General features: G+C 40.6%; 1 protein-coding gene and 1 pseudogene across 1 annotated transcript in view; both read right to left on the bottom strand.

Annotated features, from left to right (window-relative positions):
- Positions 1-55,765: 55,765 nt before the first annotated feature.
- Positions 55,766-123,551, bottom strand: LOC100352430 (CXXC motif containing zinc binding protein-like; annotated as a pseudogene).
- Positions 123,552-135,882: 12,331 nt separating this feature from the next.
- Positions 135,883-144,179, bottom strand: part of C4H3orf85 (chromosome 4 C3orf85 homolog) — a 15,550-nt gene continuing 7,253 nt past the window's right edge. The window contains exons 3-4 of the mRNA XM_051819077.2: positions 138,629-138,762; positions 135,883-136,286 (exon numbers count right to left, since the gene is read on the bottom strand). Coding sequence (XP_051675037.1) covers positions 136,197-136,286; positions 138,629-138,762 — 224 coding nt within the window. The 3' untranslated portion in view covers positions 135,883-136,196. The remainder of the gene's footprint in view (positions 136,287-138,628; positions 138,763-144,179) is intronic.

Below are 144,179 nucleotides of genomic sequence, written 5' to 3'. Positions count from 1 at the left end.
CGGGCGCCGCTTTACATACGTAAAATGGCGCCTGCTCTTTGTCTTGCTTGGCTTTGTAAGGTTATTGGAGAGAGAGGCTTATGTCCGAGCTGTTTCCCCTTATTTATTCATTTTTTCCTCTCCTCCAGTCAGCCTGGTGAACTTTCCCCAGTGGGGCTTCAGGCCTCGTTCCCTGTAGGCTCTTTCTGCCTTTCTCCGCCAATGTCTCAGGTTACTGGGGGTTTTTGTCTCACCTCCCCTTCCAGCACTGGCACGCAGACTCTGCAGCTTGGCTTCTGTGGCAGCTCGGCTCCCGTGTCTCGGCTTCCATGTGGTGGATGACCTTGCTCTCCCCATAGGTCATCCATGTCACATCTACTAGATCCGGAAGAGTTTCCTCTGCAATTTTTTCCTGAGTCTTTTACTGAGGCTACAGTAACTCCACTTTTATTAAACTATCTTTTCCCGGACTATTGGTGCGCGCCCTTACTATTCTGCCATCTTGGCTCGCCCCCTCCGGCACATTTCTAACTCCACCACTTGGGGCAAGTCCAATTGAGCATGTCCCAAATTGTACATCTCTTCCTTCTCTTATTCCCAGTCATATTTAACAGGGATCACTTTTCAGTTAACTTTAAACATCTAAGAATAATTGTGTATTAATTACAGAATTCAACCAATAGTATTAAGTAGAACAAACAGAAAAAAATACTAAAAGGGATAAAGTATTAAGTTGTTCATCAATAGTAAGGACAAGGGCTGATCAAGTCACCGTTTCTCATAGTGTTCATTTCACTTCAACAGGTTTCCTTTTTGGTGCTTGGTTAGTTGTCACCAATCAGGGAGAAAATATGATATTTGTCCCTTTGGGACTGGCTTAATTCACTCAGCATGATGTTTTCCAGATTCCTCCATTTTAGTGCAAATGACCGGATTTCATTTTTTGACTGCTGTGTAGTGTTCTATAGAGTACATATCCCATAATTTCTTTATCCAATCTACTGTTGATGGGCATTTAGGTTGATTCCGTGTCTTAGCTATTGTGAATTGAGCTGCAATAAACATTAAGGTGCAGACAGCTTTTTTGTTTGCCAATTTAATTTCCTTTGGGTAAATTCCAAGGAGTGGGAATGCTGGGTTGTATGGTAGGGTTATATAATTAGGTTTCTGAGGAATCTCCAGACTGACTTCTATAGTGGCTTAACCAGTTTGCATTCCCACCAACAGTGGGTTTCCCTTCATTTTTTTATTCCATCCTCTCTCTAAACAACTTTAATGGCAGTATCACTTTATTGTCACACTCCAACTTCATATTTGCATTCTAGGAAGGGTGAAGAAATAAAAGGAAACAAGAGGAAAGAAGAGTTGATTCTTTTTTTCCCAAGTTTTTAAAATTTATTTCAGAGTTATATAGAGAGAAAGAATTAGATTGATCCTCCATCTGCTGGTTCACGCTTCAAATGGCCACAATGGCCAGGCTAAAGCCAGGAGCCTGGAGCTTCTTCCATGTTTTCCAAGTGGGTGCAGGGATCAAGCACTTGGGGCATTTTCTGCTGCTTTCTCAGGCACAGTAGAAGGAGCTGGATTTGAAGTGGAGCCGCTGGATCTTGAACAGGTGCCCATATGGAATGCTCGCACCACAGGCTTGTCTTAACCTGCTATGTCACAATGCTGGCCCCAAGAAGAGTGATTTCTACTGCATGAACCAAACTTTCCTAAATATTTCAACAAATTTCTCCCTAAGTATTTTTTATCCAAACAATACATATGTCCATCTTTAGCTGCAAGGGGATTTGGGAATGTCAATTTTTTTAGTGGGCCACATTTCTGCCATAAATATAATTGGAGCTCTGTTAATAATGATGTGAATATGAACACTGGATAGGACTAGCAGTGTCTGCTACAAAGCAGACAGAAGACAGTGAAAGAATTTCTTTACAGCCTAAAGTCTAAAATCAGAGGCAGCACTTATTTCTTTCCCATTATAGTTCTGAAGGTTGGTTACCAATGGCTCTCAAACCCATTGGCTTCACTGCCACCAAACCAAAGCTGTTTGTAATTCTGTGGCTTCACCCCTAGTCTGAAAGCTATTATGGAGAGATTAGAAGCTCTGCACTGTCGGCCGGTGCCGTGGTTCTCTTGGCTAATCCTCCGCCTGTGGTGCCGGCACCCTGGGGTTCTAGTCCCAGTTGGGGCACCAGGTACTAGTCCTGGTTGCTCCTCTTCCAGTCTAGCTCTCTGCTGTGGCCCAGGAGTGCAGTGGAGGATGGCCCAAGTGCTTGGGCCCTGCACCCGCATGGGAGACCAGGAGGAAGCACCTGGCTCCTGGCTTCGGATCGACGCAGCATGCCGGCCGTAGGGGCCATTTTGGGGATGAACCAACGGAAGGAAGACCTTTCTCTCTGTCTCTCTCTCTCTGTCTATAACTCTACCTGTCAAACAAAAAAAAAAAAAAAGAAATTCTGCACTGTATTCATGTAATGTTTTAGTGGTAGGCTCATTGTAGCCACGCCCATACCCTTTTCTTTCAATATCATCCTTAATTGGGTAGAGTCTTAGGGTTCTTTAAAGGAAGAAACCTCTAAGCTCCTACACTCCTGAACAAGAGATAGTAGGCAGCCTGTGCATGTGGCGACTGTGTCGGGCTGCAGGAGAAGATGGTGGTCTCTACAGACAAATTATGAGGACGGAATATATAGCCTGAAAGTAGAATGTGGCCCTAAATAGCTGGAAGTTCCTCCATCAGTTAGATTTGTAACAAAATTTAATATGAATGAGATAAATAATTCCAGTGGAATGTTGGATGCACAGAGCATACCTGCATTAGCAAAATGGGCAAAATTCATACAGCATTAAAGTTGTACTTCAAGAACTAAGATGTCTAATGATGTCCAAGGAAACTAGGAAGCTTCCACAGCCAACAAAAGGACAAACACACCACACTTAATTTTAGTGGAGCTCAAACTTGTCTTAAACCAACAATCTTCTACTCATATTAGTGTCTTGATTAAATATCAAAATGCAAAGTGCCCACACATTAAATAAAGAATTCCATCTGGTATAAGTGACCCACACATTTATAAGAATAAAAAATGCTGATGAGGGTGTGGGGAAAAATGTACCCTAATCCACTGTTGATGGGAAGGTAAACTGGAACAGCCACTGTGGATGACAGTAGAGAGATATCTCAGAAATCTGCATACAGACCTACCATATGACCCTGCCACCCCACCCCTGGGAATTCACCCAAAGGAAATGAAATCAGTGTATGAGGAAGTTCTCTGTACCTCTATGTTTACTGTAGCTAAATGCATGGATGCAGCTACATGTAGCTAAGATATGGACTCAACCTTCATGTCCACCAAGTGAAGACTAGATAAAAAAGTTACGATAGATGTACACTGTGGAATATTACACAGTGGTAAAAAAAAGAGAATGAAATCCTGTTGTTTGTAGCAAAATGGAGGCAACTGTAAACAACTATACTTGGTGAAATAAGCCAGCCTCCAAAAGACAAATACCATATGTTCTCCCTGATATGTGGTAACTAATAGAGTACCTAAAAGGTAATCTATCGATGTGATGATTTTATCTTTTTTTTTTTTTTTGACAGGCAGAGTGGACAGTGAGAGAGAGAGACAGAGAGAAAGGTCTTCCTTTGCCGTTGGTTCACCCTCCAATGGCCGCCGCGGCCAGCGCGCTGCGGCCGGCGCACCGTGCTGATCCGATGGCAGGAGCCAGGAGCCAGGAGCCAGGTGCTTTTCCTGGTCTCCCATGGGGTGCAGGGCCCAAGCACCTGGGCCATCCTCCACTGCACTCCCTGGCCACAGCAGAGAGCTGGCCTGGAAGAGGGGCAACTGGGACAGAATCCGGCGCCCCAACCGGGACTAGAACCCGGTGTGCCAGCGCTGCTAGGCGGAGGATTAGCCTAGTGAGCCGCGGCGCCGGCCCGTGATGATTTTGAACAGCCCCTGTCTTGACTGTTGAAGAACAGATTTTTAAATTTTTCCAAACTATTTGGTGAACTCTTTACTTAGTGTAGGGTTAACCTTATGAGTTTAAAGTTAACTAAAAATAGATATTTGTGGGGCCGGTGCTGTGGAACCATAGGTTAATCCTTCTCTTGTGGCACCGGCATCCCATATGGGCGCTGGTTCTAGTCCCAGCTACTCTTCTTCCAATCCAGCTCTCTGCTGTGGCCTGGGAAAGCAGTGGAAGATGGCCTAAGTCCTTGGGCTGCTGTACCCACATGGGAGACCAGGAAGAAGCTCTTGGCTCCTGGCTTTGGATTGGCGCAACTCCGGCCATTGAGGCCATTTGGGGAGTGAACCAATGGAAGGAAGACCTTTCTCTCTATCTCTCCCTTTCACTGTCTGTAACTTATCTTCCTCTCAAATAAATGAATAACATCTTTAAAAAAATAGATCTTTGTATAAAATAAGAATAGAAATAGGAGAGGGAGGAGGAGGAAGGGTGGGAGTGCGGGAGGGAGAAATGGAGGTGTGGGAAGAATAACTGTTCCTAAGTTTGTATATATGAAATGTATGGTTTGTATACTTTAAATAAAAGATTTTTAGGTAAAATGAATGTATTTACTATATGTACACCCATTATGTTTTGAGGTAACAGGAGGCAAAATGTAGCACAAGTTTTCTTTTGTTGAGGCACTGTCATTTAAACATAAGCCTGGAATGTTCCAAGTAGGGTTTAGGTTTACAGACACAAGCACGATGACAAGTGTTAGATGGCAATAGAAATGTGTGTCTCTGAAGAAGGAAAAACAGAAATGGCGTCCTCTAGCCTTCTTGCTCAATGAAAGAGCTGCAGTTGAAATTGTTTAAAGTAGCAGGAACAATGAATACTGTCACAAATTGTTAAATTTTGAAGTAATGTGGGTGTTGACTACTAGTAGTATAAAAATATGTTTAGGATTGTTTTAGATACCTGTATTTATAATAAGAAAGTATTGGGGGTGATCAATGAATTTCTGTAAAAAGCTGTTCCTGTGTGTTATATGTAACAGACATGGTTAGTATTTGTTTGCAGTCTTTGTTTAAGAAATCTTGCATTTAAGTTTAAAATGAAGTAAACAAAAAAGGAAACAGGTATATGCAGATGTGATTCTGAGATTAAAGTTGATCCTAAAATTACATAAGATGCAGACTGGGAGAAAACAAGTAAAAAGAAACAGCAGAGCAGAGCAGAGCTGGAAGAAAGGACAAAATTCCACAAACACTATGTTTCTCCAATTTAGGGCATGAGTCATTATGCAGCTACCAACATTTCCTGACCACGAATAGATTTCTGGCGTTATTCAAGAATCTGGGTCATCATCCTAACTTTCAGATTAGATCACAAAACAACTGATTTTTCTAAATGTGATATTGTTAGTGTGGGGTAAAGCTGTTGTCTCTGATTTCTTGGTGTATAGTTATTCAAATATGCTTGTTCAAAATTCTGAACATTTGGGACTCTTAAACACAAAGACTACTGTTCATGACACTGAAAATTATTTCACTAATAGATTCTGGACAAACCCTAAATCAATTATAAACTCTTAAAAATGTCAGATGACCAGTGAAAATATATCCCTTCACATAAATATGCATCACTTCACATATATGCCTTGGACTTCATTATTCTTTAAATGTTTTCAGGCTGCATTTATGACACTTTGAAGCCCCCAAGACAGAAATGTATTTACAGCAAAAGCAGGGTAATGTAAAAACAAATTGCATTTTTTTCTATCACAAATGGTATAATTTTTTAAAAAGATTTATTTATTTGTTTGAAAGTCAAAGTTACACAGAGAGAGGAGAGGCAGAGAGAGAGAGGTCTTCCATCTGCTAGTTCACTCCCCAGTTGGCCACAATGGCCAGAGCTGAGCTGATCTGAAGCTAGGAGTCAGGAGCCTCTTCTGATTGTAAAGTGTAATTTCAATATTTATTTGAATTTCAATAATACCATGTACAGTTATGATTCTGTTTCTGAATTTGTGCTGTAGTTTTGTTATAAGATTCTGCTCTATAGAAATTTTCAATGAAAAGAAATATTTGTTAAACTAGTTCCTCAAAACAGTTTGCAAATGGAAAGCTCTTGCCTATAACTAAGCAGTGTGTGACTGAGCATCCAGCTTCACAATACTGAAGTTTAAGCCTATCTCTAATATTTATGTACTTGACCTTGGGTAAGTTTCTTTTTTTCACAATTTTTTAAAATTATTTTAAAGGTGGAGCTTCAGGCAGGAGGGGGGGGATATCTTCCATCCACTGGTTTACTCCTCAAATGGCTGCAACAGCCAGATCTGGGCCAGGCAGACACCAGCAGTTTGGAACTCTAATCTGATCTCCTATTCTGAGGAGCAGAGACCCAAACACGTGGGCCATCTTCTGCTGACTTCCCAGACACATGAATAGGAAGCTGGATTAGAAGCAGAATAGGAGCAGCAGGTTAAAGCCTCAGCCTGCAGCACTGGCGTCCCATATGGGTAGCGGTTCAAGTTCCAGCTACTCTACTTCTAATCCAGCTCCCTGCTAATGTGCCTGGCGAAGCAACAGAGAATGGACCAAGTCTTTGGGCCCCTGCACCCTCATGGGAAACTCCGAAGAAGCTCCTGGCTCCTGGTTTTGGATCAGCTCAGCTCTGGCCATTGGAGCCATTTGGGGAGTGAACCAATGGATGGTAGAACCTCCTACCCCTCTTCTACCTCTCTCTGTTACTCTTTCCCATAAATAAAATAAATCTTAAAAAAAGAGCATAACAGCTGGCACTCCAGCTGGCACTTAAATATGGGATGCTGGCATCTTAAGTGCCGTCTTAACCCACTGTACCACGATACCAGTCCCTGGGCAATTTTTTTTTATTTCTCTGTGACTCCATTTTATCATTTTAAAATAGGAGAATTAAGTATACTGATGTCATTATTGTGAAGACAAAAAATTGGAACACTCATTTCCGCATTAGAAGTGCCATATAAATTTATTCTTATAAGTTTAGTCATTATTATTGGGAAATAGGGAAATGGACATGGTTGGTTTACAGAGGTCCATAATTATTCTTATTCTCAGCCTTTGTGGAGCAAAAACTCTCTAACATGCTTCCCCTGGTCTACATGGTACATGTGGCCAATACCTGCTTCAGGGTGTGCTCTGACTTTGGTGCAATGTTATTTCCCATGTATTCCTCTGATGGCAAACTTGAGGAGCTGTATGTAGGAAAAGAGGAGTAGGAATCATGTCAACAAGTGACAGTTACCGAAGTCCATCATGGAAGAAGGTCAAGCACTTGATCTTTTTTTTTTTTAATGATTTATTTGTTTGAAAGGACAAAGACTATGAAAGACAAAGAGAAAGCTTCCATCTGCTGGATCACTCCCCAAATGGCTTCATCAGCCAGGGTTGGGCCAGGCTGAAGCCAGGAGACAGGAGCTCAATTCAGACCACCCATCTGGGTGGCAGGAACCAGAGTATTTGGGCACATGAGTAAGGAGAAGCTGGATTGGAAGCAGAATAGCCAAGACTCAAATTAGCCTCTCCTAACATACGGGATGCAGGCTTCTCCAATAGTGCCTTAAAGCACCGCACCACACCACCGGCCCTGAAGTGCTTGATTCTTGCCTTCCAAGTTAGAGACAGCCCATGAAATTTACGTTTATTAAATAAAAGCTTTCTATAAAAAGAGACATAAAATGTAGACAATAATACCATTTAGAAGCGTTTTCATCTGTACCTATCAGCCAGTGGTTTAAGCCACAGAGTTCTTTTGTTATCTCACACAATCAACAGTCTAGAGGTTGATAGTTCCTGGGTAGGGGCAAAAGTTCAATGAGATGATCAAGGGGCCAGAATGTTCTCTCTGGCTTTGCATTCTGAGCATGTAGACTTTCACGCGTTGCCTAATGCTGGAGTATGGCTCCTGCTGCTTTCAACATCATATGCCCATAGGTGGAATTCCAACCAGGATTTAGGCAACAAGTCAGGGGGAAGGGAGCTTGTTTCTCACTGGAAAGAATTTTTCCTAGAAACTGCCCAGTAAATTTGGCTCTAAATTTCATTGCAGGAAAAGGGTCACATGGCCTCAGCTAGCTTCATGGAAGGTTGGGAAAGCATATGACAAATGTGGTGGTGCTGACCTGATTGTCCCCCATCAGTCATGATGCCTCATGTGTGACTGAAGGCATCATCACCCTTAATAAACCTGGTGTTCTGTTAGCAGAAAAAATGGGCAACAGCTGCCAGTAGGCAAATGATCTTTCTGCCACAGAATCTGGGACAATCAGAGAACTATTCACAAAATTAAATCCAATTAAGTATTCAATTGATCAAATTGGGAGTAATCTTTAAACTTCTTAGGAAACAAAAATGTAACAATTGTGGAATTACAGAGAAGACAACACGGAGCAGATAAGACTTGCATTTGGTCTTAAAGAATTAAGCTAGTTGGGGCCAGCGCCATGGCATAGCAGGTAAAGCTGCCACCCGCAGTGCCAGCATCCCATATTGGTGACGGTTCAAGTCTTGGCTGCTCCACTTCCAGTTCAGCTCTCTGATATGGCCTGGGAAAGCAGTGGAAGATGACCCAAGTCCTTGGGCCCCTGAACGTGGGAGAGAGACCTAGAAGAAACTGCTAGCTCCTGGCTTCAGATCGGCACATTGTGGTCATGTGGGGAGTGAACCAGCGAATGGAAAACCTCTCTCTCTCTGCCTCTGCCTCTCTGTAACTCTGAATTTCAAATAAATAAATAATTTTTTTAAAGAATTAGGCTAGTTTACTGCTAGAGGAATCTTGTCAAGCCTCAACTGTACAGTGAATTCCAACTGTTTCAAATAGTTATCTTGTATCTTCATTGGATGCTGTATCTTTCCTCTAAGTGGAGTAAGTCAGAAACCTCCCTGACCTCTCCTTCATCCTCCATATCCAACCAGTCACCCCCCATAAATAAAGGGCTTCTGTCTTGTCTGGATTAAAGGTTCCTCTGTATCCAATGATTTTGTCTTCAGTACAACCTTCACTATGTAGCCAGTGACACAACACAAAGCTGATCCTCCCCACTTCTCATCTATCCACATTTTCTCAGGACTTACAGAGAAAGCCCCACACTCCTTAGGAGCTTGTTCTCATCCACTTTCTGCATCTCACCTCCTTCTCCATCAACATTTATCCACCACACTAGTCTACTTGTCATTCTCTTAATGTGTCAAGTGCTGTCACACTTCACCCCAGTTCATGTGGGCCTCTCTTCCTACACTGAATGTAGTTTACAGCTTCGTTACCTGGGAGGCTCCTTATTCTTCAAGAATGACCTTATATCATCTGATCCCCTGGATTGAGAGAAGCCACTGTGTTCCTTGCTTCCTTGTTTCCAGCCATAACTCCAGGCAAAATCCTTTATTATTGGGGAGAGTTTTGTTGAGAACCTCCCATATGCAGATATCAGGTTGGGTAATTTTAGACATTGTATTCTTCAATCCATACCACACTTCACTGTAAAATTTTTCTAGACAAATCCCAGGGCCAGTGTTGTGGCATAGTGAGTTAAACTGCTCTCTACAATGCCAGTATTCCATAAGGGTATGGATTCAAGTGCCAGCTGATCCACTTCTGATCCAGCTCACTGCTAATGTGCCTGGGAAAAGCAGCAAAAGATGGCCCAAGTACTTTGGTCCCTGCCATCTGCCTATCTGGGAGACCCAGATAGACTTCTAGACTCCTGGCTTAGGTCTGTTCCAGCCCTGGCCATTGTAGCCATTTGGGGGAGTGAAGCAGCAGATGGAAGATTTGTATTTATCTGTCTCTGTCTGTCTCTCTCTCTCTCTCTCACTCTCTAACTCTGCCTTTGAAATAAAATAAAATGAATTATTTTGAAAAAAATTTATAGATAAATCCTATTAGCATACGATGATCTCATCTGACACAGAAAGCATTTAATTGGACTTTATGAGACTCATAGACCAAAAGGATCGTGGGGATGGTTTTCCCAGTATCATACACTGGCAATCACCATTTTCTTCTTTTAAAATCAAAAGTTGTGACATAACTCCAGGCATAATTTCTGCAGGATACACTACACCATTGGTGGTCACTTATACCAAAGCTGTTTTTAGTTGGTCTTCATGTCTAAGAATTTACACAGATGGCTGATAGACTATTTTACTTTACTATTAGTTACTTCCATCAGCTTTTTTATGAGGTATCATTAATTTTTTTAAAAAGATTTATTTATTTCTTTAAAAGGCAGAGTTACAGAGGGAGAGGGAGACATAGAAGTCTGCTGGTTAACTCCCCAGATGGCTGCAATGGCCAGGGCTGGGTCAGACTAAAGCCAGGAGCCAGAAGCTTCTTCCTGGTCTCTCATGTGCGTGCAGGGGCCCAAGTGCTTGGGCCATCTTTCTCTGCTTTCTCAGGCACATTAGCAGGAAGCTGGATTGGAAGTGGAGCAGCTGGGACTTGAACTGAGACCTACATGGGATGCCAGCACTGCAGACTGTGGCCAAACCCACTATGCCACAGTAAATATGCAATTAACACCTGTTGTGAAACTGTACCATAATATTTTGCATTATCTCCAACATGATCAGTTTGCTGACTATTCATCAACCATTAAAAGTTCAAACTGCTCAACAAAACATGAAATAATGATAGAAAGACTATGACATAGTAAGCCCATACATTGGCTGGTAACAGATGATATTGCTTTCTCTGTATATTGGTTGATAAATCATGAAAACGATATATATTAATTTTACTGTTCAGTGGAGTAATAAATACATTCAAAAAAAAAAAAAGAAAGCAAATATTTTTGAAGCAAATAGGCTGCAACAAATCAGTGCTACATTTGACAGAACTAAATAAGGAACCCTGTGCTCATAGGAGATATACTAAGTCCAGGAGGTTGGGAACTGACCCACGGTCACTTTCCTGGGAATCAATAGAGCCAGAATTTGAGCTCAGGTCTGCCTTTCTCTGCATTAATGTTCTTTTCACTATACAGCACTATCTCTGTATAGCACTTGATATACAATGTTGCAATCATTACTTTTTTATTTATTTTTATTTATTTATTTATTTATTTTTTTTTTTGACAGGCAGAGTGGACAGTGAGAGAGAGAGACAGAGAGAAAGGTCTTCCTTTGCTGTTGGTTCACCCTCCAATGGCCGCCGCGGCCGGCGCGCTGCGGCCGGCGCACCGCGCTGATCCGATGGCAGGAGCCAGGAGCCAGGTGCTTTTCCTGGTCTCCCATGGGGTGCAGGGCCCAAGCACCTGGGCCATCCTCCACTGCACTCCCTGGCCACAGCAGAGGGCTGGCCTGGAAGAGGGGCAACCGGGACAGAATCCGGCGCCCCGACCGGGACTAGAACCCGGTGTGCCGGCGCCGCTAGGCGGAGGATTAGCCTAGTGAGCCGCGGCGCCGGCCGACAATGTTGCAATCATTACTTTAATGTTCTTTATTTTTAATTTATTTGAGACAGACATACACAGGTGTATACACACACAAGAGAAATGTCTGCAATAACCAGGATGGGCCAAGGCTTAAGTGAGGCGCCTGGAACTCAAGCCATGTCTCCTTCGTGGGTGTCCAGAATCCAGGTACTTCAGCTGTCACCTGTTGCCTCCATGATCTGTAATAGCAGGAAGCTGGAATCAGAATTGGAGCTGGGACTTGAACCCAAGGACTCTGATATGGGATGCTGGCATCCCAAGTGATATCTATCACTGAACCAAATTCCACCCCAAGTGCATTCTTTAAGATCTGGCCACTCTGTTAAAATATATCTCAATATAAATCATTATCACACCATGTGTGTCTTTCATTGTTACAGAACTAATTAGAGATTGTCCTGAACTACTCCAAAAAGTGGGACCATGGGGAAAAGGACTCAAGGAGTTCCTGAAAAAGTCTGATAAAAATTATTGCATCTGGGGTTTTTGACACAGTTATTTCTTTTAGTTGCAAGAACATATTGAACTGGTTCAACCACCTGATATAATCTGAATTAATATTCAAATAATTTCTCTTAAATTGCCTCGTTAGCTCTAAAACAGCTACTCCTGTTCCTTCCTCTTAGTGAAATTTTGGTTGCACTAATGTGTTTCTGGCTACCTGTGGGTACTCCAATGCAGAAATTAAAATAGCTAGTTATATTTAATAGTATGAATACTAAACTTAACTTAAAATCAAGGACTGGGGCCAGCATTGTGGCAGAATTAAGCCACCTCTTATAATGCCAGCATCCCTTATTAAAGTGCCAAATCGAGTCCTGGTTACCCTGCTTCCAATTCCACTCCCTGCTAATATACACAGGTAGACAGCAGCTGATGGCCCAAGTGTTTGGGCCCTTACAGTCATGGGTAGAACTGGATGGAGTTCCTGGCTTCAGGCTTTCGGCCTGGCCCAGTCATTGCCATTATGGTCATCTGATGCGTGAACCAGAGGATTATAGGTATCTCTGTGTCTCTGCCTCCCTCTCTGTCACTCTGTCTTTCAAATAGAAAATAGACTTTTGACAGATAGACAGATATATAGATATAGATAGATGATAGATTTTAAAAAACTTTATTTTATTTTTTAATTAGATGTAACAGATTCAATGAGATTTGTAGAAACAATTCCAAGAACATAACAAAATTCCCTCCCTCTCAGTCTTTCCTTCTCCCTTTCTTTTTTTAGTTTTTGAGATAACATATTTTAAAATTACATTACAGTAAAAAAGGCTTAATACCTCACTGGACAAGAATTTTAACAAGTAAAAGCAAAAAGACCCTAGTTTAGTGGGAATATAAGCAGCAACCATAAACAATGATTTAAATGGAAAAATGACCATTTCACACATATATAGTAAAGATTTTCAAATATTTATTGGCCATTTGTATTTTTTTTCTTTTGAGAAATATCTATTTTTTTAGGATTATTTTTAACTTTTATTTAATGAATATAAATTTCCAAAGTACAGCTTATGGAGTACAATGGCTCCCCCCCCCCCAACTTCCCTCCCACCCACTCCCCTCCCCTTTCCCGCTTCCTCTCCTCTTCCATTCACATCAAGATTCATTTTCAATTTTCTTTATATACAGAAGATCAGTTTAGTATATATTAAGTAAAGATTTCAACAGTTTGTGCCCACATAGAAACACAAAGTGAAAAATACTGTTTGAGTACTAGTTATAGCATTAAATCACAATGTAGAACACATTAAGGACAGAGATCCTACATGAGGAGTAAGTGCACAGTGACTCCTGTTGTTGACTTAACCAATTGAGACTCTTGCTTATGGCATCAGTAATCACCCTAGGCTCTTGTCATGAGTTTCCAAGGCTATGGAAGCCTTTTGAGTTCGCCAACTCTGATCATATTTGGACAAGGTCATAGTCAAAGTGGAAGTTCTCTCCTCCCTTCAGAGAAAGGTACCTCCTTCTTTGATGACCTATTCTTTCCACTGGGATCTCACTCACGGAGATCTTTCATTTAGGTCATTTTTTTTTTGCCAGAGTGTCTTGGCTTTCCATGCCTGAAATACTTTCATGGGCTTTTTAGTTGGATCTGAATGCCTTAAGGGCTAATTCTGAGGCCAGAGTGCTATTTAGGACATCTGCCATTCTATGAGTCTGCTGTGTATCCCGCTTCCCATGTTGGATCGGAGAACTATCTATTTCAGTCCTTGGCTCATTTCTCAAGTGGATTGTGTTTTTTTGTAGTTGTTGAATTTTTTTTTAAAAATTATTTACTTATTTGAAAGTCAGAGTTACAGAAAGAGACAGAGAGTGAGGTCTTCTGTCTGTTGGTTCACTACCCAAATGGCTGCAATTGCTAGAGCTGAGCTGATCTGAAGGCAGGAACCAGGAGCTTCTTCTGGGTCTCCCACGCAGGTGTAAGGGCCCAAGGACTTGGACCATTTACCACTGCTTTCCCAGGACATAGTAGAGAGCTGGATCAGAAGAGGAGCAGCCAGGATACGAGCTGATGCCCATATGGGATACCAGCGCCACAGGCAGAGGCTTAATCTTCTACACCACAATGCCAGCCCCTGTTGTTAAATTTTTTAAGTTGCTGATACATTTGGGATATTACTCCTCTGTCAGATAGGTGGTTTGCAAATATTGTTTCACATTCTGCTGGATATGTCTTCACTCTATTGATAATTTCCTTTCCTTTGCAAATGCTTCTGAGTTTGATATAGTCCCATCTGTTTAGTTTTGCTTTTGTTGCCTGTGCACTGGGGAGTCTTGTCAGAGAAGTGGTACCCCACACCAATGTCTTTGAAGTGTTGCCCCCGTTTTCCTCCGGCAACTTTGTAACCTCATGTCTTAAATCCATCTCGAATTGATTTTTGTATATGGTGAGAGATATGGATATAATTTAATTCTTTTTTAAAAGATTTATTTATTTATTTGAAAGTCAGAGTTACACAGAGAAGGAGAGGCAGAGAGAGAGAGAGAGGTCTTCCATCCGCTGGTTTACTCTCCAGTTGGAGGTAATGGCCAGATCCAAAGCCAGGAGCCCAGAGCTTCTTCCAGGTCTCCCACGTGGGTGCAGGGGCCCAAAGACTTGGGCCATCTTCCACTGCTCTCCCAGGCCAAAGCAGAGAGCTGGATCAGAAGTGGAGCAGCTGGGATGGGAACCAGTGCCCATATGGAATGCTGGCACTGCAGGTGGTGGCTTTACCTGCTATGCCACAGCACTGGTCCTGGATATAATTTAATTCTACACATATACATCCAGTTTGGCCAGCACCATTTGCTGAAGAGATTATTCTTGTTCCACTGCATGGTCTGAGCACTTTTGTCAAACATCAATTGTCTGTATGTACGTGGATTAATTTCTGGGCTCTATTATGTTCCATTGATCTATGTAGCCAGTATGAAGCTGTTTTAGTTACTATAGCTTTGTAGTCAGGTATTAATATGTTCAATATTTCTTGCTCCAGATTGTCTTGGATGTTCTAGGTCTTTGTGATTCCATATGAATTTCCAGATTGTTTTATTTAACTCTGTAAAGAACGCCACTGATATTTTAATAGGGATTGCATTGAATCCATAAATTGCTTTAGGTAGTATAGACATTTTGATGATACTAATTCTTCCAATCTATGAGCAAATTTTCATTTTTTATGTGTCTTTGATTTCTTTCATCAATGTTTGATACTTTTCACTATAGAGATCTTTTACTTCTTTGGCTAAATTTTTCCTAAATATTTATTTTTTTGTGGCTGTTGTGAATGGGATTTCTTTCTTGATTTCTCTTTCTGTGAGTTCTTCTTGTATGCTTATTTTGTAATCTGCAAGTTTATTGAATTAGTTCATCTATTCTTTTTTTAAAGCTGTATTTATTTATTTAAAAGACAGCTAGAGAGGCAGAGAGAGAGAGAGAAAAGGCTTCCATCTGCTGGTTCACGTCCCAGATAGCTGCAATGGTTGGAGCTATGATAATTGAAATCCAGGAACCAGGAGCTTCTTCTGTGTCTCCCACACAGGTGCAGAGGCCCAAGGACTTGGGTCATCTTCTACTGCTTTCCCAGGCCATAACAGAGAGCTGGATCGGAAGCAGAGCAGCCGGGACTTGAACCGGAACCCATATGGGATGCTAGTACTGCAGACAGTGGCAACATATAGTGGGGTTGTGGTGTTTTATCCATTCAGCCAACCTAAGTCTTTTGGTTGGTGAATTTGTTCCATTTACATTCAAAGTTAGTATTGATAGATAAGAACTACATAGAATAATTTTGTTGATTGGATAATGATTCTACCTGTTCTGTTAGTGAATTTGACGGTGTCATATATTTTCATGTTTACTTCTACTGCAGGATGCCCTGCAGAATTTCTTGTAAGGCTGGTCTGGTGGTGGTGATTCTCTGGTTTTTTGTTTATCTGGATAATACTTTGTTTCTCTTTCACTTTTTTTTCTTACTAAGAATATTTATGCATTTTATTTTATTTTATTGCTTTTTATTTTTTAAAATTTCTTCATTTATTTGAAAGTCAGAGTTACACAGAGAGAGAAGGAGAGGCAGAGAGAGAGGTCTTCCATCCACTGGTTCACTCCCCAATTGGCCGCAGTGGCTGGAATTGTGCCGATTCGAAGCCAGGAGCCAGGAGCCTCCTCTGGGTCTCCCATATGGTTTCAGGGGCCAAAGGACCTGGGCCATCTTCCACTGCTTTCCCAGGCCATAGCAGAGTTGGATCAGGAGTGGAACAGCCAGGACTCAAACCGGCACCCATATGGGATGCTGGCACTGCAGGCAGAGGCTTTACCCACTACGCCACAGCACCGCCCCCCCCCCCCTTCACTTTTAAAGGAAAGCTTCTCTGGATATATACTCTTGTTTCTAAGTTTCTTTCTTTTAAGACTTTGAATATATTATCCCACTCTCTTTTCACCTGTAGGGTTTCCTCTGAGAAGTCTGATGTTAATCTAATTGGTTTTCCTTTATATATATCTTGGTATTTTTACTGTGTTTCGGAGTCTCTCCTTATCTTTAACTTTTGACAACTTGATGATGATAAGCCTTGGAGAAGTTCTTTTTTGGTTGATTGTGCTTGGGGTTCTTAGAGCTTCTTGTAGTCTCTTTAAAGACTTGGGAAATTTTCAACTATTATTTCTTTTAGCATGTTCTCAATTTTTCTCCTTTTGTTCTCTTTCAGGAATGTCTATATATTCATATTTGGCCATTTAATGGTTTCCCATTTTGGGCATAGGCTTCTTTCATTCTTTTTAATTCTTTTCTTTTATCTTTATTTTTGTCTGGGTTTTTTTTTTTAAAGATTATTTATTTATTTATTTGACAGGTAGAGTTACAGACAGTGAGAGGGAAAGACAGACAGAAAGGTCTTCCTTCCGTTGGTTCACCCCCAAATGGCCGCTACGGCCGGAGTTATGCCGATCCGAAGCCAGGAGCCAGGTGCTTCTTCCTGGTCTCCCACGTGGGTGCAGGCACCCAAGCACCTGGGCCATCCTCCACTGCCTTCGTGGGCCACAGCAGAGAGCTGGACTGGAAGAGGAGCAACCGGGACTAGAATCCTGTGCCCATGGGGATTCCGGCGCCGAAGGCAGAGGTTCAGCAAATAATGCCAGCCCGGGTTATTTCAAAATACTTGTTTGAGCTCAGAAATTCTTTCCTCCACTTTGGTCTGTTCTGCTGAGAGTATTGAATCATGTTTTTTATTTCACTGACTGAAGATTTCATCTCCAAAATTCATATTTGTTTCTTCTTAATGAGTTCTATCTCCTTAATAACATTTTCATTCATGTCATTCATTGACTTCCTCATTTCTTTAATCTGTGTATCTGCATTCTCTTGCATCTCTGTTTTTTTTTTAAAAAAAGATTTGTTTATTTGAGAGGTAGAGTTACAGACAGAGAAGGAGAGACAGAGAGAGAGGTCTTCCATCAGCTGGTTTATTTCCCACATAGCCACAACGGCCAGAGCCAGGCTGATCTGAAGCCAGGAGCTAGAAGCTTCTTCTGGGTTTCCCACATTGGTACAGGGCCCTAAGCCCTTGAGCCATCTTCTACTGCTTTCCCAGGCTATAGCAGGGAGCTGGATTGGAAGAGGAGAAGCCATGATACAAATCAGTGATCATATGGGATGCTGGTGCAGCAGATGGATGTTTAGCCCACTATCGCACAGAGCCAACCCCCTCCTGAATCTCATTGAGTTTCATTACAATCATTATTTTGAATTCTATATCTGTTATTTCATAGATTTCCTTTAGTGCAGGATCTAATTTTGGAGGATTATTGTGTTCTTTCAGAGGCATTATGTTATCCTTGCTTCTTCATGTCTCCTGTGTCTCTACATTGATATCTGCCTATCTGATGTATTCTCCCTTTTTCTTTTTTTTTTTAAAAAGATTTATTTATTTATTTGAAAGTCAGAGTTACACAGAGAGAAAAGGAGAGGCAGGGAGAGAGAGAGGTCTTCCATCTGCTGGTTCACTCCCCAACTGGCTGCAATGGCTGGAGCTGTGCTGATCCAAAACCAGGAGCCAGGAGCTTTTTCCAGGTGCAGGGGTGGCTGCAGGGTCTCAAGGACATGGGCCATCTTCTACTGCTTTCCCAGGCCATAGCAGAGAGCTGGATTGGAAGTGGAGCAGCCAGGACTCAAACCGGTGCCCATATGGGATGCTGGCACTGCAGGCGGCAACTTTACCGGTTACGCCACAGTGCCAGCTCCTCCCTTCTTTATGGTAAATTTTATTGTAAAGGACTTTATGGTTTAGCTGGAATGCAGAGTATCACATGACTTGATGCATTGGCTTTGGTTCTGGATGAATGCAAGAGTGTAGTCTCCAGGTGAATTCTTTTCTTTCTTTCTTTCCTTCCTTCCTTCCTTCCTTCCTTCCTTCCTTCCTTCCTTCCTTCCTTTCTTTCTTTCTTTCTTTCTTTCTTTCTTTCTTCTTTCTTTCTTTCGATAGACAAAGTTAGAAAGAGAGAGACAGAGAGAAAGGTCTTCCTTTTCCGTTGGTTCACCCCCCAAGTAGCCGCCGCCAGGGCTGGCGGGTTGTGACCCTGGCGTGTTGCGGCCAGCGTGCTGTGCCGATCCAAAGCCAGGAGCCAGGTGCTTCCTCCTGGTCTCCCATGCGGGTGCAGTGCCCAAGCACTTGGGCCATCCTGCACTGAACTCCTGGGCCACAGCAGAGAGCTGGACTGGAAGAGGAGCGACCGGGACAGAATCCAGGGCCCCAATGGGGACTAGAACCCAGGGTGCTGGCGCCGCAGGCGGAGGATTAGCCAGGTGAGCTGTGGCACCGGCCTCTAGGTGATTTCTTCATCAGTGTCATCCGTGTCTGTAACTGCCACAGTGGACCACTCTGCTGCCTTTCATAGGGGTAGAAGTGTGGTTTGAGATGAATAAGAGTTTCCTTGGGTGTGTATCTTTGGTCCACAGAGAGTTCAGTGTCAGTTCCCCTGGTGGATGTGATAGCCAGGGCCTTGCTTTTGGTGCTGAGGGGACAGGGAGGCTGGCCCCTTGTCCTATTGGCAACCTTGAGTGATGCCAGGGCTTGTGGCTCTAGGACTACGTGATACAGATGGATCATTCCTCAGGTTCTGCTAGGAGAGTCCAACTGGTGCTCTGGCTTTTAATATCAACAGTCATTGTCCTAGGTCTAGGGGATGTGAACTGGACCCTGTTCCAGTCCTACAGGGTGACTACAAAGTATACAGGAGATTTTACTGTGGATATTATGAATAGAGTTGGAATGCAAATAGGTTCTTCCCTACATCTCTGGGTGGATTCTGGTGCCACCAATAAATTTAGATTGAATTATTACAGCCCTGGTGTTGCAGGATAGAATGGGTTATATCCAGATATCCCAGAGTGGGAGTGGATTTTTTTTATGGGCTGGTTTTGATGTTGGCCCCCAGAAGCTAAAGTGGATCCCCCTTGCCCACGTAGAACATGAAGCATAGCTCTAGGGCTAAAGCTCAAAAACTCCCATAGTTTAAGGATGCAGGGAATCTGTCCTGTGTCCCCTGGACTGTCCTGTTTCTGACTATGATGCTGGTAGGAGAATAGAGGTGCCCTGTGCAACTTTCTGCTGCCAAGTACAGTGCTCTGCAGGATTGGCGGAGGGGAAAGAAGCAAGCTGGCTTCCCTGCTCAAACCCCAGTCAGCTCTCCAGGCTGGAGTAAAAGTCATTGGGTGACAGTGGAATTCCCTCTCAGCTAAAACTGTGAGCGGTGGGAGAGTGCAGCAATTTTTTCCTACCTTGGTGTATTAAGATGGCAGCTCACAGCCAGCAACTGGCTGTGCTGCTCAGCTGGCTGCAGCAGTGTCTCTGTCCTCTCTCTTGTTCCAGAGTCTTCATTTCTTTTTTTATCCACTTCTTTGCTGAAAATTTCCATCAGTCAGACCCCTGGAAATGCAGTCATTTCTTTGTCTTTTCATATCCCAGAGCAACTGAAGTCAATGTGGCTATACTCTATTCAGCCATTTTATATCTGAGATGATAGATCTTTAAAAAATGAATAATAAAAATAAAATAGAGGGCTTAGGGGAGGTGTGATGAAGCAGGTTAAGTTGCCACTTGCAACAGTGGCATTCCGTATGGGAGTGCCCATTCAAGTGCTGGCTGCACTGCTTCTGATCCAGTTCCCTGCTAATGCACCTGGAAGGCAAAGGAAGATGATCCAAGTGCTTGGATCTCTGCCACCCAGGTGGGAGACCCAGATGGAATTCCTGGCTCCAGGCTTCTACCTAGCCCAGACCTGATCATTACAGCCATTTGGAGATTGAAGCAGAGGATGTAAGATATCTCTGTCTTTCTCCCTCTCTGTGTGTCACTTTGTTTTCTTTCTTATAAATAAATAAATAAATATAAAAAACTGAGGTCTATCCTATCTGTAGCTGGAGTTTTTATTTCAGTCAAAAGGCTTAAGATAGAAAATAACATCATAATTGATTCATTCGGTCATTTCCCTCTACCATTCCACTACTCAGTTACCTAACAGGATTTTAGACCCCAAGAGGGCTTAAGCATAGGGAGGAAAGAAAAATAAAGAAGACAGAAAAGTTTTTATTTTTTTTAAACTTTTATTTAATGAATATAAATTTCCAAAGTACAGCTTATGGAGTACAATGGCTTCCCGCCCATAACTTCCCTCCCACCGCAACCCTCCCCTTTCCCACTCCCTCTCCCCTTCCATTCACATCAAGATTCATTTTCAATTCTCTTTATATACAGAAGATCAGTTTAGCATATATTAAGTAAAGATTTCAACAGTTTGCGCCCACATAGAAACACAAAGTGAAAAATACTGTTTGAGTACTAGTTATAGCATTAAATCACAATGTACAGCACATTAAGGACAGAGATCCTACGTGAGGAGTAAGTGCACAGTGACTCCTGTTGTTGACTTAACAAATTGACACTCTTGTTTAAGGCCTCAGTAATCACCCTAGGCTCTTGTGATGAGTTGCCAAGGCTATGGAAGCCTTTTGAGTTCACCGACTCTGATCATATTTAGGCAAGGTCGTAGTCAGAATGGAAGTTCTCTCCTCCCTTCAGAGAAAAGTACCTCCTTCTTTGATGGCCTGTTCTTTCCACTGGGATCCCACTCACAGAGATTTTTCATTTAGGTGTTTGTTTTTTTTTTTTTTTGTTTTTTTTTTGTTTTTTTTTTTTTGCCAGAGTGTCTTGGCTTTCCATGCCTAAAATACTTTAATGGGCTTCAGCCGGATCCACATGCCTTAAGGGCTGATTCTGAGGCCAAAGTGCTGTTTAGGACATCTGCCATTCTATGGGTCTGCTGTGTATCTCGCTTCCCATGTTGGATCGTTCTCTCCCTTTTTGATTCTATCAGTTAATATTTGCAGACACTATTCTTACTTATGTGATCCCTTTGGCTCTTAGTCCTATCATTATGATCAATTGTGAATAGAAATTGATCACTGGGACTAGTGAGATGGCATTGGTACATGCCACCTTGATGGGATTGAATTGGAATCCCCTGGTATGTTTCTAACTCTACCATTTGGGGCAAGTCAGCTTGAGCATGTCCCGAATTGCACATCTCTTCCCTCTCTTATCCTCACTCTTATATTTAACAGTGATCACTTTTCAGTTAAGTTTCAAGACTTAAGAATAACTGTGTATTGATTATAGTATTCAACCAAAAGTATTAAGTAGAACAAACATAAAAAATACTAAGAGGGATAACATATTAAGTTGCTCATCAACAGTCAGGGTGAGGGCTGATCAAGTCACCGTTTCTCATAGTGTTCATTTCACTTTAACAGGTTTCCTTTTTGGTGCTTGGTTAGTTGTCACCGATCAGGGAGAACATATGATATTTGTCCCTTTGGGATTGGCCTATTTCACTCAGCATAATGTTTTCCAAATTCCTAACAGGGATCACTAGAAAAGTTTTTATTTTATTAACACTATTAAAGGTGGATTTCTATTATCAACCAGACATTTTTTCAATGTATATTTTAATAATCATTAAAATACATTATTATTTAAATATCGTTTAAATAAAATTATTTAAATTTAAATAATTAAATAAAATTATTTAAATAAAAGACATTATTTAAATAAATTTTAGATAAATAATTTAATTTAAATAATTTAAATAAATAATTATTTGAATAAAATATATTATTATTAAAAATTATTTTTAATAAACTGCTTTATTAAAATTAATTATTTTATTGTGGGTACCAGGTTGAGAATTTGCTAGATTTTATCTTTCTATAATTATCTACCAACATTCTTCTGTAAAAAAGAGTTTCCATTGCTCCTAAAGAATCAGGATGTAGATTTAGTTCTTTGGGTTTAATACCAAAGTTCATATTTAAGCAATTTGTATAATAATCACCCCTAATAGAACTGAAGAAAATTCTGTCTTTTTCATCTCTCTTACATTTTCCTTCTGCAATTAATTTGACCTATTATTATTCTTTGGAAAAAACATAGATTTGAAATTTCCCAAATTGGTATATGAGCAATTATGAACACATACACACACACACACATGCACACACACATATGATTTATTTATTTGAAAGAGTGGGAGAGTGAGAAGGAAAGACAGAGAGATAGAGATCTTGCATCCACTGGTTCGCTCCTCAGATGGCTGCAATGGCAGGGGCTGGGCCAGGACAAAACCAGGAGTTTCTTCCAGGTCTCCCATGTGGGTAGCAGGGGCCCAAGCACTTGGACTATCCATTGCTACCTTTTCCAGGCCATTAGCAAGGTGCTGGATGGGAAGTTGGGCAGCTGGGGCACAAACAGACTCCCATAAGGGATGCTGGCACTGCAGGCAGTGGCTTTACTGCTACCGCACAGTGCCGGCCCCTCAAGCTGTACATTTTATTATCATTTGTATTTGAAACCTCTTAGATCTTTGGTCTAAGATATCCCACACTGATTTTTTTTTATGCTTCTGTGACCACATTTTAAAATCCAATCTTCTAGGAGACTACATTCCTTTTGGTGCAGAATAATAGGTAGAAATCAGTATTTAAGCATTAAATATTAATTGTTGCAAGGATGTCATGGCTTCTTGAATTGTGTGTGTGTGAGTGTGTGCGCACACGTGCATATTTTTCCCACAGTCCAAGATTGAAAAAGATTACTTAACACATGTCCAATCTAAGGAACACTAAAATCAATTGCTCCATACTTTAAAAATACAAGTATAAAATATTTAATGTTCCAAGTCAGGCTTTTCTAAATTAAGAAAGGCAAAAAATGGTGGTGGGCTTATGGCACAATGCTTGTCACTGCTTGGGATGCCCACTTCCATATCAGAGTACCTGGTTCAAGTCCTACACTCTGCCACTGACACAGCTTCTTGCTAATGTCCACCGTGGGAAGCAGCAGGTTTGGGTCCCAACTGCTGTGCTTCCACTTCAACTTACTGCTAATGTGCCTGGGGAACCGGTGGAAGATATCAAGTACTTGGCTTCCTGCCACCCACACGAGACATATGAATTGAGTTCTGGGTTCCTGCTTTATACTTGACTCAGCCACAGCTGTGGTGGGCATTTGGAGAGTGAACTAGTGGACGGGAGATCTCTCTTTGTCTCTCTGCCTTTCAAATAAAATGAAAAGTAAATAAATAAAAACTAAAAAAAGAAAGTAAAAAATAAGTATTATATATAATGAAAGGCAATGTTTCAAATATTATTGTATCCCTAACTATAAAATTAGTTGTTTAGTTGCTTTAATAACTTCTGTTAAACCAAAGTTATTTTCAGTAATGGAGGAAGCAAGGAAAATTCCCATTAAGGATTTTTTTTTTTTTTAAATTTAAAGTCAAGTGAGAGAGAGAGGGAGAGACACACAGAGAGAGAAATCTTCTATCTACTTGTTCACTTCCTGAAACAGCTATAACAGCCAAACCTGGACCAGGCTTAAGTCAGGAGCCTGGAGCTCCATCTGAGATCTCCAAAGTGGGTGGCTGGAACTCATGTACTTGGGCCATCTTCCACTGCTTCCCCAGGCACATTAACTGGTAGTTGACTAGCAGTTGGAACCCAAACCAGTGCTCCAGTATGAGATGCCAGTGTTACAGGTGGTGGCTTGATCCACTGCCCCACGAAGATTCCCTCCTCCTCCATTCGTTTTGTAACTCCATAACATGACTATAATTTGCTGTTATGATTCTTCAAGATTTTTGGCCACTTATTCAGATAGATACACGTCTCTGTAAGAGGAGCTTGGGAGGCAAATGGTGTAGAGCAGATACCTCAAACAGACAGTTTGAGTCTCCTTGAGCTCCCAGACCAGTGTGGTGGTTTTGTAAAGTTTACTTTAGATTACATCAGCATCTCAGTCAAATCTTTGACTTCGAACTGCTAAGGGCACTCACTACAAAAAGTTTGTGGAAAATGAAATTTAGTGGTGAATTTGGGGCCAGCATTGTGGCCTAGTGGGTAAGGCTACCGCCTGCAGTGCTGGCATCTCACGTGGGCTCTGATTTGGATCCCAGCTGCTCCACTTTTGATCCAGTTCTCTGCTATGGCCTGGGAAAGCATGGAAGATGGTCCAAGTCCTTGGGTCCCTGTACCCGCACGGAAGACCAGAAGAGCCTCCTTGCTCCTGGCTTCAGATAGGCATAGCTCAGCCACAGATTATCTGGAGAGTGAATCAGCAGATGGAAGAACTCTCTCTGCCTCTGCCTCTGTGTAACTCTGCCTTTAAAAAAATGAATAAGTCTTTAAAAAATAATGGTAAATTTATTTTGGTGCATAATATTTTAAAATATATTCGTAATTTTTCTACTACACACATTTTTCATGACCTTGAAGATCTTACTTCGCTGCCCTCAATGTCGTGAGCTTGTCTTGATTATGGAGTATAAAGAACCTGGAGCCATTGCTGTAATCTGTATGTCTCTTGCTATGTCAAGTGTCCTATTCTTGCCTTCACAGGTGATGATTCCTTTAACTCCTGGAAAATTCTATACTGCCTCTTACTAGAACATGCACTAAATGGTCTGTATATAGGTAATCTTGGCAGGTGGCCAAGATTCATGGATAGTAAGATACTTGGAAGACAAGTTTTCTCCATAAATTAAACAGATTATATAAAAATGATCCTTATTGATTATTTGTAAAGACAGTAACATTATCTTTCTTTTTAAAAGATATATTTAAAATTTAATCAAAAAGCAGATACATAGAGCAAAGGAGAAAGATAGAAGTCTTCCATATATTGGTTCGTTACCACAATGGCCACAACAGCCAGGGCAGGGCCAAGCTGAAGCCAGGAGCCAGGAATTCTGTCCCTATATCCCACATGAGTGACAGGACCCAAGCATTTTCGACATCATCCACTGCCTTTCTGGGCACATCAGCAGGGAAATCGATCTGAAAAAGAACAGCCAGGCCTCCAACCAGCACTTATATTGTGGGATGCCAGAATCATAATTGGTGACTTAACCCAATGTGTCACAGTGCCATCCTTTAGTCCTTCTATCTTCTTGCAAGTTATTCACTTCTTGCAAGTTCCTCACTGTAACAACCAAAAGCCCAATTTCTCCTACTACAGGATTCACAGAATGGAAAAGTCCCAGTGTCTTTGTCCTATTTGTTATTTTCCCAAAACTCTTTAAAGAAATTCCCTGGCCAGTTTTTCGGCAGATTCCTTAACAATCTGTTCAATCCGTTTCTGTTCTTTTCCTAAATTATTGCTTTTAAATTTATCTTCAAGAGTGTCCTTTTAAATTTAATTTAATCTATTTTATTCTTAACATAATTTTTGAAGATGCTGACGTCAGTAGCTTCATACCTTTTGTTCTTCATAGTCAGCTGGGTGCTTCTCTTTTTTCTGCTTTCGAGTTCTTTGCAAATTTGGAGTAAAGTCCATGCGCTGGTTCATGCTCTGTATCCTCTTTTGTATCTGCCTCCTTCATTGTTCTTAGCCTTTTCTTGTTTGTCTCTCATATCCAGTGGGTATTTAGTGACCATGGAGTGATTAGGAATAATAATCCAGTCACAGGGGCCGAGGCTGTGGTGTAGTGGGTAATGCTGCCGCCTGCAGCTCCAGCATCCCATGTGGGCACCAGTTCAAGTCCCGGCTGCTCCAACTGTGATTCAACACTTTGCTCTGGCCTGGGAAAGCAGTAGAAGATGGCCCAAGTCCTTGGGCCCCTGCACTGGTGTTGGAGATACAGAAGAAGCTCCTGGCTCCTGGCTTCAAATTGGCCTATCTCCGGCCACCGCGGCCATCTGGGGAGTGAACAAGCAGATGGAAGACCTCTCTCTCTGCCTTTGCCTCTCTGTAACTCTACCTTTCAAATAGATAAATAATTTTTTAAAAAAATATTCAGCCACAAACAATAAACACAAAGCAGGTGCTTTCTCTAAAATGCATTATTATTTTTTTTTTTAATTTAAAACTTTTAGAAGGGGTTCTGTTCTTATTGCTGTGCAAAAGAGCTAAGGGACTTCCCAGGACCATCCAAGTTCACAGGAGCCTGACACAGAAGGTTCTTGCAGCCCTGCAGAAACTTGGTCTTCCTCCTTTATGCCTCTGTGCGTGCTTCTTTTTTTCCCCAGAAATCTTTTACTTAAGGCATACAAATTTTCATAAATACTTTAGGAACATAGTGATTCTTCCCACCACACCTGCCCTCCTATCTACATTCCTACTTTTCTTCCTCCTCCCTCTCCTATTCCCATTCTTATTTTTTACTAAGATCTATTTTCAGTTAACTTTATCCACATAAGATTAACTCTATAATAAGTAAAGATTTCAACAAATAGTATTAACAAAAAACTATTCCTCAACACTTGAGACAAGGACTGTTCAAAATCATCGCATCTCAAAGTGTCAACCTCACTTCTATAGATTACCTTTTAGGTGCTCTATTATTTACCACAGATCATGGTATTTGTCCTTTTGATGCCCCTGTACTTTTCTCCACCCTTCTCCACCCCTCTTTCCCCCGAGAAGTTATTTCTGACTGTGTGTCTTGGTCATGTTTTTGGTCATCAAAGAGGCTGAATCATGTCCTGAGCTGCCAGTTATTTTTTTCCCGAGAGTTCCGCAATTCTCTCATTCTCATACTCTGAAAAGAGAGGAAAATATTTATTTTTAATTTTAAAAAATGTGTATTTACTTAAAAGAGCGGGAGGGAAGGTAGGAGAGATAGAGATAGAGAGAAAGAGAGATTCCATCATCTATAGGTTCAGGAATTCAATCCCAGTTTTCCATGTGGGTGGTAGGAATCCAATCAGTTGAGCTACATCCTGCTGCCTCCCAGTGTCCACATTAGCAGAAAGCTGAGTCAGGAGCTAGAGCCAGTACAGAATTCAGGTATTCTGCTATGGGAAATGTGCATCTTAAAGACCACTTAACCGCTAAGTTGTATGCCTGCCAGGGGCATATATTTTAATTATAACCTCGAGAAGCATTTCTAACTCAAATTTAATAATGAAAATCTTTTTCTTAAATTCTTTGATTTTATAAATATACAGTATTTCTCTTTCTGTTTCATTGCCAATCTTAGTTTCTAATTATATCAACATTGTATTATTTGCTTTACCCACAGTATATAGGAAACTGGCTCAAAACTGCAATATCAGAATGGAAGGGGAGAGGGAGTGGGAAAGGGGAGGGCTGCGGGTGGGAGGGACGTTATGGGGGGGAAGCCATTGTGATCCATAAGCTGTACTTTGGAAATTTATAGTCATTAAATAAAAGTTAAAAAAAAACTGCAATATCAATAGTCCTACCAAAATAAACCTGTGGAGTGAATTTTAAAGTTTATTTCCAGTTCTTTCTGTCCTTAGGCCATATCCTTGGGATAAAATGCTAGGGCCAATTTTTAAAATGACTTGGAATAATAATCTCTGTGTGGTTCTTTCATCAGTTTGACAAACAGGTCCATTTACTTCACTTTTTTTCAGTTATAGGGGTTGTTTTTATGTGATTAACTTGATGGATATATGAAATCTTTAGAAATGTCAAAAATCAAGGCTGGCACTGTGGCGTAGCAGGTAAAGCTGCCGCCTACAATGCCGGAATCCTGTATGGGCGCTGGTTCCAGTCCTGGCTGCTCTACTTCCAATCCAGCTCTCTGCTGTGGCCTGGGAAAGCAGTAGAAGATGGCCCAAGTGCTTGGGCCCCTGCACCCACGTGGGAGACCCGGAAGAAGCTTCTGGCCCCTGGCTTTGGATCAGCGAAGCTGCAGCCATTGCAGCCAATTGGGGAGTAAACCAGCGGATGGAAGACCTCTCTCTCTCTGCCTCTCCTTCTCTCTCTGTGTAACTCTGACTTTCAAATAAACAAATAAATTAAAAAAAAGAAATGTGAAAAATCAGAGTCCACATAATTCTAAAAGGCATTTTCAGAAGGTATACTAAAAGATATCTTCAGAAACATTTTGCATTAATCCCTGTTTCCTACATTGTCTTCTCTCCATCCTTTCATGTCAGCATTTTTATTCTTATTTATTTCTCTGTTATACGCTTGTTTCACCCTCAAAGTTTGGGCAAACAGTATGTCTTCCTTTTATCCTCTTTCTTCACCATCTTTGTGATATAACACACTGTTTTCCATCTTTAGCAAAGATGTGTAAACTTTATTTTTTTCTTCTGAATTGTATGGAAAATTCCAATCATGTACAAAAGTGGGAAAATTTCAAGAACCTCAATGTGCCTTTCACTCAGCTTCGATCACTACCAATTAATAACTGATCTTTTTTCCTTATTTCCTCACCCCAGCTCCATTCCTTTTTTTTTTTGAGTCCAAGCAACCAATATCAATTATTCTGACTACTCTAACTGCCTCAGACAAGCGAAGTCACAGTGTTTGTTTTTTTGGTACTGGCTTATTTCATTTAGCATAGTGTTTTCTTTTTTTAAGATTAATTTTTTATTTATCTGAAAGAAAGAGTTACATACAGAGAGAAGGAGACGCAGAGAGGGAGAGAGAGAGAGATCGAGAGAGAGTGAGTGAGAGAGTAGGCTGCAACTGCTGGAGCCGCACCGATCCGAAGCCAGAAGCCAGGAGCCTCCTCCAGGTCTCCCACAGCACCGGCCCCCCAAATGGCATTTTAACTGCTGCAACAAATGCTTGCCCCAATATTTACCTTTTAAACCTCCACAGTATCTCTATTACACTTAGAAATTAGCAGTTTCTTAAACACCTGGTAAGCATTCAGAGTTCTAATTACGTAACTCACACTGTCTGATGTAGGAGCTTAAGGGTCTCTGCCACTGGGCTGTCTTTCCTGCAGTCTTTGTGCAAGGCAGATGCATCCGCACTTCCCTGGTGAGTCACTCTGTCCTCCAGCTGCATGGGATCGGGTGATGCCTCCATTTCCTTTGCTGAGTCTACTAGCCCTTCATGGACCGATATATTGTAAGATGAAACTCACACGCACTTTCTTGCACACAGCCTACATCTGATCCATAGGAAACACCCTTACACCTTTTACATGGAAAATTCTAAGATTGTGTTGGGGCCAGCATTGTGGTACTGAAGGTAAAACCACTTCCTGTGTTGTCACATTCCAATTGGGTGCCAGTTCTAGTCCTGGTTGCTCCACTTCCTGTACAGCTCCCTGCTAATGACCTGGGAAAAGCAGTGGAAGATGGTCTAAGTGCTTGGACCCCTGCCACCCACATAGCTCTGGTCTGGCCCAGCCCAGGGCGGGGTGGGGGGGGGTTATTGCTATCATGTGGAGAGTGAGCCAGAGGATGGAAGCTCTCTTTCTGTCTCTCTCTCTCTCTCTCTCTCTGTCTCTGTCTCTGTCTCTGTCTCTTTCAAATAAATAAATCTTTTAAAAAAATAAAATTCTAAGACTGTAGGCTGTCCAATGTCATATTTTCTCCTTGGATGTTTCATCTGGACAGTGCCCCCCTCATCTCATAAATTTTCCAGATGACAGATTGGCACTAGTCCCTAGGGTCCCTAAAACTTCAGGGATACGTGATAGGATCTCTAAGCAGTTCCTTAAAGCCAGGCTTGAAATGAGAGTAGAAATCTGTACCTTTCACAGAAATAAAGAATTTAGGAATATATATGCAGATTTTATTTTGAGGTTTATAAGATGGCCTGTTTGCAACTATCTTTATTGTCTATTATTTTATTTTCTGTCTTAGCAGAGATTTCCATTTTAATATCCTCTTACATATTCAACCACTCATTTGGACAATTTAAAGTTTGTTTGATTGAATGAAATAATATCTTCATTTTTCACATTGTACCTTAAGCTGACCAAATCTGAAAACTGATAAACTATATTCTCTTGAATTGTGTATTCCTCAATTTATAGCATGTGAATTCTATGAATTTGTAATGAGAATACTTAGCATACATTAAAGAATCTGTTGGGTGGTTATACATTTATTCTGCTATTCAAGCAAACTCTTCTCTTTCAAGTGAGCTGAGTACCTGGCTGTAATTTGTTCAGATGCACAGTGACTCAATTCTCTCAGTGTGTGCCTCATTCTTATTTAATTTCTAATCTCAGTTTGATAGAGTTCTCTGTTTGATGTAGGGCATCCTTATGCTTCACCTTCTTGTATGTAAATATGAATGCTGTATTGTATATTATGATTACTTTGTGCAAAAACACCTCCCAAGAGAAATGGTGTCTGTTAGTTTTAGATAATGGGTGAAGACTCCCTGTTTATGGGCTGAGTAGCAGGCTGTTAGGCATTACAGTCTTGTAGAGTTTACAGTTTCCACCGTGTGTCATTACAAGTACTTCTTAGCAATTTCAGCCACTTTCTTTCCATTCGCAGAAGCACTCCAATATTTGCATGTTCTGTGATGGGAATTAGTAGTTGCTTTTGAGAGTTTTTGCCTTTGAGCAAAAGCTTTTAACAGATTACCCGTATGGAAAAAGATAAATGCTAAGAAAGAGAATTGGACCAGCACTCGAGAGACCTGGATTAAAGCTCAAGAATGCCTGTTAGAAACTAGGAAACACTGCTATCATTCTAATTTGAATGGTATCATTTTAATAGTCTTAAAATACTTACTCCTACATAAGTATATCATCTTCCAAAGTGCCTCAAAATAGCATGTATCATTATTTATCATTAACACAAAGAAATAAATCCATTATTTAAAGTTTTGGAGTTTTAATAGAATTTTCACAGATACAATAATCTATAAATAGCAAATCTTTTTTGAAAGACAAGGCATTTATAAATTGTATCAACTTAGTTGAACATATTCATAATTAAAAAAATACAACTCATTATACAGCAATATACACTGTAGCGAATGACACTAATCTAGAGCTATTGTATTAACCATTGCTGGCAGTACGGAATGCATTTCCCCGATATTTGTTTTCTTAGACGTGCTCTTATGGTGTTTTTGTTTTTGTTTCTTTTTTTTAAAGATTTATTCATTTATTTGAAATTCAGAGTAACACAGAGAGAGAAGGAGAGGCAGAGAGAGAGAGAGAGAGAGAGAGGTCTTCTATCCGCTGGTTCACTCCCCAGTTGGCAGCAACAGCTGGAGCTGCACCGATCCAAAGCCAGGAGCCAGGAGCTTCCTCCAGGTCTTGCATGTGGGTGCAGTGGCCCAAGAACTTGGGCCATCTCCTACTGCTTTCCCAGGCCATAGCAGAGAGCTGGATCAGAAGTGAAGCAGCCGGGTCTTGAACTGGCGCCCATATGGGATGCGGACACTGCAGGCTGAGGCTTTACCTGATATACCACAGCACTGGCTCCTGGTGAAGATCTTTTCTAGTCATGTATATTAGGCATTCTATGTGCTTCCTGTACTTAGATGTCCCTGTCTTTCTCCAAATTAGGGAAGTTTGCTGTTAATTTTTCAGTAAGAAGGCCTTCAATTCCTTTCCCGCCTTTCTTTGCCTTCAGGAACTCCTAGAACCCATATATTGGATAGTTTGATAGTATTCTGTTGATTATAGACAGTGTTTTTTTAGTTTTCTAATTTCCTCTTATTGTTTTTGGCCTGACTGCTTAATTTCTTGTGCTTTGTATTGTAAGATATTCTTTCTTCTGCTTCACTGATTCTATTGTTATGGCTTTCCACTGTATTTTTTATTTGTTCTATTAAATTCTTCATTTCATTTTGATTTCTCTTTATTTTGTTGGAGAAATTTTGTTTCATGTCATGTACAGATTTCAATAGTCCGTGCACTTGCCTCTGATTACTTCTATATAATCTTATGATCAATTTTTTTGAATTCTATTTCTGGCATTTCTTCAGTTTCATCCTCTTGACAATTTAGTATTGACATGTTGTGTTCTTTTGTGGGCATCATGTTGTCTTCCTTATTCTTGTTTCTTGAATTGGTATATTTGTTATTTGGCATTTGTGGAGATACTTGTTTTCATCTTTGCTTTTTCACTGTGGTGGCTTTTATCTTTGTACTATGCTTCTATAGATTAGTGGAGTGTCTGCTTTCAGTGAATATCTAGGGCTGTGTAGTGGGTGTGGCCAGGGAGCTTTGTTCAGTTCTCCAGGTTGAAGGACATGTCTAAGGTGACGCAGAGCTCTTCTGCTCAAAGGAGACCAGTGCCTGAGCGCTAGTCCCAGTGGGTATAATATTCATCTGCTCTACCACAAGGACCACACAAAGGATCTGTGCAGTCCTCAGGGTAAGCTCAGATTCTCCAGCAATGTCCCTCGCCAGATAACCAGGGAGCCCTGTGTGTGTGTGGAATCTCCCACAGTGACTGCCCAAAGTTCCAGCTGCACTGTGAGTTCTCCCACACAGCCTCAATTTTTTCACAGTCCTGACGCAGAAGTCTCCGAAGTCAGGAGCACCCAGCCCCCTGTTAGTTCCCCCCACCAGAGTCATGAATCTCTACTCAGCTTGTTGCTGGATGTGGCATGAGCTGGCACAACTATTAAGTATGTCCAAAATAATGCCGCCTCTATTGGCTTGTTACAGGATGCCTTTGCAGTGTGATCAGGGAGAAAGAAATGTGAGCTTCCTATTTTTTTCTCTTCTAGTTTGGTAGGTACACTATTCCCCATAGGGTTCCAAGCTGGGTTCACTCTATGCTATTCCTGCAGCTTTATTGCCAGTGGCTTGGGCTGCTCTAATCTGGTCACACCTCACTCTCCAATGCTGGTGCAGAAGCTGTCGGTTGCTTGGGTCCTGAGTTGTGGGTGTTCACGCCCTCCACTTAGTTCCACTGTGTCCCTTAGTTTGCGTAGAGTTTCTTCTGCTGCTTTCTCCCTAACTCTTCCCTGAGACTGCACTCTCTCCACTTTTTAAAAACTATCTTCTCTACTAGAACAGTAAGCCCCCTCCTACTCTGCCATCTTTTATCTTTCTTTTTCTTTTCTCTTCTTTTCTTTTCTTCTTTCTTTTGTATACTTGAAAGTCAGAGAGAGAGAGCAAGAAGGAGAGCAAGAGAGTGAACTTCCATCCACTGATTCACTCCCCAAATGCCTACAACAATTGAGATAGTGCCAGGCTTCAGCCAGGAGTCCAGAACTCAGACACCCATGTGGGTTGTAGGGAACCAAGTACTTTGACCCATCACTTACTGTATCCCTGCATGGACACTAGCAGGAAGCTGGAATTTGAAAAGGAGCCAGGATTCCAACACAGGCATTTGAATATGGAATGTGGACATACCAATCCATACCTTAATGACTGCCTCAAACACCTGCCCCTGGAGTCCTCCTCCTGAACTTCAACTTTTCTTTACCAGAGATATAGTGCAACTAAAGAGGTCTGACAGTGGGATCAGGTAGAGTCATGTTCACAATCTTTGTCCTGCTCACTAGGCTTGAGTCGTTTCCTCTTTTATAAAATGGCAATAATTATGTTACCTATTAATAAGGGTTATTATGAAAATCAACTGTTGTTCATCTTTGAGATCTCGACATAGTCATTACTTCCCTTCTTTTTTTTAATGATTTATTTTATTTATTTGAAAGGAAGAGTTACTTAGAGAGAGAGAGAAATAGAGAGAGATCTTTCATCTGCTGGTTTACTCCACTAATGGTTGCAACAGCCAGGGCTGGGCCAGCTGATGCTAGGAGCCAGGAGCTTCATCTGAGTCTTGCACATGGGTACAGGGGCCCAGACACTTGGACCATCTTCTGCTGCTTTCCCAGGTGCATTAGTTGGGATCTGGATAGGAAGTGGAGCAGCTGGGAATTGAACTGGTGCCCACATGGGATGCTGGTGTCACAAACAGCAGCTCACCCCATTATGCTGCAATGCCTACCCCATCACTTTCCTTCTTGATTTCCTTCTCCAACAAGAAAAAATAAAATATATTTTATTTCTGTGCCCACATCTCCTCCCCCAACTCCCCACTCCATACTTGGACCCTGCACTATCAGTACATTTCTCATTATATCAAAATTGCATCTATGTATGCTTGTCTCTTTTGTTCAGCTATGATATACTTGTAATCCTTATATTTCAACACTTGATGAGGCACCTACTTATCAAAGAATATAGTCTCAGTAAATGTTTATTGAGTGAATGAATTGATGTACTTGAAATATTTGAGGCATACAAATAATTTGTTCTTCTTCCTTTTTTTAAAGATCCATCTGCTCATTTGAAAGGCAGAGTTCCAGAGAGGCAGAGGCAGAGAGAGAGGTCCTTCATCCACCGGCCCATGCTCCAGGTGGTCACAATGGCTGGAGCTGCGCCGATCTGAAGCCAGGAGCCTCTTCCAGGTCTCCCACGTGGGTGTAGAGATCCAAGGACCCAGGCCATAGCAGAGAGCTGGATCAGAAGTGGAGCAGCTGGAACCTAAACTGGCACCCACACAGGACGCTGGCACTGCAGACAGCAGACCCACCCACCATGCTACAGTGCAGGCCCCTTGACTTCTTTTGTAAATTTGTATCCACATGGCCGGCGCCGCGGCTCACTAGGCTAATCCTCCGCCTAGCGGCGCCGGCACACTGGGTTCTAGTCCCGGTCGGGGCGCCGGATTCTGTCCCGGTTGCCCCTCTTCCAGGCCAGCTCTCTGCTGTGGCCCGGGAGTGCAGTGGAGGATGGCCCAGGTGCTTGGGCCCTGCACTCCATGGGAGACCAGGAGAAGCACCTGGCTCCTGCCATCGGATCAGTGCCGTGTGCTGGCCCCAGCGCGCCGGCCGCAGCGGCCATTGGAGGGTGAACCAACGGCAAAAGGAAGACCTTTCTCTCTGTCTCTCTCACTGTCCACTCTGCCTGTCCAAAACAAAAAAAAAAAAACAAAAAAAAACAAAAAAAAAATTTGTATCCACAGTTTCAACAAAGAGATTTATCTTTTGTCCACAATGCTTTAGCTGATAAAATGCAGGTTTAGGATTATTTTTTGATCCATTCTATGTAATTAGGTACACTATAAGGGGGATAGTTCATAAGGCTACAATTTATCAAACTTGGTGAATAACAGGATGAAAATTGCTTTGAACTTTTTAACCATCGCCTGTACACATACATCTGAAAAGAAAATTAATTGTTTGCCCCTTTGTTTATGTTTTTATAAGTATATAACTTGGCAGTGTCACTTTAGATCATCAAAGCAATGTATCGGAGACCTTAATGCATTTAACTCAGCTGCCTCATTTCATTGCATTACAAATGATGTTAATTCTGTGCTTAATTATGCTTAACATAATTTGTATGCAATCTAGTGTTTATCAGTTGGACATAATAAAAATACTGCTGTTTTCTGCCCATTTCCCTCTGGTTTCATTTGTTGATTTTTTTAAAGCAGCTGGAGTTGTTTCATGTGAATGGAAACAATTACAAGGCTATGCACTAAGTGTATTTCTCTCTAGAAACCATCTTATATCAACTGCAACCTTTGCTTTATAAAGAACTGATGTGGGGCTGGCATTGTGTCACAGAGGGTTAAGCCATATGAGCCAGTTCAAGCTCTGGCTACTCCACTTCTGATCCAGATCCCTGTTAATGTGCCTGGGAAAGCAGAAGGTGGCTCAAGTACTTAGGCTCTTGCACTCATATATGAGTCCTGGGTGAAGTTCTAGGCTCCTGGCTTTGGCTGTGGCCATTTGGGGATTGAACCAGTGGATGGAAGATTCTCTCTCTCTCTCTCTCTCTCTCTCTGTGTGTGTGTTTGTGTGTGTCTTTGTCTCTCCCTCTGTCTGTGTAACTCTGCCTTTGAAATAAATAAATAAATTTTTTTAAAAAGTTGATGTATATTCTTTTTGGTTTGCCTTTTTTTAAAAAGACATTTTGTTGATTTTATCTGAAAGGCAAAGATACAGAGAGAGTGAGAAAGAAGCAGAGAGAGATTGTCTATCCACTGGTTCACTCCCCAAATTGCCATAATGGGTGGAGGTTGTCTTTTTGGTCTAGCAAATTCTAAATACCAGAAGGTCTCTTTTCTTTCCCTGCTGTTGTGTTGGCTCTTTTAGGGCTCTAAAAGTCCATCTTAGATATAAGACATCAACTTGATCAAAAGAGAATGAGAGAATAAATAATGCATTAAAGATCTCAACAACTCAAAACCCATTTTTTAGAAAGCTTTTATTTAGCAAATACAAATTTACCCATTGTTGTATAAACCACAGCTTCAGAATGCATGCTTTCACACTTTCTACTACCCTGGCTCTGTTTTAACCTTCCCTGGGATATTTGAATACTTTTTTGTGTATCTTTTCAGTACCAAGTTCATTGTTGTGCTGTGATATTGACTATAGAACAAAAAATCTAATGATTTAATGATTATTTGATGTGATATTTGTTTGTTGAATGATAGTTTTCCATATAGTGAGTGTTCTTAGAGTTCAACTCAATATTTGATAAGCACCTGTTACATGTAAGCCATTTTGCTCAGCATTTTGGCAACAAAGCTAGCTAACAGATAATTCCAGTATCGATGTGAAAGATGAGCCCACTATAGTCAGAAGTTTTATGAGGATGTGAATGCCTAACTCCACCTTGGAAGGGAAACTGTCAGAGAATAATATTGAAATACCAAGTACGAGTACTTTTCCTGCTGACTGGACATATGAAAAACTTGAAAGATAATAAAGGAATGTGCAGTTAACTCTGCAATCTGGGCAGGTAGAAAGCACTTTGCAAGGATGAGTTGTGACATTGTGTAGTCACCCCCAAGAACTGTCAGGAACATGGCAGGCCTGACAGGCCATTCTGGGCCACAAAAATCCTAAAAAAGGTTTTAATCTAAGCCACCTGAGGCAGAGGTCTTATAATTTATTCATTTTTTTCTCTTATTAAGCATTATTTATTGAATGTCTATCAATTGCCAGCCAGCATTTTGCTAGTTTCTAGGGATACAGAGCTGGACAAAAAATAGACAAGGCCCCATTTCCAATAGATATCAGTCTAGTAACTAAAACAAATATTCATCAAATAATTAAATAATGGTGAATTCTAATTCCAGGTATTAATAGCAACTTGAAACCAGGGACAGCTTCTTAATTCATTAGCAGGCAAATGGCATGAGCTCAGGTATTGCTAATATTTGTGCACCAGGCTCTGCTCTCGCTGCTCAATGTGCAAAGTTAGGTAGCATAGCATTGCTGCACTGAAGGCAGCTTTCCTCTTTTTCAAATCATGGTGTGTTTAACAGAGGCATTTTTGGATAAATTGATGAAATTGCCCGTGAACACATTCATCATCAGCTATCCCAGGAACTGAGAATAAGTAAGAGAAATCAGTATGCTCTTCTATATGTAACCCTATGTGGTTCAGTCGTTAAGAGGGTCTGAAGTGTTATCATCTAGTGGGGGTAAGAAGAGATCAAACCTGGGCCATTATGGAACAGTTAAGTGCTACAGCAGACGTACCACAGAATGATGTGAGGATACAAATGAGGGAGATACTCTCTCTAACCTGGAGGGACTGAGGAAGACTTCACAGAAGAGAGGACATTAAAGTTAGATTTGCAAAGAGAATTTCTGTCAGTCACAAAAGGGTCAAAAGGCATTCCAGGGGAAGGGATCCGTCTGCACAAAGATACGGTTATAAAAGTTAACAAGAGGGGCTGGCATTCCACTTGCAGTCCTGCTCCCTGCTAATTGCCTGGGAAAGGCAGTGTAAGGTGGTCCAAGTGCTTGGGGCCCTGCCACCCACGTGGAGACCAGAAGAAGCTCCTGGCTCCTGGCTTCAGTCTGGCCCAGCCCTGGATGTTGTGGCCATTTGGGGAGTGAACCAGTGGATGGAAGACCTTTCTCTCTCTCTCTCTCTCTCTCTCTCTCTCTAACTCCGCCTTTCAAATAAATAAAATAAATCTTAAAAAAAAATAATTCAATCAAAATGAACAAAGAATAAAACAAGCCAGCGTTTCAGGCCAGGGTGTTAACCTGCTGCACCACAGCGCCAGCCCCTCCAATGTATACTTTTAAAAGAGTGAGTCATAAAGGTAAAGAATATTGTATATAATTGGATTTTTTAACTTTACATGCACTTTCTTTTAAAGATTTTATTTATTTGAGAGGTAGAATTGCAGAGAGAGAGTGGGAAAGACAGACAGAGAGAGAGAGAGAGAGAGTCTTCCATCCTCTGGTTCACTCCCCAAATTGTCACAAGGGCTGGATCAGGGCTGATCCAAAGCCAGGAGCTAGGAGCTGCTTCTGGGTCTCCCACATGGTGCAGGGTATAATATCTTTTTTTTAAAGATTTATTTATTTATTTGAAAGGCAGAGCTACAGAGATGCAGAGGGAGAGGGAGAGAGAGAGAGAGAGAGGGAGAGAGAGAGAGAGAGAGGTCTTCTATCCACTAGTTCACTCCCCAGATGGCCGCAATAGTAAGAGCTGTGCCGATCCAAAGCCAGGGGCCAGGAGCTTCTTCCAAGTCTCCCACTCGAGTGCAGGGGCCCAAGGATTTGGGCCATCCTCTACTGCTTTCCCAGGCCATAGTAGAGATTTGGATCAGAAGTGGAGCAGACAGGACACGAACCAGTGTAGCTATGGGATGCCGGTGCTGCAGGCGCAGGCTCAGCCCACTACACCGCAGCACCAGTCCCCTACACCCACATTTTAATATGAATTAAATATCTGTAAACTGGGACTGAAACAGCTAAATTTTCAATGTATGAAATTTATGTTTGAAATTTTTACTGAGATGTATTATATATGTAATAATCATTTATAACAAATATCTAATCTATTCTTTGTATTTAAGATTTTCTCAGTGAAGAAAGGAGTTTATTTATTTACTTTTGGCAGAATTCTTTATCATGTCTCAATTTGGTAAAAGTTTGTTGTTGGTAGCCTCGACCATTTCTGAAATACTCACTCTGGTGACTTGATCTGTGTTTGTGAGGCTAGGGGGAAAAAAACTAGAGAGTAATGGGAGTGTGTGAGTAGAAGTTGTGCTGAGTGGAGTAGGCACAGCTGTTAGACCTTGAGATAAACTTGCTGGAATGTTTCACCCCTTTAAGCTACTTATCTTGGATGGAGAAAGACATTTTGGATGTCTACTGCATATTCTGTAGAAGTAGAAACTCCTCCAAAAACTGAACCAAAGCTTGGAATTCTCTCAAGAGAGGAAGATGGCTTCGAGAGCAGAGAAATAATTTAATGTTTATAAAGATTGGGCTGGAGGTACCTTTCTCTGAAGAGAGGAGAGAACTTCCACTTTGACTATGACCTTGTCTAAATAAGAGTTGGTGAACTCAAAAGGCTTCCATAGCCTTGGAAACTCATCACAAGAGCCTAGGGAGATTACTGACGCCATAAACAAGAGTGTCAATTTGTAAAGTCAACAACAGGAGTCACTGTGCACTTACTCCCTATGTAGGGTCTCTGTCCTTAATGTGCTGTACATTGTGATTTAATGCTATAACTAGTACTCAAACAGTATTTTTCACTTTGTGTTTCTATGTGGGTGCAAACTGCTGAAAACTTTACTTAATATATACTAAACTGATCTTCTGTATATAAAGAGAATTGAAAATGAACCTTGATGTGAAGGGAAGGGGAGAGGGAGCGGGAAAGGAGAGGGTTGCAGGTGGGAGGGAAGTTATGGGGGGGGAAGAAAGCCATTGTAATCCATAAGCTGTACTTTGGAAATTTATATTCATTAAATAAAAATTAAACAAAAACAAAAACAAAACAAAAAATAAGTATAATCAGGAATGTCTCAACTTTAAAAAAAAAAAGACTGGACTGAAATAACTACAGTATATCAAAAGCAAATAACTGCTGAGGAAACTGGCATAGTTAATTTAGTTCAGACTATATTTTACATGTTCTGGGTGTACAATAATGTATGATTTTGTATGTAGAGCTTAAATACATAATTAATATGGCTTTGAAGCTAGTTCTATCAACATAATTAAAATTTATTATGGTATTAGCTTTCAAGCAGGGACTTTTAACTAGTTATAGTCAATGCTGTAAATTAGATCTTTTCTGATGAGCTCTGAATAAAGAATTATAATTTATCTCAATGATATTTTATTAGAGATATTTTAATTCCTAAGGCAAGTAAAAAGTACTGTTCCAGTACATTTCTGTGAAGCAAATCATTCCCACCTCTCCACCCCACCATGTTGGTTTAAAGAATATTATGTTTAACTGAAGGTGAACCAGAAATTTTTATTTTATGCATATGAATCAACTTTGCCTTGAATATAAAGGAAGTCTCCTTTGTACAGACTTTGTTCTACAAAGGAGACAGGGAAGCTTTTTAAAAAACTTTTAAAAAATTGATTTTCATTTTATTTGAAAGAGAGAGAGAAAAAGAGAAAAGATAAGGAGAAAGACTCAGAGCGAACTTCCATCTGCTAGTTTACCCCCAAAATGACCAAAGCAGTCAAGGCAAGCCCATGCTGAAGCCAGTAGCCCACACCTTAATCCTGGTCTTCTACGTGGGTGGCAGGGACACTAGTACATGAGCTGTTCCCTGTTGCCTGCCAGGTTGTGCATTAGCAGGAAGCTGGGTCTTGAAGTGGAGGAACTGGGACTCTGATATGGGACACTGTCATCCCAAGCAGCAACTCATTGTGCCACTCCCCCCACCCCCCCCACCCCCCCCACCCCCCGCCAAGCAAGGAATATTTAACAAAATTCTGGACTGTTAGGCTGTCCATTGTAAGTGGGGGTTAAAAGGGAGAAATTCCAAATTTCCTTTTCAGTAGTCCAAAAGTAAAGACCTGGGGACTGACTGATGTCAAATAGAGTATAGGTATGACATTTTTCTTGCCTTCCAGTTATTTTTTGATCATATAAGTAATATATGTCTTTAACAATATACAATTTAAAAATCCTCTAAGAACTCTTTCTCCAAGGTATAAGTACAATCAACTGTTTGGCATACTTTTTTTTTTCCCAGAATTTTCTACACAAAGTGTTTCTTTTTCCCTAAAATTTTGGGTCTTATGCTAACAACATCTGAATTCTTCCTCCACTGCCTGTTGCATTTTATCAAATTTACCTACCCTGCCGTTTCAATCACTTTTTTGGAATGTTACATTATGCAAATGTAGCCAAAAGTCCCAGTTCCTGGGTCTAAGGGCACATTTTGTGCCAATGCATCTGTGCCTAAGAGCGGATTTTAGATTTGTGCCTGTGCCCAAGATGGGACTAGGTGCCAGCTGGTTCAAAGCTTAACTGGGCACAGACCACCACATGCAGTGAGGCTGCTTCTGCTGGTTGCATTTCCTCCAATCCAGATAGGACTATCTTGTTGAGTACAGTGCTAGAGGGCAATTATTTTTTTTTTTTTTTTTTTTTATTTTTGACAGGCAGAGTGGACAGTGAGAGAGAGAGACAGAGAGAGAAAGGTCTTCCTTTTGCCGCTGGTTCACCCTCCAATGGCCGCCGCTGCAGCCGGCGCACCGCGCTGATCCTGGCAGGAGCCAGGAGCCAGGTGCTTTTCCTGGTCTCCCATGGGGTGCAGGGCCCAAGCACCTGGGCCATCCTCCACTGCACTCCCTGGCCATAGCAGAGAGCTGGCCTGGAAGAGGGGCAACCGGGACAGAATCCGGCGCCCCAACCGGGACTAGAACCCGGTGTGCCGGCGCCGCAAGGTGGAGGATTAGCCTATTGAGCCACGGCGCCGGCTTGAGGGCAATTATTTTTAAAAGATCACACTTCTACACGTTTGGTTCAATGGATTAAGCAAGGTCTCTTTCAATTTCGCCCTTGTCAGAATAATTACCAAGCTTATTCCATCCTGGTTTGTATATTTCCCAGCTTCTAAAGGATGATTTTTATGGTTTAGTATTTGACTACCAATTCAGTAGATACTAGTGAGACGCTTCCAAAAATGTCTTGGAAAACAATCTTCATTCAATGTGATAGGTCATTTGTAGTACATATCTACCATGTATAGAGACTGAAATTAACTGCCTAAATGCATGCTGCAGTGAGTGTGTGATTACATTTTAACATACCAAATAGATTTACTAAAACCTAATAAAAAATTTCATGGATGTTAGAATAGTGATTCTGAGAAAGTGTGGGCTAGAATTCATCAGACGCTGTAAAATGTCTTATTAAATTTTGTCAACTTGCCCACTCTCTAATAGACCATATTCAGAGTAAGAACAGAAAGTGTGCACAGATAGGGATGCCAAATTAGTTCTTCTAAATTATTTTTCAAAGTTCTCTGCAATGTTTCTTTTTCAGACAGAATTGGGATAGAAGTTTTTTTTAAACTTTTATTTAATAAATATAAATTTTCAAAGTACAGCTGTTGGATTACAGTGGCTTTTCCCCCCACATAACCTCCCTCCCACCCGCAACCTTCCCATTTCCTGCTCTCTCTCCCATTCCATTCACATCCAGATTCATTTTCAATTATCTTTATATATAGAAGATCAATTTAGTATTTATTAAGTAAAGATTTCAACAGTTTGCACCCACATAGAAACACAAAGTGAAAAATACTGTTTGAGTACTCGTTATAGCATTAATTCACATTGGACAACACATTAAGGACAGAGATCCTACATGAGGAGTAAGTGCACAGTGACTCCTGTTGTTGATTTAACAATTGACACTCTTGTTTATGGCGTCAGTAATCTCCCTAGGCTCTTGTCATGAGTTTCCAAGGCTATGGAAGCCTTTTGAGTTCGCCAGATCCTTCTTATTTAGACAAGGTCATAGTCAAAGTGGAAGTTCTCTCCTCCCTTCAGAGAAAGGTACCTCCTTCTTTGATGGCCTGTTCTTTCCACTGGGATCTCACTCACAGAGACCTTTCATTTAGTCTTTTTTTTTTTTTTTTTTCCCGAGTGTCTTGGCTTTCCATGCCTAAAATACTCCCATGGGCTCTTCAGCCAGATCTGAATGCCTTAAGGGCTGATTCTGAGGCCAGAGTGCTATTTAGGACATCTGCCATTCTATGAGTCTGCTGTGTATCCCGCTTCCCATGTTGGATCAAAGAACCAAGATTTTTATTTCGGTATGTTGTGCTTGAGATGAATGTAAAACTGCTAAGAAATGTTGAGTAGACAGTTGGACATACAACTGCAGAAGTTCAGAGGTGGAGTAAACATTTAAAGTTGAGACGTATAAGAAAATACTTTTTAATAAAAAAGATTTATTAATTTATTTGAGTGGCAGAGTAACAGACAGATAGAGGGAGAGACAAAGAGTAAGAGATGTCTTCCATCCTCTGGTTCACTCTACAACTGGCCACAATGCTCTGAGCTGGGCTGATTAGAAGCAGGAGCCAAGAGCTTCTTCCAGGTCTCCCATATGGGTGCAGGGGCTCAAGCACTTGGGCCATCTTTAACTGCCTTCCCGGGCCATAAGTAGAGAGCTGGATCAGAAGAGGTGCAGCAGGTTCTTGAACTGGCTCCTATATAGGATGCCGGCTCTGCATCCTACTATGCCACAGCACCAGCCTCAATAGATGGTCTGAAAAGCTACATAAATAGATGAGAACACTCAAGGAAAATGGGTGCAGAGCAGCTTGAATTTCTAATGTTTATTTGAGGAGCAGGCAAAGGACAGGGAAACGGAGTGGCCGGACCAGGAGAAGGTGATGTCAAGGGAAGCTAAGAGGAGCATGATTCAGGAATGAGATGGTGTACAGCTGTGTCAGTGCTTTCGAGTGGTCAAGAAAGATGATGTCGGAAAACTGGATGTCATTACTGACCTTACCACGAAGGACTTTCGGATTATTATTAAGACTGAAATGATTGAGAAGTTAATGGGAGGTGAAAAATTGAAACGCTGTGGCATAGAGCATTTTCCTAAACTGGTTGTAGAGGAGAAGTGGAGCAATAAATGGGGGGATGTAGGGTCAGGGAAGTTTTCATTTGGTTTTGTTTTTAAAGGGTGAATGATAATGATACATTTTTGGTGACAGAATGTGTAACAGAAATAATCCAACAGGAAGGAAAGGTTTATTGATGTAGAAGGAAGATGGGACAATTTAGCAGCAACGTTTTTGAGAGGGTGAAAAGGAATGGGATTCAGAGCAGGAAGAACCAATGAGGTGGGTGAGTTACTGTTTGCTGTTTTTAGATAAGGAGAGGGTATCTCAAATATTCATCTTTGGTGTCCCCCTGGCCAATATCCTTGTATGAAAACATTTTCTTGGTCAGAGTACACATGCTACCTAGAGAAAAAGAATTTTATGAATGAATAAAATACTAATAAGATAGAGTCAAAGGGGAAAATCTGAAGTATAATGCAGAACTTATGCCAGGAGGAGGCACCAGGAGAACAGAGGCTGAGCCCAAGTTACCCCCGTGTCCCTGGGGGAAGCAGGCAAGGATAAAAGCCTAACAAGAGCTCTGAAGGTAACAGGAGAGAAGACCTCAGAATCAAATGAAGACAGGTTAGAATTAAGAGACTGCTGAACACCTCCAGTAACCAGTATCAGAGTTTTGTAGACATCTAGAAACCACCTCATAATAACAATAGTTTATAATCGTTGAGCACTTGCTGTGTGGCAGGCACTGTTCTTATTTTTATTTTTGTTTATTAAGTTTCATTTTACTTTTTAAGGATTTATTTTATTTATTTAAAAGCTGAGTTACACAGAGAAAGGAGAGACAGAGGGAGATCTTTCATCTGCTGCTTCACTCCCCAGATGACTGCAATGGCTGGGGCTGGGCCAGGCTGAAACCAGGAGCCAGTTTTTTATAGATCTTCCATGTGGATAGCAGGGTCCCAAGTACTTGCAACATCTTCCACTGCTTTTCTGAGGTTGTTAGCAGGGAGATGAATCATTAAGTGGAGCAGGCAGGACTTGAACCAATGCTCATATGGCATGCTGGCATTTGCCAATTTACTCTGCAAAGGGCTACAAATGCCAGGGCTGGTATAGGCCAAAGCCAGGAGCCAGTATCTCCATCCGGATGACCCACATGGGTGGCAGGAAACCAAGCACTTGGGCCATCTTCCACTATTTACCCAGGCAGTCAGTGTATTTTAACTGGAGAGTTTTGCCAATTACATTCAATGTGACTATTTAAAAGTAATGACTTTGCCCTACCATTTTCCAAAAATATTCCTATTTTTTCTTTGAATTTCCTTTGAACTTTTACTGGGAGATTTTCTTCTTTTACCTTCTTTCATAATGATGACCATGTTTCTGTGTTTCTGTGGGCAACACATCCTTAAGCATCTTTTGTAGGGCTGGATGGGTGGTGACAAATTAATTCAATTTCTGTTTATTATGGAAGGTCTTTATTTCACCTTAATTCATAAATGAGAGCTTTGCAGGGTATACTATCCTGTGTTGACAGTTATTTTCTCTTAAAACTTGGAATTTATCTCACCATTCTCTGCTAGTCTGTAGGGTTTTTGATGAGAAGTCTACTGTAAATCTAATTGGAGATCCTCTGAAAGTAATCTGGCGTTTCTCTCGAGCACGTTTTAGAATCTTTTCTTTATATTTTAGTGTGGAGAGTTTGATTACAATGTATTGTGGTGAAGTCTTTTCTGGTCATGTCTATTAGGAGTTCTATGTGCTTCCTGTACTTTGTCCCTTCCTTTCTCCAAATTAGGGAAAATTTCTGTTATTATTTCACTAAAAAGGCCTGCTAATCCTTTCTCTCTTCACACCTTCAAGAACTCCTTGTACTTGTATGTTGGGTCACTAGATGGTGTCCTGTAGATTCCCAACAGTGTTTTTTAGTTTTGTAATTTCCTCTTCTTGTTTTTGGTTTGTCTGTATAATTTCCTGTGCTTTGTCTTCTAAGTCTGACATTTTTTTTTCTGCTTCACTGATTCTGTTGTTAAGGCTTTCCACTGCATTTTTTATTTGTTCATTGAATTCTTCATTTCATTTTGATTTCTCTTTAAGATCTCAATTTCGTGGGAGAAATTTTCTTTCATGTTAATGTACAGATTTCAGTAGTTTGTGCATTTACTTCTGATTACTTCTTTTTTTTTTTTTTTAAACTTTTATTTAATGCATATAAATTTCCAAAGTACGACTTATGGATTACAATGGCTTTCCCCCCATACCGTCCCTCCCACCCACAACCCTCCCCTTTCCCACTCCCTCTCCCCTTCCATTCACATCAAGATTCATTTTCGATTATCTTAATATACAGAAGATCAGCTTAGTATACATTAAGTATGGATTTCAACAGTTTGCTCCCACACAGAAACATAAAGTGAAAAATAATAGATGATTTTTTTAAATGATGATGAAATCAGAGCAGACCTATTGTCATGTTTAATCCCAGTGAGAGTCAAGTTGGGAATTGATAATTTCTTTCTTTTTTTTTTTTTTTTTTTTTTTTTTTACACAGAGGATCAGTTTAGTATGCATTAAGTAAGGATTTCAACAGTTTGCACCCCCATAGAAACACAAAGTGAAATATATTGTTTGAGTACTCGTTATAGCATTAAATCTCAATGTACAGCACATTAAGGACAGAGATCCTACATGAGGAGTAAGTGCACAGTGACTCCTGTTGTTGACTTTACCAATTGACACTCCTGTCTATGGCATCAGTAATCTCCCTATGCTCCAGTCATGAGTTTCCAAGGCTATGGAAGCCCTCTGAGTTCTCCGACTCTTATCTTGTTTAGACAAGGTCATAGTCAAAGTGGAGGTTCTCTCCTCCCTTCAGAGAAAGGTACCTCCTTCTTTGATGGCCTGTTCTTTCCACTGGGATCTCACTCGCAGAGATCTTTTGCCAGAGTGTCTTGGCTTTCCATGCCTGAAATACTCTCATGAGCTTTTCAGCCAGCTCCGAATGCCTTTAGGGCTGATTCTGAGGCCAGAGTGCTATTTAGGACATCTGCCATTCTATGAGTCTGCTGAGTATCTCACTTCCCATGTTGGATCACTCTCCCCTTTATTTACTCCATCAGTTAGCGTTAGCAGGTACTAGACTTGTCTATGTGCTCCCTTTGACTCCCAGTCCCTTCACCATGACCAACTGTGAACTGAAACTGATCACCTGGAACAGTGAGATGGCATTGGTACATGCCACCTCGATGGGATTGAATTGGAATCCCCTGGTATGCTTCCAACTCCACCACTTGGGGCAAGTCAGCCTGAGCATGTCCCAAATTATACATCTCTTCCCTCTCCCATTCCCACCACCATGTTCAACAGGGATCACATTTCAGTTAATTTTCAACACTTAAGAATAACTGTGCATCAATTACAGATCTAAACCAGTCATATTAAGTAGAACAGATAAAAAAACTACTAAGAGGGATAATGTATTTAGTTGTTCATTAACAGTCAGGGCTAAGCTGATCAAGCCACCATTTCCCATAGTGTCCACCTCACTCCAACAGGTTTCCCTCTTGGTGTTCAGTCAGTCGTCACCGATCAGGGAGAACATATGGTATTTGTCCCTTTGGGACTGGCTTATTTCACTCAGCATGATGTGTTCCAGATTCCTCCATTTTGTTGCAAATGACTGGATTTCGTTGTTTCTTACTGCGGTATAGTATTCTAAAGAGTACATATCCCATAATTTCTTTATCCAGTCTATCGTTGATGGGCATTTAGGTTGGTTCCAGGTCTTAGCTATTGTGAATTGAGCTGCAATAAACATTAGGGTGCAGACCTCTTTTTTGTTTGCCAATTTAAATTCCTTTGGGTAAATTCCAAGGAGTGGGATGGCTGGGTCGAACGGTAGGGTTATCTTCAGGTTTCTGAGGAATCTCCAGACTGACTTCCATAGTGGCTTGACCAGTTTGCATTCCCACCAACAGTGGGTTAGTGTCCCTTTTTCCCCACATCCTCGCCAGCATCTGTTGTTGGTAGATTTCTGTATGTGAGCCATTCTAACCGGGGTGAGGTGAAACCTCATTGTGGTTTTGATTTGCATTTCCCTGATTGCCAATGACCTTGAACATTTTTTCATGTGCCTGTTGGCCATTTGGATTTCCTCTTTTGAAAAATGTCTATTGAGGTCCTTGGCCCATCTCTTAAGTGGGTTGTTGGTTTTGTTTTTGTGGAGTTTCTTGATCTCTTTGTAGATTCTGGTTATTAACCCTTTGTCTGTTGCACAGTTTGCAAATATTTTTTCCCATTCTGTCGGTTGTCTTTTCACTCTCCTCACTGTTTCTTTTGCAGTACAGAAACTTCTCAATTTGATGCAATCCCAATAGTTGATTTTGGCTTTGACTGCCTGTGCCTCCCGGGTCTTTTCCAGAAATTCTTTGCCTGTGCCAATATCTTGAAGGGTTTCTCCAATGTTCTCTAGTAACTTGATGGTGTCAGGTCGTAGATTTAGGTCTTTAATCCATGTGGAGTGGATTTTTGTGTAAGGTGTAAGGTAGGGGTCTTGCTTCATGATTCTGCACGTGGAAATCCAATTTTCCCAGCACCATTTATTGAATAGACTGTCCTTGCTCCAGGAATTAGTTTTAGATCCTTGATCAAATATAAGTTGGCTGTAGATGTTTGGGTTGATTTCTGGTGTTTCAATTCTGTTCCATTGGTCTATCCATCTGTTTCTGTACTAGTACCATGTTGTTTTAATTACAACTGCCCTGTAGTATGTCCTGAAATCTGGTATTGTGATGCCTCCGGCTTTGTTTTTGTTGTACAAAATTGCTTTAGCTATTCGAGGTCTCTTGTGCCTCCATATAAATTTCAGCACCATTTTTTCCAGATCTGAGAAGAAGGTCTTCGGTATCTTGATTGGTATTGCATTGAATCTGTAAATTGCTTTTGGGAGAATGGACATTTTGATGATATTGATTCTTCCAATCCATGAGCATGGAAGATTTTTCCATTTCTTGGTATCCTCTTCTATTTCTTTCTTTAAGGTTTTGTAATTTTCATTGTAGAGATCTTTAACGTCTTTGGTTAAGTTTATTCCAAGGTATTTGATTGTTTTTGTAGCTATTGTGAATGGGATTGATCTTAGAAGTTCTTCCTCAGCCATGGCATTGTCTGTGTATACAAAGGCTGTTGATTTTTGTGCATTGATTTTATACCCTGCTACTTTGCCAAACTCTTCTATGAGTTCCAATAGTCTCTTAGTAGAGTTCTTTGGGTCCCCTAAATAAAGAATCATGTCATCTGCAAAGAGGGATAGTTTGAGTTCTTCCTTCCCAATTTGTATCCCTTTAATTTCTTTTTCTTGCCTAATAGCTCTGGCTAGAACCTCCAGAACTATATTGAATAGCAGTGGTGAGAGTGGGCATCCCTGTCTGGTTCCAGATCTCAGTGGAAATGCTTCCAACTTTTCCCCATTCAATAGGATGTTGGCTGTGGGTTTTTCATAGATTGCTTTGATTGTATTGAGGAATGTTCCTTCCAAACCCAGTTTGCTTAGAGTTTTCATCATGAACGGGTGTTGTATTTTATCAAATGCTTTCTCGGCATCTATTGAGATAATCATATGGTTTTTCTTCTGCAGTCTGTTAATGTGGTGTATCACATTGATTGTCTTGCGCACATTAAACCATCCCTGCATACCAGGGATAAATCCCACTTGGTCTGGGTGGATGATCTTTCTGATGTGTTGTTGCATTCTATTGGCGAGAATTTTATTGAGGATTTTTGCATCTATGTTCATCAGGGATATTGGTCTGTAATTCTCTTTCAGTGCTGCATCTTTTTCCGGCTTAGGAATTAAGGTGATGCTGGCTTCATAGAAAGAATTTGGGAGGACTCCCTCTTCTTCGATTGTTCTGAATAGTTTGAGAAGAATTGGAGTTAGTTCTTCTTTAAACGTCTGGTAGAATTCAGCAGTGAATCCATCTGGTCCTGGGCTTTTCTTTGTTGGGAGGGCCTTTATTACTGTTTCAATTTCTGTCTCAGTTATGGGTCTGTTTAGGTTTTCGATGTCTTCCTGGTTCAATTTAGGTAGGTTGCATGTGTCCAGGAATCTATCCATTTCTGATAGGTTTCCCTGTTTGCTGGCATACAAGTCCTTGTAGTAATTTCTGATGATTCTTTTTATTTCTGTGGTGTCTGTTGTTACGTTTCCTTTTTCATCTCTGATTTTATTGATTTGGGTCTTTTCTCTTCTTTTTTTAGTTAGTTGGGCCAATGGGGTGTCAATTTTGTTTATTTTTTCAAAAAACCAGCTTCTCGCTTGGCTGATTTTTTGTAATGTTTTTCTTGATTCAATCCTGTTAATTTCTTCTCTGATTTTAATTATTTCTCTTCTCCTACTAGATTTGGGTCTGATTTGCTGTAGGTTTTCTAGATCCTTGAGGTGAATTGAAAGCTCATCTATTTGGTGTCTTTCCAATTTCTTGATGTAGGCACCTATTGATATAAACTTTCCTCTTAACACTGCTTTTGCTGTATCCCATAAGTTTTGGTATGCTGTGCTGTTATCCTCATTTACTTCCAGAAAGTGTTTGATTTCTCTTTTGATTTCTTCTATGACCCATTGTTCATTCAGGAGCATGTTGTTCAATCTCCATGTGTTTGCGCATGCTCTAGGGATTCCTGAGTTGGTAATTTCCAACTTCATTCCTTTATGGTCTGAGAAGCTGCATGGTATGATTCTAATTCTTTTGAATTTGCTGAGGCTTGCTTTATGGCCTAGTATGTGGTCAATCCTAGAGAAGCTTCCATGTACTGCTGAGAAGAATGTAAAATCTTTAGCTGTAGGATTGAAAGTTCTGTATATATCTGTTAGATCCATTTGGGCTATAGTGTCGTTTAAATCTACTGTATCCTTGTTGATCTTCTGACCGGATGATCTGTCTATTTCTGAGAGTGGAGTATTGAAGTCCCCCAGTACTACTGTATTGGGGTCTAAGTCTCCCTTTAAGTCTGTTAACAAATCTTTTAGATAAACTGGTGCCCTGTAGTTAGGTGCATATACATTGATAATTGTTATATCTTCCTGTTGAATTGATCCCTTAATCATGATATAGTGTCCCTCTTTGTCTCTCTTAACAGTTTTTGTGGTAAAGTTTATGTTGTCCGATATTAAGATGGCTACGCCCGCTCTTTTTTCATTTCTGTTGGCATGGTATATCTTTTTCCAGCCTTTCACTTTCAGTCTGTATGGATCTTTGTTGGAAAGATGTGTTTCTTGTAAGCAGCAAATAGATGGGTTTTGTTCCTTAACCCAATCAGCCAATTGGTGTCTTTTAACTGGACAGTTCAGGCCATTCACGTTCAAAGTGACTAATGATAAGTGGTAACTTTGCCCTGCCATTTGCCAAAGATAAGTTCTAATATATGCTTTGAATTCCCTGTGATCTTTTGCTGTGAGGTTTCCTTCCTTGGTTTCCTTCCTTTACCTTCTTTCATATTGATGACCGTGTTTCTGTGTTTCTGTGTGTAACACATCTTTAAGCATCTTTTGCAGGGCTGGACGAGTGGCAACAAATTCTTTCAATTTCTGTTTGCAATGAAAAGTCTTTATTTCACCTTCATTCACAAATGATAGCTTTGCAGGATATAATATTCTGGGCTGGCAGTTGTTCTCTCTTAGTACCTGGGCTATATCTCGCCATTCCCTCCTAGCTTTTAGAGTTTCTGATGAGAAGTCAGCTGTGAGTCTGATTGGAGATCCTCTGAGAGTAATCTGACGTTTCTCTCTTGCACATTTTAGGATCTTTTCTTTATGTTTCACTGTGGAGAGTTTAATTACAACGTGTCGTGGTGAGGATCTCTTTTGGTCGTGTTTATTAGGGGTTCTGTGGGCTTCCTGTACTAGGATGTCTCTGTCCTTCTCCAAACCTGGGAAATTTTCTGCTAATATCTCACTAAAAAGGCCTTCTAATCCTTTCTCCCTCTCCATGCCTTCAGGAACTCCTAGAACCCGAATGTTGGGTTTTTTAATAGTATCCTGAAGATTCCCGACAATATGTTTCAGATTTCTAATTTCCTCTTCTTTTCTTTGGTCTGACTGTATCCTTTCCTGTTCTCTGTCTTCTAAGTCCGATATTCTCTCTTCTGCTTCACCCATTCTGTTTGTAAGGCTCTCTATTGTGTTTTTCATTTGATCTATTGAATTCTTCACTTCAGTCACTATCACAGTTTCCTGTTGTACTAGTTGTTTCGTTTCATTTTGATTCCTCCTTAATATTTCATTTTCACGAGAGAGATTTTCTATCTTGTCCAGTAAGGATTTGTGTAGTTCCAGAATTTGTTTTTGAGAACTTCTTAATGTTCTTATCAATTTTTTGAGATCTGCTTCTTGCATTTCTTCTATGTCATCATCTTCATAATCTTGAATTGGGGTGTCTTTTTCATTTGAGGGCGTCATGGTGACTTCCTTGTTTTTATTACCTCGGTTTTTGCGTTTGTTATTTGGCATATTGGAGATATTTGGTTTCTTCACTGTGGTGCTTTTTCTTGTTATACTATGACTCTAGATTAAGTGGACTATCTGTTTTTGATGGAGCCTTAGGGCTTGAGATGGGTGTGGCCTGAGAGCTCTGTTTGGTGTGCCAAAGGTGACACTCCCAGGTTAGGCGTGGTAAATCTCTCTCTCTCTCTTTTTTTTTGATTCAAAAGGGAAGTAATTCCGCACAGCTGAACGAAGTTGGAGGTAGTTAGCAGGCAAATGATATACCCACAGGAGCCAGAGATCGGAAGCTCTTTCCCAAGATCCCCACAGGGAATCTCTTCGGCCCTCAGAGTGGGCTCAAATTCTCCTTCAGCCTCCCACTGGGTTGCCAAAGTTACGGAATTGTAGCGTCTCTGGAGAGTGCTCACGTGAATTCCGTGAGTTCTCTCCCCCACCGTCTCTTTTTTCACAGTCTCAGTTCAGTAGCACCACAAATTTACTAGCTCCTAATCTCCTGTTAATTCGCCCCACCCAGAGTCAGGTTTTTCTGCTAGGCTCAGGGCCGGTGCAGACCTGAGGTCGCTCTGCTTATGACGTATGTCCAAGATGGCGCCTGCTCTTTGTCTTGCTCGCCCTTGAGAGGTGAGCGGAGAGAGAGAAACCCGTGTCCGTACTAGTCACCCTTTTTTCTCTCTCTCTCTCTCTCTCTCTTCCAGTTAGCCTTGTGAACTTCCCCCCCCCGGGGGTCATTCCCTCTAGTCTCCTCTCTCCACTTGCCTGCCGGTGTCTCGGGCTATTGAGGTTCGGCTCACCTCGCGTTCCAGCGCTGGTGTGTTGAGTCTGCCGCTGATGTCCTGAACTGTGGGCTCCCACGCTCTCCACGCAGGTCTGCTGTGAGTCACGCGTTCCGGAAGAGTTTCTTCTGCTGTTTCCTCCCCTACTCTTCCTTGAACCTGCAGTATCTCCACTTTTATTAAACTATCTCTCCCCAGACTATCAGTGTGCTCCCTTCCTATTCCGCCATCTTGCCGGACCTCTCTGATTACTTCTATGTAATCTTTTTTTTTTTATTTGATAGAGTTATAGACAGTGTGAGAGAGAGAGACAGAGAGAAAGGTCTTCCTTCCATTGGTTCACTCCCCAAATGGCCTCTACAGCCGGCGCTGTGCCAGGAGCCAGGTGCTTCTTCCCAGTCTCCCATGCAAGTGTAGGGCCCAAGCACTTGGGTAACCACCACTGCCCTCTCGGGCCACAGCAGAGAGCTGGGCTGGAAGAGGAGCAATTGGGACTAGAACCAGTCCCCATATGGGATGCCGTTGCTGCAGGCGGAGGATTAACCAAGTGAGCCACAGCATCGGCCCCCTTCTATATAATCTTATGATCAACTTTTTGAATTCTATATCTGGCATTTCTTCAATTTCTTCATCTTCACAATCTAGTGTTGAAGTGTTGTGTTGTTTTGGGGCCATCATGTGTCTTCCTCATTCTTGTTTCTTGAACTGATGCATTTGTTATTTGGCTTGTGTAGAGATAATGTTTGTATTCTTCTTTGTTTTCTTTTTTTCCCACTGTAGTGGCTTTTATCTTTGTGCTATACCTCTATCGATTAGTGGAGTGTCTGCTTTCAGTGAATATCTAGAGGCATGTGGTGGGTGTGGCCAGGAAGCTCTGTTCAGTTCTCCAGGGTGAAGGGTGTGTCTAAGGTGATACACCCAGGTTTGGCATGGTAAGTCTCCTCTTGTCTCTTCTTCTTTTTTTTTTTTTTTCAATTAGAAGGGTAGTTTATTCTGCTCAGCTGAGCTCCTCTCTTCAAAGGCAACCAGTGCCTGAGTGCTAGTCCCAGTGGGTGTAATATTCATCTGCTCTGCCACCAGGACCACACAAAGGCTCTGTGCAGTCCTCAGGGTAAGCTCAGCTTCTCCAGTAATGTCCCTCACCAGGTATCTAGGGAGGCCTGTGTGTGAAATCTCCCACAGTGACTGCCCAAACTCCCAGCCACACAATGAGTCTTCCCAATCAACCTCAGTTTTTTTTTTTTTTTTCACAGTCCTGGCTAGCAAGTCTCCCATAGTCATGAGTACACAGCCCCATGTTAGTTTTTCCCAGCATAGCCAGGAGTCTCCACTCAGCTGGTTGCTGGGCATGGACATGAGCTGGTGCAGCAGCTGTTATGCATCTTCAAAATGGTGCCCACTCCATTGGCTTGTTACAGGATGCCATTGTAAGGTGATTGGGGAGAGAGAAATGTGTCCCTCCTTTTTTCTTCTCCTATAGTTTGGCAGGTACACTATCCCCCATGGGGCTACAAGCCAGTTTCCCTCTAGGCTCTAGTGCCAGTGACTTGTGCTGCTGTGGTATGGTCTCACCTCACTCCCCAGTGTTGGTGCTTATGTTCTTGGCTGCTGGAGTCCTGAGTTGTGGGCATTCATGCCCTCCATGCAGGTCCATTGTGTCCCTCTAATTTACACAGAGTTTCCTCTGCCGTTTTCTCCTTAACGCTCCCCTGAGACTGCACTGTCTTCACTTTTTAAATTTTTATTTATTTATTTATTTTGACAGGCAGAGTGGACAGTGAGAGAGAGAGACAGAGAGAAAGGTCTTCCTTTGCCGTTGGTTCACCCTCCAATGGCCGCCGTGGCCGGCGCGCTGCGGCCGGCACACCGTGCTGATCCGAAGCCAGGAGCCAGGTACTTCTCCTGGTCTCCCATGGGGTGCAGGGCCCAAGCACTTGGGCCATCCTCCACTGCACTCCCTGGCCACAGCAGTAAGCTCCCTCCCTACTCCACCATCTTAGAAGCTCTTTCCTGATTAGGCCTTCTAATCCATTATCTCTTTTCATGCCTCAGAAACTCCTAAGATACATATGTGTGGTCATTTGATAATTTCCCATAAATCTCAAATACGCCTCAGTTTTCCTAATTTCTTCTTCTTTTATTTATTTATTTTTTGGATGTGGCTCAGATATTTCTGAAGATCTGTCTTCTTGCTCACATATTCTTTCTCCTGTCTCACCAACTCTGTTGTTAAGGCTTTCCACTGCATTCTTTTTGTCATATTAAATTCTTCATTTCTAGAATTTCATTTTGATTTCTCTTCAAAATCTCAATCTTGTGGGAATTTTTTTTAAACATTTATTTATTTAAAAAGCAGAACTACAGAAGGGCAGAGGCAGAGAGAGAGAGAGAGGTCCTCTATCCACTGGTTCACTCCCCAAATGGCCTCAATGGCTAGAGCCGAGCTGACCTGAAGCCAGGTTCCAGGAGCTTCTTCCGGGTCTCCCACAAGGGTGCAGAGGCCCAAGGACTTGAGCTATCTTCTACTGCCTTCTCAGGTACATTAGCAATAATGTAGATTGGAAGTGGAGAAACCGGGACACGAGTTTGTGTCCATAGGGGATGCTGGCATTGCAGGCAGTGGCCTCACCAGTGTTGACCCCATGGGAAATTGTTTCATCCATTTCATGTGTGAATTTCTTTAGCTCATGAAATTGTTTCTCATTGCTTCTAAGTAATCCTATGATCATTCTTTTGAATTCCTTTTTAGACCTTTCATCAATCTTCATCTTCACATTTTAATATTGAAGTGTTGTGTTCCTTTGGAGAAGTCATGTTGTCTTTTTTGTTCTTGTTTCTTGTTTTTCTGCATTTATTTTTAGGCTTTTGTGGAAACACTTGTTGCTTTTCTCCTCTGATGGCTTTTATATTTGAACTATGCCTCCATGGCTAATTGGAGTATCCCTTCCTTCAGTGGATATTTAGAGGCTTGTGCTGGCTGGGGCCAGGGAACTCTGTTCAGTGCTTGGAGGTGATGCAAGAGTCCAGGTGACACCCAGGTTGGGTGTGGTAGATCTCCTCTACTGTCTTGCTCTAAGAAGGAGGTGTCTCCTCCAGCCCTTAGCTGTAGGAATCACAGTTGTGTCCCCGCTCGCTGCTGTGAGTTTATACTATCCATGCTGCTCCACAGCATCTCTCTTCTTTCTGTAGGATTTCCACTGCAAATTTCTCTCCAACCCTCCTTTGGAAGTACAGTTACTGTGCTATTCTGTTATCTTCCCTAGGTCAAAATCAGCAAGCCTTTTCCCTATTCAGTCATCTTGGATCCTCCTTCTTCTCAGTTCTTAAGGTAAGCATGCAGGAAGAGGTTTCAGCACTTCTGAAACTGATGGGTGACTTCATAGATTCCCACACTCTCCTGAGCGTTTTCCTAAGAGTCTGTCCAGTTTTTCTCCTGCAGATTAATGTCACTGACGACTATCCCTGACTCCACATCTTCTGCAGCAAACCTGACCTGGGGCTGTTAATCAACTGGCTTTAGACCTCAGCATTCAGATTCTACTTTTGTCTGGAGCTTCTCATTGTCTTCAGCATTGATAGACTTGATGGTACTGCTCAAAATTCCGATGGAGTTTTCCAGTGCTCACAGCTTGCACTTTTGGGCCATGGAGGGGTCAGGGTCAGGCTGTCCATCTGCCAGATTTATTGCCACTTCTTTGAAATCTCACCACAGTTGCCACATTTCATGAGGTCCCACTGGAAGTCCTAGCCCATGGACCAGAGGTTGGTGATGTTCTCCAGTATGGCTTTGAGCTGCAGTGTGATTTTTCCCTAAGGTTGCCTTGTTCAGCCTGAAGCTGATTGCTACTACTGCTTTCTGACCCACTGTAAAAGACCCAGAGCATGATTCTAATCACCGTGACAAATGTCTACAGTCTACTGGCTTCTATTGGCAATACAGGAAATCACTGTGTGGCTGGCAAGTTGGTGGTGGCTTTTGGCTGTCAGTTCAGTAGGAGCTGTTCAACCAGGAGACCTGCCCACAAGTGTCTCTTGGGAATGACTGTTTCTTTTGAGTGTGGTGGATGAGTTCCAACAACAAGTGTTCTATGAAGCTTAAGAGAAAGGGACAAGGCATCTTACCATGTCTCATACGTTCTAGAATGCCACATGTGTCACAGTGAATTGGTTGTCAATTTGCTAAAGCCAGTCCACATTCAAGGAGTGTGGAATTAAACTTTACTGGAGTATGAAAGAAATTGTGACTATGTTTATTTTAACTCAGTTTTTTTTTAAGTCTTGACTTACATTTTATTCATTCTTGTCTTTTTTTTTTTTTGTACATACATATTTTTACACCTTCTTGGCCATCATTTCTTTTTTTCTTTTTTTTTAAACTTTTATTTAATGAATATAAATTTCCAAAGTACAGCTTATGGGTTACAATGGCTTTCCCCCCATAACGTCCCTCCTACCCGCAACCCTCCCCTTTCCCACTCCCTCTTCCCTTCCATTCACATCAAGATTCATTTTCGATTCTCTTTATATACAGAAGATCAGTTTAGCATACATTAAGTAAAGATTTCAACAGTTTTCTCCCACACAGAAACATAAAGTGAAAAATACTGTTTCAGTACTAGTTATAGCATTAAATCACAATGTACAGCACACTAAGGACAGAGATCCTACATGAGGAGTAAGTACACAGTGACTCCTGTTGTTGACTTAACAAATTGACACTCTTGTTTATGGCATCAGTAATCACCCTAGGCTCTTGTCATGAGCTTCCAAGGCTATGGAAGCCCCCTGAGTTCACTGATTCTGATAATATTTAGACAAGGCCATGGTCAAAGTGGAAGTTCTCTCCTCCCTTCAGAGAAAGGTACCTCCTTCTTTGATGACCCTTAACTCAGTTTTTAAAAATTTTATATTTTCTGTGATTTTTTTCTCTTTCTAAATTAATACTTTCCTTCACATCATATTTCGCATATGTAATTTTGTATTCTTTCCCCTAGAGAAAGCCTTCTTATTGTATAAGTCTGAAGGCCCTGGAAACCTGAATCCAGCCTGAATGGGAACTGTTTATACTAACTCACAGCGCAGAGATAGACATATTTGTGCCTGCATGAATTAAGTTCAGAGAATTACTCATATCTTGCCTTTGTTGTATTAAATTTTAGGCTAGAATTTCTCTCAATGGCCTTGGGTCATCTAGGAGGTAGATTATGTAGTACTACATGCACTAATCTGGGAGACCTGTAGAGTGTCACTTCTTATGAGAATGCATTACAGTTGTTTATAAAGGCAAGACCAATTGTGTTAGCAATGTGTATAGATGTACTTTTTAAACCTGTGTTTATTTGCTGTTACCTAAAATGAAAGAATGGGGGCATTATGGCTCAGTGGGTTAAGCCAGTGCCTGAGACACCAGCATGCCATATGAGCACCAGTTTGAGTTCTGGTTGCTCCATTCCAATCTAGCTCCCTGGTAATGTGCCTGGGAATGAAACAGAAGATAGCCCAAGTACTTGGGCCCCTGCCACCCATGTGGAAGACCCAGATGGTATTCCAGATTCCTGACTTTGGCCTGGATCAGCCCCAAATTGCAACCATTTTGGGAATGAACCAGTGGAAGGAAGATCTCTCGCCCTCTCTGTCACTCTGCCTTTCAAATAAATAAATAATTAAATAAATAATTTTTTTAAAAAAGACAGAGAGCTCCTCTGTGTTATCTACAGAGCTGGCTGCTTTCTGCTGGGCACACTCAGACCCCTGGTCAAACCCAAGATCATCAAAAGGAGGACCAAATTCATCTGGCACCCGACCAACCAATACATCAAGATTAAGCATAACTGGCAAAAATCCAGAGGTATTGACAACAAGGTGGGAAGAAGATTCAAGGGCCAGATTTTGATGCCCAGCATTGGTTATGGGAGCTATAAGAAAACATGCTGCCTTGTGGCTCCTGAAAGTTCCTAGTCCACAACATCACAGAACTGCAGGTGCTGCTGTTGTGCAACAAGTCTTACTATGCACAGATTGCTCACAACAGTTCCTCCAAGAACCACAAAACCATCCTGGAAAGAGCAGCTCAGCTGGCCATCAGAGTCACCAACCCCAACACCAGGCTCCACAGTGGAGAAAATGAATAGATAGTGCGGATACAATTTTATTTGTTTTTAAATAAAACCTTGAAAACTACGCAAAATAAGGGAAAATAAGAGAAAATGGGCATATTGTCCTAAGATTGATGACACACTATTGCTTTTCTAAATAGAGTTGCATTCAAGGAATCTACTAGATTAAAGCCAAATGTTGAATTTTGAAGATTTCTCCATACTCAACAGTGGGAGGGAGAAACTATGAAGAGAATTGTTAAGAGAAAAGCATATTTTGTCCCATGAATGCATTGTATTTAGGGTGACAACAAAGAATAGGATAAAAATGAGCCAGTCAATTTACAGAAGCATTCTTGATAGGTTGTAAGGTCTGAAATGAAATCCATATGAGGGTGTATCAAGGAGGTATTCACCAACACTATTGTATTCAAACTTCATAGTCTTAGGTACAGCCCATCATGGTTGTGTGAAAAATATCTGGCAAACTGTAGTTACATGGACTATTGCATTCTGTGTAAGATCACTGAAATAAACTAGTACCCTGTTCCTGGAGTTCAAGCCACGGATGACTATTTCATGGAGACATTGGGGCTACTCGTGGACCTGAGGAGTAAGAGCAATTAAATACCTATAACTAAAGATGAACGTGAAAAAAATTGACTTCATCTGCAATGTGAATGAGAAGTTGGTGAAGAGTCAGTTCAAAAAGCTGCCCACAAGTATTTCTTGAACCTCTGCCAGGTCTCAGTGTCTAATTTAGAAGGTAATTGGGGGCTATGAATTATCAAGAAGCATTTATCTATTTAGATGAATGATCCCTTTTGGCAGGATTCTGGAAAAACCATAGTAAAGACTTACAGTTAGGAAGGGCAGTGCTGCCGATGTCCTTTGATGAGTCCTGATGCTGACAGACCTCCGTGAATTATGATGGGCTAGTAAAGACACGTCCTGGAGTGGAGACTGTTCCTGAAAAAATTACCTGTTAGCCAAAATGGCATCACATAAAAGCCTCCTTTGAAGTGAATAAACAAAAGGGACTGCAAAGAGTATTCTGTAATTGCTAGGCCTTTAACAATTAGACAGATTACCCTATCAGGAGAGGGACAAAGTGAGGAAGGCTATGGGTCACATGACCTCGCCAACTACTCTAGAATGCCGGTTGAAAGCCTATGAATACACAGTTGGGGAAAACTGAATGTGGCCTTCACAGACCCTGCCACGCTGGGCCTTCAATACCAATATATGACGCCAGAATTGAAGTTCTGGAGCGGTTCTATCCAGGCAAAAAGGGAAAACATAAGTAGTTACCAGCATTGTCTATTGGACCTCAACCTCATACTACTCACACGTTAGTATTTTCTGGCTCTAAAAGGGACTATTATTGACAAATTTCAGGGATATTCAAGTGAGATGGCTTTGAGATAATGAACTAATAGCAATATATTTACATTTCTGCTAAACATGTATCTTGAATCTCATTCCCCCCCCCACTTCCATCTTTCCTTCCTTCTTTGTTTTCCTTTCTTTTGTCTTTCTCCTCCATCCTTCTTCCATTAATCAAAGTAAATCTGTCCATTCTCTTTCTTTCCTAGCAGGTTTTCTAGATCGCATCTTGTCTAGAAGCTGGAAAACAAACTATTCTTTGTTTTAAGGGAAATTGAAAACTCCTTGTCATGTTTATCTGCGGAGACTTCAAAACAGTCATGGAAGAAGGATATTATGAAAAATCATGCATGAACATCAAAACTTTTTTGGAGTTGGTGCTGTGGCGTAGCGGGTAAAGCTGCCACCTACAGGGCCAGCATCCCATATGGGCACTGGTTAGAGACCTGGCTGTTCGACTTCCAATCCAGCTCTCTGCTGTGGCCTGGAAAAGCAGTGGAGGATTATGCAGATCCCTGGGCCTTCTGTGTGGGAGACCCGGAAGAAGCTCCTGGCTCCTGGCTTTGGTTCAGCTCTGCTCCAGCTGTTGTGGCCATCTGGGGAGTGAACCAACAGATGGAAGACCTCTCTCTCTTTCTCTCTCTCTGCCTCTCTGTAGCTCTGCCTTTCAAATAATTAAATACATCTTTAAAAAAACCTTTTGTATCAAAATAAATTTATCTTTCTCTTTTCCAAAAATTCTTTGAAATACCCTTGTATGTGTGTGTGTGTGTGACTTATTTCTAATTTTTTCCTAAATCAGCCACAATATGGCTTTATATTCTGATTTCAAATACTGTAATTCCCAAGAAGTCAGCTTAAGAAAAGTAAGTTAATATGTCCTGAGCCAAATTTTGCATTATCTGCACTCCTACACACCTCCATTACAGCCAATATGAGAGGAAGCTCAGATTCTTCAGCTACAGAAAATAAAGCTGTAGAATGCAACGTATCAATTAAAGTCTTACAGTAAATCAGTAATAAAGCCAGGGCTTAAACTCTCATGTTCCAGCTTCCAGTGTGAGAGTCACTAATTCACTGTCCTCCTTCTAATAAGTACAGATTATTATTTTTAAGTTTATTTTTATTTATTTGAAAAAGTAACAGGGAGGGAGATCATCCATCTAATGATGTCTTTTGTCTTTTGAGTTCTGTGACTCCATTTATTTTATTTTTTAAATCCATTTGTTTTTAACAAAATGACAAAAGAGAAATATGCAGCTTTAATGGAGAGGACCCACTAAAACTCTGCTGAAGAGAGTTACTCAGATGTCGTGTGTGAGAACTTGCATTCTGGGATGTGGACATGAACTGATAGCTTCAGTTCCCTGAATTGACCACAAAATCATGGAAAAATTTGACTGTCTTGTGAAATGATGATGTAATATGTTAATTAGAATTTAAAAAATCATTTGAGAAAGGGAGTTGGAGAGAGAGATCCCATCTGCTGGTTCACTTCTCCAATGCCTGCCATAATCTGGTTTACTTTCCAAATGCCCACAGTGGCCAGGTGAAGCCTGGAACCAAGAACTCAATTCAGGTCCCCCAGATGGATGGCAAGAGCCCAAATACTTAAGTCCTCACCATTACCTCCCAGGGTCTGCAATAACAGAAAACTGGAGTTGGAAGCCAGAGCTGGGTACCAAATCTAGGCTCTCTAATGTGGAATGTGGATATTTTAACTGATATGTTAGCCATTAGGCCAAATACCTGCCCCAAATATATATATAATAAAAGTGGTAGGGACTTCTGAGTTAATCTAGTCTAATTTATCCTTTCTACAGGTGAGACTCATGGGGGTTAACAAACTTGCCTTAGGTCTCAAGATAGTGATGACAGAGTTGCACTGGGAACTTCCTCACCAGTTTCTTCTACTGTACCCTTGTTGTAGTTATTGCTATCACTATCCATCTAAGCTGGAATCATGAATTCCATGTTCCTTACTTGTGGGACAGTCAAATCTTTTCATTCTTTCTTAGAGCGTTTCTGCACTGTTCACATCTATACATACTTTTCCTAATCCTTTGCCATAATTTACCTGGACTCTAACAGCAGTTTTCTTAATGATTTCTTTGCCACCTATTTCTCCTTTCTCTAACTCACTCTCCCTCTATACAACTTTTTGAAAATAGAAACATGACCCTTTTGTATGTAAAGGCATATAAACCCCAATCAACCTGCTTCCAGAATGCCTATCCATCTTCATTTTTTAACATATGCATTGTCCAATTCCAAGCTAATTTTGTGAACTTTATCATTTTAAAAACACACCGTGCCCCTTAGTCTCTTAGGATTATGCCTGGATATTTATGAGTGGAAGAAATGCTTTCAGTATCTCAAGTAAGACACACATCTAAATTTTCTGACTTAAAAAATATCAAGAAATAGGCAAGCCAAGGATGGTGGAGCCTCCAGATTCCTATCTTTCTGTTTTACCATCCTTAGTACATTTTTTTTATTTTAAGATCGTTTTTGAAAACCAGAGTTACAGAGAGAGAAGGCGAGACAGAGAGAGAGAGAGATATCTTCCATCCACAGGCTCACTCTCCAGATGACCACAACAACCAGGGCTGGGCCAGGCCAAAGTCAGGAGCCAGGAGCCAGGAGCCAGGAGCCAGGAGCCAGGAGCTTGCCCCACACTCCACTTCATGCATCCTGGAGGGGACTGTGTCAGCCTGGAGAGTGACTTTTTCTGTTTTCCCAAAGTCACTGTAGCACCATCTCATGGTGTCATCTGAGAAGCTGCTGAGTGCCCTGATTATGATGGTATTGAAGAGGTCATCCAGACCATCGGTGGGCGGCAGAGCTGAGCAAAACACAGAAAACACAGCACATTACCTCAGAGTCAGGAGACAGTTTCTCATGTCACTTCTTTTTCCCCTCTTGCCCACTTAAATTCCTCTTTATTCTTGTTTCAACTTCCAGAACACAGATTTTCCATACTACTAAAGAACTAGAATTTAAAACCTCCATTGCAGGATCCAGAAATTTAAGGCAAAAAGGAGCATCTGAATATACATGAATTAAGTGGATTGAGGCCGTAAATGGTTCCTTGCAGAGCAAGTCTTATTTCGGTGGCATGGAGAATGGCCAGAGCACCCTTGTGAGAGAGAGGTAAATGCTGAGAGGTGGGGGAATCCCCTAGTGTGCATGTTGCACTGCCTGCAGTTCTGAGAAAAAGGGATTTCTGCATTCTCTATGCCTGCGTGGCTGGCACTCACTCTATTGTGAGTCACCCATTGATTAGCAGGCTTGTGGAATCCTGTGGGCTCCTGGCTGTGGAAAGCTGCCCTCTGCAGTAAGGTATCAAGTGTATCTTGTGAGCCATGATACTTGGGATTGTTTTCCCATCAATGCCTGAAGATCTTCCTCAGGACCTCCCTGGGTACTGCACCTTGCAAAATGTGAAGACTGGAGTTATTTATTGCCAGCACCTTTCTCTCCAGGCGGCGGACCAATTTCCTTTTCTCCAGATGGCTCTCACAGGCCAGCCAGAGGGAGAACTGGGCTGGCCATCTGCTTCCTGTTGCCTTTTCAAGCTGGCTAGCTACTCATCAAAGCAGGCGAAATCCAATGCACCAGCTGTCAGACGAGGCTGCCCCCACTTGGCCTTGTACCTTGTCACAGTGGCCATGATAGGACAGGGACCATGCTGAAACCAGTGTTTGACATAGTTCCCTTCTAAACCTATGCCAGCCTGCTTCCTGATGGCAGACATAAAACATACCTGCCCTGGGATTGCCTCTGAGCACGATGCTTCCTCTGACTTAATACGGACTCACAGGAGATGGCTTTCAGGAATGGAAAAGCAGTGTCTGATCAATACAGGATAGAAATGCTACACAACTCTGACTTCTATGAATAAGATTATTCAATTATAATTTCCAATTTGCTCTCCCATTTATGCTTTGTTTACTAATCTAATTACATGTTTGTTTACAATACAAAATAATTATGTACTGCTTGCAGTAAATCTGTAAAGTGCAGCTAGAAAGTTAAAAAATCACCTATAACCTGTGAACCATAGGGATAATTACTGTTTATTTACTTGAATAACTGTTCAATTTTTCTTTCTCCTAAGAAAGTTGAAATTACGTTATACATACAGTTTCTTCTTTTGTTTTTGTGCCTTCATATTACAAAATAAACATTTTTGTTTTAGTGAATACAAATAGCAAGCCTTTATAAAATATTATATTGACTACCATAATCATACATAGTAATATCTTAATTCACTTAATCATTCCCTAGTTGCTGGACCTTATGATTTTTCCAATAGTGTTTTTATGACAGTATTTTAGATGATTTTATAATAAATATCAGTGTGTAAACCTATTTTGGATTATGTCCTTAGGATCATTTCCTTGAAGTAGAATGACCATAGCCACTATAAGGCTAATTTATTATATCACCAACTTGGTTTCAAAAAATGTCCAGAATGACAATTCCATGGTTTCATCAACAATAGTCCTTCCTTCTTCCTTCTCTCCTGCCCTCTTTCCTTCCTCCCTTCATTCTTCCCTCCCTCCCTCTCTCCCTCTCTCGTCTTTCTCTCCTTTCTTTCTCATATACACTTTCCCCTGCATTCGTGCCTTTTTTTCATACTTTCTGAAATTTCAGCAGATTTCATGTTTTTTCATATCTCAAAAGCATTAATAGTAAAGGGTAGGTATGAGGAGCAGTACTAAGCCTAGTATACTGCATCAGACATTAGTTTCTGCCAAGTTCCAAGCAAGGGATCTCAGAGAGTAGACTGAACACCGACTCAGCAGTAGGACCGGATGATGAATCACTGTGTACTCAAAAGGTATCTGCTGTGCTCAGAGCCCCAGGGTGTGCTTCCCTTTGAGCAATGCTCATCTCCATTAGCCAACTCTGTGGGGTCCACTGATGGCCCTAGGTCTTTAAGGGTTCCTTCCAGAGGCCAGGTGGCCCCACCCATGGAGAACAGCACAAGTGTTCTACAGAATGGTGAGGCTGTCAGTGCCAAGTTGGGCATGGTGGTTGGCTCTCAGAATAGCTGTTCAGCAGGAAAGTTGGAGTCCTGCTAGGAGGCCGGACTGTTTCAGAGGCACTGTGGTGAAGGGCAAACACACTCAGCCTTCTGCGGACTGAGTCAGTGATCTGTTGTGCCCAGCGGTGGTGCTGTGTGATCATGTCACACTATTGTTTTGCCATCCATCATAGTCTCACTTATATTTCCTTAGTTCTACCTTGGCTGAGCTTTTTAAAGACTCCTACTGATTAGCACAGCTTTCCTACCACTACCCTTATTGATAATTGTGTCCTCTCTCCTCCTGACAAATGAAATCTTGCCTATTTTCCCAGGCCACCTTTAATCCCAATCCTTCAAGTCATGTGTCCTAGTAATTCTGGATTGCACTTGGGTCTCCCTTTTCTATATCTGCACAGTTTCTTCTTTTAAAATTATATTTGAGGTGTACAAATTTCATGTATTTCTCATATATATACAGATTTAGGAACATACTGATATTTCTCATCCTACCCTCCCTCCTGCCAGTGTTCCCACCCGCCCTCCTCCTTCCTCTCCTATTCCTTCTTTTAATTTTTACAATTATATACTTTCAGTTTACTTTATACTCATCAGATTAATCCTACACTAAGTAAACAGTTCAACAGACAGCAGGAAGAAAAAAAAAACCACTCTTCCTTAACAGTAGATACAAGAGCTATTAAAAAATCATTGAATCTCAAAATGTTAATTTCACTCTTATCCACAGTTTCTTTTCAATTTCTTTTTTGTGAATTCAAGCTTTGGAGGTAGGAGCCAGGAGCTTTCCCTGGGTCTCGCACCCAGGTGCAGGGGCCCAAGGACTAGGGCCATCCTCCACTGCCTTCCCAGGCCACAGCAGAGAGCTGGATTGGAAGAGGAACAGCCGGGACTAGAACCAGGCACCCATATGTGATGCCGGCACTGCAGGTGGAGGATTAACCTACTTCACCACAGTGCCAACCCCCACAGTTTCTAAAAAATTGTTATTGATGCTAGCATTTTAGCATTTGGTCACATATCATCTTGTATTTTTTTGAATCTGTCTACACAGTCTAGTCTTGTGGCCTCCATGATATCATGGTTTGCTAAAAGAAAGATTTGAGTCTTTGTTTTATTTATCTAGTCTATATCTTTTCCTAGAGCTCTGGACCCATATGACAAATTACCTACCTTAATATCACTCCATTGATATCATACAACTCAAACTTCGTCCTACTCAACTTGGATTTGTGCCAGTAGTCTATATTTGGATGGACATTCTTTATCATCTCTACCTTTTTTCCTTAGTCACCAATCCAAAATTTGTTTATCTCAAATAATTCTACTCTGTCTACCATCACTGCAATCTAACTAGTCTATTTGTGGCTATACTCATGCAGTCTTTCTTCTGCATTGTAATTAAGGTGATCTTTTCAAAACCCAAGTTTGATCATATCATGCTCTATACCACTATAGAACCTATTTTAAATCTGTTAATGGTTGCTCTTAATCTTTTTTTAAAAAATATTTTATTGTGATAAAATACATATTTAAGTTAACATTTGCCGTTTTCACCATTTTTGGTGTGTAATTCCAAGGCATTAAATACATTAATATTGTGCAGCCATCAACCTCTATATTTACAAAACTTTTTCATTGCCCCAAACAGAAACTGTAACTATCAAGCAATACCTCCTCATTGCATATGTCCATGGGAACTTTTAATCAACTTTCTGTCTCTGAATTTGTTCTAGATGGTTTGTGTTAGTAAAACCATATGTCATCTGCCTTTTCTGACTTCTTCCACTTAGGATAATGCTTCTGAAGTTCGTTCCTGTTCAAGCAAGTTTCCTTTTTTTTTAATAGAAAGCTTTTAATGAATAAATATAAATTTTATAAGTACAATTTTTTTATTTTTCACATTTTTTATTTAGTAAATATAAATTTCCAAAGTACAGTTTATGGATTACAATGGCTTCCTCCCACCCCATAATTTCCCTCCCACTCGCACCTCTCCCATCTCCCGCTCCCTCTCCCATTCCATTCACACCAAGATTCATTTTCAATTCTCTTTATATACAGAAGATCAGTTTAGCATATATTAAGTAAAGATTTCAACAGTTTGCTCCCACACAGAAACACAAAGTGTAAAATACTGTTTCAGTACTAGCTATAGCATTACTTCACATTGGACAACACATTAAGGACAGATCCCACATGAGAAGTAAGTACACAGTGACTCCTGTTGTTGACTTAACAATTTGACACTCTTGTTTATGGCGTCAGTAATCACCCTAGGCTCTTGTGATGAGTTGCCAAGGCTATGGAAGCCTTTTGAGTTCGCCACTTCGATCTTATTCCGACAGGGTCATAGTCAAAGTGGAAGTTCTCACCTCCCTTCAGAGAAAGGTACCTCCTTCTTTGATGGCCCCATTCTTTCCACTGGGATCTCACTCACAGAGACCTTTCATTTAGTTTTTTTTTTTTTTTTTTTTTTTTTGCCAGAGTGTCTTGGCTTTCCATGCCTAAAATACTCTCATGGGCTCTTCAGCCAGATCTGAATGCCTTAAGGGCTGATTCTGAGGCCAGAGTGCTATTTAGGACATCTGCCATTCTGAGTCTACTGTGTATCCCGCTTCCCATGTTGGATCGCTCTCTTCCTTTTTGATTCTATCAGCTAGTATTAGCAGACACTAGTCTTGTTTGTGTGATCCCTTTGACTCTTAGACCTATCAGTGTGATCAATTGTGAACTGAAATTGATCACTTGGACTAGTAGGATGGCATTGGTACATGCCACCTTGATGGGATTGTATTGGAATCACCTGGCACGTTTCTAACTCCACCATTTGGGGCAAGTCTGATTGAGCATGTCCCAAATTGTACATTTCCTCCCTCTCTTATTCCCACTCTTACATTTAACAGGGATCACTTTTCAGTTAAAATTTAAACACCTAAGAATAATTGTGTGTTAATTACATAGTTCAACCAATAGTACTAGAACAAAACAAAACAAAATACTAAAATGGATAAAGTATTACATTGTACATCAACAGTCAGGACAAGAGCTGATCAAGTCGCTGTTTCTCATAGTGTCCATTTCACTTTAACAGGTTTCCCCTTTGGTGCTCAGTTAGTTGTCGCCAATCAGGGAGAACATATGACATTTGTCCCTTTGGGACTGGCTTAATTCACTCAGCATAATATTTTCCAGATTCCTCCATCTTGTTGCAAATGATCGGTGTTATATCTTAATGTTAGCCATTGCAAAGCACACCGGACACCGGAGTAAGGGAAAGGGTTTATTGGGGAACACCCTACAGACCGGAGTGAAGGGGCGGCAAAGAAAAAAGAGAGGGAGACGGTAAGAGAGAGAGACAGAGAGGAGAGGAGCTAGCAAGGAGAGAAGATAGAGCAGAGAAGAGGAGAGAGGAGAGCAGAGCCAAGAGACCAGAGGAGGAGGCTAGAGAGAGGAACCGAGAGAGAGCAGGAGAGAAGAGCCAAGAGAGCACATGTTCAGGAACAGGCCCTTTTAAAACTTTGCCTGAGGGTGGGCAGGGAAGCAGGAGCAGCGAATCCCATTAGGATGGGGGTGGAGCCTGGCTCAGGTAGCTGGGCCAAGCGGCCACCTGGCTACAACTGCGCCAGTTTCCTAACAATCGTGTTTCATTGTTTTTGACTGTTGTATAGTATTCTATAGAGTACATGTCCCATAATTTCTTTATCCAGTCTACTGTTGATGGGCATTTGGGTTGGTTCCAGGTCTTAGCTATTGTGAATTGAGCTGCAATAAACATTAATGTGCAGACAGCTTTTTTGTTTGCCAATTTAATTTCCTTTGGGTAAATTCCAAGGAGTGGTATGGCTGGGTTGAATGGTAGTTATATTCAGGTTTCTGAGGAATCTCCAGACTGACTTCCATAGTGGCTTAACCAGGTTGCATTCCCACCAACAGTGGGTTAGTGTCCCTTTTTCCCCACATCGTCTCCAGCATCTATTGTTGGTAGATTTCTGAATGTGAGCCATTCTGACTGGGGTGAGGTGAAACCTCATTGTGGTTTTGATTTGCATATCCCTGATTGCTAGTGATCTTGAACATTTTTTCATGTGCCTGTTGGCCATTTGGATTTCCTCTTTTGAAAAATGTCTATCGAGATCCTTGGCCCATCTCTTAAGTGGGTTGTTGGCTTTGATGTTGTGGAGTTTCTTGATTTCTTTGTAGATTCTGGTTATCAACCTTTTATCTGTTGCATAGTTTGCAAATATTTTTTCCCATTCTGTCAGTTGCCTCTTCACTCTCCTGACTGTTTCTTTTGCAGTACAGAAACTTCTCAATTTGATGCAATCCCAATAGTTAATTTTGGCTTTGACTGCCTGCGCCTCCAGGGTCTTTTCTAGGAAGTCTTTGCCTGTGCCAATATCTTGCAGGGTTTCTCCAATGCTCTCTAATAATTTGATGGTGTCAGGTTGTAGATTTAAGTCTTTAATCCATTTTGAGTGGTTTTTTGTGTAAGGTGAAAGGTAGGTGTCTTGCTTCATGATTCTGCACGTGGAAATCCAATTTTCCCAGCACCATTTATTGAATAGACTGTCCTTGCTCCAGGAATTGGTTTTAGATCCTTGATCAAATGTAAGTAGGCTGTAGATGTTTGGGTTGATTTCTGGTGTTTCTATTTTGTTTCATTGGTCTATCCATCTGTTTCTGTACCAGTACCATGCTGTTTTGATTACAACTGCCCTGTAGTATGTCCTGAAATCTGGTATTGTGATGCTTCCGGTTTTGTTTTTGTTGTACAAGATTGTTTTAGCTATTCGAGGTCTCCTGTGTCTCCATATGAATTCCAGCATCATTTTTTCCAGATCTGAGAAGAAAGTCTTCGGTATCTTGATTGGTATTGCATTGAATTTATAAATTGCTTTTGGGAGAATGGACATTTTGATGATATTGATTCTTCCACTCCATGAGCATGGAAGATGTTTCCATTTCATGGTATCCTCTTCTATTTCTTTCTTTAAGGTTTTGCAATTTTCATCATAGAGATCTTTAACATCCTTGGTTAAGTTTATTCCAACGTATTTGATTGTTTTTGTAGCTATTGTGAATGGGATTGATCTTAGAAGTTCTTCCTCAGCTGTGGCATTGTCTGTGTATACAAAGGCTGTTGATTTTTGTGCATTGATTTTATTTATTTATTTATTTTTTACTTTGGAAATTTATAATTATTAAATAAAAGGTTTTTTTTGTGTGTGTTTCTTTTGCTAAGATTTTTTTTAACTTTTATTTAATGAATATAAATTTCCAAAGTACGACTTATGGATTACAATGGCTTCCCCCCCATACCGTCCCTCCGACCCGCAACCCTCCCCTTTCCCACTCCCTCTCCCCTTCCATTCACATCAAGATTCATTTTCGATTATCTTAATATACAGAAGATCAGCTTAGTATACATTAAGTAAGGATTTCAACAGTTTGCTCCCACACAGAAACATAAAGTGAAAAATAATAGATGATTTTTTTCAATGATGATGAAATCAGATCAGACCTATTGTCATGTTTAATCCCAGTGAGAGTCAAGTTGGGAGTTGATAGTTTCTTTTCTTTTTTTTTTTTTTTTTTTACAGAGGATCAGTTTAGTATGCATTAAGTAAAGATTTCAACAGTTTGCAGCCCCATAGAAACACAAAGTGAAATATATTGTTTGAGTACTCGTTATAGCATTAAATCTCAATGTACAGCACACTAAGGGCAGAGATCCTACATGAGGAGTAAGTGCACAGTGACTCCTGTTGTTGACTTTACCAATTGACACTCCTGTCTATGGCATCAGTAATCTCCCTATGCTCCAGTCATGAGTTTCCAAGGCTATGGAAGCCCTCTGAGTTCTCCGATTCTTATCTTGTTTAGACAAGGTCATAGTCAAAGTGGAGGTTCTCTCCTCCTTTCAGAGAAAGGTACCTCCTTCTTTGAAGACCTGTTCTTTCCACTGGGATCTCACTCACAGAGATCTTTTTTGTGCATTGATTTTATATCCTGCTACTTTGCCAAAATCTTCTATGAGTTCCAATAGTCTCTTAGTAGAGTTCTTTGGGTCCCCTAGATAAAGAATCATATCGTCTGCAAAGAGGGATAGTTTGAGTTCTTCCTTCCCAATTTGTATCCCTTTAATTTCTTTTTCTTGCCTAATAGCTCTGGCTAGAACTTCCAGAACTATGTTAAATAGCAGTGGTGAGAGTGGGCATCCCTGTCTGGTACCAGATCTCAGTGGAAATGCTTCCAACTTTTCCCCATTCAATAGGATGTTGGCCGTGGGTTTTTCATAAATTGCTTTGATTGTATTGAGGAATGTTCCTTCCATACCCAGTTTGCTTAGAGTTTTCATCATGAAAGGGTGTTGTATTTTATCAAATGCTTTCTCGGCATCTATTGAGATAATCATATGGTTTTTCTTCTGCAGTCTATTAATGTGGTGTTTCACATTGATTGTTTTGCACACATTGAACCATCCCTGCATACCAGGGATAAATCCCACTTGGTCTGGGTGGATGATCTTTCTGATGCGTTGTTGCATTCTATCGGCCAGAATTTTATTGAGGATTTTTGCATCTATGTTCATCAGGGATATTGGTCTGTAATTCTCTTTTAATGCTGCATCTTTTCCCGGCTTAGGAATTAAGGTGATGCTGGCTTCATAGAAAGAATTTGGGAGGACTCCCTCTTTTTCAATTGTTCTGAATAGTTTGAGAAGTATTGGAGTCAGTTCTTCTTTAAATGTCTGGTAGAATTCAGCAGTGAATCCATCTGGTCCTGGGCTTTTCTTTGTTGGGAGGGCCTTTATTACTGTTTCAATTTCTGTCTCAGTTATGGGTCTGTTTAGGTTTTCGATGTCTTCCTGGTTCAATTTAGGTAGGTTGCATGTGTCCAGGAATCTATCCATTTCTGATAGGTTTCCCTGTTTGCTGGCATACAAGTCCTTGTAGTAATTTCTGATGATTCTTTTTATTTCTGTGGTGTCTGTTGTTATGTTTCCTTTTTCATCTCTGATTTTATTGATTTGGGTCTTTTCTCTTCTTTTTTTAGTTAGTTGGGCCAATGGGGTGTCAATTTTGTTTATTTTTTCAAAAAACCAGCTCCTCGTTTGGCTGATTTTTTGTAATTTTTTTTTGATTCAACCCTGTTGATTTCTTCTCTGATTTTAATTATTTCTCTTCTCCTACTAGATTTGGGTCTGGTTTGCTGTAGGTTTTCTAGATCCTTGAGATGCATTGAAAGCTCATCTGTTTGGGGCTTTCCAATTTCTTGATGTAGGCACCTATTGATATGAACTTTCCTCTTAACACTGCTTTTGCTGTATCCCATAAGTTTTGGTGTGTTGTGCTGTTATCTTCATTTACTTCCAGAAAGTTTTTGATTTCTCTTTTGATTTCTTCTATGACCCAATGTTCATTCAGGAGCATGTTGTTCAATCTCCATGTGTTTACATATGCTCTAGGGATTCCTGCATTGCTAATTTCCACCTTCATTCCCCTGTGTTCTGAGAAGCTGCATGGTATGATTCTAATTCTTTTGAATTTGCTGAGACTTGCTTTATGGCCTAGTATGTGGTCAATCCTAGAGAAGGTTCCATGTACTGCTGAGAAGAATGCAATTTCTTTATGTGTGGGATAAAAAGTTCTGTAGATACCTGTTAGATCCATTTGGGCTATAGTGTTGTTTAAATCTACTGTCTCCTTGTTGATCTTCTGTCCTGTTGATCTGTCTATTTTTGAGAGTGAAGTATTGAAGTCCCCCAGTACTATTGTATTGGGGTCTAAGTCTCCCTTTAAGTCTGTTAACAAATCTTTTAGATAAACTGGTGCCCTGTAGTTAGGTGCATATACATTGATAATTGTTATATCTGCCTGTTGAATTGATCCCTTAATCATTATATAGTGCCCCTCTTTGTCTCTCTTAATAGTTTTTGTGTTAAAGTTTATGTTGTCCAACAGTTTCCTCTGCTGTTTCTCCCCCTACTCTTCCTTGAATCTGCAATATCTCCACTTTTATTAAACTGTCTCTTCCCGGACTATCTGTGCGCTCCCTACCTATTCTGCCATCTTGCCGCTCTTCTCCAGTTTTTGGATTATAGTAGTTCTTCCCCCCCTACTCCCCCTCCCAACCACAAACCATCCCACCACACTCCCACTCCCATTCCATTTTTCATTGATTCATTTTTAATTATCTTTATATACAGAAGATCAACTCTATACTGAGTAAAGATTTCAACAGTTTGCAGCCACACAGAAACACAAAGTATAAAGTACTGTTTGAATACTAGCTTTACAGTTATTTCACATAGTACAACACATTAAGGACAGAGGTCCTACATGGGGAGCAGGTGCACAGTGACTCCCATTGTTGATTTAACAATTGACACTCTTACTTATGATGTCAGGGATCACCAAGGCTCTTTTCATAATCTGCCAAGGCTATGAAAGTCTCTTGAGTTTGCAAACTCTGACCTTACTTAGACAAGGCCATATTCAAAGTGGAAGTTCTCTCCTCCCTTCAGAGAAAGGTACCTTCTTCTTTGATGGCCCCTTCTTTGCACTGGGATCTCACTCAGAGTTCTTTCATTTAGGTCATTTTTTTGCCAGAGTGTCTTGGCTTTCCATGCCTGAAATTCTCTCATGGGCTTTTTAGCCAGATCCGAATGCCCTGAGGGGTGATCCTGAGGCCAGAATGTCCAGCAAGTTTTGTAACTTCATTACTCTATACGGTAATGACATTTAATTGTATGGATAGACTACACTTTTTGATGCATTCATCTACTAACAAGCACTCAGATTGTTTCAGTCTATTGGCTGTGATGAATAGCATTCAAATGATCATTGGTGTACAAATACCAACCTGAGCCCCTCCTGATTTTTAGCTATTTTGCCTTCATCTTATTCATTATCAATAAGCGAGTTTCTTAATTTGGTATATAAAGGTCAGCCTAGCTTAGCAGCTCAGTCCCCTATTCCCAGCATACTCTGCTCTCTCAGCTTTCTCTTTAGCATCCTCATACTTGCATGGTTCTTTCCTCTGGCAAGCCGTAGACACAGGCTGTCCCACTTGCCTGTAACACTTTATTCTCCCACATTTCACCAATTAACCCCTTCATATTTTCTGTCAAGTGCTTTTTCTCTTGCTTCTGTTATAGAGTCTAGAACACTGAAACATTTTTTTAGCAGTCTATAACAATTCACATTCCATGTATTTGTCTTCTTTGAATGATAATAACTCCCATGTGGATAGTATTTATAAAAGTTTTAACTCATGCTTGAATTACTGTCGTTTAACACTGGTGAGTGACATTTTTGATAGGTGCTTAGTTAGTGCCTGTTAAAGGAAGATATATTGAAGAAATATACCTTTTTTCCTGAATCTATAATAATTCCCTATATTAAATTTTAGTTTTTCTTAAAAGTTTAGTTGTAAGAGAGAGAGAGAGAGAGAGAGAGAGACTATCCGCTGGTTCATTCCTCAAATGTCCCAAATCCCAGGCAGGGCTGGACCAGGAGTAAAGTCAGGAGCTGGGAATGTAACCCAGATCTCCCGTGTGGGTGGAAACTGGAGTCAGGGGCCAGAGCTGGGAATCAAACCGAGGCATCCAATGTGGAATGTGGGTATCTTAACCGCGGGGCAAGCTGCCTGCTGCCCTCATAGATCTTATAATAGCACTGGCACATATCATTGTTTTAGTAATATTTGTTCATTTCAAGCTTCTAATTAGCCAAGTTCCATTTTATTTTGAAAGAACAGAATGTCAAACTTCTAGGCAAGAGAAACACAGTTTCTAGAATGCCAGAGGCAATAGTAACTCCCAAATCATTTTTAGAGGCAGTTGTAACTTCCCATGTTGTGCAAAATATCCTGAGTCAGGTACCAGAGAGTGTAGTGATTGAGAAACAGCTTAAGTTCCTCAAGAGATTGAACATCAGTATTTCCACTGCTAGGGATAAAAGAATACGTACATACATTGGTGGAACAGCCAGGACTTGAACCTGTACTCTATATGCGGTGCTGCTGTCGCAGGTGGCAGATTAACCAGCTGCACCTCACCTCCAGACCCTAACTTTCCAATTATGTGACTTTAGGTGAGTTATTTAACCTCTCTGTTTCTCAAAAATTATAATGATACCTTTGTGATAAGGGTATGATGAGAATTAAATGAATTAAGATGCACAAAAGGCTATGGAAGGATATGAAACAGCAAGTGTTCAGTAAATGTGAACTTTAAAATTGTGCTTTCTAGTTGTTCTAGGGGGATTCATGTGCAGATGCCTAGATTTTTCAATGTGTGCACCAGTTTTGATTTACTGTGTGTAAAAGAGTAGTTCACAGACTGATGATTGTTTTTGTGTACTTTGTCTTGATGGTCAGTCTCCTGTTCCCCTCTCTTAGCAGAAAATTCTCCTTACTTCTGATTTTAATCTGTGAAATAGATTTTTTCCTATTGCTACTTCTCTCACTGATTAAGCTGTAGGCTTCCGGAGGAAATTTTTCTTTTCTCAGGGCTGGTTTATCTTCTTTACACACAAGTATCCAACAATTTGGAGGAGAGATATCCAGAGATAACCCTGAGGGCTGAATCACATCTGTGGGGAGGCAGGATAGTTAGCACAATCAGAGGAGTTTGGTCTAATAAAACAAGTATCCTTGATCCTGAATATGTTCTTTCTTCATCCAACTTTACTACCTTTCTCCTGGCAATTCAGGATACGCTGGATAAATACTGAATAGAATGAAATGAAAAACTGCTATTAGATCACCTGTGCTATTAGATAGGAGCCCCTCTCTGGGACTTACCACAGGATGCAATTAGTCACGTTCATTTTCTCATTCTATTTAAACCTGCCACCCCCCATAAAATAATTCTCATGAAATTATTTTGAATTTTCTAATTTTAATTTTGTTTATTTATTTACATTTTATTTGAAAGAGAGAGATCTTCCATGTTCTGGATCATGTCCCAAATGTCTGCAAAAAGCAGGGCTGGGCTAGGCATAAGCCAGGATCTGGGAACCCAGCCTGAGTCTCCTATGTGGGTGGCAGGGATCCAAGTACTTGAGTCATCATCTACTGCCTCCAGAGATGTGCATTTGTAGGAAGCTGGATCAGAACAGAGTGGTCTCAAGACAGGCACCCTAATATGGGATGTGAATGTACTAAGCAGTGACTTAACTCCAGAGCCGAATGCCCACCCCACCCCACTCCACCCCAGGAAAATTCTCAACAATCACCCTAGGTATAATTTTGTTGTAAACTTAGATATATTTATTTAGATTACTTTTAAAAAATATTTATTTATTTATTTGGAAGAGTTACAGAGAGACAAACAGATAGGGAGGTCTTCCATCAGCTGGTTCACTCCCCAAGGCCTCATTGGCCAGAGCTGAACCAGACAAAGCAGGAGCCAGGAGCTTCATCCTGGTCTCCCATGTGGGTGGCCCAAACACTTGGGCCATCTTCCAGTGTTTTTCTAGGTCAATAGCAGGGAGCTGGACTGGAAGTGGGACAGTCGGGGCATGGACTGATGCTGTGCCACAATGCCATCGCCTACTTACTTTTTAAAAGCTTTATGTATATATGTATGTATTTGAAAGACAGAACAAGAGAGAGAGAAAAGAGAGGGAGAAGATAGATAGATAGATAGATAGATAGATAGATGATAGAGATCTTCCATTCCCTGAATCACTCCCCAAATGTTCACAACACATAACCTCATTAGGACCTAGCTGAAGCCAGGAGCCAGAAACTCCATCCTGGTCTCTCACATGTGTTTAAATGGCACAGGTACTTTGGCCATCATCTGCTGCCTTCTCAGGTACGTTAGCAAAAAAGCTGGATTGAAAATGGAGCAGCCAGGACTCAAATCTGTGCTGAGATATGGGACACCATCTTCATAAATGGTGGCTTAACCCGCTGTGCCACACCACCAGTTCCTAGTCTACCTTACTTTTTGTCCTGGTTTATATTTACTTCTTTCATTAAACAAGTAAACTTTAACTGAACACTTGTTATATGCCAGAAACTGTTTTAGGACAAGATCTCTACCATCAGGGCATTTACATATTCATTAGGAGAAGTCAGAAAATGCATAGTAAGCAAATGTCTTGGTATTATGTCAAGTGGAAATACAAGCATAGCAACAAAAACTAAGTCAGGAAAGGCATATTGGGAGTGTTGGTGAATATTATTTAATGTAAAGAGCTCAGAAAACAACTTGGGTAAGGTAACATTTGAGACCTGCAAAAAACAAGGGAAGGAGCCTTGTGGGTATTGAGAGGAAGATTCAGACAGGCTGAATTGGGAGCATGATCAGTGGGTTTGAAGAGCAGCAAGGAGGTTGGTGGGGCTGGAACCCATGAAGCAACTGAGAGGGTGGTGGGACCAGAGGTCAGAGAGCTACCAGGAGAACCAGCACACACGAGTCCTAATTGTAGAGATTTGATTTAACTCTGAGGGGGAAGGAAAGACATAGGAGGGTTTTGAAGAGTGTATTGAGACAATTATATTTTTAAAAGGCTCCCGATGGCTACTTTATTGCAAGGGAGACAAGGATGGGAATCAAGGAGCCCAGATAGAACACTTTCTGCAGTTCTCTGGCACATTATGTTTTTCTAACAGTGTAGGTGATAAGAAATGTTCAGATTCTGGATATATTTGGAGTACACAGTTAAGGGAATTTGTGAGCAGATTAGGTGTGCAGTAAATAAGGAAGAAGAGTTAAGAATGATTGAAGTGGGGCTGGCACTGTGGCATAGTGTGTTAAGCCACCACCTGGAGCACTGGCATCCCATATGGGTGCTGGTTCGAGTCCCGGCTGCTCCATTTCCTATACAGCTCTCTGCTATGGCCTGAGAAGGCAGTAGAGGATGGCCCAAGTCCTTGGGCCCTTGCACCTGCATGGGAGACCAGGAAGAAACTCCTGGCTCCTGGCGTTGGATTGGCACAGCTCCAGTCATTGTTGTGGCTAATTAGTGGACCAGTGCATGGAAGACCTCTCTCTCTCTCTGACTCTCCTTCTCTTTCTGTGTAATTCTGACTTTCAAATAAATAAAGAAATCTTAAAAAAAAAAACAAGTGGTAGGGGCCGGCGTTGTGGCTCAGCGGGTTAACACCCTGGCTAGAAGCACTGGCATCCCATATGGGCTCTGGTTCGAGACCCGGATGCTCCACTTCCAATCCAGCTCTCTGCTATGGCCTGGGAAGGCAGTGGAAGATGGCCCAGGTCCTCAGGCCCCTGCACCCACGTGGGAGACCTGGGAGAGGCTCCTGGCTCCTGGCTTCAGATCAGCACAGCTCCGGCCATTGCGACCAACTGGGGAGTGAACCATCAGTTGGAAGGCCTCTCTCTCTCTCTCTCTCTCTGTCTGTCTCTGTCTCTCTGCCTCTCCTCTCTATGTGCAACTCTGACTTTCAAATAAACAAATAAACCTTTAAAAAAAAAAGAAGCGATCATCAAAGAAGAATGCCCTTTCCTCTGAAGGGAGGAGAGAACTTCCCCTTTGCTTATGGCTTTGTCTAAATTGTGACAATGTTTGTGGATTCAGAAAGTTTCCATAGCCTAGGAAGCTCATGTCAAGAGCCTTCGGTGATCACTGATATCATACATAAGAGTGTTAATTCTTAAATTAACAGCAGGAGTCATTGTGCACTAAATTCCCATGCAGGACCTCTGTCCTCAAAGAGTTGGATTATGAGAGTTAATAATAAAACATGTTCCCAAAGATTTACTTCGTTTTAGCGTATTAATTGGAAGATATACTTACGTCTCATAAGTTATAGTCATGTCTAAGTGCTCGCAAAAGAGGTATCATTCTTGGGTTCTTCTTCAAAGTAAATTAAGTTTCTCAAGACAAAAGTGATTAAAAATAAAGAAATATATAAATTAAATCTCAAAATGGTTTACTCTTATTGAATTAAAATTTTTTTTCATTGTTGTAAAAATAATCCTTCTGGTTTTCTACTGCACAGTAGTGTAACAATATTAATGATAACATATTGTATATTTCTTTTTTAAACTTTTATTTAATTAATATAAATTTCCAAAGTACAGCTTATGGATTACAATGGCTCCCTCCCCCATAACTTCCCTCAAACACACAACCCTCCCCTTTCCCGCTCCCTTTCCCTTTCCATTCACATCAAGATTCATTTTCAATTCTCTTTACATACAAAAGATCAGTTTAGTATATATTAAGTAAAGATTTCAACAGTTTGCTCCCACACAGAAACACAAAGTGAACAATACTGTTTGAGTACTAGTTATAGCATTAAATCACAATGTACAGCACATTAAGGACAGAGATCCTACATGAGGAGTAAGTGCACAGTGACTCCTGTTGTTGACTTAACAATTTGACACTCTTGTTTATGGCATCAGTAATCACCCTAGGCTCTTGTGATGAGTTGCCAAGGCTATGGAAGCCTTTTGAGTTCACCGACTCTGATCATATTTAGACAAGGTCATTTGTTCTACTTAATACTTTTGGTTGAATACTGTAATCAATACACAGTTATTCTTAAGTGTTGAAACTTAACTGAAAAGTGATCGCTGTTAAATATAAGAGTGGGAATAAGAGAGGGAAGAGATGTGCAATTTGGGACATGCTCAAGCTGACTTACCTCAAACGGTAGAGTTAGAAACATACCAGGGGATTCCAATTCAATCCCATCAAGGTGGCATGTACCAATGCCATCTCACTAGTCCAAGTGATCAATTTCTGTTCACAATTGATCATAATGATAGGACTAAGAACCAAAGGGATCACATAAACAAGACTAGTGTCTGCAAATACTAACTGATAGAATCAAAAAGGGAGAGAACGATCCAACATGGGAAGTGAGATACACAGCAGACCCATAGAATGGCAGATGTCCTAAACAGCACTCTGGCCTCAGAATCAGCCCTTAAGGCATGCGGATCTGGCTGAAAAGCCCATGAGAGTATTTCAGGCATGGAAAGCCAAGACACTGTGGCAAAAAAAAAAAATGTCCTAAATGAAAGATCTCCATGAGTGAGATCCCAGTGGAAAGAAAAGGTCATCAAAGAAGGAGGTACCTTTCTCTGGAGGGAGGTGAGAACTTCCACTCTGACTATGACCTTGTCTATACATATTGTATATTTCTAAATAGCTAGAAAAAAACTTTTGAATGTTCACAGAACAAAGAAATCTTGAATATATGAAGTTATGGATGCTAATTATCCTAATTTGATAAAGTGTATGCATGTATCAAAAGATTACATTGTACCTCATAAATATGTACAATTATTGTGTCAATAAAAACAAATAATCTAATAAAAACTAATGCTAATCCAGTCTTAAGGACAGAAACTATTGCCTTGAGAATTAGGTTTTTAACACATTCTTTTGGGATGACATAATAAAGTCAGATCATATTTCAAAATAAAAAAAGAACCTGAATTTTATAGCATCTACTCTATTAAAAAGTATGATGAGGGGTCAGTGCTGTGGCGCAGCAGGTTAAAGCCCTGGCCAGAAGCGCCGACATCCCATATGGATGCCGGTTCTAATTGCGGCAGCTCCTTTTCCGATCTAGTTCTCTGCTATGACCTGGGGAAACAGTGGAAGATGGCTCAAGTCATTGGGCCCTGCACCTGTGTTGGAGACCTGGAAGAAGCTCCTGGATCCTGGCTTCGGATCGGGGTAGGTTCAGTCATTGCGGCCATCTAAGGAGTGACCAGTGGATGGAAGACCTCTCTCTCTGTCTCTACCTCTCTCTGTAACTCTTTCAAATAAATAAAAAATAATTCTTAAAAAAAAAAAAAGTAATGATGAGGGGCCAGTTTTGTGGCTTAGTGGGTAAAATCCCTGCCTGCAGTGCTGGCATCCCATGTGGACACCAGTTTGAGTCCTGGCTGCTCCACTTTTGATCTAGCTCCTTACCATGGCCTGAGAATAGAAGTTGGCCCCAGGACTTGGGCCCCTGTACCCACATGGGAGAACCAGAAGAAGCTTCTGGCTCCTGGTTTCAGATTGGCCTAGTTCTGGCCATTGTAGCCATCTGGGGAGTAAACCAGCAGATGGAAGACCTCTCTCACTCTCTCTGCCTCTGCCTATCTGTAACTCTGCCTTTCAAATAAATAAATAAATCTTAAAAACAAAGATGATGGTAGGCCGGCGCCGTGGCTCAATAGGCTAATCCTCCACCTTGCGGCGCCGGCACACCGGGTTCTAGTCCCGGTCGGGGCGCCGGATTCTGTCCCGGTTGCCCCTCTTCCAGGCCAGCTCTCTGCTATGGCCAGGGAGTGCAGTGGAGGATGGCCCAGGTGCTTGGGCCCTGCACCCCATGGGAGACCAGGAAAAAGCACCTGGATCCTGGCTCCTGCCATCGGATCAGCGCGGTGCGCCCGCTGCAGCGGCGGCCATTGGAGGGTGAACCAACGGCAAAAGGAAGACCTTTCTCTCTCTGTCTCTCTCTCACTGTCCACTCTGCCTGTCAAAACATAAAAAAAAAAAAAAAAAAAAAAAAAAAAAAACAAAGATGATGGGGGCCAGTTCCATGGCACAGTAGTATAATCCTCTGCCTGCAGCACCAAAATCCCATATGGGTGCGAGTTCGAGTCCTGGCTACCCTTCTTCCAATCCAGCTCTCTGCTGAGGCCTGGGAAAGCAGTAGAAGATGGCCCAAGTGCATGGGCTCCTGCACCCGTATGGGAGACCAGGAAGAAGCACCTGGCTCCTGGCTTCAGATCAGTGCAGCTCTGGCTGTTGCAGCCATCTCCCTCTCACTGTCTGTAACTCTACCTCTCAAATAAATAAAAATAAAATCTTTAAAAATATGTTGAAGTGGGCATTTAGCCTAGTATTTAGGATGTCATTATCAGAGTACCTGGAATCAGTTCCTGGCTCCAGCCCCTGACTCCCGCTTCCTGCTGATACAGACCCTGGGAGACAGAGGTGAAAACTGAAGTAAATGGGTCCCTGACACACACATGGGAAACCTGGATTACAATCCCAGCTTCCAGCCTCAGCCTCATCCCAGCCCTAGTCATTTAGGGAGCAAACCAGCAGATGGGGGCTTCCCCCTCTGTGTTGCTCTCTGTGTGTCTCCTCTACATTTTTTTAAAAGTGTTGATTACTGAATCAATTTTGTCCTGAGTAACTGAAGACTCTACTGGTAATAACTAAGATAGGAAATATGGAGAAAAGAGAGTAGGCATTTGTGTAGTGGAGGTATAGACCAGGAATTGTGAATACCTTACACTCGGGCTGTGCTATTCAATATTCATGTGGTAATGCATAGTGTGTGGTTGGATTTATGAATCCAAAATTTCAGGGAAAGATCAAATTTGTAAATGAAAATTTGGATATTGTCAGAATGTAGATGGTGTTTAAAGCCACAAGCCAAGATAAAGTCACTTGGAGAGAATGCAAACATAGAAGAGAAGCACTTATCTCAGGCAATCAACATCAAGAGGTCAGAAAGGTGTGAAAAAACAGCAAAAGGCATGAACAAGAGCAATTTATGAGGTGGACAGAGAACCCAGTGTCTTGTAAAATCTTTGTGCTATGAAGCAAAAGTTAACAATTCTGTCAAATGCTGATGGGCCAGGTAAAATAAAAATTGCGACTTGGGCATTCAATTTGAAAAATTGGTGATCATGTTAGAACTAGTTTGCTGATGCTGGGGGCAAAATTCCATTGGTGATTTCACAGATAAATGGAAGTACATGAATGAGAATTAATGGGAGCAAAAACACAGGAGAGGAGAGGAAGGGAAATATGAGATAAAGAGGTTATTTTCATTTTCTTTTGTTTTAAAATTTATCTGAAAGGTAGAGTTACAGAGAGCATGTGCACAAGAGAAAGGGACACACACACAGAGAGACAGAGAGATAAAGAGAGAGAGAGGGAGGGAGGGAGAGAGAGAAGGAGAGAGAGACAGAATCTTACATCTACTGGTTCACTTTCCAGATGGCCACAATGGCCAGAGTTGGGCTGATCTGAAGCCAGGATCCAGGAACCTCTTTCAGGTCTCCTATGTCAGTTCAGGGGCCCAAGTACTTGGGCCATCTTCTGCTGCTTTCCCAGGCTCAGTAGCAGGGAGATGTATTGGAAGTGGAGCAACAGGAGCCCACATGCTGGTACCACAGACAGTTGCTTAACTCACTATGCCACAGCGGTGGTCCCTTTTATTTTTTTTAGAAGTGAGAGAAATGGGGAAGGTTTATAGACTGATAACAAAGGACAAGTGAAGAGGGTGAAAACGATAATATGAGAGGGAGGGAGGGAGGGAGGGAGAGAGAGAGGGAGAGAGAGAGAGAGAGAGAGAGAGAGAATTTGTGGTAGTGGTATTCTTGAACACAGATGAAGAGGTTAGGATCCAGAAAGTGGAAGGTTGTCTTCAGATAGGAGTGTATAAGGGGATGGATGCAAGCGGGCTGATGTGCATGGCTTGGAGTATTCAATTTTCTGCTATCAATCTTATTTTCTTAGAGAAATGAGAACTAAAACCATTGGTCAAGGGTGAGGATGGAAGAGGAGATATTGCAGGCTTGTTAAAGGGAAAGGTATTAAATGGTTGTCCAAGAGACTGAAAAATGAAAGAGGTTAGGGAACATTTTAGGCAGTCCCAAGGGCCCATGTGAGAGAATACTGGTTTTGAATGTAAAGATTTAAAGATCTTTCAGTATAGTTGTATTTTGTGCCCCCAGTCACACCACAGGAATAGGTATGGAATAAGCAGAGAGCTCAGTTGATCAGAGGACACTTTTTCCAGATGGGTAGACTAGGAAACTGTGTAGGAGGGAGTTGTAGGTGTATACCAGTAGGTGCTACCATAATTGACCCTGACTACTGAGCCCAGAAAGAGGGAAGAAAGGACCCAAATGGAGTGAAGGGCAGTGCAGTGAATAATGGTGGCTGGGACAGAAGGATATAGGGTCAAAGAATTTTTAGAACTGTGCTACTAGATGCAGTGACTTAGAAATATAAGAGCACACATTTGCAGTGTAGTATACAAACTACTGCACCTAATAATTTCTTTCCTTTTCTTCCTGAATACTTAAATCTAGCAGTACTGGGGAGAGGCATTGTGGCACAGAGGGTTACGCTACCACCAGAGATGTCTGCATCCCATACTGGTGTGCTTGCTTTGAGTCCTGAATGTTCTGTTTCTGATCCAGCTTCTTTCTGATGCATCCTGTGAGGCAACAGATGATGGCTCAAGTACTTGGGCCCATGTGGGAGATGCAGATGCAACTCTAGGTTCCTGGCTTTGGCTTAGTTCAGCCCTGGTTATTGCAGGCATTTGGGGAGTGAACCAGTATTGATCTCTCTCTCTCTCTCTCTCTCCCCCTCTCTCTCCTCCTCCCTATCACTCTTCTCTTTCCCTGGGCCTTCCAAGTAGATTTAAATAAATAAAAAATAAAAACCATTTAAAAATCCAGTTGTACTAAATGGTCTAGCAAAAACTCAAGACTCATTTAAATATCATTCACATTCTCAAGTAGTGATATTCAAAGCTGTGAATTAAAAAACCCTTATACAGTTTGTTTTCCATGCAGGGAACAATAATCACATGTATGTTATCATTGCTCAGAGGCAAGAAAAGAGCAGTAGTCTGTTGATGACTAAATTTGTCAGTACTTGAAATGTTCCAAGAGTCAATATTTAATTAACAAATTGCCTTGCTGATTTCACAGATGGCACATACAAGAGTGTTACATATAGAATAAGAATTAATGACTCCCTGTTTAGAAAAACATTTATGTATACATATATCTTTGATAACCAAAACTGTAAACTGAAGAAATTAGAAAGATTGAGGAGTACTCATTAAAAATATCTTTGTGCCAGAATATTTAAGGAAAGCAGCCTATATAGAATGAAATGATATCTCTTACGTGGTTTAAATCTTGAGTACAATCACATATTACATCTAGCAGGTACGACACAATTGCTTCTTCACTGAATCAAATGAAGCATCAAATAAGTGATGATTAGTCATCTATCATGACACTTGTGTACAACAAAACCCTTTCTTTTTTTTTCTTTTTTTTTTGACAGGCAGAGTGGACAGTGAGAGAGAGAGAGAGAGAGAGAGAGAGAAAGGTCTTCCTTTTGCCGTTGGTTCACCCTCCAATGGCCGCCGCGGCTGGCGTGCTGCAGCCGGCGCACCGCGCTGATCCGATGGCAGGAGCCAGGTACTTCTCCTGGTCTCCCATGGGGTGCAGGGCCCAAGCACTTGGGCCATCCTCCACTGCACTCCCTGGCCACAGCAGAGAGCTGGCCTGGAAGGGGGGCAACCGGGACAGAATCCGGCGCCCCGACCGGGACTAGAACCCAGTGTGCTGGCGCTGCGGCTCACTAGGTTAATCCTCCGCCTTGCGGTGCCGGCAACAAAACCCTTTCCATTGTGCCCATGTAGGTTCAATGGATGGTAAATGCTGCTGCTGCAGATTGAGAGTCCAGAATGAAGTACCTGCTTTGTTCCTGCACCATGACTTCCCAACCAGCCAGTGCTGGCAGTACACTAGACCAAGCAGTTTTTTTCACACCTGTGACTTTACAAACACTATTTTCTTAGTCTGAAAATTGTTGTTTTCAACCCTCCGTTGTCATCCCTACTACCTCTCACTCACTCCCTAGCTTGTCTACTCAGAAATTCCTTGTTTCCTTCCAGTTGCAATTCAAGTATTATTTTCTCTGAGAAGCCTCTGCAACTTGCCTTAGTCTATTTTGGCCTGAAGTCTTGCACTTCCTCAGAGTCACTGAGCTTCTTCACACTTCTGGGCCTTGGTCACTTCCTGAGTGAAGAGCCGCTGTCCTATCATTGCCGCAACTCCTAATCCTGCCAATTTGTAAACCTTTCCCAGGTGAGGGCTACAGTCTGACATGGATCCTGGTACTCAGTCCTGAATTCGTGGTGCCGCAAAGTTCAGCTCCCTACTCATTTTCAGCATGATATAAAGTCTCTGGAATTGGGGCCCTGGTTCTGGCTTTCCCAATTCTGGGTCAGTTCATATAATCCATAAATGTAAGGGATGGGATTCCTTTTACAATATAAAAGACAACAATAGGAAATGCAACTTTGACCAATGAAAGACTGATAAATTCCTATCCCTTTCTTCCTGTGTCTTATTCCTACTCTTCATAGACTGTTCTGAAGTACAGAGGTGTCCACAGAATTGTTTGGAGGGTCTACTGAGGCAAAGGCATCAGTTTTTTTTTTTTTAAATCAGTGCATCTTCTTTGTTCTCCTTCTCTCACTAAAGTACTAACATAGGGGACTTCCAAGAGGGTTGGTTAGAGGTGCCCAGTATTTTCCTGCTCATCTACAGAGAAGAACCAAGAAAACAAATTACCTACATGTTGAAATGAATGCCTGAGGAAGAACATCAAAACTCAGTACAGGGATTGGATTAAGATGTTGGAGTAAGGAGGGAGCTTACTGCTCTAGTCTAGGAGAAGATAGTTTAAAAAAAGTGAAGATAGTACAGTCTCAGGGAAGAGTTAGGGAGAAAATGGCAGAGAAAAGTCCATGCAAACCAAAGGGACACAGCAGGCCAATGAGGAGGGTGTGGACATACACAAATCAGGACCTCAGCAGCTGAGGGCCTTTGCACCAGCTTTGGAGAGAGGTGAGACCAGACTTCAGCCGCCCAAGCCACTGGCAATAAAGCTGAAGGAAAAGCCAAAAGGGAATCTGGCTTGAAGCCCTGTGGGGATAGTGTACCTGGCAAAATAAAGGAGAAGAAAAGGGAGGGCATGTTTCTCTCTCCCTGTTCACCCTGCAACAGCATCCTGTAACAAGCTGATACAGTGCACCCCAATTTGGACATATGTATCAGCTGTACCAGTTCGTGTCCATGCCCAGGAACCAGCCAAGTAGAGATTCCCAAGCCTGGCTGGGAGAACAGACAGGGAGCTGGATGCTTGTGACTGTGGGAGGCTTGTGTGCTGGGACTGTGAACACATTGAGACTGCAGGGCTTTGAAAACACTGAGGCTGTGTGGGAAGGCTCAGGGTCTGGCTGGGACTTTAGGCAGTCATTGTGGTAAGCTCCACATGCTCAGGGCTCCCTGGCTCCCTGGTGATTGACAATGCTGAGGAATCTGCTTACACCAAGGACTGCATAGATCCTTTGTGTGGTCCTTGTGGAAGTGCATATGAATATTATACCCACTGGGGCTAGTGCCAGGCACTGATCTCCTTTGAGGAGAGGAAATGAGCTGAGTCTATGCCAACAGAACAGAAATATCTCCCATCTGATTATAAAAAAAAACTAGGATATTTACCACAAACAACCTGGGTGTCACTTTTTTATTATAATAATTCTTTTTTTTAAACTTTTATTTAATGAATATAAATTTCCAAAGTACAGCTTATGGATTACAATGGCTTCCCCCCCATAACATCCCTCCCACCCACAACCCTCCCCTTTCCCACTCCCTCTCCCCTTCCATTCACATCAAGATTCATTTTCGTTTCTCTTTATATACAGAAGATCAGTTTAGCATACATTAAGTAAAGATTTCAATAGTTTGCTCCCACACAGAAACATAAAGTGAAAAATACTGTTTGAGTACTAGTTATAGCATTAAATCTCAAAGTACAGCACACTAAGGACAAAGATCCTACATGAGGAGTAAGTGCACAGTGACTCCTGTTGTTGACTTAACAAATTGACACTCTTGTTTATGGCATCAGTAATCACCCTGGGCTCTTGTCATGAGCTGCCAAGGCTATGGAAGCCCCCTGAGTTCACTGACTCTGATCATATTTAGACAAGGCCATGGTCAAAGTGGAAGTTCTCTCCTCCCTTCAGAGAAAGGTACCTCCTTCTTTGATGACCTTTTCTTTCCACTGGGATCTCATTTGCGGAGATCTTTCATTTAGGTTTTTTTTTTTTTTCCCCCAGAGTGTCTTGGCTTTCCATGCCTGAAATAGTCTCATGAGCTTTTCAGCTGGATCCGCATGCCTTAAGGGCTGATTATGAGGCCAGAGTGCTCTTAGGACATCTGCCATTCTATGGGTCTGCTGTGTATCTCGCTTCCCATGTTGGATCATTCTCTCCCTTTTTTATTCTATCAGCTAGTATTTGCAGACACTATTCTTGTTTATGTGATCCCTTTGGTTCTTTGTCCTGTCATTATGATCAATTGTGAACAGAAATTGATCACTGGGACTAGTGAGATGGCATTGGTACATGCCACCTTCATGGGATTGAAATGGAATCCCCTGGTATGTTTCTAACTCTACCGTTTGAAGTAAGTTAGCTTGAGCATGTCCCGAATTGCACATCTCTTCCCTCTCTTATTCCCACTCTTATATTTAACAGCGATCACTTTTCAGTTAAGTTTCAGCACTTAAGAAGAATTGTGTATTGATTACAGTATTCAACCAAAAGTATTAAGTAGAACAAACAAAAAATAGTAAGAAGGATAACATATCAAGTTGCTCATCAACAGTCAGGGTGAGGGCTGATCAAGTCACCGTTTCTCATAGTGTTCATTTCACTTTAACAGGTTTCCTCTTTGGTGATATAATAATTCTTTTTTTAAAGAAAGCTTTTATTTAATAAATACAAATTTCATAGGTACAGCTTTAGGAATATAGCGATTCTTCCCCCCATACCCAACTTCCCATCCCAACTCCAATCCCACCTCCTACTCCCATATCATTATTCATTAAGATTCATTTTTAATTATCTTCATACACAGAAGACAAATTCTATACTAAGCAAAGATTTCAACAGTTTGCACCCACACAGATACACAAAGTATAAAGTACTGTTTGAAGACTAGTTTTACCATTAGTTCTCATAGTACAACTCATTAAGGACAGAGGTTCTACATGGGGAGTAAGTACACTTGACTCCTGTTGCTACTTTAACAATTGATACTCTTATTTATGATGTCAGTGATCACCTGAGGCTCTTCTCATGAGCTGCTAAGGCTATGGAAACCTTTTGAGTCCACAAACTCCATCAGTATTTAGACAGGGCCATAATCAAAGTGGAAGTTCTCTCCTTCCTTCAGAGAAAAATATCTCCTTCTTTGATGGTCCCTTCTTTCCACTTTCCACTGGGATCTCACTCACAGAGATCCTTCATGTAGGTCATTTTTTGCCACATTGTGGTTTTCCATGCCTGAAATGCTCCCATGGGCTTTTCATCCCCTGTGTGTCACCTTAACCCATCCTTCACTGTGGAATACTGAACAGAGCTCTCTGACCACACCCACCACATGCCTCTAGGTAGTCCCTCAAAGTAGACACTCCATTAATCCACACAGATATAGTCCAAAGATAAAAGCTGCCACAGCAAAAAACAAAGAAAAAACTAAGGAATATCTCCACAAATGCCAAATAATAAATGCACTAATTCAAGAAACAAGAATGAGGAACACAGTATGACACCCCCAAAAGAGAATATCACTTCAATACTAGAATGTGAAGATGAAGAGGCTGAAGAAATGCCAGAAATGGAGTTCAAAAAATTGATCATAGGATTTTGTAGAAGTAATCAGAAGCAAATGCACAAACTAATGAAAGCTGTATTTGTCATGAACGAAAATTTCTCCCTCGAAATTGAGATGCTAAAGAGAAAATAAAATGAAATCTTGGAAATGAAGAATTCAATATAACAATTGAAATATGCAATGGAAAGTCTTAACAACAGAACTAGTGAAGCAGAAGAAAGAATATCCAACTTAGAAGACAAATGGCAGGAAATTATACAGTCAGACAAAAACAAGAAGAGGAAATGAGGAAACTAAACAACGCTGTTGAGAATCTATAGGATACTATCAAATGACCCAACACATGGGTTCTAGGAGTTCCTGCATGTGTAGAAAGAGAGGAAGGATTAGAAGACCTTTTTAGTGAAATAATAAAAGAAAACTTTCCTAATTTGGAGAAAGAAGGAACATCCAAGTACAGCAAGCATGTAGAACTCCTAATAGATATGATCAGAAAAGATCCTCACCATAACACATTGTAATCAAGCTCTCTACAGTAAAATAAAGAAAAGATTCTAAAATATGCACAACAGAAATACCAGATTATTTACTTAATGTATGCTAAACTGATCTTCTGTATAGAAAGAGAATCGAAAATGAATCAAGATGTGAATGGAAGGGGAGAGGGAGTGGGAAAGGGGAGGGTTGCGGGTGGGAGGGACGTTATGGGGGGGAAGCCATTGTAATCCATAAGCTGTACTTTGGAAATTTATATTCATTAAATAAAAGTTAAAAAAAAATATCAGATTACTTTCAGAGGATCTCCAATTAGACTCACAGTGGACTTCTAATCAGAAACTCTACAGGCTAAGAGAGAATGGTGAGATATATTCCAACTCTTAAGAGAAAGAACTTTAAACCCAGAATACTGTACCCTGCAAAATTCTCATTTATGAATGAAGGTGAAGCAAAGACCTTCCATAACAAACACAAATTGAAAGAATTTGTCATCATCTGTCCAGCCTTGCAAAAGATGCTTAAGTATGTGTTGCACACAGAAACACAGAAACATGGTAATTACTATGAAAGAAGCTGAAGGAAGAAAATCTCCCAGTGAAAGTTCAAAGGAAATCCAAAGTAAAAAATTAGGAATATTTATAGAAAAATGGCAGGGCAAAATCATTACTTACCAATAGTCACCTTGCAGGTAAATGGCCTCAACTCTCCAGTTAAAAGACACAGACTGGTTCAATGGGTTAAAAACACAAAACCCATCTATTTGCTGCCTACAAGAAACACATCTCACAACAAAGATGCATGCAGACTGAAAGTGAAAGACTGGGAAAAGATATTCCACGCCAACAGAATCCAAAAAAGAGCTAATGTAGCCATCTTAATATCAGACAAAATAGACTTTAACATAAAACTGTTAAAAGAGACAAAGAATAATACTATGTAATGATTACTGGATCAATTCACAAGGAAGATGAAACTATTATAAGCATATGCACCTAATTACATGGCATCAGGCTATTTAAATAGCCTGCATGCAGTTTCAATACTACAAGGAGCTGGATGTGCAGAGCAGCAGGGGCACTTCAATACATCACTTTCAGCAGCAGGCAGATCAATCAAACAGAAAATCAGCAAAGAAACAACAGAATTAATCTACACTACAGACCAAATGGACTTAACAGATATCTACAAAACTTTCCATACTACAGTTACAAAATGCACATTCTTCTCACCAGTGCATGGAACTTTATCTTGATTGACCATATGCTAGGCCATAAAACAAATCTCAGCAAAGATCAAAATCATACCGTGCAATTTCTTAGACCACAATGGAATAAAGCTGGAAATCAGCAACTCAGGAATCTCTAGAACATATGCCAACACATGGAGATTCAAAACATGCTCCCTAATGAACAGTGAGTGGGTCAATCTTAAGTGTTGAAATTTAACTGAAATGTGATCCCTGTTAAACATAAGAGCAGGAATAAGAGAGGGAAGAGATGTATAATTTGGGACATGCTCAAGCTGACTTGCCCCAAATGGTAGAGTTAGAAACATACCAGGGTACTCCAATTTAATTCCATCAAGGTGGCATGTACCAATGCCATCTCACTAGTCCAAGTGATCAATTTCAGTTCACAATTGATCATAATGAAAGGACTAAGAGTCAAAGGGAGCACATAAGCAAGTCTAGTACCTGCTAACACTAACCGATAGAATAAATAAAGGGGAGAGTGATCCAACATGGGAAGTGAGATACTCAGCAGACTCATAGAATGGCAGATGTCCTAAATAGCACTCTGGCCTCAGAATAAGCCCTAAAGGCATTCCGATCTAGCTGAAAAGCCCATGAGAGTATTTCAGGCATGGAAAGCCAAGACACTCTGGCAAAAGATCTCTGCGAGTGAGATCCCAGTGGAAAGAAAAGGTCATCAAAGAAGGAGGTACCTTTCTCTGAAGGGAGGAGAGAACCTCCACTTTGACTATGACCTTGTCTAAACAAGATAAGAATCGGAGAACTCAGAGGGCTTCCATAGCCTTGGAAACTCATGACTGGAGCATAGGGAGATTACTGATGCCATAGACAGGAGTGTCAATTGGTAAAGTCAACAACAGGAGTCACTGTGCACTTACTCCTCATGTAGGATCTCTGTCCTTAATGTGCTGTGCATTGAGATTTAATGCTATAACGAGTACTCAAACAATATATTTCACTTTGTGTTTCTATGGGGGTGCAAACTGTTGAAATCTTTACTTAATGCATACTAAACTGATCCTCTGTAAAAAAAAAAAAAAGAAAAAAAGAAAAGAAACTATCAACTCCCAACTTGACTCTCACTGGGATTAAACATGACAATAGGTCTGATCTGATTTCATCATCATTGAAAAAAATCATCTATTATTTTTCACTTTATGTTTCTGTGTGGGAGCAAACTGTTGAAATCCTTACTTAATGTATACTAAGCTGATCTTCTGTATATTAAGATAATCGAAAATGAATCTTGATGTGAATGGAAGGGGAGAGGGAGTGGGAAAGGGGAGGGTTGTGGGTGGGAGGGACGGTATGGGGGGGAAGCCATTGTAATCCATTATTCATACTTTGGAAACTTATATTCATTAAATAAATAAAAAAAAAGAAAAAAAAAAGATATCCAAAAGAAATAAAAAATTTCTGGAAACAAATTAATATGACAATACAACATATCAAAACTTATGGGATACAGCCAAAGCAGTGTTAAGAGGAAAGTTTATAGCAATTGATCCTACATCAAGGAATGGGATAGGCACCAAAATATCAATACATTCCAAAGATCTAGAAAAACAATGGCAAACCAAACTCAAAACTAGCAGGAGAAAATAAATAATTAAAATTAGAGAAGAAATGAACAAAACTAAAATTAAAATAACATTACAAAAGATCAACAAAATAAACATCTGGATTTTTTAAACAATAAACAAAATTGACACACCATTGGCCTAACAACAAAAGGAAAGAAAAATTCAAAATTAATAAAGTTAGAGATGAAAAAGTAAATGTAACAACAGACAACACAGAAATAAAAATAATCATCAGAAATTACTACAAAGAACTTTATGCCAACAAACTGGAAAACCTAGAAGAAATGGATACACACAACCTTCCAAAATTGAGCTATGACGATAGAAAACCTAAACAGGCGCATTACCAAGATGGAAATTTAATCAGTAGTGAAGAGCTTCCCAAAAAAGAAACCCCAGGACCAGATGGCTTCATTGCTGAATTCTATCAGACATTTAAAGAAGAAATAACTCCAATTCTCAAGCTATTCAAAGCAATTGAAAGTGAGGGAATCCTCCCAAATTCTTTATGAAGCCAACATCACCTTAATTCCTAGCCTGAAAATGATGAAACAGAGAAAGGAACTACAAACCAATATCCCTGATGAACATAGTAGCAAAAATTTTCAACAAAATTATAGCCAAACGAATGCAACAACACATCAGAAAGATCATCCACCCAGACCAAGTGGGATTTATCCCTGGTATGCAGGGATGGTTCAACATTTGCAAATTGATAAATGTAATACACCACATTAACAAACTGCTGAACAAAAACCATTTGATTATCTCAATAGATGCAGAGAAAGCATCTGATAAAATATAACACCATTTCATGATGAAAACTCTAAGCAAATTGGGTATAGAAGGAACATTCCTCAACACAGTCAATGTGATTTATGACAAACCCACAGCCAGTATCCTAGTGAATGGCAAAAAGTTGGAAGCTTTCCCACTGAGCTTTGGAACCAGACAAGGATGCCCACTTTCACAATTGTGATTCAATATAGTCCTAGAAGTTTTAGCCAGAACCATTGGGCAAGAAAAATAAATCAAAGAAATACAAATTAGGAAGGAGGAAGTCAAACTATCCCTATTTGCAGATGATGTGACTCTATACACAGGGACTCCAAAAGACTCCACTAAGAAACTATTAGAACTCAGAAGAGTTTGGTAAAGTAGCATGATATAAAATCAATACACAAAAATCAGTAGATTTTGTATACACAGACAACACCCATCTGCATGAATACCTTAGCAGCCAATCTTACTACAGGAAAAATCTATAGCCTCCACAAACTAGGAGCCCAGTAAGGGTAGTCACATGGAGATTTCACGGTATTATATAACTCTCCTCCCTAACAACCCTCAGAACAGAGGCTGTGGCAGTGTGATGCCATGGTGAGACAGAAGCCACTTTGTCCTAGAGGACAGAGGACAGCGGTCTCCATGTATTCCCATCCCAAGGGCCCTGCAGACGTTCCACCATATTAGCAAAACAAAAACAAAACACCCACAAAAAAAACCACAAAAATAAAACAAAACAAAAGACTATAGGCTCGAATCTAACTAGACCCAGTAAAGCCTAGCAAAGAAACAGTGAACCTAGCACCTGACATGCAGTTTCAATACTACAAGGAGCTGGATGTGCAGAGCAGCAGGGGATCCTGGCCCAAGAAGCCTAGAAATAGGGGTATCTGCGCCTTCATATTTGGACCATACTTTTCCGCTTTTTCCTCCCCTCCCCCTGCAACTCAAGGCATTGCTCACTGTTGTGGGGAGTCATGTATACCAGGTCTCCTAGTCAGTTTTTGCATCCTCCGGACAGTCTGTCCACTACTGTTCAGAACTGGACACACTTGTAGGACTGTGCACAAGACTGTATGTGCCCAGACTACTGACAGAACCACACCTTCTCTGGACATCAGCATGTGTGTGTGTGTGAGGGGGTAGAACTGGCACACTTCACCTATCCTGGCACCAATGCAGTCCCTGCAGCGTGGGGTTCTCCCACAGTGGGAGAGATGTCAGCTACCCTGACAATTCCAAGGGCTTCAGGCACTCTCACAAGCAGTGGAGAGGGGGGGTGGTTTGTGTGCTCCATCCATCCTGGTGCCAGCCTACAAATCTTCCAGCGTCTGCTCCTCACACAGACAGTGGCTGAAGGATTGTGAGCAAGGGAACTGAGCAATTCCACTGGGCCCCAGAAGTGCCTGTGACTTCTGCTACTGTTACCATACACTGGTGCAAAATAAGGTATAGGCAAACTACACTATAGCATGCAACTAGAAGTCAAGTCAAAGGATCTTGCCAAACTGAACTAGCTCATATATCTTCAGAAAGCGGCCTTCAGAGGAACCTTTCTCTGAAGGGAGGAGAGAACTTCCACTTTGACCATGGCCTTGTCTAAATATGATCAGAGTCAGTGAACTCAGGGGGCTTCCATAGCCTTGGCAGCTCATGACAAGAGCCCAGGGTGATTACTGATGCCATAAACAAGAGTGTCAATTTGTTAAGTCAACAACAGGAGTCACTGTGCACTTACTCCTCATGTAGGATCTCTGTCCTTAGTGTGCTGTACATTGTGATTTAATGCTATAACTAGTACTCAAACAGTATTTTTCACTTTGTGTTTCTATGTGTGTGCAAACTGTTGAAACCTTTACTTAATATATGCTAAACTGATCTTCTGTATATAAAGAGAATTGAAAATGAATCATGATGTGAATGGAAGGGGAGAGGGAGCGGGAAATGGGAGGATTGCGGGTGGGAGGGACGTTATGGGGAGGAAGCCATTGTAATCCATAAGCTGTACTTTGGAAATTTATATTCATTAAATAAAAGTTAAAAAATAAATAAATAAATAATAATAAAAAAAGAAAGCAGCCTTCAATCCATGAAAGCCACTCTTTAAAAGACAATAGTGGGCCGGTGCCGTGGCTCACTTGGTTAATCCTCCACCTGCAGTGCCAGCATCCCAAATGGGTGCCGGGTTCTAGTCCCGGTTGCTCCTCTTCCAGTCCAGCTCTCTGCTGTGGCCCAGAAGGGCAGTGGAGGATGGCCCAAATGCTTGGGCCCTACACCTGCATGGGAGACCAGAAAGAAGCACCTGGCTCCTGGCTTTGGATTGGTGCAGCGCCAGCCGTAGCAGCCATTTGGGGAATAAACCAATGGAAGGAAGACCTTTCTCTCTCTCTCTCTCTCACTGTCTGTAAGTCTACCTGCCAAATAAAAAAAGGTTAAAAAATAAAAGACAACAGAAATGACTGATTTGCCAGATGTACAAGGATCAACACAGGGACACAAGAACTACAAGAAAGAAAGCAAAGAACTATGACCCTCCCCAAAGTGAACACAATGCTTTAGTGTCAGACTACTGATACTAAAGAGACTGATGAAATGCCTGGTAAAGAATTCAACAAAATGATTGTAAAGAAATTAAAAGAGATACAAGAAAATACATCACAGATAACTAAATAAAATTAGGAAATCAAGACATGATATGAATGAGAAATTCAGCCAGGAAAAAGAAGTTTCAATAAAGAACCAAATAGAAACCTTAGAGATGAAGAATTCAACAAGTGAAATTTAAAAATACAGTTTAGGGTCCAGTATTGTGGCATAGCATATTAAATCACTGCTTGTGATGCCATACAAGCATTAGTTCCAGCCATGGCTGTTCCATTTCCAATCCAGCTCCCTGCTAATGTGCCCGAGAAAGCAACAGAAAATGGCCCATGTGCTTGCGCCCTTACCACCCACATGGAAGACCTAGATGGAGTTTTGGGCTCCCACCTTTGACTTCCTGGTCTAGCCCAGCTCTTGAGGCCACTGGGAGAATCAACCAGCAAATGTGTTCCCTCTTTCCCTCTTCCTCTCTCTCCCTTCCCCTCCCCACCCCCCCTTCATGTTATTCTGCCTTTCAAATAAACACTACTTTAAAAAAATACAGTTTAAATTCTCAACATAAGACTACTTGATGCAGAAGAAAAAATATACATATATATATATAAACTTTAAAACAGGTTTTTTGGAAGATGCCTTCTTGTCAGCAGCTCAGATGTGTGCATTAGGCTATCAGCAGGGAGAAGGCAACACTGTGGAATAAGTCAGCGCTGCATCCAGTGATTTTTATGCACACTTGTGATCCAGAGATTCTACAGGAAGGAAAAACCTGCGTTCCCCACTGACTTTGAGTCTGGCTGAGGGGATTAACAGGGGATTGGGCATGCATGTAGGACTGTGAAGTGCTCTCAGACTCTCAACATAGCATAGACTCTGGGGCTCAACTCATAGATGGAGCACCCACAGGCAGCTGGCCCTGGAAACATCTCAGTCTCTCCATGGACAGGACAAGCTAGTGGGCCACAATGGATTATCTGTGCCCCATGACTGTGGGAGATTTATGGGATATTATCACCAACATATGCGTCTTAGTAGTTTCTGAAGATGTGGAAAGAGAGAATGGACTAGAAGGCCTATTTACTCTAATAATTACAGAAAACTTCCCTAATTTGGAGAAAGAAAGGGATAACTAGGTATACAAGGCACATAGAACTCCTAATAGACACGACCAGAAAAATTTTCACTATGATAATTTGTAGTCAAACTTTCAACAGTAAAACAAAAAGAAAAGATTATAAAATGTGCATGAGAGAAACTTCAGATTACTCAGAGGATCTCCAACTAGATTCACAGCTGATTTCTCACCAGAAATGCCACAGGCTAGGAGAGAATGGAGAGACATAGTACAAGTCTTAAGGGAAAGAAACTGTCAACCCAGAATACTGTACCCTGCAAGGTCTCACTCATGAGTGAAGGTGAAATAAAGACCTTCCATAACAAACATAAATTGAAAGAATTTGTCACCTCTCATCCAGCCTTACAAAAGATGCTTAAGGATGCACTATACACAGAAGCACAGAAAAATAGTCATCATTAGGAAAGAATATGAAGGCAGAAAATCACCTAATAAAAGAACAAGAGAAACCCAACGTAAACAATAAAAATATTTACAAATAATGGTGCAGCCAACTCATTACTTATCAATAGCAATCTTGAATGTAAAATGCCTAAACTCTCCAATTAAAAGATAAGCAGGCTGAATGGATTAAAAACAAGACCCATCTATTTGCTGCCTATAAGAAACACACCTCACCAAAAAAGATAGGCACAGACCAAAGGAGAAAGAATGGAAAAAGATATTCCATGATAGCAGAAATTGAAAAAGAGCTCATGTAGCTATTCTAATATCAGACAAAATAGATTTTAACACAAAAACTGTTAAAGGAGACAAAGAAGGACACTATGTTATGATTAAGGGATCAATTCAACTAGAAGATATGGTTATAATAAATGTATATGCATCAAATTATAGGGTGTCTGGCTATTTAAAACAAATGTTAATGAGTCTAAAGGGTAGTATAACTCCAACACAAAAGTAATGGGAGATTTCAACACTCACTTTCATCAAGGGCTAATTCAACTAGACAGAAAACCAACAAACAATTGAGCTAATATACACTATGGACCCAATCCATCTAACTGATATTTACAGAACCTTTCATCCACAGTTGCAGAATACACATTCTTATCATCAGTGCATGGACACTTCTCTAGGTTAGACTACATGCTAGGCCATAAAGCAAGTCTCATCAAATTAAAAAAAAAAATTGAATTCCTATCATGCATCTTTTCTGACCACAATGTAATTAAGCTGGAAATTAACTCAACAATCTTGAAAACATATGCAAACACATGGAGAGTGAACAAAAAGCTCCTCTATGAATACTAGATCACAGAAGAAATCAAAAGAGCAATAAAAAATTTTCTGGAAACAAATGAAGATGAAAACACAACATATCAAAACATATAGGATACAGTAAAACAGTGTTAAGAGGGAAGTTTTTTTTAACTTTTATTTAATGAATATAAATTTCCAAAGTACAGCTTATGGATTACAATGGCTACCCCCCCGCCCCATAACTTCCCTCCCACCCGCAACCCTCCCATTTCCTGCTCCCTCTCCCCTTCCATTCACGTCAAGATTCATTTTCAATTCTCTTTATATACAGAAGATCAGTTTAGCATATATTAAGTAAAGATTTCAACAGTTTGCACCCACATAGAAACACAAAGTGAAAAATACTGTTTGAGTACTCGTTATAGCATTAAATCACAATGTACAGCACATTAAGGACAGAGATCCTACATGAGGAGTAAGTACACAGTGACTCCTAAGAGGGAAGCTTTTAGCAGTTGGTGTCTACATGGAAAAATTGGAAAGGAACCAAATAATTGAGATATAAGTGATCTCAAGGACCTAGAAAAAAACAACAAACTGAATCCAAATTTAGAAGGAAAGAAATAATTAATATTAGATAAGAAATAAACAAAATTGAAGCAAAAATAATACTTGTATAAGTAAACAACTTGATATAAACACTGGCCCAAATAAACAAAAAAGAGGGAGAACCCAAATCAATGGAATTAGAGATGAAAAAGGAAATATAACAACATACACCACAGAAATAAAAAAGGGGTGTGTGGTGCTATGGCATAGTGGGTAAAACCGCAGCCTGCAGTGCCAGCATACCATATGGGTGCCAGTTTGATTCCTGGCTGTTCCACTTCTGATCCAGCTTTCTGTTATAACTGGGGAAAACAGTAGATGAAAGCTCAAGAGCTTGGGCCCCTGCACCCATCTGGGAGACCCAGAAGAAGCTCCAGGCTCCTGGCTTTGGATTAAGCCAACTCCAGGTGTTGCAGACATTTGGGAAATGAACCAGTGGGTGGAAGAACATCTCTCTCTCTCTCTCTCTCTCTCCTCCCCCCCATCGCCTCTTTGTAACTATGTCTTTCAAATAAAGAAATAAATCTTAAAAAAAAGAAATAAAAAGGATAATAGGAATTTTGTGAAGAATTCTATGCCAAATATTGGGAAACCTAGAAGAAATGGATAGATTCCTGGTTACATACAATCTACCTTAATTAAGCCAAGCAGACACAGAAAACCTAAACAGACCAAAAGCTAAAATGGTGATTAAATCAGTAATAAAGACTCTCCCAAAGGGAAAGCTCAGGATCGCATGGCTTCACTACCGAATTCGAACACACATTTAAAGAACTAGTTCCAATTCTTCTCAAGCTATTCAAAAACATTTGAAATGGAGAGAATCTTCCCAAACTCCTTCTTTGAGGTCAGGTTCACCCTAATTCTTTTTTTTAAAGAATTGTTTAATTTATTTGAAAGACACAGTTACAGAGAGAGGTAGAGACAGAGAGAGAGGTCTTCCATCCCCTGGTTCACTCCCCAGATGGCCACAATGGCTGGAGCTGTGCCTATCCGAAGCCAGGAGCCAGGAGCTTCCTCCAGGTCTTCCACGTGGGTTCAGGGGCCCAAGGGCTTGGGCCATCTTCCACTGCTTTCCCAGGCCATCGCAGAGAGCTGGATCAGAATAGGAGCAGCTGAGACTAAAACCGGTGCCCATATGGGATTCTGGTACTTCAGGCCAAGACTTTAAACCATGGCATCACAACACCAGCCCCCACCCTAATGTCTAAACCAGAAAAGGAAGCAACAGAGAAAGAGAACATTTACTACATAGATGCAGAAATCCTCAACAAAATACAAGCTAATAGAATCCAACAACACATCAGAAACAACATTCATTCAGAGCAAATGGGATTTATCCCTGGTATGCAGGAATGGTTCAACATTTGCAAACAGATAAATGTGATACATCATATTAACAAACTGAAGAACAAAAACCATATGATTATCTCAATAGATGCAGAGAAAGCATTTGATAAAATGCAGCACCCTTTTATGATGAAAATTCTAAGTAAATTGGGTATAGAAGGAATATCCCTCAACACAATCAAGGCAATTTATGACAAACTCACAGCCAGAATCTTATTGAATGGGGAAAAGTTGGAAGCATTCCCACTAAGATCTGTAACCAGAGGAGGATGCCAACTTTCACCATTGCTGTTTAATGTAGTTCTAAAAGTTTAAGCCAGAGCCATTAGGAAGAAAAGAAATCAAAGGGATACAATTTGAAAAGGAGGAAGTCAAATTATATCCATTTGAAGATGATATGATTGTATGTATAGGGGAATCAAAAGACTCCACTAACAGACTATTGGAACACAAAAGAGATTGGTGAAGTGGAAAGATATAAAATTGACACATAAAAATCAATAGCCTCTGTATTCATAGACAATTCCATAGCTGAGAAAGAACTTCTAAGATCAATCTGATTCACAATAGCAAAAAAATTAAATACCTTGGAATAAATTTAACCAAGGAAATCAAAGATCTCTGCGATTAAAATTACAAAATATTAGAGAAAGAACTAGGAGAAACAAAAATATGGAAACATCTTCCATGTTTGTGGGCTGGAAGAATTAATATCATCAAAATGTCCAGAATACTGAAAGCAATTTACAGATTATATGTGATATCAATCAAAATATAAACAACATTATTCTCAGATCTAGCAAGAGTGATGCTAAAATTGATAGGGAAACACAAGATACTTCAAATAGCTAAAGTAATCTTATATAACAAAAACAAAGTCAGAGGCACCACAATGCCAGATTTCAAAATATATTACAGGATTGTTATAATTAAAACAGCCTAGTTCTTACAAAACATAGATGTATAGACCAATGGAATAGAATAGAAACTCTAGAAATAAATTCATCATCTACAACCAATTTATCTTTGACAAAGGAAATAAAATCAATCATTGGAGCAAGGACAGTGTCTGCAACAAATGGTGGTGGGAAAACTGATCTCTGTATCCAAAATATTAAACAAGACCCTTACCTTATACTTTACAAAAAAATTCACTCAAAATGGGTCAAAGACCTAAATCTATGACCAGATACGATACCATCAAATTACTAGAGAACATCGGGGAACCCCTGGACGACATTGACATAAGCAAAGATTCCTTGGAAAAGACCCCAGAAGCACAGGCAATCAAAGCAAAAATTGGCAGATCGGATTACATCAAGCTGAGAAGCTTATGCACTGCAAAAGACATTCAGCAAAGTGAAGAGGCAACTCACAGAATGGAAGAAAATATTTGCAAACTATGCAACTGATAAAAGATTAGCATCTAGAATCTATGAAGAGCTCAAGAAATCCAACATCAAAACAATCTAGTTAATGGTGCATAGGGAGATTACTGATGCCATAAACAGGAGTGTCAATTGGTAAAGTCAACAACAGGAGTCACTGTGCACTTACTCCTCATGTAGGATCTCGGTCCTTAACGTGCTGTACACTGAGGCTTAATGCTATAACGAGTACTCAAACAGTATATTTCACTTTGTGTTTCTATGGGGGTGCAAACGACTGAAATCTTTACTTAATGTACACTAAACTGATCTTCTGTAAAAAAAAAAAAAAAAAAAAAAGAAAGAAATTTTCAATTCCCAACTTGACTCTCACTGGGATTAAACATGACAATAGGTCTGATCTGATTTCATCATCATTTAAAAAAAATCATCTATTATTTTTCACTTTATGTTTCTGTGTGGGAGCAAACTGTTGAAATACTTACTTAAGGTATACTAAGCTGATCTTCTGTATATTAAGATAATCGAAAATGAATCTTGATGTGAATGGAAGGGGAGAGGGAGTGGGAAAGGGGAGGGTTGTGGGTGGGAGGGACGGTATGGGGGGGAAGCCATTGTAACACATGAGTCGTACTTTGGAAATTTATATTCATTAAATAAAAGATAAAAAAAAATAAAAAAAAATAAATAAAAATAAAAAAAAAAACAATCTAGTTAGGAAATGGGCAATGGATTTGAACAGGCATTTTTTTTCAAGACTAGAAATCCAAACGGCCAACAGACACATGAAAAAAATGCTTAGGATTGGGGCCGGTGCTGTGGCATAGTGGCTAAAGCTGTCGCCTGCAGTGCTGGCATCCCATTTGGGCACTGGTTCAAGACCCACTGCTCCACTTCAAATCCAGCTCTCTGCTATGGTCTGGGAAAGCAGTAGAAGATGGCCCAAGTGCTTGGGCCCCTGCACCCTGTGTGAGACCCAGAAGAAGCTCCTGTCTGCTGGCTTTGCATTGGTCCAGTTCCAGCTGTTGTGGCCATTTGGGGAGTGAACCAGTGAATGGAAGATCTCTCTCTTTCTGCCTCTGGCTCTCCATAGCTCTGCACTTCAAATAAATAAATAAATAAATAAATAAATAAATCTTAAAAAAATATGTTCAGGAACACTAGCCATAAGGAAAATGCATATCAAAACCACAATTAGGTTTCATCTTACCCCTGTTAGCACGTTTCTCACACAGAAATCAACAAACAATAAATGCTGATGAGGATGTGGAGGAAAAAGTACCCTAATTCACTGTTGAGAATGCAAACTGATGTAGCCATTGTGGAAGATAATATGGAAATATCTCAGAAAGCTGCAATTAGATCTATCATAACATGAGAGTATCCCACTCCTGGGAATTTCCCCAGGAATGAAATGAATTCAGCATATGGAAGAGTTATCTGTACTCCCATGTTCATTGCAGCTCATTTCACAACAGCTAAGAGATGGAATGAATCCAGATGTCCATCAACTGCTGATTGGATAAAGAAACTCTGGCATAAGCACAGTATGGAATACTACTCATTGGTTAATTAGAAAAAACACAGGAAATTCTGTGATTTGCAACAAAATGCATGCAATTGGAAAACATTACATTTAGTGAAATAACCCAATCTCCAGAAGACAGATACCATGTGTTTTCTCTGATCTGTGGTAACAGAGTACCTAGAATGTAATATATTGGAGTGAAATTGACATTTTGAGATTAGATGGTAACTTACAGTCCTTGTCTCTACTGTTAATAAAAAGTATTTTTTCTTCTTACAATCTATTGAACTCTTTGCTTAGTGTAGGGATAATTTTATGAGTATAAAGTAACTTAAGATATATATCATTCTAAAAATTAAGAGTGAGAAAAGAGAGGGAGGAGGAAGAAGGGGTAGAGCATGTGCAGGAAGGAAGGTAAGGTGGGAAGTGCCACTATGTTCCCAAATCTGTATATATGAAATACAGGAAATTTGTATGCCTTAAATAATATTTTTTTAAAAATAAAAATAAAAAAGTCCATGATCTCACTGTGGCATTTATAATTTATAAAAAAGATTTCTTAGATAAGACCCCAAAGCACAGGTAATAAAAGCAAATATAGAGAAATGGTGTTACATCAAGCTAACAAGCTTCTGCACTGCAAAGAAAACACTAAACAAGGTGAAGAGGCAATCAAAATGGGAGAAAACCTTTGCATGCCATGCATCTGATAAAAGATTGACATTCAGAATATATGAGGAGCTTAAGAATCTCAACAACAAGACAAACAATCCAGTTAAGAAATGGGCTAAGGATATGAACAGACCTTTTTCAAAGGATGAAATTCAAATGGCCAACAGACACATGAAAAGTTGCTCAAGATAGCTAGCCATCAGGGAAATGCTGTGACAGGGTAGCTTTAAGTTTAAGGTTTTACCATAAGACATAGCCTGCCCGGGTGTTTATAGGTTATCTTGCTTGGTTGCTTCAGAGCAGGGAGTGTTCCTTTGAAAGAAAAAGATATCAGTCTGTTCCTCCAGCTATAACCGGCATATTTCTGGCTCTGTACTTCTGCTTGCTTGCTTGATAACGGTCAAGGCCACCAAAACATAGTTTCTGCCTTTAAACTCCCCTAGCACTGCAACTCGGGGCTGTCTTCTCCAGACTTGCTCTGTGGAAAGGCAGTCACCAGCTGGCTAATAAAGACTCCTAATGTGACCTCAAAAGTCTCACTGTGTTTATAATCTGTGTGCCCCACAATGCAAACAAAATGACAATGAGATATTCCCTCACCCCAGTTAGAATGACTATCATCAAAAAATAACAAACGCTGGTGAGGTTGTAAAGAAAAATATACTCAATTATACTGTTGGTGGGAATGTTAACCTGTACAACCATTAAAGAAGACAGTATGGAAGTTTCTCAAAAATCTGAAAATTGATCTTCCATATGACCCACTCCTGAGAATTTACCCAAACAAAATGAAATCAGCATATGAAAGAGTTATCTTTACCCTATGTTTATAGCAGCTCAATTCACAAAAGCTAAGATATGGAATCAACCCAGATGTCCATCAACTGATGACTATATAAAGACTATATAAAGAAAATGATGGAATACTACTCAGTTGTAAAAAATTGAAATTCTGTCTTTTGCAATAAGATGGATGCAGCTGGAGACCGTTATGCTTAGTGAAATAAGCCAGACCCATTGTCTCAATGACATTTGTGTTACTCCAGATCATCTTTAAGGCTTTGGATCAAAATACAGAATTCAGTAGCACTAGTATGGTGCTTGTTTGGCTCTGACTACATCCTCTCCAAATCACCCTGCCTTTTTCTGGAGGATGTCTGAAGGTGGTTTGTACAGACACTTTCAGACAGTGTGCCAGCTCCCACACAGCACTTGTCATGGCCTTTTTCTGCTTCACTTTCTAGCATGAAACCCATGGTCAGGGCATATCCATGGAAGGGCACACCTGCAGAGCCTCAGGTGACTACTGCTGCTGTTGCTACACATCCCGTCACATGAACCAATAATGCCCACCTGGTGCTCTTTTGTCTTCTCCAGGTTTCCTATAGCACGGTCAATTCACTGCACAAGAATTCTAGTGAGGAGTCCATGATCCCACAGTAATCTGAAATGAAACTGTCTTTTATCTCTCCAAATCTAGCACCATGCTGCCAAGGGCCCCTGGAAGGACGCAGAATTATCCATTTATTCATCCTTTAGCCAGAGCTAGAGATCTCAGATTTGAATTTCCAGGGTTGGTGAAAGAATTTGACTGTCTCACCAAGAGTTGTCCTTGTGGCAAAGGGAGCAGGTAAGGTGGAAGGACAGCATTTAGCACTGTTCAACTATATCACAATTGCTCCCCATATGCCAAATGAGGCTCAATGCCCTACAGCACAGTCAGTCTTTGGCATTTTTATGTTTGACCAGGGAGATAAGGATGGTTTTATTTATTTGTGTATTTATTTATATTGTAGGCATTAATTAAGTATCTTTGGGTCTGCTTTTTAAAAAACATTTGTAGGCCCGCGCCACGGCTCACTAGGCTAATCCTCCGCCTTGCGGCGCTGGCACACCGGGTTCAAGTCCTGGTCGGGGCGTCGGATTCTGTCCCGGTTGCCCCTCTTCCAGGCCTGCTCTCTACTGTGGCCCAGGAGTGCAGTGGAGGATGGCCCAAGTGCTTGGGCCCTGCACCCCATGGGAGACCAGGAGAAGCACCCAGCTCCTGCCATCGGATCAGCGCTGTGGGCCGGCCGCAGCGCGCTGGCCGCGGTGGCCATTGGAGGGTGAACCAACGGCAAAGGAAGACCTTTCTCTCTGTCTCTCTATCTCACTGTCTATTCTGCCTGTCAAAAAATTTAAAAAAAAATTTGTATTTCATTTATTTGAGAGAGAGAGAGAGAGAGAGGGAGAGAGAGAGAGAGAAAGGCACTCTGGTTCACTCCCGCAGGACCTGCAATGGTGAGGTGGTGAAGCTGGGTCAGGTCAAAGCTGAGCCATAACCTACTGCTACTTAGTGTTGCATTGACAGGGATCTGGGATTAGGAGCAGAGCTGACACTTAAACTCAGGCACTCGAATATGCAGCACAGATACCCTAAGTAGTGTCTTAACCACAAGGCCAAATACCTGGCCCTATAAATGGTTTTATAATTTAATTATTGCAAAGAACAACTGCTAAAAGAAAAATATACTACACACAAAAACCTCAAATATTTACCATCCAGTCCTTTACTGAAGGAATGTATGTACCCTTGTTCTAGAAAGAAAACAAATTGCATCTATTAGAAGTGTGAATGATGACAATGAGTGACATGAACTACAAAATTGTAAACTATAAATCAGTTCTGTTTGTTTTGCAGCTGTATTTGAATCTTGCATTCTTCATCACAATGGGCACCAAAAGCCCAGAGAAGTGAACATGACCTCATGCTGACTTGTTCCTGCTGGATCACACAGTGGGGTTCTGCCTCCAGCCAGCATGCCTTGTGCAGAAATGGTCTTAGTGCTTTGCCCTGTCCTCTGTCCTCTCACATTTTTTCCCATTATTCTAATCAACAGAGAGCACTCTGCATTGGTGCTCACTGAAGATCCTCTGCCTAGAATAGAGATCCATAAGATTATCTGTAAATAGACATTTGGGAGTCTTGACCCACTTATTTTCAGCTGTGCCATGAGATGAATAGATAGATCTTGAGATGTAAGCCATTTACACTCAGAGGCTCCTGCCACATGTGAAAATAGATTTGATTTCTGTTTACTTTGATCTCAATTTCATTTAGAATCCATAAGTATAAGTATTTGCTACCTCTTTGATACAAGCAAAATTTGATAAAAATTAAATTCAAAATTTCATAAGAAACTTTTTGGAAATTGAAGGATAACTTTTAGTTTATTATCATTTCCTTTGAAATATAAATTTCTGTGACCTTTTAAGCTGGTTGTTTGCTAGCTCATCATTGGTAGATAAAGGTTACATATGCCAAAATATCCCAGGGTGAAAGGAAAACAAAATCTTTGTCATGTGCCACTTTTATTCACTTGAGCTTAAATTTCACTTTTGTTTTCCAAATATCAATTAAAATGATAACAAAGTAGTATCTTCTTATATCTGAGAAGAAAAAGGAAGCTTCAACATTAACTCAATAAACTCTTCTTATTTTCTTGATGCTAGATTGAAACAATAAGAATTGTGATACCAATGTCACAAGTGTGCTTAAGTTTATCTGTGCGTTTATTTCCCCTTTGCTTTTTCTAAGTAGAATGGGGAGAGCATTTCCTATAAAAAGTGCCACCAGACCCCTATCATTCAATTCCTGTTGCTTCTGTTGTGTGGATTGTGATTGGCCAATTTTGTTTCTATGATTCAAGAGTCTCATGAATCATAGCATCAGTTTCTCACCTATCCTTTTCACAGACATTTAAAGAGATAATGTGATAATATCTGTATAGTGTTTTATGGTTTTGGGATGAAAGATTCTTTGTAGTATATGAGGACAAGTGATCTGCAATAACATGAGGATTTACCAGGAATTGATATTGGAACTGCCTCTGAGAATGCAGAGTAGAAAAAGGACCGGTCTAGGTGGCTGATAACTATAAACAACCCATCGCCTCGTCTGATTTGATTTTTGACTCAAACATCTATTTAGTTGTCGCTCCCCCTCTTCATGGAGGAACGACACAGGACCCTGCGCTGTTCTTTCGTCTGCTCGGCCCTCCCCGGGTTTGCTGCTGGTTCTTCCCGGGTTGGCTACTATCCCTTCCACCTCCGTGGAAGGGCAGTTCCCCCTGGCCACATTCCCCACTTCCGCAGGGGAGCGGCACACCGCCGGCCGGCTCTTCTCGGGGGCTGCACAGGTGTTCCCTTAGATGTTCCCCTTAGATGTTCCTGGTGCATGCCGTCTCTCTCCTCCTTTATAGTCCTCCTCCGCCAATCCCAACTCGGCTGCCCACACGCCGAGTACGCTGCTCTCCTCCAATCAGGAGCAAGTCCTACAGTTTATTGGTTGAACTGGAGGCAGCTGTGCAGAAGCTGTTTACTTCTCTCCCAGCGCCATATTGTGGGAGAGCAGATGCATAGAATAAGTCTTAATTCCAGTAACTCAGTCTAGTCCGGATTGCTCCCCACATTAGTTGTTTTTCAAACATGAGCTTATTTTAAATCTTAGGTAAAAGAGGAGATTGGGTTTGATGAAACCTTGCCACATATTAGGAACAAATACTTCTGACAAATACAGTAATCATCTCTTCCACCTTTGCAGAGACCTCCTTTAAACTTTCCTCCATTAGAGCCTGTCATGAAGCTTCTCTCACTTAAGCACAGTAGAATTTAAAAACCAAACAAAAATACCTGGATTGATATGGTGCTTTCAGAAATAAGAAAATAAAAATTATGGCACAAACTCTCCTGAATGACTAGACCAATCAATGCTCATACTCATCATATATAATATTCTAGCTGATGCCCATGGCTGCAGAATATTTATTGCTCTGTGATTTACTGGCATACTTTCTTTTACCATTGAATTATATTTACCAAGATTCTATTGTGTTCATCCTTGAACTAGAATAGTTCAAGCATTTGTTTTTGCAATTATTTAACTTAACAAAAATTTCTAAAACTTATTAATATACAAATTTGAAAGAAAACTATCCTTTGAAATAAAAGCTATGAATGTTCAGGAAAGGAATATATAAGTGAATCTAAAATATAATTACTGTTGGATTAGATGTGGGCAGGCATTTTGCATTCAGACTGAGAAACATAGTCTAGTTCTTCATTGATCTGAAAAAAAGCTGAAACTGGAAATCGTAGAGCTGAAGTATATGTATATTTTAAGAAAAATAATATCAAACAACAATCAATTATACCATAGTAAAAGAAAATACCAGCAAAAGAATAAGAAAAGGTGGAAATTATCAGATGTAGACATAGAAACATGATTGAATCTTAAAAACATAGAGCAAGATAGAAAAAAGCAAGAAACTGAATAGTATTATGGTGCAATAGGATGTGTATCCTTCAATTTATATATATGAACCAAAGATACAAATTTTTAGGAACTTAAACAAAAACATATGGATTAAATATGGAGAATCATTGCCTTTAGAGAAGGGAAGAATTGGGAGTGGCAAAGGATAGAAACAGATTGATAAACAGTAAATTAGAGAAAACTGTTGCTTTGATCAATAACATTGATTTATTGTGAACTGAGGGGTATGACTAATTCACCCCTCTCTGACAGATGTTCCTCTTCCTGCCATCTCCAAAAAGAATAAACCAAAAGAACAAGAGAGGTGACCACAGCATTCAAGGAATGAGTAACAGAATTTTGCAATTTGGAAAATAGATGGATCAGTGGCAATTATTTTAGCAGATGAAATAATTTGAAATAGCAGTGCTTTTAATCAGGGAAGAAGAAGCAAACTAGTTTTCTACTGCCAAACCACAACAGATAGGTGACACCAGATATGTCTGATGACAATGGAGGCATATATGACTGAGATGGGACTGATTAAAGTCTGCTCAAAGATCAGTTAAAACTTGGGTCGCCTTCCCTAACCTATGCAGTTAGGTAGCTCCCCTCTCTCACTGTTAGGGAATTGGAGAAGTTGATATTCTGCAGTAGAAGACTAGATGATGATCGTTTGAGGTGGGAAAAGGCCTTTCTCAAAACAGTAAATAGAGAAATTGTGCATATGGAATGTATGGTTCTTTAGATCCCCTTCCCAATTGTATCTTACAAACATCTAGGTCTCCACATATCACTTTCCTCTTCATGTTGGACATTTGGAAATCTGACAAACCAAGAGACAAGGCCTCTGGAGAGTGAGAACTGGGAATCTCTCAATGAAATGGCCAAGGTCCTGCCTTATCACCTGTGATGAGCAAGCTCTCCCAGAAGCACAGAGAATTCCTGTTTTTTTTTTTTTTTTTTTTTTGTTGTTGTTGTTGTTGTTTTTAAGATTTATTTATTTGAAATGGAGAAGGAAGGAGACAGGAGGAGATGAAGGGAAAGAGAGAGAGAGAGAATATCATCCATCTTCATTCTTCAAAATGGTCTCAAGAACTGGGCCTGGGCCAGGATGAGGCCAGTAGTCAGGAACTCCATCCAGGTCTCCCCTGTGGGTAGAAGGAAACCAAGCACTCAGCCATCATCTAGTGACTTCCCAGGTACATTACCTGGGAACTGGATTGGAAGCAGAGCAGCCAGGACTTGAACAGGCATTCTGATAAGGGATGCCAGCATCACAAGAGGTAGCTTAACTCAAGTCACCACAATGCTAGCCCCAGCACAGATCTTTCAACAAACTTCCTGACGACTCTCTGTGTGGGTGTGGGTGTGTGTGTGGGTGTGAATGGGCAGACAAGGATCATCACAAACCAGAAAGAAGAAACCAGTTTTGGACAGTTATTTTTCATAAATAATATACATATAGAGTCTGAATTACTGATATCATTGAGTAATTCATGCCTTTTTCTCTTTAACTTGTCTAAGATTTTGCCAATGATCCTCCAGCGAGTAAGGACCCAAAGAATTGTTCCCTGATATCAGTGTCCAACATCCTATTGGCTACAAAGATCTCAAAGTATTCCCTTCAGGAGAGCTCTCAGAACTTAAAAATGGAGACCCAATAGATTCCTTTGTGCTGAGTTCTGCAGCCGTTGGTCTGCCCGCATCACGTTATCATCAACAAGAGACCTCCTGCAACAATATGGGGCTGCAGGTTGGACTGAAAGGGAACGCAGAAATTGCATTTGCTTCAGAAATGTCCTGACTGATATCTAGATTATTCTGTTCTCTGCTATTCTGAGTGTAGATGGCTGTGTGTGAAGGAGCTTGTGTGTGTGTGTGTGTGTGTGTATCCATGTGTATATGCATACCCATGCTCTACTCCAAACTGGGGAATCCTTGTCAGGCTTTGTTTAAGGACAGGCACCAGGCTGCTGGGACACTTTGCCTTTTCTCCTTGAGAAATCAGTAGGCTAAGCAGTTGGAACCCCAGAGGAGATATATGTCTTGTTTGCTAAGCTAAAAGTCATCCATGTGACTATCAAGCAGGAGGCTACAACTTTTGTCATTGGTGAGCATTTTTGTTGATAAATTAATGCCTGGATACAACCTCCAGAGAGCATGTGCAGTTTTACTATAGAAGGAAGGGCAGAGAGAAACAGAGAGAGAGAGAGAGAGGCTTACGGAGGGACTTTCTTATAGTTTTGGCTTCTCCCATTAATCTTCCTTTGCGCCCATGATGCCCTTGTGCACTGTTATCATTGGCAATGTAAGCTGGAGGTACCCTTGCAGGATGATTGAATTGTCAAATTTCCTTTTCTTAGCCTCCCATGGAAAGTACAAAGACAAATGTTCCTGCTACAGACAGAAAAAAAGCCCTCCTGAGTTTTTTTAGGGAGTATATTAATCATGTTTTTCTGTCTGATGCCTTGACATCTGGGGCCTCGCTGCCCTGGAGGCACTTTGACAGGGATAGCCAGTTCCTAGAAATGGTAAATAACTTGGCTTGCGCATGTCTCCCAAATGCAAATCAACCAATGCAGAACCCATATTTCCAAATACATTCTTTATCAGGCTTTCATACTCCAGGATACTATCCACCTGCCTTAATCACTTCAGGGCCATGCCCTAGACAACTTGGGCAGCCCTTGTACCCCAAAGGCTAACGAAATTGTTCAAACTACTTCTAAGCTTGCTTGCATTGTCTTACCTGCTTCTTCTTACAGAAACTGTATTTCAGGCTCTTGCTTATGAATTCCCCATCTCACTGTCTCCTAACTGATCCTGGTACTTCCCTGTGATAGCTCCTCCACAGCATACTTCCTTCCCTTGGGAATTATGACTGACAGACTGTCTTGTCAAAAGAAATCATCTCTTTATCTCTCTTGATCTGTTGACATCACCAAACCCAAATATTAATAAAACTAATTAAAATGGTACCCTGACAGGCAAATCACAGTGTGTATGTGTGTGGTGGGCAGGGTGGGCAGGGGCTGGGGTGACAGGACATGGCTGAATAGAGTTTACACAAGAGAGAGAAAAAGAAAGAGTCCCTGAGAGAGAGAAAGAGAGAGAGAGAAGTTTGTGGGCCTGCGTTTGTGGTTGTCATGCAACACAGGTACACATATGCTTTTTGGAGTAAAGACACTATACAGATAAGACTGCAAAAACTAAGGATGGGAAGCTTCCAATTGCATTCAGCTTCTAATTCTGGACTAATGAATTTGAACATTGAATGATTTGTTTGAGCAAGAGAAAATTATCATTAAAGCAATATTTTCTGAAGTAGTAGTTACGAAGTTTGGAAAGAAGAACAAATTGGAAAGAGCTGCCTTATGAGGTAGGAGTACTGGGAGTGAACAAACTCAAGCATAGATCAGTTGTTTGTTGGATGTGGTCTATTGCAAATATAAGCAAATCAGTAGAAGTTGAGGTCTGACATTTTGCATTTCTAACAAACCAAGGATGGTAATGTTGCTGCTCCCCCACCACTCTGAAGGTTTTAAGAAATGGAGGAATTCTAATTTCACTTACTTGATTTTTCCACTTCTCATGCTGAGAAAACAGATTGAAAATTTGCATTCAACATCAGCTTGAGCTGTTTGGCTTGTCCCTAGTTGTGAAACTTGAATTCCAGAATACCAGGTCAAACCAGGCAAAAAGGATTATGCACAGCCTCTTGCCTTGCAATTACCTTACCACACACTGAGTTAATGGTGGCAAGCAGAAAATAAGCACAAGATTCTGAAAAGACCAGAGCTAGACTCGAGCCTAGACATTAAAAAAAAAATTGGAGTCTCCAGAGAGAGATAAAGTAAAGGATCATGGGATTAGTTTTGTTTTTCTTAAGAATATAGTGTGGCTCTATTTGAGTATAGAAGTGAATCTCATCACATAATCTTAAACTTTCCATGAAACTGCATGTGAACAAGTATATTCTTAGATCATTTTTTCCTAAGGGCTCCTTTGAGATCATGAAGATATGGTCATACAGGAAATACTTAATCAGAACCATTTTATTTATTTTTTCTTTTTTTAACTTTTATTTAATAAATATAAATTTCCAAAGTATAACTTTTGGATAGCAGGTTTTTCCCCCCATAACCTCCCTCCCACCATCAATTATCTTTATATACAGAAGATCAATTTAGTATATACTAAGTAAAGATTTCAACAGTTTGCACCCACACAGAAACACAAAATGTAAAGTACTGTTTGAGTACTAGTTATAGCATTAATTCATATTGAATAACACATTAAAGACAGAGATCCTACATGTGGAGTAAGTGCAGAGTGGACAGTGAGAGAGAGAGACAGAGAGAAAGGTCTTCCTTTGCCGTTGGTTCACCCTCCAGTGGCCGCTGTGGCCGGCGCGCTGCGGCTGGCGCACCATGCTAATCCGATGGCAGGAGCCAGGTACTTCTCCTGGTCTCCCATGGGGTGCAGGGCCCAAGTACTTGGGCCATCCTCCACTGCACTCCCTGGCCACAGCAGAGAGCTGGCCTGGAAGAGGGGCAACCAAGACAGAATCCGGTGCCCCAACCGGGACTAGAACCCGGTGTGCCAGTGACGCAAGGCGGATGATTAGCCTAGTGAGCCGCGGCGCTGGCTTACTATTGTTGATTTAACAATTGACACTCTTATTTATGACGTCAGTAATCACCCTAAGCTCTTGAAATGAGCTGCCAAGTCTATGGAAGCCCCTTGAGTTCGCCAACTCTGATCTTATTTAGACAAGGCCATAGACAAAGTGGAAGTTCTCTCCTCCCTTCAGAGAAAGGTACCTCTTTCTTTGATGTCCCGTTCTTTCTGCTGGGATATCACTCTCAGAGAGCTTTCATTTAGGTCATTTTTTTTTTTTTTTTTGCCAGAGTGTCTTGGGTTTCAATGCCTGAAATATTCTCATAGGCTTTTTAGCCAGATCTGAATGCCTTAAGGGCTGATTCTGAGGCCAGAGTGAATCAGAACCATTTTAAAAGTACTTCAGAATCACAATTTTTCATCTAAGGAGTGTTTTTTTCTCTGTGTACCTTTTTGTGTACATTTAATTCCTTAACATGGTCACTTTTATAAACTTAGTTAAAATTATTATTTTAATCACTCATCAGAAACTGTTAACATGTCATTTTATCTGTTGAAAAGGTGTGAACATTATTTTACAGAGGAACTGAGATGAAAGCTATTGGTGAACAGAATTACTCTTCCTATGAGATATAAGAAAAAGGTGATTATAAATAATGCATGGTGAAGCTGACATGCAAAATCAAAATGATGTTGGATTTTAAGAATGTGAGTAGGTCTTGTGATTTGTTTTATAAAAAGTATTTTTCTTATAGAACTGTAGAATTTAAGGAGCAGAAAGTATTCTTTGAATAATGTATTCCATTACCTTCAATTTTGCAAATGAAAATCTCAGAACATTTGAATGATTTGCTCATGACCACTTGGTATATTAATGACAGGGTTAAGAGTGCAGTTCTCTCCATGCAGTTTTGAAGTATTTTGATAATCCCCTACTGACATATTTTGGAAAATCGATATATCACCATCAGTAAGATTAAATATTATCTCTTATTGTGTCCTATTATTTTATTGGAGAGACACAAGGAAAATATTTATGTATTTCCAGAAAGCTTTCCTGGGAAGGTTGGAGAACAGGTACCAAAACACAGTTAGATATAAGGAAAAACCTCTAGTGTCCTTGAACTCAGTGGGTTGAACATAATTCAAAAACTGTTACATATTTTATGAACAAATAGAAGATAAGTGATCCAGGACTCCAAACACAAAATAATGACACATAGAGGGAAATATTAACTGCTTCATTTTGATCAGTACACATTATATACACATACTTAATTATCAGATTCTAGCCTATAAATACCATGTACAATTAAAAGAGTAGCATTAGGGGCTGGTGTTGTGGTGCAATCAGTTGAGCTACTGCCTGTGATGCTGGCATCCCGTATGGTCACTGGTTGATGTCTTGGCTGCTATACTTCCAATCCAGTCCTCTGCTAATGTGCCTGGGAGAGCAGTGTGAGATGGCCCAAGTGCTTGGGCCCGTCCACCCATGTGAGAGACCCAGACTGGAGATTCATGCTCCTGGCTTTGTCCGGGCAGGCTGCTGCATCCATTTGCAGAGTGAATCAGTGGATGGAGGATTTCTTGCCCTCTGTTTCCCTCTCTCTACAACTCTGCCTTTAAGATAAATATAAGTCTTTTTCAAAAAGAGTGATTTTAAAAAAACATAAAAAGAGGACTTTATGGTGAAAAGAACTTTAGTTTGTCTATAAAAATTTGGGAAGTAAATGAGTAAGCAGAAGGTTGAAGTAGGGGTCTTGGGACCTTAAGGTGACAATATTAGTTGAAGGATGAAAGGCAGAAGTAGCAGGAAATAATACCAGGACCTGAGAATATTGACTGGCTTAGAGTGTTGCATAACAGAACTGGGTGAGAGGGTGGGATCAGCTATAAGAGAGGTAGGGAAACTCAGCAGGCATTTGTACTTGATTGCCATCAAAATAGATGACCAGAACCAGCGGTGTGCTTGGAGCCAGCTCGAACCACCTGATAAGAGTAAGTTACATTCTTCTCATCCCAGCTTGGAGTTTAGTGACATCACATTTGTAGCTTAAAACGCCATGGTGGGAACATATATTACATGGAAATCAGCAAACACTACAAACCAGAGATTTTTTTTCATCTTCCTGGAGAGTCAATGCATCAGCATAACCAGAAACACTAACCATAAAATGGAACTCCATATTCCTTCAGTAACTAGGTTAGAACAAGCATGGGAAAACATAAATTGAGAGGACAGATAGGGAGATGGGATCTGCTACCCTCCAGTCTCAGGAGAAGTTGTAGAGGGATGCAATTTTCAGAGTAAATGCTGCATTTTAATTTGCAGCATCCAGAGAGACTGCCTTCCAGCTCATTCAGTCTGGGGCCTACATAACCCTGAATTTTTCACACCTTGACTCAACTCTAAAGCATTTTAGGTAGGAAGAGAATGAATACCTTCATCAAGAGAAGAATAACTAAGAAAAAGTCTACGCATTGAAAATAATTCTGTTACATTAAATTCTAACTCCTATATGATTTTAATCTAAAAATGACTCTTGTTTACTCAGTTGTGTATAAGGCTCTCATCCTACTTCGCATCACAATTCTCATCCCATTATCCACACGTCACTAGCAGCAGCATGATCATTTATTTAACGGTTAACCTAAGCCAGGCTTTATGCTAGGCATTCAATAATGATTTATTAGATGGTTACTTTGTGACAGTCTTGTGCTAGATCAGTGGTTTTCAGGATTCTTGGTCTCAGGAGCCCTTTGTACTCTTATAAATTACTTCAAGTCCCAACGGGCTTTGATTGTGTGGGTTATTGATATTAACTGTATTATAAACGAAAAATGAACCATTTAAAAAGATGCATTTAGAAGTGGGCATCTGGAATAGCATTTGAGACACCACTTGGGATGCCCACAACCCATATCACAGAGCTTGAGTTTGAGTCCCAGCGTTACTCCTGATTCCAGCTTTGTGATAATGTGAACCATGGGAGGCAGCAGATGATGGCTCAGTTAGTTGGGTTTCTGCCACCCATGTGGGAAATATGGATTGAGTTCTTGGATCCTGGCTTCTGTCTCTGGACCAGGACCCATTGTGGGAATTTGGAGAGTGAACTAACAGATGGGATTTCTCTTTCTGTCTGTCTCTCAAGTTAAATGAATAAATAAAATGATAAAAACAAACTCATTAATTTACTTAATAATATAAAACCATTATGTGTTAACAGAAACATTTGTAAAAGACCTCTATTTTCCAAAATAAAAAATACAGTGAGGACCATGACATTATTTTACTGCTTTCCAAATCTTTTTAATGTATGGTTTACTAGAAAGCAGTTAGCTTCCTTTATTTTCTTTTATGTTCTGTCTGTTACCAGAAGTTTCTGTAAACCTCCACTTTACACCTAAGTAAGACTAAGACTGGTGAGGCCAAAAATTTCCTAATATTTCCACTAAAGCAGTTTTGATCTCATGGAACTCCTCCCAGAACCTTGGGGACTCCCCAGAATTCTTTAGACCATACTTTTAAAAAAAATTTTTTTTTTGACAGGCAGAGTGGACAGTGAGAGAGAGAGAGAGACAGAGAGAAAGGTCTTCCTTTGCCGTTGGTTCACCCTCCAATGGCCACCGCGGCCGGCGCACTGCACTGATCCGATGGCAGGAGCCAGGTACTTATCCTGGTCTCCCATGGGGTGCAGGGCCCGAGGACTTGGGCCATCCTCCACTGCACTCCCTGGCCACCTCAGAGAGCTTGCCTGGAAGAGGGGCAACCGGGACAGAATCCAGCGCCCTGACCGGGACTAGAACCTGGTGTGCCGATGCCGCAAGGCGGAGGATTAGCCTACTGAGCAGTGGCGCCGGCTTAGACCATACTTTAAAAGTTGTTACATGAAACTGCATATCTAAATTGTGTAGCCTAAGCCTCTCCTACCTTCACGGAACTTACTTTGTTGGGCTACACCATTTATATACACCATTTATATACTTTTTCATTTAAGCCCACAAAACCTCTGTGAGATAGCTACTTTTACTGCTTCTCTTTTCCACAAAAGGAAACAGGGACAGAGAGGAACAAAGAAGTCTAGAATGCAAAGGTGTTATTGGCAGAACTCAAAGTGGTGGAGCTGGGACTCAGTGTAGGTCCCTCTGAGCGCAGAGCTGCTGCTCACTTTGCTATCCAACTTGCCTCCCACAGCAACATGCACAGAGGAATGTTCACTACTTGCTTTTTAAAATTCTAATTGGATAGGGAAGTTAAATCATCTTTTGAAGGGATCCTTCATGCAACAATTTCTAATATAGCTGCTACTACTATTATTCTGCAACAACAGAAAATATTATGCCACCTCATGTCATTTTTTGGAAAGATGGAAAATGCACTCTGAGAATTTGGGAGGGAAGTAGAAGAATGTTCTTGATGGAACTGTCCAGAAACCTGCAGCTTTTGAAATGAACCCAGAAATGTTGGGGGAGAAAATGCACCTGATGTTTGCAGTCAGCCAGCAATGGGAGCTGCCATAGCCTGCAGGACTCATTATGTCTCCAAAGACTCCGCCTGAAGAGACATGGTGGAATAAATTTATACTTTTTCTCTGGTCTATTCAGCTTAGACAATAAATTTGGGTGCTACCCATCAGATTTATGGGAAATAATATCTTATAGACATCCTTATTGTCAGATTATCTAGAGATAGTACAGGCATTACCTGTGACATCATCATAATTTATTGACAAAACATTTCTCAAGAGTTCTTTTTAAATGTGCTTATCTTTTGAAGTCTACAGAGACAGACAGAGAGAAGAGACATACAGAAGGAGAGAGAGAGCTGCCATCTCCTAATTCATTCTCCAAATGCCCCCAAGCCAGAAATTTACTCAATCCACTCTTCCACGTAGATGGTGGGGGCATAACTACCTAAGCCATCATTGCACCTCCCAAGGCACACATTAACAGGAAGCTGGAATTGGAGGAGGACCCAGGACTGAAACCAGGCACTCTGATATTGGATGTGGTGTCCCAAGCAGCATTTTTAAAAATTTTTTTCTTTTATTAATAAATATAAATTTTGAAAATACAACTTTTGGATTATAGCAGTTTTTCCTCCCATAACTTCCCTCCCACCCATGAACCACTGCATCTCTTACTCCCTCTCCTATCCCATTCTTCATTAAGATTCATTTTCAATTATCTTTAGATGCAGAAGATCAACTTAGTATATGCTAAATAAAGATTTCAACAGTTTGCACCCATACGGATACACAAAGTATAAAGTCCTGTTTGAAGACTAGTTTTAGATTAATTCACATAGTACAACTCATTAATGACAGAGCCTACATGGGGAGTAAGTGCACAATGACACCTGTTGTTGATTTAACAATTGACACTCTTATTTATGACGTCAGTAATCACCCGAGGCTCTTGTCATGAGCTGCCAAGGCTATGGAAGCCTCTTGAGTTCACAAACTCTGACCTTATTTAGACAAGGCCATAATCAAAGTGGAAGTTCTCTCCTCCCTTCAGAGAAAGGTACCTCTTTCTTTGATGACCCCTTATTTCCGCTGAGATCTCACTCATAGAGATCTTTCATGTAGGTCATTTTTTTTTGCCACAGCATCTTGGCTTTCCATGCCTGAGAAACTCTCATGGGCTTTTTAACCAGATCTGAATGCCATAAAGGCTGATTCTGAGGCCACAGTGCTGTTTAGGACATCTGCCATTCTATGAGTCTGCTGTGTATCTCGCTTCCCATGTTGGATCATTCTCTCCTTTTTAATTCTATCGGTTAGTATTAGCAGACACTGGTCTTGCTTATGTGATCCCTTTGACACTTAATCCTATCATTATGATCAATTATGAACTGAAACTGATCACTTGGACTAGTGAGATGGTATTGGTACATGCCACCTTAATGGAATTTGCAATCACATGGCATGTTTCTAGCTCTACCATTAGGGGTAAGTCCAAGTGAGCATGTGTCTCTTATTCCCACTATTATTTTTTTTTAACAAGATCAATTTTCAGTTAAATTTAAACACCTAAGGGTAATTGTGTGTTAATTAAAGAGTTCAACCAATGGTATTAAGTAGAACAAGAAAATACTAAGAAAATAAAATAGTAAGCTGTTCCTCAATAGTCAGGACAAGGGCTGATCAAGTCATTGTTTCTCATAGTATCAGTTTCACTTCTATAGGTTTCCTTTTAGGTGCTCAGTTAGTTGTCACCGATCAGGGAGAACATATGATATTTGTCCTTTTGGGACTGCCTTAATTCACTGAGCATAATGTTTTCCAGATTCCTCCATTTTGTTGCAAATGACTGGATTTCATTTTTTTTTACTGCTGTATAGTATTCTATAGAGTACATATCTCATAATTTATCCACTCTTCTGTTGATGGGCATTTAGGTTGATTCCAGGTCTTAACTATGGTGAATTGAGCTGCAATACACACTGAGGTGCAGACAGCTCTTTTATTTGCCAATTTAATTTCCTTTGGGTAAATTCCAAGGAGTGGGATGGCTGGGTTGAATGGTAGGGCTATATTCAGGTTTCTGAGGAATCTCCAGACTGACTTCCATAGTGGCTTGACCAGTTTGCATTCCCACCAACAGTGAGTTAGTGTTGCTTTTTCCTCACATCCTTGCCAGCATCTGTTGTTGGTAGATTTCTGTATGTAAGCCATTCTAACCGGGGTGAGGTGAAACCTCATTGTGGTTTTGATTTGCAATTTTCCTGATGGCTAGTGATCCTGAATATGTTTTCACGTGTCTGTTGGCCATTGGATTTCCTCTTTTGAAAAATGTCTATTGAGGTCCTTGGCCCATCTCTTAAGTGGGTTGTTTGTTTTGTTTTTGTGGAGTTTCTTGATCTCTTTGTAGATACTGGTTATTAATCCTTTATCAGTTGCATAGTTTGCAAATATTTTTTCCCATTCTGTCGGTTGCCTCTTCACTTTCCTGTTTCTTTTGCAGTACAGAAACTTCTCAATTTGATGTAATCCCAATTGTTAATTTTGACTTTGAATACCTGTGCCTCTGGGGTTTAGATCTTTAATCCACGTTGAGTGGATTTTTGTGTAAACTGTAAGGTAGTGGTCTTGCTTCAGGCTTCTGCACATGGAAATCCAGTTTTCCCAGCACCATTTATTGAAGACTGTCCTTGCTCCAGGACTTGGTTTTAGATCCTTGATCAAATATGAGTTGGCTGTAGATGTTTGGATTGATATCTGGTGTTTCAATTCTGTTCCATTGGTCTATCCATCTGTTTCTGTACCAGTACCATGCTGTTTTGATTACAACTGCCCTGTAGTATGCTTTGAAATCTGGTATGGTGATGCCTCTGGCTTTGTTTTTGTTGTACAAGATCCAAGCAGCGTCTTAACCAATGTGTCAAATACATCCCCTCTCAGATTTTTTTTAGATTTTTAAATTTTATTTATTTGACAGAGTTACAGGCAGTGAGAGGGAGAGACAGAGAGAAAGGTCTTCCTTCTATTGGTTCACCCCCCAAATGGGAGTTATGGCCAGAGCTACACCGATCTGAAGCCAGGAGCCAGGTGCTTCCTCCTGGTCTCTCATGTGGGTGCAGGGCCCAAGGACCTGGGCCATCCTCCACTGTACATCCCAGGCCACAGCAGAGAGCTGGATTGGAAGAGGAGCAACTGGGACTAGAATCTGGGGCCCATATGGGATTCTGGCGCTGCAGGCAGAGGATTAGCCAAGTGAGCCATCCTCTCAGTTTTTAAAATAAAATTCTTTTTATATAATCTCTGCTTTCTCATACCTGACGCAGTGTACACAAACTTCTTAGATGGAGTTTCATAGAACATTTTAAAAACTTTCGAGATCTGGAAAGGTGTTCAAAGGTCAATTTTTTTTTCTCCAGAATTAAAGTACTGGAGAAAAAAGGGCATGAGCTTTGGCATCGCAAGACTGAAAGTTTAAGTGCGGCTCAGCCAATGATGAATGGTATAGACTTGGGTAACTGACTCTCCCTTATTAGCTTCAGATTTCTCATTTGCAAATTAGAGAATACACAAGCATCTTCAGTGGAACCATTTGAGGCTCAAATGGGGTTCTAAAGGAAGGGCATAATCCAGTTCCTTGCTATCAAAGGCAGATGTTAAAAAGATCTTTCTTCCCTTTTCCCTGCTACATACAGTGACTGTGTAATTTATCATTCCAAATGGAACATTCTTAAGAACAAAGAAGGCTCATTTAATAATCACACCTGGGCAACAGACATCATCTCTACCATCCTGGGAAAAACCGGTGCATGATCACTCACTCTTCAAGCAACGTATTCTGGAAGGCAAGTAGATGTTTTGTATTGACAGAGTTGTCCTTATTGTCTTCTTTCACTTAAAAAGATAGATATTGTTTTTAAGAACAGTTTTAGAATTACAGAAAGATGGAATGGAGCGTTCCCATACAACATCATCCCCGCACATATAATTTTGCCTGTTAACATCTTGCATTAATGTGGTAAGTTTGTGATAAAACCTTGGCAATAAAGGCTCCCTCACCCCTTGCTTAACAGTGAGTTTCCCTTAGTTGCCTAACACACTATAATCCCATAATGACCTCTGTATGCTATCCAATAATAGTTATCTTTACTAAAATTCTACTGGACTATCTTTTATAGTTCTCGATAAAACTAGACAGAACCAGCTGCAGCCAGCATTGTGCCTGGAATCTGCAGAGTGAATCAGGCTGACTGCAGAGTTACCCTGTGGCTCACGGTAATGTAACTGACACAACTCCCGTGATGTTTCGGCAGCCATCTTGGAACAAGTAACTCATGTCAAAAACATAACTTTTTAAAATTTTATCTAAGTTACACAAGGTCCACGTGTTTCATATATATAGATTTAGGAACATAGTGATACTTCCCATTTTACTCTCCCTCCCACCCATGCTCCAACCCTCTTCCTCCTCCCTTTCCCATTCCACTCTTAGTTTTTACAAAAAGCTGCTTTTAGTTAATGAGTGTAATGTTAACCCTACACTAAGTAAGATTCCAACAAATAGTATGAAGAAAAAAAACCACTGTTCCTCAACAGAAGAGACAAAGGCTATGCACAATCATGGAATTTCAAAATGTCCACTTCACTCTAATACATTGCATGTAGGTACTCTATTAGTTACCTCAGATCAGGGAAAATATATGGTATCTGTCTTTTTGGAACTGGCTTATTTCACTAAGTATAATGGTTTCCAGTTGCATCTATCTTGTTGCAAAAGACAGGATTTCTTTTCTTTTTTACAGCTGAGTAGTACTCCGTGGTTTATATATACTCTATAACTTCTTTATCCAATTAACAGTTGACAGACATTTGGGTTGATTCCATATCTTAGCTATTGTGAATTAAGCTGCAGTGAACATGAGGATATAGATCACTTTCATATGCTGATTTCTTTGGGTTTGGGTAAATTCTCAGGAGTGAGATGGCTGGATCATATGGTAGGTCTATATTCAGATTTCTGAGGTGTCTCCATACTTTCTTCCACAGTGGCTGCACCAGAAAAACTTGATTTGTTAATTCTCATCTTAATTCTCTTTACCTGTTATTTTGCAATACATAGTTAATTTATTCTAACTCCACAAATTCCCAAACCTCTCTTAAATGGGGAGGTGGTTTTTGGATTTTGTTTTGTCTCCTACAAAGGCTGCCTTATAATAATAAAAGCTTCTCTTTCTCTGATGATACAGCACCTGGTGTTTGTTTTCTTTCAAAGCACATGTGCAGAGTGGGTCCATTGAACGGCAAAAGTTACAATTAATGAAGCAATGCTGGAAGATTATAACTAACTAAAGTCGAGAGTTTACACTAAGGTTCACTCTTTAACAAAAATTCTTTTATTTATTTGAAAGGCAGAGAGAAAGAGAGAGAGAGAGAGAGAGAGAGAGAAATGTTCCAGCTGCTGGTTCACTCTTCAAATGGCCCCAGTGGCCAAGTCTGGGCCAGGATGAAGCCAGGAACCTAGAACTCCATCCTGGTCTCCCATATGGGTGACAGAGGGCTTCCCTGGTGTATTAGCACGGTACTGGATCAGGAGTGGAGCAGCTGAGACTCAAATAGGACTCAAACCCACTGCCTGGGTTCACTCTTGTGTTGTAGTTTCATGGATTTTAACAAATGTGTAGCTTCATGCATTCACCATTACAGTATCATACAGATTACTTTCACCCTTAAAACTCCACTATACTCTACCAATTCATCCTTCCACAACCCCAATTCTCGGAAACTACTGATTTTTTTTTATCTATGTAGTAATTCCTTTTCTTTTTTCTTTTTTAAAAAGATTTATTTATTTGTCTGAAAGGCAGGGTTCGAGAGAGGCAGAGAAAGAGAGGTCTTTCATCTGCTGATTCACTCCCCAAATGGCTGCAATGGCTGGAGCTGGGCTGATCTGAAATCAGGAGCTATGAGCCTCTTCCAGGTCTTCCACGCAGGTGCAGGGGCCCAAAGACTTGAGCCATCTTCTATTGCTTTCCCAGGCCACAGCAGAGAGCTGGATTGGAAGAGGAGCAGCTGGGACTAGAACCAGTGCCCATATGTGATGCTGTGGCTTTTACCCACTGCACCATAGCACCACCCCCCCACCCCACCCTGCCATGTCTTTTCTTAACTTGATAGCTCATTTCTTTCCTTTTCTTTTTCTCTTCTCTTCTCTCTTTCTTTTTTTCTTTCTTTCTCTCTTTCTTTCTTTCTTTCTTTCTTTCTTTCTTTCTTTCTTTCTTTCTTTCTTTTTGAGAAAAGGTAGAATTATTGAGCACATTGAAAGGAAGCAGCAGGGGTGAGGCAGGCTAAGTAGAGGCTAACAACAGCTGCAACATGGACTGTATTCTGAGGGCTATACCTGTGGTGGCATCCCTTTTTAGTTAGGGTGACCATTACCATATGCTTACAAGGAAGCAGCAAGGTGGACAGCCGGAGGTTGTCCATTAAAATAAGCTCATGTCTTTTCATTGCTGAATAATATTCTACTGTGTGGATTTACCATGATTTATTTATATATTCATTAATTGAAGGAAATCTTGGTTGTTTCCTGTTTAGGTCAATTATGAATAATGCTGCTAATAAGAATTAATATGTAGGTTTCTATGTAGATATAATATTTCAAGTTAATTGGGTAAAAATCAGGAACATTGGGCCTGTAGTGTGGTAAAGTGAGTTAAGCTGCCTCTTGCAATGCCAGTATCCCATATGAGTGCCAGTTCAAGTCCTGGCTGCTCTACTTTTTCTTCTTCTTTTTTTTTTTAAGATTTATTTATTTGAAAAAGTTACACAGAGAGAGAAGGAGAGGCAGAGAGACAGAGAGAGGTCTTCCATCTGCTCGTTCACTCCCCAATTGGTTGCAGTGACTGGAGCTGCGCCAATCTGAAGCCAGGAGCCAGGAGCTTCCTCCAGATCTCCCACATAGGTGCAGAGGCCCAAGGACTTGGGCCATCTCCTACTGCTTTCCCAGGCCATAGCAGAGAGCGGGATCAGAAATGGAACTGCTGGGACTTGAACCTGCGCCCATATGGGATGTCGGCAGTGCAGGTGGTGGCTTTTCCCACTATACTACAGCCCTGGGACATTGGCCATTTTTCAATTTGTTTTTCTATTTCCCTCAGGTCATCAGTAATTCCTGTAGGCCTCCATATACTACCAGCCACTTCTCAATGATGTAAACCACTTTGTGTTTATATTAGTGAAATCATTTCCCTGAAAATGAGTCTTTAAAATGCATCAGTTATGATTCACCTGGGGCTGGCAGTATGGCACAGCAGGTTAAGCTGCTTCCTGCAGCACTGGCATCCTATATGAACACCGGTTCAAGTCCTGGCTGCACTACTTTACATCTAGCTCCCTGCTGATGTACCTGGGAAAGCAGTGGAACATGGCCCCAGTAGTTGAGATCCTGCCACATACGTGGGAGGCCAGAATGATGCTCCTGGCTACTGGCTTCGGTCTGGCCCAACTCAGACCATTGTAGCCATTTGGGTAGATCCATTGGGCAAATGGAAGATCTCTCTCTCTCCCCACCCCCAGTTCCATGTTTTCCTCTTTCTGTAGCTCTGCCTTTCAAATAAATTAATAAATCTTTTTTTTTTAAAAGCAGTCCTAAACACCAACAATAAGGAAGAATATTATGATTATTTCTTGTCAGATAAAGAATTATACAGTCTGCAATCCAATTGTTATTTTGAATTATTTTTCTTTCAAACTAGAAAGTAATAGAATCTGTAGGTATTAATATGTAAGTTTTCATGAGTTTTATTAAAATTTCCAAGTTTTGTCACTTGAGAAATGAGAGAAAACTGGAGAGACATGAGAGAAGCATTTTCCAACTTATTAAATATTGTGGCATGTCTTGGTTGTTTGTCGGATGTTTTGTCTGTTTTACTTTCATCAGAACAACACTAACTGATTTTCTCTTTTGCATAAAAATCTTCAATTAGAAAGTAAGTCTGTTGCATCCTCTGGTCTGCTTTAACAAAAACCAGGAGGAAAAGAAAGCTAGGCATCAGAAGCAATGGGTGGCAGGCCTATTAAGGGCTGTTCTGTACAGTGATCTGCCCTCAAGAAGACCCAACAGGCCAGTCCACTGCAGTGGCTTTCAACGTGGCAAGCCTGGGCTTCAGCAGAAGTCAGCTTGTGAACAGCCCTGGCAGCTCTGCCAAGAGTTGGATCACTGGAAATGGACCTGCCCTGGAGTTGAAGGACGACCAGGTCAGAGCCACGGATCTTATTGGCTCTAAGCTGAAAAGCCCTTCACTTCAAAGTGACCACTGCAACTGAGGAAATGGCCAAGTACGGTCAGTAACACTGCAGGCAGAACTGTAAATTCCCTGTTAGAGATGCCACCTGCCTTTAGCTGGCCAGCTCTCCTCCCAGGCCAGGTAGGTAATGGAAGTCAACAGGGTGCCTTCCCCAAGGAGGTTCACACCTCCCTTAGGATGTACCCTATGTAAAGAGATATAGGTCTGGGCCTAAAGCCCACCTGATTATTATCAAGCCCCTTCTGTCAGCTTCTATCTTCCCCTCAGTCAGAAAACTTATTTGTAGCTTAGACAGCACCTTTCTTAGCTCCTCTAATAATGACTCTGTCCTTTGTTCTAGACCCTGCCTAGCCCACTTGGGCCTCATTCCTTTGTAACCATAGCCTCTACTCTACCACCAATGGCTCTACTCCCAACCTGTGTGTACTGATGGTCCTCTTCCCCACTTAATGTTGTATGATTGTTCACAATTTCTCTACATACAAACCCTGCTACCTGAAAAAAGTTAAGTGGCCTTTCTCTCAGTCTTGGCTGGAATCAGCTTTAAGCCACATCCATCAAACTGTCCCCACAAGGGTCCAGAGACCCCCCCCCCACCATTTCCTCACCTCTATAAAATCCTCTCATTACCTGGTTAATACTACTCTTAGGGTCATTGGTTTCTATTCTCACCCTGTCTTCTATACTACAGTGTCTAAGTGTTTACAGCAGGTGATAATGGAACAAACGAAGGCCTTCAGCAACCAGGCAGTCAACCAAATGCTGCTACAGGGATATACTCGGCTCCCCACCCAGGAGACAGCGGCCTGAGACATCGCCCCATGCCAGCGAAGAGTACATCATCGCCCCATGTCAGCAGGAAGTAGCTCTAAAGACAGATCATCGTCCCTCTACCCCTCCTGGACTTTTGGGACTAATATAATCCCATATAAACCCTGCTTTATAAAAAACAAAAGGGGGGAATGTTAGGAAACTGGCGCAGTTGTAGCCAGGTGGCTGCATGGCCCAGCTACCTGAGCCAGGCTCCAACCCCATCCTAATGGGATTCGCTGCTCCTGCTTCCCTGCCTGCCTCAGGCGAAGTTTTAAAAGGGCCTGTTCCTGAACAGGCTCTCTTGGCTCTTGGTTCTTCTCTCTTGGCTCTGCTCTCCTCTCTCCTCTTCTCTGCTCTATCTTCTCTCCTTGCTAGCTCCTCTCCTCTCTGTCTCTCTCTCTTACAGTCTCCCTCTCTTTTTCCTTCTCCCCCCTTCACTCCAGTCTGTAGAGTGTTCCCCAATAAACCCTTTCCCTTAAAAAAAAAAAAAGAAAGTAAGTCTGTAACTTCCTAAGCTTAACACCTGTGTTTGTGGTTAAATGTTTTGAATAGGAGGTGGGGTGAAATGAGAATATAGCATGAAGATAAATGTTTAAAAACCAAACACATTGTCTCACAACCTTAAGAGCCTATCAGATTTTTTTGCTGTCATCTTTGTGTTCTGTTTTTGAAACCCTCATTACTCATGTCACCCACAATTAAAACTTGGAGTCATCTCTAACTCTCTCTTACTGCACAAGTAATTATCATGTTTTTTTAATACCATTGTACAGTGGAAGAAAGTGTGAAAAAGATTACTCCAATAGCCTGCCAAATATAACTTCTGTATCACATTGTGAGACTGGAACATATAAAACTGTTTCCTTTTTATTATAGCAATGGTCTTTATGAACCTCTGCTCTTTAAGATTTCAAAAACAACTTAAGGAGGCTGTGCTCCATGTGCCACCTATGACAATGTGAGAAACTCCTGTATTTGGTGTAATTCTTAAAATCTTTGGAATATCCAACATAATACATGGATTTTAAAATTGATAATGAGATTTTGGTAGTTTCTAGGTGGCTTCAGGATAGGGGCTGGTCAGTGGAAAGATCGAGACAAAAATAGAGAGGGCTAGAACTTGTAATCCTATTTTCTATACTCTGAGAATGGGGAGAGTGCTCAGGGCTGATCATTCATGCCAGTGATGTACTCAATCATACCTTTGGAATGACCTATCCATAAAGCCTCATAAGGACAGGATTAAGAGGGGCCGGCGCTGTGGCCTAGTGAGTGGGGCCGCCGTGGGCAGTGCTGGCATCCCATATGAGCACCAGTTCAAGACCTGGCTGCTCCATTTCCCATGCAGCTCTCTGCTGTGGCCTGGGAAAGTGCTTCAGCCCCTGCGCCCACGTGGGACACCCAGAAGAAGCTTCTAGCTGCTGGCTTCAGGCTCAGCTCCAGCCTGTTGTGGCCAATTGGGGAGTGAGCCAGCAGATGGAAGACCTCTCTCTCTCTCTCTCTCTGCCTCTCCTTCTCTCTCTGTGTAACTCTGGCTTTAAGGTAGATGAGTAAATCTTAAAAAAAAAAGACAGTATTAAGAGAAATGAACTGAACAAATGGACATTCCTGGTGGCACACTCATAGCATGGAAATTTTATGCCTCTCTCCCCAGACCTCACCTATGCTTCCCTTTGTAACATCCATTATAATAAACAAGTAAACAAGTTATTCTCTGGGTTCTTTGAGCCATTATAGCAAAATCAGTTACATCAAAGAAAGATATCTTGGAAACCTTGATTTATAGCTGGCCAGCTAGAAGCATGGGTAAAGCAACCCAGGGCTTGTAATTTGCACTGGAAGTCAGGGTAATACTTGTGAGATTTAGCCTCCATGTATGTTGTGAGAGTACAATTGTATATTGAGAAAATGGACTCTTTTAGTCCTGTGTTCTTAGACTTCCAAAAGTTGCTAGGAGAAAGAGTATTATCTGCAGTGGTCAATCATGGTAATGTACATGACCTAGAGGAAGAGATAGATTTTATATTAACAATTTTCTATTAACACTTTTAGCATTCATTAGATTTATCAGCTCAAATCTTGGAAGATAGAAAAAAAAATCTTGCTTCCTGGTCTCCACTTGGCCTTCCTCCAAGAAATCTTTGACAATGACACCAGTGACATAATGTCTTCCTAAATGTAAAGTTAATCAAGTTACTCCTCCATATAAAATTCTTCAGTGGCTCTCATTACACAGGATGAAGTCTTAAAGGTTTCCAGTGCTTTGGCTCGGACTCATTATTTTCAGCCTCTCTCATCCTTGGCCACTTCTCCAAGAGTACCATCGTATTGTGATTCCACAATGACCCTGCTCTCTCTTGCACATGCTTGGAAGCTCACTTCCTGATGTTCACCTGATAATCTCTTACCAATCTTCAAATCAGTTTAAGCAACACACTTTCATTAAAGCTTACACCAATTACCAAAACCTAGTTTATCCATTTAACAAGGATCTATGGAGTGCCTGCTTCAGGCCAGGTTCTACTCTCAGGGCTGAGGGTGCTGTTGAGATCAAGTAGGTCAAGTTCCTATTATCAAAAAGATTACAGAATAGTGTAGGGAAAATGGGGTGGAAGAGAAGCTTTTCAATAATAACTATATAGTAATAAGTAAATTATTAGCATATAAATAAATATAAGGAAGAAAATGTCATGCAATCCTATTAAAAAATAAAAAAAATATATATCCTAAAAAGTGACTGGGAGAGAATTAAGTTTGGTAGGTGGGAAAATTAGTCCTCAAAGACATCCATATCCTAATCCTGGAAATATGAGAATATGTTACCTTACATATTACATGTTATGTAATATATATGTGCACATATTATGTACATGACATAGGATTTTACTGATGAGATTAAGATTAAAGACCTTGAGAGAGGCAGCTTAGGTAGGTCCAATCTAATACAAATCCTTTAAGACAGAGCATTTTCTCCAACTCTGGTGAGAGAGAGAGAGGGAAAGAGAGAGAGAAATGGAAGATGGAAAATGATATGGAAGATGTGGCATTGCTGAACTGTGCCCAACAAAAGGTTGTAACTAGAAGTTAAACACTAAACCTCTGAGGAAAAATGTCACAGAGTTCATGCCTGATAGTCATCTATTTTAAAAAGGTTTAAAAAATTTATTTGAGGGGTTGGTGTTGTGGTGTAGTGGGCTAAGCCTCCACCTATGGCACCAGCATTCCATATGGACTCCAGTTAATGTCTTTTTTTTTCAAAGATTTTATTTATTTTATTTGAGAGTCAGTTACAGACAGTGAGAAGCAGAGAGAGAGAGAGAGAGAGATCTTCCATACACTGGTTCACTCCCCAGATGGCCACAACAGCCGGAGCTGTGCTGATCCAATGTCAGGAGCTTCTGCCAGGTCTCCCACGCAGGTGCAGGGGCCCAAGGACTTGGGCCATCTTCTACTGCTTTCCCAGGCCATAGCATAGAGTTGGATCGGAAGAGGAGCAGTCAGGACTCAAACTGGCGCCCATATGGGATGACAGTGCTGTAACCGGAGGATTAGCCTACTGCGCCACAGCGTTGGCCCCAGTTATTGTCCTGATCCAGATCTCTGATTATGGCCCAGGGAAGTAGTAAAAAATGGCCCAAGTGCTTGGGCCTCTGCACCTCAGCGGGAGATCTGAAAGAGACTCCTGGATCCTGGCTATGGATCAGCCCAGCTCTGGCTGTTTTGGCTCTTGCGGCCAGATATTCATCAGATGGAAGACCTTTCTCTCTGTCTCTCCCTCTCTCTGTCTGTAACTCTATATCCCAAATAAGTAAATAAAATCTTTAAAAAATAAATAGAAGAAAAATGTATTTGAAAGGCAGAGTGACAGAGAGGTAGGGAGAGGCAGAAAGAGAAAAACGTCTTCATTTGTTGGTTCACTCCCCAAATGGCCATAATGACTAGGGCTGAGCCAGGTCAAATCTGGGAGCCAGGAACTCCATTTGAGTCTCCACATGGATCATGCTTGATATTTAAAAGTATTTAGAATTTCAACTATACTGCAAGTCAGGATTTTTTCTCTCTAGTTACTGCATGGATTAAAAATAATCAAAGAAACCATTTTAAAATACACTTTTCATGTCTAAGAGGGCATACTTTTCTTCAATTTGTTTGCTAAAAATAATGAGCTTGTTTTCTAATATCATTACTGGGAAGATGGAGGAGAACTGCAAACCAAGGAATGAGGTGTTACAAAGTGGGAAAGGAAAGGAAATGGATTTTCTCCAATATTGTCTAGAAAGGAACACAGTTCCCGACATTTTGCTCCGAACCAAGTAAAACCAATATTAACCTTCTGATCCTTAGCACCAAAGATCATAAATTCACAAGGATTAGGCCACTGCATTTGTGGTAATTTGCTATAGCAACAAGAATAAAAATAATACAGTAAGCCACTTAAGACCAGTTAGTCAGGATACCTTCTCTGAAGAGAAAGTCTGAAGCCAAGATCTCAATGATATCTGGAAATCAACATCTGGACTTAATGAGGAAGAAGAACCAAGAGAGACAATGGTAGTGGGTGACAACCTCAGGTTCTGGTTCAGAGGCTACATCTTACACACCAGGCCACACATGACTCTTCCTTCTCCCCACAACCAGATTGAAACATTTAGCCTCTAAAGAAAAACTCCTGATGTGCAATGTCTTGGATTTAAAGATATTTAAAATTTCAACCATTCCACAAGTCAGGCTTTTTTTTTTTTGCTCTGGAGTTATAGTCAAAATTAAAGATAGTCAAAGAATTCCTTTTATGGTACAATTTTATGGAACAAAAGGGAAAAGAGCTAAGAAGGTATACTTTTCCTCAAATTAACTGTTAAAAATAATTAGATTTTTCTCCCCAGAAACATGATCAAAATGAGAAAGCATGATTGCTTTTGTCACCGTGATAGATGAAATAAAGTATTTTAAATTTGGATAATTTATTTCACTTTTACTTTTGAACTGCCTTCCAAGACAGTTCCAATTTGTGATGTAATCTCCAAGTATTATTTTTTGTCTCTAATTTGAAGAAGTCTGGCAGTATCTTTGAGTCAGATGGGTAGTTTGTATATTTTACCAGTCAATGCTAAATTAGTTTCAATAAAATTTATTTGGACTGTTGCTGTCATTGAAGATAACAATATGAGATGTATGTACTCTCTGCTGGCTCAGTTGCCTGAGATGTTTCAAATCAATCCAAGGAAAATAAATGGAATGAGTAAAAATCAACATATGAAAATAAATACTCTCACTTTTAATTTGTTTTATGTGTACAGTAGCTCCCATCCATGAATTATTCTATTTAAATTATAATGAACTGGCACTGAAGGGTGGATGGTTTTTGAGGCTGGGTCAGCTGAGTGGAGGCAATTAAAGATCAGTCTTGAAAAAAATGCTAGCGAGTTTTTATTCAGTTCTCTTATGGAGTTGCTAGATAGCAAGTGGATAAACTGTATAACATCATATTTATTTGTCCTGCCATGGATATAGAAAGGATTAGAATGAAATCTTGTAAATACCATTTACCTCCCTGATAGGCACCCTCTTCATCAATACCTATATATTCACCAGATACTTATTGCACACCAGAAACTGCCTTGAATATTGTTGGAATTGCAAAAATAAATTACAATTAAATTCTAACCTTAAAAAAATCTTATAATAGTGTAACTGTACACCACAGTAAGGATAACACAAGTATACAAGTATACTTTGAGTATAAATATGATATGCTATAATAAAAAAGCTATAAAATATGGTAATTACATATATTACTTCTATGTGTCCATGATTGAGACATATATTTCTGTTTTCCTGAGAACCTTGAGTAATGAAAAGATATTCTATTTTTTATTAAAAAAATCAAAGAATGGAACTTTGTGGTAGCAAAATACACATTATTGTTGAAAAAAGTACAGATATGTTTGTGTGTATACTCTCCAATTTGTTTCCTGCAAAACCAAATTATTAATTTTTCTTATTTTGCTATTTAGTCGTAGTTAGATTTAAAAATTAATGTTTATGTTTATTGGAAATGGGTAGCAACTAACACAATGAATCATAAATCAGCCTCAAATTTCCCACTGAAGTTGCCTTTAGGCAATAGGATAGGAAGTGAGGAATATTGAATAGTTGTTAGTGTCCTTTTGATTACAGGGGCCAAAGACGTTACAGTGCAGCATCATGGGGTCTGGTTTTACTGATTTACCTGTTGTTCAAAAAGTGCTTAAGATCATTGTAAGACTACATAAGACCAATAATGGTCTTAGGGGGAATGTTTCTATTTACCTTACTAGTCCAAAAGAAATTGATAAAAAGAACACATGAGGTAGGGATATGGAAAAAGTAAAGATTTAAAGATAACAATTTCAGTTATCTGTTATCTGGGATGGGGGTGGGGCCCAATCTCACTACTTCTCAAACTGAAGTGGTATTCCTGAAATACATGGAAGGTTTAGGATAAATGTAGTCCACTTTTTTCCACAGCCATTTTCCAGTTTTATTGCAAAAGATTAATAAATGTACCAGGACAATAAGTTACAATGGCTACTTCAAGTAAAAACAAAATCAGTATATTATGGAACAGAAGGTAGAAACTTGTACACATTTTGAAAAACTTCTAAGGAAGTTTGCTCTTACAGGTGAGTGGATTCCAATGGGTTCCCAGCCACCATCTGCTAGTTATGTAAGTTAAGATTGTTTTCTTGACTGCCTTCAGCAATACACCTCTGATGAAAACAGTTTCAAAAGCATAGACTTGAGGTATCTCCATACTGTCTTCCTCAGTGGCTGTACCAATTCACAACAGTGGGTTGGGGTACCATTTTCCCTGATGGCTAGTGATCCTGAGCTCTTTAAAATAAAGACTTCAGAAACACAGGCAATGAAAGCCAAAATTGAGCAGTGTGATTAAATCAAATTGAGAAGCTTCTGCAGGCAAAAGAAATACTCAGCAAAGTGAAGAGGCAACCAAAAAAAATGGGAAAAATTATTTGCAAACTATGCAACTGATAAAGGATTAATAACCAGAAAATATAAAGAGCTCATAAACTCAACAACAACAAAACGAAAAGCCCAGTTAAGAAATGGGCAAAGGACTTGAACAAGCATTTTTTAAAAGAGGAAATCCAAATGGCCAACAGACACATGAAAAAATGCTCAGGATCACTAGTTGTCAAGGAAACACAAATCGAAATACAAGGAGGTTTCACCTAATCCCAGTTAGAATGCCTTTCATACAGAAATCAACAAACAACTAATGCTGGTGAAGATATGGGAAAAATAGTGTCAGTAGTTCATAGCTGCTGCTCCATTTGAAAGATCCCTGCTTCTCAGAACTTATATATATAAAGGGCTATATTAAAAGGGCTACTTTATATATATATATATAGTATAATATATATATAAATATATATATTTATATATATATATAGTATATATAAATATATATAAAATATATATATATAAAATATATATATATAAAGTAGCCCTTTTAAATAAAAGGCAGTAGGAAGCAACAGGTATAAACTACGGACATTAATTTTTTTGGTTTTTGCTTTTCTTTTCCCATAAAAGTTCACATTTGGGTAAATGTTATTACTATACTTTTATTTGGTTCTCATTTCAAGAGCTACAATTTATTGTGAACTTCTAATTCCAAGCCTTTACATGGATTTTCATTATTCCTTTCATCAACTCTATGAGACAGACATAATAAATAATCTAGAAATGGCATGGATTTGCCCTCAGCTCTTCCATGGGTTTGGTGTATTGCCATACTGATTCCCACCATCCTTGTTTTGCTTTCATCGGTAGAGCACATTTAATGGACAGAGGAAATGTCATAGGTGAAGATATTCACACCCAAATAATACTGGGCAGTTGTTTTCAAAGCATGCCACGTTTCAAGAGCCTGCAATGAAAGGAAACACAAGTCACGAACTGAGTGTGTGAAGCATATGGTGCAGCAGTTCTAATAACCACAGATACTCCTAAAAACTGTCAAAAATACATAATGGAAGAATTGTAAGAATTATACCAAATAGGGTTTGGGTTTTATATTGTTAGCTGTCTGTACTTTGACACTGAAGAGTTTTGCAGCATTTGTGGGCCAATGCGGTAGACTCTGCCTACATTGCTATAACTGTCCATTGATCACAGAATTGGTCTACAGTTAGAGGTAGGATTGTACCTGCCTCTAATTTCAACATTTCACAAAGATGACACAGTCTACTAGCTTACACAGTTATTTAATTTGCCAAATAAATACATGTCTTATTGTAATTCCTATAAATGTTGTCTCTTTGAAAGAAATAGACATAAAATTATATGCATTATTCAAGCTGGTGTTTTTCATCAGCAAACACTGAAAAGCAAGTTGATCCTGGTAGACCACTAAAGACTCAGCCACGCAGAGTAATGGTAGGACTGAGACCCCAGAAAAACAAGGACATTCAGTTTTTATGACTTTGTACAACCTGATGCCTGGTGATAATGAGAGCCTTAAGTATGCAGAAAAAATGAATGAGTAAGTGAAGAAATTAATTAGTTGACTTGTTGTAAAGCTTTGCTTTCCAAATTGCTAAGTTGGAAGAAGGAAATCATAAATAATTGAAATCTTCAAAATAATTCATTTGTCTTAGAGTTTCAATGTCTTTTTCCATTAGAAAACTAAACATGAAGGGTGTATATTTCTCCTAGTGGTTAACATGCTTGTTAAGAGGCCTATATATCAGATTACCTGGGTTCAGTACCCAACTCTACTCTTCAGCTTTCTGCCAAGGGAGACCCTGGTAGGCAGTAGGTGATAGATAGCTCAAGCAATCAGGTTCCTGTCACCCACGTGGGAGACTTAGATTAAGTTTCTGGCTTCTTGCTCCTGCCTGGCCCAATCCCAGACATGGCAGTCATTTGGGGGAGTTGACCAGTGGACAGGAGGTATCTTTCTACTTCCCTTTTTTAAAAAATAGATTTTTATTTATTATTTACTTGAGAGGCAGAGTTACATACAGAGAGAAAGGGAGAGACAGAGAGAAAGGCCTTCCATATGCTGGTTCACTTCCTAAGTGGGTGCAACGGCGGAAGCTGGGCCAATCCCAAGGCAGGAACCAGGAGCCAGGAGCCAGGAGCCAGGAGCTTCTTCTAGGTCTCCCACATGGGTGCAGGGGCCCAAGCACTTGGGCTATCCTCCACTGCTTTCCTAGGCCATAGCAGAGAACTGGATCAGAAGAAGAGCAGCTGAGACATGAACTGGGGCCCATATAGGATGCAGCGTAGGTGGAGGCTTAGACCACTGCACTACAGGGCCAGCCCCTTTTCTACTTCTTCTAACAGAGAAAAGTAACCATGAAATAAAACTGGATAATGCAAGTTTATCCTTTATTTCTTTTGGGGTTGGAATGAGAATGAATAGGAAAATGCAAAAAGTCCAAGTAAATGAAGGAACTAGCTTGAATAATTGTCACAGAAGAAAAGTAGCTACTGAACAGCTGAGATTGAATTAAAATGTGACCACTATCCATTCATCCACCTACCCAAACAAGTAATGATTTATTAAACCTTAACTACATAACAATCATTGAATGAATAATTACCTTTATCAATAAGACCTTACCCTTGTAATCTTAGGCAAAGAGGTAAGCATATGAAACAAATATCTCTAATGTAACATTTTGAGAGCCATTCACATGTGAACAGCATTCACAAGGGCAAGATGGAAGGACAAATGCTTCCTTGGAAAGAAGGGTAGGGTTTCAGAGAAGAGATGACATTTGAGCTTAGTCTTTAGCAAAGGGGTGGAATTTACCAGGCAAAAGCTACTTCCTGGGGAAGAAAGAGTAAGTTAGTTCAGAGAGGCTAGAGAGAATAAGGCAGGGCTAGGCTATTGGTGTGTTAATGCCAACTGATAAATTACTTATTTAAAAAGATAGACAGTAAAGGACCTGTTTGTTTTTGTTGCTGTTTGTCTTTTGCTTTTAAGATTTATTTATTTTTTTGAGAGGCAGAGTTACAGAGAAAGAAAGAGAGAGAGGCTGGGAGAGAGAGAGGAGAGAGAGAGAGAGAGAGAGAGAGAGAGAGAATCTTCCAACTGCTGGTTCATTCACCAAATGGCCTCAAGGCCAGAGCTGGGCCAGGAAATGAAGAAGCCAGGACTCAAGCAGGTGCTCATATGGGATCCTGGTGTCGCAGATGGTGATCTAACCACTGTGCCACAATGCCAGCCCTGACCACTTGTTTCAAGTATAAATACAGTACCTGATCAGCCAATGTTTTTCCCCAAGCATTTGGACTATGATCTGAGTCCCAGTAATCTTGCAAATTTATGTGTCTTTTGAGATGTAGGAACTGGTTTGCTGGGTCCTCCCATAAAAATGGTGCTCCTAGTGCTCCTGCAATTCAGACCAAGAGCATATCATTTAGGGCAATGATTTACACTTCAATGTAAATCTTTAAAGGACATAGCCTCCCTTGTTGCCCTGCGCCTTCAGAGTGCATGGCCTTCAGGTCACCGCTCTCTGCTTTCCTGCCTGCATGCTTGCTCTGCAGTGCTCGCTTCTGGCCTGCTCTCTGCTTGGTATGGACCCATCTTAGCTTCTTGACTTCTTTTTCTCCCCTAATTAAAATTCACACTCTCCTGTGCATTTCTCTCACTGAATAAAATCCTTAAAAACTTACAAAAAATAAAAAATAAATGGCATAGCTATGGTCTTTGAGGTCTGAGTGCCTGAGAGGGAAACTCTGCAAAAACTAAGCCCTGAGGGAGGTGGCTGCTCTTATGCCTTTTGTTACCATTACACCACCACTCTGACCTGCATATAATATAATATAATATAATATAATATAATATAATATATACTCTGTGGTGTATGGACAAGGATTTCAGAGTTTCTTTACACACAAAGGAGGCTGAAGGTTTAAATTAAAATTCTAGCTTTTGGGGTAGGCATTTGACCTAACAGATAAATTGCCTCTTGGATGGCTCCACTCTAAATTTCAGCCCCCAGCTGGAAGGCACCCTGAGAGGCAGCAGTCAGTAGGCCAAGTGGTTAGGTTCCACCACCCATGGAGGAGACCTGGGTTGATGTCCTGGCTCTCGGTCTAGTTCTAGCTGTCTATGAGGATTTAGGGAGTGAAACAGCAGTGGGGAACTCTTGGTTTTTCTGTCTGCCTATATGTTTCCTCTGCCTGATTGTGTGTCTGTATCTCTCTGTCTCAGATAAGTAAATATATCTTTTAAGAAGACTTATTTTATTTATATGAAAGGCAGAGTGACAGAGAGGGAGAGACAGAGAGATCTTTCATCTGCCAGTTCACTCCTCAAGTGGCTGCAACAATTGTGGCCTAGCCTGGGCCTAGCTGAAGCCAGGAGCCTAGAACTGCATCTGGGTCTCCCCCATGGGTGACTTGGGTCATCTTCTGATGCTTTCCTAGGCACCTTATCAGGGAGCTTGAATGGAGGCAGAACAGCCAAGACTCAAACAGGTACTTCAATTTGGAGTGCTGGCCTTGCAGACAGTAGGTTAACCCACTGTGCCACAACACTGCACCAGAAAGTATGCTCAAAATGTTTTTTTGAAATAAATAAAATCCTATCTCTATTACATTTTTAGGAAAATTATTTAATTTTTTTGAAAAATTGATGTATTTATTTGAAAGGAAAGTTATAGAGAGACAGAGGCAAAGGCAGAGGCAGAGGCAGAAAGAGACAGAATTTTCCATCTGCATGTTCACTACCCAAATGGCCACAATGGCGGGACCTGAGCCAGTTCCAAGCCAGGAGCCAAGAGCTTTTTCCAGGCCTCCCACCTGGGTGCAAGGGCCCAACAACTTGGGCTATTCTCTGCTGCATTCCCAGGCACACCAACAGGGAGCTGGACCAGAAGTGGAGCAACAGGGACCTGAACTGGTGCCCACATGGGATGCCGGCACAGCAAGCAGTGGCTCCACCTACTATGCCACAGTGCCTGCCTGAAAATTGCTTAATTTTTCAAGTATTTTTTCTTTTTCAAAAAAAAAAGACTTATTGTTTACTTGAAAGGCAACATTACAGAGAGGCAGAGGTAGAGAGAGATAGAGAGAGAGAGAGAGAGAGAGAGAGAGAAAGATCATCCATCCACTGGTTCACTTCCAACATAGTTGCAACAATCAGCTGAACCAGACCAAAGCCAGAACCCAGGAGCTTCTTCCAGGTCTCCCACATGGGTGCAGGGGCCCTAGTGCAGAGTTGGATCAGAAGTGGAGCAGCCGGGTCTTGAACAGGTGGCCATATGGGATGCCGGCGCTACAGGCAGTGGCTTTATCTGCTACACCACAGTGCTGGCCACTAGTTTTTTCTTGTATGCAAAGGGCTATTATTACAATATACAAAAGATGGCTATGAGGACTAGATCAAAGATGGCCCAAACCAAAGAATCCAGTCTTATTCTTGCTCTCTTACCCTTCCAAAACAGAATGCATCTGTTAGTTTGAAGCAGACTGCTCTCCTGTCATTTTGATTTATTTGGCTATAATTGATTGATTTATCAGTAAATTGAACTGGCTTGTATTTTGTATTCCTCCTACCTTAAAGAAAAAAAGATGATAATTTGAAAAATCAAGACATTTTAGGGCCTTCACGCTTTAACTACCAATAATTTTAACTATTTTCTAAATTGTGTTTACATTCATAAGTATAACAATACTGTTCAAAATTATAACTTGAATCAATAAAAAGAATATATTTATGTCTGGCCTATATATGGCAACAATATAATTTATTCACCATTTGTGATAAAAGATCACTTATTACAAAGTGTAAGCTACAAGTAACATTATGTTAGGCTCTTGCTAGCTTCATCATTAACAGGGCTGTGTACACCAATGTCCTGGATGGATGGGGATTATAGTGAGCTATAAAATATGAAACTCCCCTCTTTGGTGCTTCATATATGGTTGGGAGCAAAGGTCAAAGGTAGAACACAAAGCAAGGCAACACAAGGTTTTATTGTACTACGGGAGTTTAGGACAAAGTGTTGTTATTGAGCACTGGGACACTTGGGCACAAGCAGCCCTGAGGGAGAGGGACACCAGGCAAGTAAATGAAGCCTCCCACCAGCAGCCATGTCAGGGAGCACCTGGGCACCTGCAGCTTTTGCCCAGTCCACCCAGCAGCAGTCGATGTCCTCTACTGACATCTCTCCTGTATCATCGCGAGAAATGCTGAGGCAGAACCACCTCGCTAAGCCACTCCCAAATTTCTGATCCTGAAATTGAAGTAGTAACTCTTGATTGTTTTAAGTTGCTAAGGTTCAAGCAGATTGGTTATGCAGTTGTGGATAACTAACACAATGCGTTAAAATTACTTTCTATTGTGAAGGAAAATTACTGATCACTGGGACTGGGATGTTAATGAGGTTAGTGAGACTCCTAAGGCACAAAATGTAAGAAGGAATTCCATCTAAAGCCTGTACAAATATTGTACCTTAAATTCTTTTCTTCCCCCACCCCAGTCTCTGCTCTGATGATGGTCATTGCGTGATCAGATAAATAAAAAATAACTCTTGTCAATCATTGTTTGCTGTATAGATAGGAAACAAACAATGCTGGCTATTGGGAAACACCCATTGGAGCTAAAGCTCAAGGAAAATGAGAAGATGACATCTCATAATTAGACTATCCTTAGTGGGAGTATTTAATTCTGATATTGGCATGGAAGTCTCGTAGAGAATTGCATTTTGAGTTACAGTTACATATGGTTTCAACAGTTGGCTAGGGCCGGCGCCATGGCTCAATTGGTTAATCCTCCACCTTTGGTGCGGATATTGTCAGAGATAATGTTGGAAAAACAAGCTGGAGTTCATTTCCAAAGAATTTTTACTGTCATAACAAGAAGTTAATGATAATTTCTGCATAAGAAAATGATAGGGCCAGATTTACTTTTAAACATTTTTTTATTTTGATGAAATATACAAACAATAAAACTTCTCATTCTAATCATTTTTGAGCATCCAATTAAATGAGATTAAGTACATACTTCTTTAAAATTTTTTTATTTTTTTTATTTTTTTGTCAGATAGAGATAGACAGTGTGGGAGAGAGACAGAGAGAAAGGTCTTCCTTCCTTTGATTCACCCCCAGAATGGCTGCTACAGCCGGTGTTGCACCAATCCAAAGCCAGGAGCCAGGTGCTTCCTCCTGGTCTCCCATGGGGTACAGGGCCCAAGCACTTGGGCCATCCTCCACTGCACTCCCGGGCCACAGCAGAGAGCTGGACTGGAAGAGGAGCAACCGGAACTAGAACCCGGCACCCATATGGGATGCCAGCACCTCAGGCGGAGGATTAACCAAATGAGTCACAGCGCTGGCCCCCATACATGTTGTTTTGTAACCATCAGCACTACCCATTTCTAAATATATTTCACTTTCTCGAATGAAACTTCATACTCTCCATGACCCCCTCCCCGAGTTGCTGGGAGCCACCATTCTATCTCTAAGAATTTGACTGTTCTAAATAACTTAAATAGCACAATCATACAATATCTGTTATTTATTGCACTTAGCATATCTTCAAAGTCCATCCATTTTGTACATGTGTCAACATTTCATTCCTTTTTAAGGCTGAGTAATATGTTGTGTGTGTATACCACATTACGTTGATCCATTCACAGGTTTATTTTGAAAGATCTGTTTCTCCATGGTGTGAAGGACTGATGGTAAAAGTAAGAGAGCAGAATGAGGGACCCAGATTTGGAGGCTCTTTTTCTAACCCACATGAGAGGTAAGTAGGGCCTGAAACAGGTAAACAACAGTGGGGATGGGAAGACAGGATCAAAAGGAACCCTCATTCATGTGCCCAGTGTGGACCAACCAGCAATGAAGTTTCTGTTTTAGTAAAAAAAGTGTGACTTATGATGATGCGTATCTTATGCGTTATTAGCATGTTAAAAAACATTTTCAAAACAAAATGTCCATGCAAATTAAATACAGTACAATCAATAAATAATATTTCTAAATAAATGATGCTTATATTATAACTCATAGATAAAGAATTTTCAGTAATTGCTTTACAAAGTCTGGTGTAGAATTATCCCAAAGTAAAACCTAATGTCTGAAACACAATTATCCTGACACATTGTACAATCACTAAGAAAAAAATTGTTATTACATAAATCTTGGCAGAGAAGCAGGCTTTAAATATATACCATAGCCATTTTTAAGCTCTAATAATTCTGTCTTTTGTAAATCTTCATCTTTTTCTCATGGAAATTGTTTTATTCATATAATTTCCTTCCCCTCCCCAGGACAAAGCACATATCTCAGCATTATGGGCCCAACAGACATCTAATAAATATTAATTGATGGTGATAATAGCATCACCCACGAGACAGACAGAAAGCAGTATTTATTATCCTACATTGCAAATGAGAAAATTGATACACGGAGATGAAATGACTCGCTCAAGGTCACATAGGAAGTCAGTGGCAGGGCTGGAAATAAAATGCAAGTAATATAACAGGACATGCTATTATCCTTTCTGCTTGAGAAGTTTCTCCTCCCTTTTTCATTCTGCCTGATCAACCTTGAAAGTTAGTGAGAGCAAGGCAAGGGTTTTGACTTGGCGAGCCTCATGATAGTGCTGGCACTTGAAAACCAAAGCCCGGGCTTTATTGCTGTTGGTTTTGAAATGGCTGTGTGTGTGTGTATATGTGTGTGTGTGTGTGTGCGTGTGTTAATGTAGGCAATATCAGCCAGGTTTATCCCTTTTTAAAACTTTATGACAATAAGCTATGAACAATATCTTTCTGTCTTTCTATCCAACTACCTGCAT

Source organism: Oryctolagus cuniculus, chromosome 4 (assembly GCF_964237555.1).
Source record: "Oryctolagus cuniculus chromosome 4, mOryCun1.1, whole genome shotgun sequence".
NCBI classification, from domain to species: domain Eukaryota; kingdom Metazoa; phylum Chordata; class Mammalia; order Lagomorpha; family Leporidae; genus Oryctolagus; species Oryctolagus cuniculus.
This window is presented reverse-complemented; position numbering and strand designations above follow the sequence as displayed.